This window comes from Diadema setosum, chromosome 9 (genome assembly GCF_964275005.1).
Source record: "Diadema setosum chromosome 9, eeDiaSeto1, whole genome shotgun sequence".
NCBI lineage: Eukaryota > Metazoa > Echinodermata > Echinoidea > Diadematoida > Diadematidae > Diadema > Diadema setosum.
The window spans coordinates 39,127,316-39,253,929 of record NC_092693.1 but is presented as its reverse complement, the minus strand read 5'-3'; the positions used below and the strand labels follow the sequence as shown (position 1 = coordinate 39,253,929).

Sequence of the window (126,614 nt, the reverse complement as noted above, 5' to 3'; positions counted from 1 at the left end):
GACACTAGACAAAGTGGTATATTCATTATTAGCATGACCAGATGGAAATGATCAGTTTGGGTAAATTGTTGAGATTAAAACTATTTCAGTTGGGATTACACCAATTGGGTATAGACGAGTATAGACCAATTGGGAGTAGACCAGTTGGGAGTAGACCAGTTGGGAGTAGACCAATTGGGAGTAGACCAATTGGGAGTAGACGAGTTGGGAGTACACCAGTTGGGAGTAGACCAGTTGGTTGTAGACCAGTTAGGAGTAGACCAATTGGGAGTAGACCAATTGGGAGTAGACCAATTGGGAGTATAGACCAATTGGGAGTAGACGAGGTGGGAGTAGACGAGGTGGGAGTAGACCAGTTGGTAGTAGACCAGTTGGGAGTAGACGAGTTGGGAGTAGACCAGATGGGTATAGACCATATTGGGTATGGACAAACAAAGGTTGGACGATATGATAACTAGACAAAGTGAATGTAGACTGAATGACTTGTAGACGAGGTGGGAGTAGACTAACTAGTAGTAGACAAAATAGATATTAGACGACATGGCAAATAGACATTGTGAGTGTAGACGATTTGGCTATTAGATCAATTGTTTTGTAGACGAAATGCTCCTTAGACGAGTTGGGTATTAGACAATACGGGTAGTGGGCAAAGTGACTATTAGACAATATGGGTACTGGACAAAACGAGTTGTAGACCAAATGGGTATTAGACTAATCGGTAATAGACGATATGCCAGTAGACCAATTGGAAAATAGACATAGTGGCTGTAGACGAGGTTACTATAAACCGTCCGTACGTCCGTCCGTCCCGTTTTGTTTTTGTCGATATCTCAAGAACCGTGTGGTGGTTTTGCAGCAAACTTGGTATAAGGGTATATCCTTGGGGGATGATACTTTGTGTGGATTTTAGGGTCACAGGGTCAAAGGTCAAAGGTCACAGGTTATTTTGTGAAAAAAAATTGAAATTTCATGTTTTTCTCCATATCTCGCAAATGGTTCAAGGTATCTTCATGGAACTTAGTATATATGCTTGTACCGATGGGCAGTGATTATCTAGGGAAGTTGGGGGTCATGGGTCAAAGGTCAGGGGTCAAAGGTCAAGGTCAACTCCTCAAAATATAACTACTTTCCTTATATTTATGCAATGCCTGAAGGATTTTTTTTAAAAACTTGATGTATGCATGTATAACCCAATATATATTCTGTGGGAAGTTTCTTGCCAAAAGGTCAAAGGTCAAAAGGTCAAAGGTCAAGTGAAAGTGCTAAATTGCACTTTTTCCTCCATATCTCAAAAATAACTCAAGGTATTGTCATGAAACTTACATACTTATGCATGTTCTACCTAACAGTGATTCTCTTTGGAACTGTGGGGTCAAAGGTCAAAGGCCAGGTTTCGATAATACTATTTTACCATTTGATACTGAAATTATACTTTTTCTCAATACCTTGAAAATTACTCAATGCATAAACTTGTAAAAGGGTCAAAAGTCAAGTGAAAATCATCAGTTTCCCCAAATACCTGCACTCTTACGTTTTAATCATTCATCCAATTGAACCTAGTTCTAGGAAAGTGAACATTCAGCACATTTGTGGCAAACCTGTCATTTTAATATTTTGCCACTTGTGTGAAACTGTCATCACACATTGTCAAGACATTGTACTATAGACCTATTAGGAGAACCATGTATTATGGCGGAGGCATACACCAGTCGCCGTAGCGACATTTCTAGTTTTTTTTTTTTTTTTATGTCGGCGGAGCATTATGTCGTGTCAAGAGGCAGGGGGCCACAACGTATGTGCCTATTGGCAGCTCGCACTTAGTATTATACTCTAGGATGGGGAGACTAGTTTTCAAAAGACACAATACGGCATACGGCACATGACAATTCTGTTCATAAATCTTTGTATTATTATGATAAACACATCCCTTTTGTTAAAATTGCCAAAGTAGTACCAATTTACCACAAAAAAAAAAAGCAGAAGATGATTAATCAGTTGTGTCTAACTATCGGCCAATATCGGTTTTACCAGCCATATCAAAAATTCTCGAGAAATTAGTGCATTGCCAGGAAGAATGACATCGTGAGAAGATGAAGGAAAAGAAGATGAGTAGATGAAAAGAAAGTTGATTTTTAGTATGGTTATTTATTAAACAAAAAAGATTATTTATGGAAACAAAAGAGATGTGAATAATTGTAATTGTATTTTTTTTTTGTTAATGGTAAAGGTTGATTTTATTGTGCAATAGTTAATATTTTTAATGTATGTTTGTATATTTGAATGTATTCATGATGATCCTTGTAAAATGTCCGCAATTCAGCCTCCTGGCTGCAAGAGATGTTATTTAAAGGGGATGGCTAGTAACTGATCATTGGGAATCAGTGGGAATGCTGGAGGATGATTGTTCCAATCCTTGTGGGATTCATTAAGAGTACATTATATATCTATTGTTGTGTGAAAATTATTGCAGTTTAATGTTTCCAAGTTAGGGTGCCTGGTCAGTGACGGGGCATTAATCTGCACATTACTTGAATATGAGACCGTGCTGAAGCAAATAATTGTCACACAACAGTAGATAATGTACTCTTAAATGAGTCTCACAAGGATTGGAACAATCATCCCTCAGCATTCCCACGGATTCCCACTGATCGGTTACTAGCCATCGATCCCCTTTAATAAATACCTTTCAGTCAGTCAAATCAATCAAATTGGAAGTGGGTGGTGCATGGCTGGCACGGGTAGGAAGGGGATGCCATGATGTTTGAATGGATGAGGCCTGACAGGAGCATTGAAGACTGATGGAGCACTGAGGAGGAGGAAAAGAGGGGCGGGGGAAGCAAAGGGGAAAAGAGGAGGAGGAAATGGAGGAGGAAGCTTGATGGGTAAAAAGGGAGAAAAGAAAAGGGACAGGAAGTCCAAGCAATGCATTGACAAGACAGAATAGATAAGTGGTGACATGAAACAGGACAAACGATTGTCAATGGCACAGACAGAGATTGAGTAGGAGTTCTAAGTCAAGGCTGAGTCTCATCTAAAATGGATGAAGACACAGAAAACTCACAACTGATATCCGAAACACCTTCCTCAGAGTAGAAAAACTTTCATAGACTTCATTTAGAAATTACTTTTGAACGACCACGAAAAAAAAAAAAAACTTTTTTTTTCTTCGAAAGGGAGAGAATTAAAGGAAGCACATCCTCCAATAACAACAAACAAGTTTTTAATGTCAGTGTTGTGAATTCCTCCGTCATAACCATAGTAAACAGGATTAATGTACTTTAGTTGCAGCTGAGAACCACAGAGTCATGAGTTTCACAGAAAGCAAAGGAAATTTGGCTGACATTACAAAATGTGGTACAAACGTATTGTAGTCAATACCCACAGTTCATATAATAATGAAGAAAGAAAAGAAATTATTTCAGTAGAAGAATGCCACTGGGATTTGTGTGGTTCAGTTTGATTATTAGTTTGCATTCAAAGAATGTTATCAGGTTGTGGGCTTACGTGGAACATTGCAGTCTCTCCTATATAATAAGTCCATGTTTCATTGCCTATTCAAACAGCATATGTACCACATACAATAAAGCATAATGACTAGACTCAGAATATCAAAGAATCTTAGTGCACAATGGGCTGACAATGTGTGATAAAAAAAAACACCTGAAGCACTGAAAAATGAACTAGTCCCTACAATTTACTCCCCCACCCCCATTTACAGAAACACACGATTGCTCGAGGCGAAATTACATTTAATTGACAAACAGATATTACATTCCTGACAACAAAACCTATGCTACAGCCTCCCCCTGCTCTCGTCAGTATAGACACTCTATGCAATGGGTCATATTTTTCCCCCTTGCTTTCTCCTCCTTTACAGCATTTGCGCCTGATATCAATATCCCATATTTACTCAGTGTCTAGCCAGTTGGCAAAGGTCTGTCTAATCAGGGAGGTCCATCTCCCTGGTCTAATAAGGGCGCTATTATAGAGTCCTCCAATGAATGGTTCAGACAGATCCTGAGGGTACTCCACTGGCACAGACTCAAGAGATCGGGGTGATCAACAATGATTTGCAGACAGCATGGGTGTCTCCAGTCAACACTGGCCCTCATGGTACGTCTACCATTCCATCAATCATTGTGAGAAAGGGGGAAAAAGAGGAGGGAGTTTCCAGGAGCTGAATTCCCCATCGTACAACTATTACAAGGATGATGGAGTCACTAACCTGATTGTGTGGGTGTTCCATTCAGAGAAGATACTGCATGCTGGGTTGCAGCAGTTTTCATGCTTAATTCATTATTTCCCCATACTATGAAATGACCCAAGTAGTCCTGCATATCTCTAGTGGGAGTCTCATTTTCATACAAAGTGTCTCTCATAATGCTGAGATACTCTACACCTCTACATGTTATATCGACAGGCACGACCTATTCTGTGAGCAAAAATAGCAACAAATTTAATGCAACTTTCATAGTCATAAACAGTTTACCATCTACACACATAACCATGGGAAACACAAATGGTCTGTCTTCATAACCAGTTGTTTGCTTTCCACAGCACAAAATACATACACACATCAAATCAAATAATAGATAAATGAATAAATTATAATGTGGCGGGAGTATGACTGCTGGCAGTAAGTCTGCTGAACATAAACATGTCAAAAAGCAGTCTACTTTAGTAAGTCCTTTTTAGTTTCTATGAACACACCTTCATCTATTGAATGTCACTGTTATGAGAATAGTGTCTGTGAAAAAAAAAAATTACATCAAGAAGACACTGGGACACATTTTTTTTTTTTTTTTTATCTGGACTGAACTACATAACTGAACTACTTTGTACGTATGGTCAGGGCATGTTATGCCAAATTTTGTTTGTGGATTTGAAAGGAGGCACCGGTACAAGTAACATTTAGACAAGTATATTGTACGTGACAATTTCACATTGAAATTTCAGTATCCACCGCATTAACCTTGCCCACCCCCCCCCCAAAAAAAAAATGTAAGTAATAATAAATAAATAAATAAAATAAAAATAAAAAATCCAAATTACCCAGAACTGGTTGGTTGCTGCAAATTGTTTTCATTCTCTTTTGCTTCTAGGAATATCATGGCACTACATAACAGTATCGTAAGTGGCAGGTTTTGGTATATGAACTACTAGAAATTTCTACTTTACTGAATGTTCAGTTGTAAGATATTAATTGTAATTGAAAGAAATTACAAAAACGACAATCTTACAAGGGGCGTACCTCTGAAAGACACCATACAAAAACCGGCAATGCTGATAGCATCACTGAAATACCATCTCTACAATTTCTACATGTCTCCTTTTCATTCCAGCTTCTTTCTGGTTGGAAATGAAATTCACAATGATCTAGGACCCCGTTTACAGTGCGAGGCTCGGCCGCGGCCGAGCCGCGGCCGAGCCCAGCCCCGCTTCAGTGTAAACGCGCAAAAGGCCAAATGCGAGGCCAAAATTGGCCTCGCATTTGGCCTCGCTCTGGAGGTGGTCTCGGCCGCGGCCGAGCCGCGGCCGAGCCCTGCCTCTTCTTGGTGTAAACGCAAACTGGGCCAAATGCGCGGCCAATTGCGCGGCCAATTTTAGTCTGGCTTCCAAACCCTCTGCCTGTATCTTTCGCTATTCAGGATATTAACCCCCTCAACGTCGAAAACTAGTATAGTTCAAGGTGGTTTTGTCCTGCAAAGGATTTTTTCCTTCGGCAAAGGCCTTTGCCCGAACGGCGACTTCGTCGCCACGGAATTCATTTGGCAAAGGGTCTGAAACCAGACAATACCAAATTGCGTTTGCCTTTGCCAAATGAATTCCGTGGCGACGAAGTCGCCGTTCGTGCAAAGGCCTTTGCCGAAGGAAAAAAATCCTTTGCAGGACAAAACCACCTTAAACTATACTAGTTTTCGACGTTGAGGGGGTTAATATCCTGAATAGCGAAAGATACAGGCAGAGGGTTTGGAAGCCAGACTAAAATTGGCCGCGCAATTGGCCGCGCATTTGGCCCAGTTTGCGTTTACACCAAGAAGAGGCAGGGCTCGGCCGCGGCTCGGCCGCGGCCGAGACCACCTCCAGAGCGAGGCCAAATGCGAGGCCAATTTTGGCCTCGCATTTGGCCTTTTGCGCGTTTACACTGAAGCGGGGCTGGACTCGGCCGCGGCCGAGCCGCGGCCGAGCCTCGCACTGTAAACGGGGTCTAAGTGCACCATTACGACGTGCTTCCGCTCTCTCTCCAACATGCACCCCACCCCATTCCATTCAAACATCCTCATGTAGCAGTACTTCTGTGCACATTTGTAATCCAGCTAATGAAATGCATTCCACTGCAGGCAAAGCAGCCGGTCTCGGCAAGGAGGCAACCTGACGGCGAATTTGATGTAAATTGGGAGTTTGCTGTGAATAGGGAGACTCATATTTAATTGGGACAGGCCACGTTTACAAGTTTGAACTTCCCCTAGAGTATAATACTATGAGTCTTAGTATCGTACTCTATAGGGAACCTCCAAAATTCTTATACAAAAAATAGATGGAAACTTAAAGGGGCATTCGAGACGACTTTTATAATTTCACGTCATGTAGTACATAAATCGACAGCTCCATGTATAGATTTGTGCAATTTATTGTGGTTCTTGAGTAGAGAAACAATGCTCTGAAAAACCTTAACCCTAAAGGGGTCGGGCTTTTTTGGCTATGCTCAGACCGGGGGGGGGGGGGGGAATGGATCCCCCCCCCCCCCGAGATCTCGGCCATCGGTGGTGCGATCGCGATGAAATTTTGCACGCGTGACACCCGCGTCATAATCTACAAGATTGTGTCATAAGATTTTTTGAAACAATCAATTTCTAATTTTATGCAAATTAAGCTGAAGATGATATTTTAGCCTAATTAAAAGCACTGAGAGTCTAATTTTTGATCTGTAAATCTGTTTTAGCATATTCAACAATTGTACATCACAAAAACTTCCAAAACTCATTTCAATTCTTATGTATTTTATTGTTTTTCAACTTTTGTTTTTTCTTTGTTTTTTCATTGGAAATTGTCACTGACCACTCTTCTACCATAATTAGCACAAATTAATCAATGAAAGTGATTAATTGTAAAAATAATCAGGTTTTTATGACTTTCATGACAGAGCACTGTTTTCCATAGGAAATGTACACAAAATCACAAAATTGTGCCCGTTTTGGGGCGACATTCCGTTACAAAAATGGGCGTGGCTTCGCAAAAGTATGCGTGGACGTTGCAAATTTGGTCTCAAAAGTTGCGCGAGACTTGAACGAAGAAAGTCACGAAGCCTCGCGACGAGGCCTTCTCGCGTTACAGAATTATAGCGCGAAACGTCGAGGGGGGGGGGCGGATTCCGCCCCCCCCCCCCCCCGGCCCTTTTAGGGTTGAACACTGTTGATGGCATAGGAGCTCGGTATTTCAGAAATGTAGCAGTGTAATTCCATTACAATACCCCTTGCTTAACAAGTTCACCTGTGTAGAATGTATGCATGCCATCTTTTGTTCTGCTTCCTTGAGCCCCAACTCATGCATTCTTATGGTGAGGCTGCCATGTCGTCATCCTTGTTCATTGCAATTTGTTGTAAATTTAGAAGAAATTCTTATTCCTCAACCCAATCACTATGAATTCTGAAACTGTACTCGGTATAACTAATTCATAGTTGTTCAAATGTAAAAGTCTGAAAATCATCCGGAGGTCTTCTTTAAGTCGTGCGATGTTTCGCGCGCCTATTAACGATCAGCTTCTTCCCGCGTCCTTCTAGAGGAATAATACGTCTTTAAAATCATTATGCGTGAAGTCGTGCACGAATGTCACGCACTGATGAGTCTTCGGGGAGTGAAAAACGGCTAGGAATCCCCCCCCCCCTTTCCTTGTGAGGTTAGTATTTCCTCCGTTCCAAAATTGATTCTCTCTGTCAATCGCCTCCGCGTCTTCGAATGATTACTTTGAGGTGTGAGTAAACAGCTGATTCCGGGATACTGTTTATGCTGCTGTAAGTCTTCTGTCTTTGCTCGTACGTGCAATCCAGTTGTTTGATTCATAACCATTTTGGAGGTTAGACTTCAACTGGATGAATAATAATCTGCATCAGTTTATACTCTACGTATAGGGAACATCCCCCATTTTATATCATGTGCTATCGAAGTTCAATTACACTCTCTTTTCGCAGGCACGCTGCGCAGATTCGCCGTCCGTCCATCCGGAACTTCCAATCAAATTCAGTTTACTCAAACAGTCGATCGATACTCAACTATTAAGAATCACATACACACACACACACACTCACACTTACCCCATTTTATATCATGTGCTATCGAAGTTCAAATTACACTCTCTGCGCAGGCACGCTGCGCAGATTCGCCGTCCCTTCATCCGAAACTTCCAATCAAATTCAGTTTTAATACTCAAACAGTCGATCGATACTCAACTATTCACTAAGAATCACATACACACACACACTCGCATGCCCACACACTCACATACCACGCATACGCGCGCACAACATCGACAGCAAAAACAATCGTTATAATACGGGGGGGGGGGGGCATTTCATGAAGCAGTTTGGTCGGATATTTTTCTGACAAACTGTTACGAGCTACACTGAAATCCTCGCATCTGACTGGCTGAGAGCAAATTTGTCCGACAACTTCGTCGGACAAAATGCTTCATGAAATGCCCCCCTGGTGTCATATACGTTGAAACTGCCATGCACGCTGCGCATATTCGATCTTCCAGCATCCGAAAATTTCGATAAATACACCTGACTCAGACGGTCACTCAAGAATAGATGACTGGATTTTCACCAAACTTGCAGGGTTTGTATGATAAGGGGAAAAAGTAAAATTTGAGGGTCATGAGGTCAAAGGTCTATATGGGTCATAGCGGACATAAAATAAGCTAAATGTCCGAATATATATAACTCTAGATTGAATGATCGGATTTTCCCTAAATGTATTGTGTAGATGTGATCCCTATACCTCTATGTTTCTGTTGAAGATAATGCCTACGAAATGGCGATATTTGAATCATGGCGGCTTGGCACAGGTTTGCTCTCTCAGTCCGCTAGTGCTCTTGTTTCCAGTAGAAGATGTCATAGACCATGTACATGACCTGGAAAAGTTTTTAAGTACAAGGTTTTTTTGTTGTTGTTGTTGTTGTTGATTCGTGTTCTGGAAGGGTTTTGGAGTAAATTTAGCTTGGTTGCCACCTGGGCAACCTTGGGCAACTTTTTTTTTTTTTATTAGCCTAGTTAGCCTAATTACGTAATTAGCATATATAAAATATGTAATATATTACTAGTTTTGATACAGGGAACCAGAAAACATGGAAAATAAAACTTTTTAAGGTTTTTTTTTTATATCGAGGAATCCATTCATAACATTAATTTTCAATGTCAAATTATGTAAGTGTCTTAAATACCGTAATTAGCATAATGAGCGCATATGACCTGAAAATGCTATTAAGCCCAGGTTTTGTTGGTGTTGTGGTTGACTCATTCTTAAGATGGGTACTGAAGTTATCTGAGCTTGCTTGGTATCTTGGCAACCTTGAACAATCATTTTTATTATTCTCATTAGCATATTCAGCTAATTAGCGCAATATGTCATATGTTCTTTAATAATTTCACTGCAGAAAGCCCGAAAACACACGTATAATACGATTTTCAAGGGTTTTTTTTTATTAAGACCAGGAATTCATCTGTAACATTGGTTTGTACTTCCAAACTATGTAACTGTCGTAAATGTCATATTTAGCATTTTTTTCAATTCAATAGAACATTTATTTCCAGATCAATTCGTGTAACAGCAGTAACAATTCAGTAATGACAAACTGGAGGTGACAACTCAGTAAGCACAGCTTGAAGTGAGTGCACCTTTAACATTTGAACATGTAGTTGAATCTGATTGAAACATAGCTAAAAAGACATTTTTTTTTTATATATACATATTTACAAGACGAAGTACAGATACACAAGAGACTAAAGCTAGGGATGCAGGAGGGAAAACAGATAGGAAGAAGGAAAAAGAGAAAGAAAAGAAAAGAGAAGAAAGAAAAAAATACATTAAGGAGAGGTAAAGAGAACCTAAAACACACACTTGTAATACTAAAACAAACAAGGCAACATTGTACATACATGTACATGTATTTCATTCTAGTATAATCAAGAGAAATTTAGCAGCCCTCACTATAAACTACCTTATATGGATGAATACAACTTTTTCTTGAGTCTTATCTTAAAACAATTTTGAGATGGTGCATTTCTTATGTCTTTAGATAAATTGTTCCATTTCTTGGGGCCCATAAAACGAATATTATGTTGGTAAGACATAGTTCTGGGTCTGGGCAAATGCATTAATGACGAGGAGCGTGTATTGTAATTATGCACATTGTGATTGATATCAAACAATTGAACAAAATGGCCAGGCATAAGTTTGTTGACACACTGATATACAAAAATACATTGCTGATAGGTGGTGATATTTTTCAAAGTAAGCAATTTTAGTTTTGAGTATAACGGGCCTGCTTTAGATTTCGGGTTCGCTCCATGTATAACTCTTACTATTTTATTTTGCTTTGAAGTCAATTTCTTTAGACTGGACTGAAAAGTACTTCCCCACACCATGTTGCAATAAGACAAATAGGGCAAAACAAGAGTGGAGTATAACATCCGTAATACATCAGTAGGTAACATGTAGCTTAGTCTGGATATAATACCAATGCTCTTTGATATTTTTTCTCTGTCTCTTGTATATGCGGTTTCCATGTTAATTTTGAATCTAAAATAACACCAAGAAATTTAGTTTTCTCTACCCTGGGAATTTGAACATCATTCAATTCCACTCTAACAAATCAGTGTCGTATGATTTGTTACGATTACTAAACACAATAAAGTTACATTTGCGGGGGTTAACAGATAATCGATTTGCCTGAAACCATGCACACAATTTTGAAAGGCTACTATTTACTTGATCTTGCAAAGAAGGAAGATCCTTACCACTGAACAATATATTAGTGTCATCAGCATATAATATGTACGATGAGGTATCGGAATTAGAAACATTTCCAATGTCATTTATGTATAATATAAACAACAGTGGTCCTAATAAAGACCCTTGTGGAACTCCACATAATATTTTCTTTAAGTCTGATATACAACTGTTATATTTTGTACATTGGTATCGATTGGAGAGGTAGCTTTTAAACCAATTGTATGCTACACCTCTAAAACCATAGTGCTTAAGTTTAGCTAACATAATATTATGATTAATTGTGTCAAAGGCCTTTGACAAGTCAACAAAAACACCAATAAGAAAGGAATTTTCCTCAAACGTATCAACAATCTTATTCGCAATGTCAGTTAGGGCCATGGAAGTTGAATAGTTGCTGCGAAAGCCGTACTGACAACTACCCACAATATCATTTTGATCAAGAAACTTAACAGCACGGTTGTAGACAATCCTTTCCAAAATTTTCGAAAAACAAGGAAGCACTGAAATTGGTCTGTAATTTGACAATTCACATTTGTCACCATTTTTAAACACAGGGGTTACACGAGCAATTTTCAATTTATCTGGAAAGACTCCTGATGATAAAGATAAATTGAATACATGACATAACGGTTTACTGATTTCTTTTATTGTATGTTTGATTATACGAGGACTGAAATCATCAATTCCAGAGGCAGTATTATTCCAAAAAGAGTTGACAATGCTACATATTTCTCTTTCAAATGTTGCATGAAAATAAATGGTATTCAAACAAGGGTTCACCAGATAACTCATAAAGTTAGAATCATTTTGTGGTATCAACTTATCAAGATTTGGACCAACCTGAGTAAAATATGAATTAAAAGCATTTGCAATTTTGTGAGAGTCAGTAGTTAATTCACCATTGCATTTCATTTGCATATCAGTAACACATTTACCACCTCTATTCAAAAGTGTATTTATAAGATTCCAAGTTGCTTTAATATTACTTCTATATACAACAAATTTCCTTTCAAAATATTGTTTCTTCACATTTCTTATTATTACATAATTAGCATATATGTACAGTGTACAATAGTCCAGCAAATGGTGTCATATGCCATGTACTGTATATAGCCTGGAAAAGTTGGTATGTATACAAGGTCTTTGTAGATTGGTGTTTTAGATGGGTACTAACAACGCAGTAAACTAATTAAGCTGGTTGCCATCCTCACAGCCTTGGGTAAATATCTTTGATTAACCTAATAAGCATAATAATTTATACCTAATTAGCGGAATATGTATGATGCTAATCTTAATCCAGGACGCCTGGATATTGAACTTTAATACAGGAAGCCTGAAAACACGCATATCATAGCTTGTTACTAGGAATCCATTCATAACACCAGTGCCCAATTTCATATGATCCAAGTACCTTAAATATCATAATTAGCATATCAACCTAATTTTCATGTGTATAAAAGTAAATTAGAAGTAAAGTAGATAAATAAATACACCATATGTAAATGTTATCGAAAAGTTGCTTAGTACAAGGCTTTTTATTGCTTTTTTACAAGTATGGAAGTATAAGCTAAGCTTGACCTTGGCAAGCTAGTGCGATTATTATCTATTAGCCTAATTAGCATATTCAGCAAAATAGTACAATGTTTAATATGTAGTTAAATTCAATGCAGGAAGTCTAAAAGAAAAAAAAAAGTTTTTCAAGGTTTAAAATGAAATGGAATTCATTATAACATCGGTTTTCACATAATGATGTAAGAGTAATGATAACACGCATCCTGGATTGATATATTGCGAAGAATTGGGTACATATACCGGTGAGAATGCAGAAGAGCGGACATAATTATAAAAAGGAGAGAATAGACAGAGTGATATACGGTACATTATACTATCAAATTATAACTTCTATATCTCAGACCAAAACGTTGTACACAGGAATGATATGTATATATATATATATATATATATATATATATATATATATTCTTTATTACTTGTCTCCAAGTCATGTTACTGTTTGTTACAGCAGTACCAGTTTACCTTTGTATTATCTGAATGTTAATGAATAAATACCATTGGAAAAAAAAAAAGTGCGCGTTACCGCCGCCGCTATCACGTGCAACATCCGCCGAAAACAATTGTAGCTTCCGCCTTCCCGTTTTCTGGTAATACGGCTTTGTACATGCATGCAAAGTACTGAATCGACATTCTCCGGTGCCAATCATCACGTTATGTTTCATTCACAGAACTATTTCCTTGTCTCTGTCCCCGTGCCCCGACAGTGAGGAGAGCTTATAACAGCTGGCTTGCATGAGGGCGCAACCATAACGCTTGGAGAGACAAACTACAGAGCACACCCAAGTTGAGGACAGTTCTGGCCAAGTAGGCGGTTATCGGAGTGTTGAATACAGAGAGTGCTCGTGTCAAAGATGGGCATCCGATGGCAACTAGCCTGTTTGCTCCTGGTGGCGGTAGCAGGGGTGGCTTATGCCGCGGGACCTGGTCACAGTGATGGACATGGTGACGGTCATAATGGCCATTGTGACAGGGGGAAAAAAGAAGGAGGAAAGTGGTCGGAGTCTTGTAAGCACCCAAGCCGAAAACCTCGCGACAAACCAAACTTCGTGCTCTTCTTCGCCGACGATATGGGCTACGGGGATCTGGCGTCCTACGGACACCCGACTCAAGAACGTGGGGCTGTCGACGACATCATGGTCAAAGGGGGTATCCAATTCACTCAAGGCTACGTACCTGACTCTCTTTGTACTCCGAGTCGCACAGCTCTGATCACAGGTATGATTAGTATGACACTATAGACTCTTTATCGTCTAAGTAGGCATTTCCACTTTATTTACCATCATGGAAACTATCAGAAAACTGTAGAAAATTATATATTACCTCAGACGGTCTATCCCTCTTCCTACAGCCGCTGAGTTTGAGTCACAAACAGTATTGATGGTGCCCCTTCGCTTTAATATGCGCTTTAATATCCGTGTTGCCTTAGCTTCCGCAATTGCTTATTTACATGCTTTCATTGATTCCTAAGTTGCCATTGTGAAAAAAATGCATTTTAATATACTTTTACATAACGGATTTTTCTTTCGAATAGACACACCGTTCTAATTTGTCTTTTACGATAAGGTTGATTTGCCGATGTACATTAATCATTACAATGTGATACATGGATATGATACTATTTCCGAAGTAAAGAACTTTTCAGTTCACAAACACCTCGTCTTTCACTTTTCTAGCGTCATGAAAGAGCACTTGACTAACCGCTTTTAGAAAACAGGGGAATTATTACTACCTTTAACATTACGGTCAGTATCAAGTTGATGGAATATATTGTAATTTTCATGAAAAATGAATTTTTGTGGAATTCTCTTTATATTTTCTTTATATTGCTGTCCACACATGACATCATGAACTCTAGTAGTCTCCTGATCCAGTGGTTCCTGATTTTCCTCAAACTTTCAGTGATGTGTTCTACTAATGCTGCTGCTTTCACTCAATCCACATTGCTCTTTGTGTTTTGGTTTCCTGTAATGATTTTGTCGTGTAGTTGTATATTAACGAAATCTGTTGAATGAAACTTTCGGAATCCAAATTGATTTGGATTTGATATGTTGTATTGTTTAACAAAATCATAACATACGTAAAGTGTCTTTTCTAAAATTTTTGATAGCAGGCAAAATTGAGATGTGGCGATAATTTGATGCTTACGAAAGGCCATCTTTTTAAAATACTGATATAACTCTGGCAAGTTTTAAAGAATCTGGGCAAACGCCGGACGTGATAGACAAATCAAAAATATATAATAAAGGGTCAATTATTTTGATACATATATTTTTTCCAAAAAATCAATATTTATTCCGTCATATTATCCTGTAGACGTACTTGTTTACGAGCAGCATGCCCTCTCATTTACACCTGCACGGATATGAACTGTTGTCCCAATTTTTTAGTAACTAAGAATCTGAGTCTCCAAGTCAAATCAATGATTTTGTTTTTGTTTTGTTTTTTTCATTGTGAAAGACACTGTATTCCCTCACGCTAATACTTTGAAATTGTTGCTGAGCAGGTGTAGTGTACTGCATGGTTCCCGGCAGTCTTATTATGTTGGTTGCTGTAACATTCTTTTACAATGAATGGGTCAAATGAATTATACTCAGTACATGCCACTTTAGTGGGCCCATAGAACCATAGAACCAAATACTGAGTAGTGCAGTCCACAAGAAAAATCTAGAAGTTTTAACGGAAAAGCAAAATACATACAACTGTTATTTAAGGCCTCAACAAGACATCTATCAAAACACATCTATCGAGTGTTTCCGATAGTTTAAACATTTGAGAATGATTATACAACCCTGCTTTTGGTAAATTTTTTACTGGTTTTGTATTACCAGAGGGCTTTTTTCTTCTTTCTTTCACGCTACACTCAAGCCAATAATCGCTGGTTATCCCAAATTTGACTATCCCTGCAAACGATAGTGATCATTCATGTCACTAAAACGTTCAGTATCGTTTTGTGACCCAATCTATTAATATGATTTTGGTGTGATAAGTATTTGGAGTTGCGTTTCAAGTAGTTTATTGGAACCCCCATCTATGATTCGCTTTGTATAAGGCTCTGTAATTCCATAATAGATTTTGGCGAGCGTCAGTATAATTACCCACAATATTTTATCTTTGCTAATGTAATGCCTGTCCTGCGATATAGTCGTTCATGGGCTGGATAGGTACGTTTTACCTGGGCCTTGCCCGATATGACATCAACTATATGCATGCTGAATTCCGTCTCTCAATCTGAATAATAGTCTGTGTCAAATGCGTCTATAAAAGATTTTGAGGGGTGACTGGCCACAGGTTTGGCATGTTGTTTACGAGCAGCATGCCCTCTCATTTACACCTGCACGGATATGAACTGTTGTCCCAATTTTTTAGTATCTAAGAATCTGAGTCTCTAAGTCAAATCAATGATTTTGTTTTTGTTTTTTTCATTGTGAAAGACATTGTATTCCCTCACGCTGATACTTTGAAATTGTTGCTAGCAGGTGTAGTGTACTGCATGGTTCCCGGCAGTCTTATTATGATGGTTGCTGTAACATTCTTTTACAATGAATGGGTCAAATGAATTATACTCAGTACATGCCACTTTAGTGGGCCCATAGAACCATAGAACCAAATACTGAGTAGTGCAGTCCACAAGAAGAAAAATCTGAATAATAGTCTGTGTCAAATGCGTCTATAAAAGATTTTGAGGGGTGACTGGCCACAGGTTTGGCATGTTGTTTACGAGCAGCATGCCCTCTCATTTGCACCTGCACTGATATGAACAGTTGTTTCAATTTTTTAGTACCTAAGAATCTGAATCTGTAAGTTAAACTGCTGTTTTGTTTTGTGTGTGTGTGTGTGTTTTTTTTTTTTCATTTTTTATTTTGAAAGTCTCTGTATCCCCTCATGCTTATACTTTGAATACTTTACTTAGCAGGTGTGATGTACTGCATGGTTCCCGGCAGTCTGTTAACGCTGGTTGCATACAATGATCTTTGTATTTCAACTGAATTTTAGCTAAAACATAGCACAATGTACTAGTATTCTGTGCACTCGACCCGTTGTGCGCTCTGTACGATAGGTGCACCTCCCTGGTGGGTGCGCTTCCCGCTATGGTGTCGATTTTGTTTTTGTTTTTGTTGCTTGTTTCCCCCCTTCGCGACTTTGGCGAGTGGGACGTCCCAATCCTGCGGACGCTGCTTATGATGATCAATGATTGAGCAAAAAAGTCAATACCATTTTTTGTTTCACTGATCTCATCTCGTTCTCATTCTCTCTGCAAACTTAAATGAATATAAAAAAAATATAAACACTTATGTATATATGGAATAATCTTCTATTACGTTAAGCAGATAATTTGTTTCATTCTCTTCAATTTAATTTTGATTGAGATGTTGTAATGGTAGGGATGGGGTTGAAGAAAGCTTACGATGAGGTGATATCCGGGAAAGCTGATAGTATCAATCAGTTATACGCTTATTGTCTAAACTCTCTTATGAGATGTTCTGTATTTGTTATTTGTTTTTCTTTGTTCTTCTCTGATTTCTTTTCCATTTTCTCCATCATGACATTCCCAGCGAACGAATATTCAGAATTGATTTCTACATCGTAGTTTGTCTATCATGACTTGTGAAGATATGACACTTATTGTTTTATTATGGCCAATAGGCACTCACTGTTAATATCAGAAACTACAGTGTAGGTGTATACAGTAAACATCAAAGTTCTATTCGTGTCTCCCTTCGTCTCTCTCCTTCTCTCCTGATCCCCAAATAACCTATAAAAATTCATATTGATAGTTTGAATTATGCACGTGAATATATCTCGTATGAAAATGATATTTTTTGAATATCAAGGGAGCTCACTCACTCAAATGCAGTCTGTTGTTAAATCCAAGCTGACATTATTGCTTATGCCTCGTTTTGTATTGGCAGAGCAGACACAGGCCACAGACGTGCGTGCCCAATTTGATATCATCGGCTATGTCTTGTCTGCGTCCTTGTTGTTTCTCGTGTCTTGTGTGTGTCTCATGTCTATGCTTCATGTGTGTGTTTCTTGTATGTGTTTCATGTTTGTGTATATGCGTTTCTCTTTCTTTTCTTCCGGGTCTGTACATTCCCACATAACTACAATTTCCAGGTCTAGGTCTAAGTGGAACTTTTGTCGATTCCGGTGTGATTCTCTTTATACCTATGGCTAATCCAACATTTGTTTTCAACTCTGTGAACGATGATGAATTTCATGATACAGTTGGGCGCTCTTTTACGTCCGGGCAGGAAAACAAAACTTCCACCTTATATGAAGCATACATATCGAACAAACTTAATGCTTCAGCACAAGAATTTGAATATAATTTTGATCCTGAAGATCCTGTGCAAAGTTCATCATGTGTTTATCTGACTGTAAATCAGTATAAACAATATGTTATGAATAGTGATGATGACAATTTTTTGTTAGCTCATTTGAATATACGAAGCATAAGTAGAAATTTTGATAAGTTGCGATTATTTTTAGAAAACTCTGGCAATAACTGTTCTGTTATAGGTTTGACCGAAACATGGTTCACTCCCAATATAAGTCATTTATTTTCTATATCCGGCTTTGATTTCGTGTACAGAAATAGAAAAGAAAGAATGGGTGGTGGCGTGGGTTTATACATCCCCAACAAATTTGAATATTCTATCCACGAAGAATTGAATGTCATGACTGATGTAGTTGAATCTCTTTTTGTTGAAATGGTAAACCCGAATGGGAAAAACATACTGATTGGAGTTGTTTACAGACCCCCTGGATCGAATCCGAATGATTTTTTTGTTGTATATACAAAATTTAAATGCAGAACTCTATCTTTACAAATAAACACGTATATTTAATGGGTGATTTCAATATTGATCTTATGAAATGTAACTCCCAACATATTTCGCAAGAATTTGTAGAAACCTTAATGTCTGTTTCTTTATTACCGTTAATTTCTAAGCCGACCCGTGTTACTGACCGATCTGCCACTTTCATTGATAATATTTTTTGTAATATTCTCCCAATTCCCGAGTCTGGTATTGTTTTATCTGACATCTCTGTTCATTATCCAATCTTCACACAAGTGCCAATTAAGTTATCTACTAGGCAAAATAATTATCAGAGACGTCGTAAGATTACGGCCAATAATCTTATTAATTTGCAAAATAGTTTAAAAGATATTGATTGGTTTTATGTATACAACAATACCGATCTTGATTTGTGTTATGATTATTTTATGAAACTATCACTTCTAAAATTGATGAACATATTCCGTTTTGCACAAGGAAAAGTTCTTATAAAAGAACTCCAAGACTCCCGTGGATAACCCAATCACTTTAAAGATCGATTAATAGAAAAAATAATTTGTTTTATAAATACAGGAGTAACCCTACGGATAAAAACAGACAAAAATATGTGACTTATAAAAACACGCTTACTAATTTATTGCGTTTACAAAAGAGAAAATTTTATGTCAACCAGATAATGAAATATAAAAATGATATTAAGAATATTTGGAAAACAATAAAAGAGGTTATGAATACATCTAATGATGTATCTAATATTTCAGAAGTACGATGGGGTAATACCTCAAGCAATGTACCTGCTGGTATGGCCGAAATTTTTAATGATTTTTTTTGCATCGATTGGGAAAAATTTATCACAAAGTATCCCTTCATCTAATAAAGTGTTTTATGATTTTCTAGATATACCTAATCCTAAAACTATATTTTTGGACCCTACGTATAATGAAGAAGTTATTGATATTATTCATAATTTGAAAGAAGGGAAATGCCCAGGTTGTGATGGAATCGATAATTATTTGTTGAAAAATATAATTCTTCAAATAATAGATCCTTTAGTATATATCATTAATTCATCACTTAGTACTGGGCTTGTACCAAGTCAAATGAAGACTGCCAAAGTTATACCTATATATAAGAAAGGGGAGAAAAATGATGTCAATAATTACAGACCAATATCGTTATTAACCTCAATTTCTAAAATTTTGGAAAGAATAGTATATATCCGAACTGTAAAATTTTTCAATATGAGTAATGTATTTACGAATTTTCAATTTGGATTCAGAGAAAATCACAACACCACCCACGCTTTACTTACCTTTGTGGAAAAGATTACACATGCACTTGATACATTTTCGCATACAATAGACATCTTCCTGGACTTTTCAAAGGCTTTTGATACGATTAATCACGGTATACTTCTTTCTAAGTTATCCCATTATGGTATTCGCGGAAAAGCCTTGCAATGGTTTACGAGTTATTTATCTGACAGATTTCAATATGTACATGTCAACAGTTTTGATTCTTCTATGAAGAAAATAGAATGTGGTGTTCCGCAAGGAAGTTTGTTAGGCCCACTGTTATTTATAGTTTACATTAATGATTTTTATAGATCTTCAGATAAACTCTCTTTCATGTTATTCGCGGATGATTCCAATCTTTTTTATTCCCACCCTGACCCTAATACTTTGATTAGTAAGTGAATGATGAATTGAAGAATGTCTCACAATGGATATATGCAAATAAATTGTCACTGAATATTGAGAAGACAAAGTATATGTTTTTCAGTAATTCTTTAGATAGATTACCAGGTAATGTTATATTTGACACTACTCCTGTAGAAGAGGTTTCGTCTATTAAATTCTTAGGTGTTTGTGTTGATAATAAGTTATCATGGAAGTGTCACATAAACAATATTTGTAAAGTAATTGCACGTAACATAGGCATAATGAATAGATTGAAATATTATCTTCCTTCTTCGGCTTTGATTACGCTTTATTCAAGTTTGGTATTGCCGTACTTGAATTACGGAATTCTTGCTTGGGGGAATACATATTCGACATTGTTAGATAAACTATTTCTTCTGCAAAAGATGGCGCTCAGAATCGTTTTTAACCTTCATATCCGAGCACATACTGACAAGCTTTTCCTTGAGCACAAAATTCTGAAAATAAATGAGTTGTATTTGTTACAACTTGGTCAATTTATGTTTAATTACAACTGCAATCATCTACGCAAAATATTTTATTCTTTATTTCACCGTAACAGCCACGTACATAATTATCCCACTAGACAATCTAAAGAATTTCATCTGCCCTTAGTTAGAACTGTACACACTCAAAATACATTTGTTTATACCGGACCCAGATTTTGGAATAGCTTAGATAATGATCTAAAAGAATCTGTGAAGTTAATTACATTTAAGTATAAACTCAAAAAATATTTGTTTTCTAAATATACCACTTAATTCTGTTCAATGAAAAAACCCGTCATGTTTCACTTTTCCTTGAGATTTTGTAGTGTGTCCACAGACCTTTTCCATCCCTCTCCTTTTCTTTCTCTATTCTTCCCTGCTACTTTTTCCTTGTTCTTCGTTGTCCAGTATCTGTCTGAGTGCATTTCCTCAAATTTTGTTATTTCTGTGTATTGTGTTATTGTTGTCGTCGTTATGTTTTTTGTGGCCGATTGCATATCTTTTTCCATTCAATTTTCCTAGCACACCTGGCCCCATAGTGTCTGTGCCACAAATGTGATATGTTATATAGTTTATACGATTGCATCCTAAAATCCTAGTAAGTATTGTTCATAGTATCAACATCATTATATCAATTAGTAAAATGTACAATAGTATGTAGAAGAATTTAAATGAATATGTCTATTTGGTATAACAAATTGGTGCTGTTGTTGTTTTGTTCCAGTGTTCCACGTTTTACAAGCGTGGCTTTTTTAGTGGAACACTGTTTTCCATCATTGTGATTATTTACTATTTTTGTTGCCATGACAAAGTGCATTGTTTCTTTTTACGACATCATTCGTGTATAATATACTTTATATTGTATTGAAAAAATCCTTTATCGGACGAGTGTAAGAGAAATGAAAAAAAAAAATTGTATCACTTTGGATTATGTCAACTTTTTCTTTTCTTTTCTTTGTGATGATGGAAATAAATAAACTATTGAATACTTGGTTTTAATGAATTAACAACATTCAAAATTTCTTGATGATTATAGTCGATCGTAAAAATAATGATTTCTGAAAGGGTTTATCCAGATAATTCTTAAGATCCCCTCGAGGTGCATTATTTTTTTTAATGCTAAATTAGGACCTATATCAACAAAATACTCTCTAAAGAAAATCGAGTGAAAATTTTCACTCTTAAAAGAGTGAATACAAAAAAGAGTGAATTTAGAGTGAAATTGGAGTGAATTTTGAGTGAAAATGTTCATTTTCACTCATTTTGGAGTGACCTCAGGGATCACTCGAAGATTTTGGAGTGATCCCTGAGGTCACTCTAAAACGAGTGAAAATGAACATTTTCACTCAAAATTCACTCCAATTTCACTCTAAATTCACTCTTTTTTGTATTCACTCTTTTAGGAGTGAATTTTTTCACTCGATTTTTTTAGAGAGTAAACATTATTTGAAATTCGTTCATGGTCACTTAAATCCTTGCCTTCATAATGAAATGATGTCGGAGCATTATTAACTTTAGAGCCAATGAGATCTTTCACAATATGCTAGAGAAAATCAGTATTATTCTTTTTCAATTCTATATTTTGAGACTGATACATCGTACTTTGATTTTCTGTCATTGTTTTGTAAGCATCATAGGATTTCATAATTTCGTATTCATTTTTTTCTTATATCATTTTTAAAATATTCGATAGCATTTATTCACACACAGGCCTACCGCCCCAGATGCCTATAGCCCGCCAACACATATTTATTGATGGCTATAACTGGTCCAAGAACTTTATTCCTAATTGAACGTACAAGATTTTTTTTTTTTCTAAAAAGACGAGGACAATGTTAACACACTTGAAATTTAATCTATATCTGTGAATAAATGTCATCTAGGCTAGTTTCTGATAAAAATTGAATACAGCAATAAGGAATTGGATTTAAAGAGGCGCGAAATTGGCCAGGAAAAACTATAAATTGTCGGGAACCTTAATAAGGGCAAAATATGGGGTTATACGTGTTCATGGTTCAAATTTTTCCAAAAGCACCGAATTCGGCCCACAGGTCACTTACATCATACTAAAGTCTTTTTCGATATTTGACGGGCGCCAAGACTGGTGCCTCCTGATGGGGCTGTCACATTGGTGAAATCCAATATGGCCGCCATTCAGATTAAAGCAATTGTAATAACAAAATTGTAAGGGTTTGTATTAGAAATATTTCCACTGAGGAGGGGTTTGTGGTGTTAGAGGGTGTGATCCTGACATCATACAGTACTCCAAGATTTAGATCACCACTCAAAGTCTTTTTCAAGGTCAAGTTTGGGACAAATCAGACAATTAAAGGCATTTTTTTAAAATGACCTCGTTAGGTATCTCACATCCTTCAACTCAAGAAGTAAAACTCCTATCTGCCCTATTTGTCTTCTTTATACTCTATAACTCCATACTCCTTAACAATTGGGCCGGGCCATCCGCACGAGTGGTACCCTCATGCCCCAATATTGCTTGTTTCCTATGGCCGCCATCCGGCTATGGCCGCCATCCGGTTTTGCATCCAAGGTGCTGAATCATGGTACACTGGCAGAGGGTAATATCACGTGCACGATCAGGTTACAACTCTCTGCCAGCAAGCGATGATTCTGTGTAGCCTACTCCTGCTGATATTGGTCTATAAAACCTGCTCTTTCAAAACAGGGCTGCATAGATGTGCATCTTTAGTTAAAGGGAAAGGATAGTATTGTATTGGTTAACGTGAGGATTCAGCTCTAACTTTTTGCGAGACACTTAAAAACCACTGTATTACGAAATCCTTATGTAAAAGAGAATAACTTCTAAGAGGAATTCAAAGTTTATTTAATGAAAATCGGTTTTGAAATGGCTGAAATATTCAAAAACAAAGTAAAACAAAGCGACCTTAATAAAAAATGGGTTCCACCTTTTATTAGAATTGTTTTGTTTGGGATATGTCAGCCATTTCAGAACCAATTTTCATGAAATGAACTTTGAATTCCTCTTAGAACTACCCAGCTAGCAGACTGACGTCAAAAGACGTCTTAATTTGGTGGGAACTGGTCAAACTGCGTATTAATGACGTCAAATTTACGTTGCTTTTAACGTGCTTATCACGTCATAGCGACGTATATCCCTGATGCTACAGACACGTCAGAATGACGTCAATTTCACGTGACCGCTGTCGTCAGATAGACGTCGTAAACCGGCGACAGCTTGTATTTTTGCTCACATGCAAGACGTAAAAACGACTTCATACTTGTAACGTTGCAAAGATGTCATTATATGCCGTCTTTTTGACATAAATAAGCAAAGAAAATAGACGCTGTCAGGAGCCCGCCTTCGAGTTTACGGTAAAAAGAAAAAAAAAAGCTGGAACATTGCTCATGATAGATTCCGTACTTTTGTCCAGGCTTGGTATGAAGCTAGAACACTATATGGCTATAATACCATCATTCAAACGTGCAGTGATATGTCAGTTTCCTATGAATGCATATTATAAAAAACTCGTCAGTAGCGTTTGTGACTCCCATGCGATGCTCCAACTCCAACTCCAAAAAGATCTTAAATTTGGCTGATGTCGGGTAAATTAATTTTCTTTTGGTTATTTACCATAAAAAATGAAATTATCTTGCGCCAAATGACAACACATAATAAAACGATCGTGTCAAGTCGTTTCCACAAATGTGTACTACTTGAAAATCGGAGCTGTGGGTTGCATTTTTTTTTCTCACGGTATAGACATAAATGGTCATGGTTATGGTTATACGAGTGAACTGCTCTCATAGCTCTACTATCTATATTAAATGCTACTCTTTTGTGTGTGTTTGTACGATACTGCACGACTTCGATACAAGAAATCAAGCATGATTTCCTTCCTTGGGTATCAGTCGACAACAAATGGTTTGTATACATTTAAACTCATTAACCTAACTGGAAACCTGATACCAGTTAATGCCAGTAGGAACTTGGCTTCTGTTGGTTTCTATATCGATCACGAGTTTACATAAAAAGGGACGAGTATTATTATGAATGTAAATTTATCGAGTATTTGTAGTGTATATTAACTAGGAATTAGACACGATGATAGTCTCAATATTTATTTCGTACTATATTGTAAGATGTTTGAAATATCACGCAGCTAGCAAACAGCGTCTAGCAAACTAGCGTCTTTTTGACGTCTTCCTTTGAGCAAAAATACGACATTTTGACATCAGTCTAAGACGTGTAAATGACGTCCAGTTTCTTTGTCAATTTACGTCAAAAAGACGGCATATTACGACGCCTTTCTGACGTCTAAATATAATAGGGCCTAAGTACAAGATATCGCACATGATTGCAGTAAAACAGTTTGGGACAGTTTGCATGAGATTGTCTGGAGGAAAATTTATCACTGAACGCAGAGTAAGCCTAACTTTAACACGATGAAAAAAAAAAGAAGAATCCTTGACGATTTAACTTTTTTTTTTGCTTACCTCCCCTTAATTCATCCCTATAATAAGTATATATATATATATATATATATGTATATGTATATATATATATATATATATATATATATATAATACATTGGTATTTACATAGTGAAAGAAATCAAATTTGAGGCGGACGTTGCTCTCTTCATTTTTCCCCTTTTAATTGAGCTTTCGGCCTGTCATGGCCTTCATCAGGGTCTACCAACAGAACACACATTACAATAATTGTCTAGATGGCATACTCTGCCATGATGTTATAAGTGCAATATCATAGCGCAATATCATACGACTATGATAATGATAATAATAACAGTAACACTAATAATAATGATATCAATCTTCTGAAATATTGCCTTTGCACAAATCAATCATCTACTTCAACACAAAAGTACAATCTAATATCATCATCAACAGAGACGTTTTGTGTATCATACAAAATTGAAAAATGGAAACTTAAATGCAATTCCTGTATCGAATTTCCGAAATATCATAATCATACTTTGCCATTATTGTAAACATATACATACATATATTTATAATATACACTCAGCAAAAAAAGAAAAAAAAAGAACACATTTTAAGTTAATATTTCTCATAGAACATCTGGCTCATAGAAAATCAATGTATCATATACCATATTAAAGGTAATTTAATTGGCTATCAACCTAATAGGTCAATGAAAAGGGAAACGTTATGCATGAGTGAACACATTTGTTTTTTCTTCCAAGGCACAAAAGTAAAAATTGCAAAAATAAACAGGTTGTAATATATGCATAAGTGATCTTCCATATCATATAACAATGAAAACAAAAGAGAAATAATTTTATTACAATAAGAAACATGATTTGATTTATGAAAATAAACCTAACCTTTTTATCATGTCTTCATAGCCCAAAGATAAAGAAAGGCTAAAAATAATGCAGGAAAATGAAGAATCTTTTGTCGAATCCAAATTCAAATGACATGAGAGAAGAAGCAATATCAACAATAATGATGAAAATTTTAATTGTTGTTTTTTTATTGACCTACCAGGTTGATAGCAAATCATTTTACCTTAAATAAGGTACATAATGCATAACATTTTTTATCAAAATCTTCTACTGAAGAAGAACTTGAAAAAGTGTTTACTTTCTTTTTTGCTGAGTGTATATACACAGTATCTATATATTAATATATGTCTATATGCATTATGCTATATGCACATACATACACACATACATGTATATATATATATATATATATATATACTACTATTACTACTATTACTATTATTTATAGTGCGCTTTTCCCACAAGGCCCAAAGCGCTTACAATCAATTCAAAGCATGTACGACAGTATGTGTAATTGGATAAATGTTACAGCTACGAACTAGTTGCTACTAAAAAGATGTGTTTTCAAGGCTTTTTTGAAAACACTGACTGATGGAGACTGTCTAACGGTAAGTGGTAAATTGTTCCAGTGCTTTGAAGCAGACACAGTAAATGCCCTATCACCGGCTAAGGTGCGAGTAACAGAGTATGTGAGACGAAGCGGATACTATATATATATATATATATATATATATATATATATATATATATATATATATATAATATAGCGGATATATTATATATATAATCAGTACGATACGCTTTAACATTTTTTTGAGAGAAGAAGCAATATCAACAATAACGATGAACATTTTAATTGTTGTTTTTTTATTGACCTACCAGGTTGATAGCAAATCATTTTACCTTAAATAAGGTACATAATTCATAACATTTTTATCAAAATCTTCTACTGAAAATATGAACTTGAGAAAGTGTTTACTTTCTTTTTTGCTGAGTGTATATACAGTATGTATATATTAATATATGTCTATATGCATTATGCTATATGCACATACACACACATACATGTATGTATATATATATATATATACATAAGTATAATCAGTACGATATGTTTTAAATCAACATATAATATACTAGTATTTAAACATTACCAAAAATAATAACTTAAACAACTTCCAAAATATATTAGCTTTCAAATCAACTTTCAAATCATGCATATATATATATATATATATATATATATATATGTAATAAGTACTGCCTCCAAACCCTCCATTCTCCCCTGCCCCCCCCCCCCCACAAGAAGATAGGAAAAAAAATAAATAACAGTCCGAAGCAAATGAAGGGATGGTTCTATAAAATATCGAACAAAAGTGAATATGGAAAGGGCACAAAAGGGGTTATTTTTGTTTGAATGTTTGAAACGGAACATTAATGGCGATAAGAAGTATTTCTTCCTGAGTATGTCGAGAAGGTGTGTATTCATGAGTGTACGTGCGGGTCAAAGGGGCTCCTGTATAATGTTAATTTTATTGATTTATTCATTTTCTTAGGGAGGGGCCGGTGGATGGCGGGGGATCAAGGGCAGATCTGTGTATAACTATGTGTGTGTACGTGTCAGAGGGAACTCCTGTATCTTTTTAAAGGGCGGGGTGGCTATGGAGGGATCAAGGGCAAAAGTGAAGTGACACCCCCCCCCCCCCCCCCCCCGGTTTGGACGTTAACAATCTGTGGGCAGAAGAACTTTTGGGGAATGTCATATAGTTTTAATCATTGTTTCTCCGATTTTTCCCCTCTTTTTCAGCAAGAAGTGTGTGTGAGTGGGCGGGGGGTGGGGGTGACGGGCAAGAAGACAACCCTCGGATTTGCTATACTTCTCGAAACTCAAGTTCTGTCATAAAAGCAAGCGGCGGGATAAAATTCCAACCATGGACAGGGTCGGCATGCATTACTATTAGATTTCTGTAAGGGGTGGTCATGGGTAATGAAAAAAACATACGTACTTTTACTTACTTATCCCTCGACCTCTGCGATCGTTGGGGAGGCACGAGGAATAGTAAGCGGACCACCCTTTCCACACGGCTCTATCTTGGGCTGCTGTGAGGAGGTCTGACAAGGGTAGAGCTATCCATTCCTTCACATTGTCCGACAAGCTCTTTCCACCTTCTACAGTGCCCTGCATCACAGTCTTTGAGAGGCAGTCATGCCGAGTAACATGACCCAACCAGGTCAGCTTGCGTCTCTTGACCATTATTAAATTTTGTAGGAGAGTCACTTGAGGCACCACAAGGAACATAGCATATAAAAATATCTTGAAAGAAACAAAAATATGAGACCCTCATCAGAGACCTGTGGATTTCCGCAGGTATACAGCTGGTTCTCACAATAATAGCCTTCGTGCTTGCCCGTTGAATTCCCTCTCCATGGGAAACATTCGTGGTGACAATGGGGAGGGAATCAGGATCCAACGAATCACAATGGATGTCTAAGGTGGAGGTGGTTGGGAGGTACAAAGACTCGCGCTCCAAAGGGCAGACGAACACAAATGTTACAATCTCTCATGCCATCGAGATATCTGAAAAGCACTCAAAATCAATTCGTTTTTATTAGTCGACCGTGCATTCGGTACTTGGCAGCCGTGTACCCTACATACTTCGTTCACGCTATACTCGTATGGATATTACATGTAAAGGGGTAAGGAAGTACCACTGGCGTATCCAAGGGGGAGGGGGAGGAAGGGGGCGGTCCCCCCCCCCCCCCTCCCAAGATAATAATTATGAATATTCCGTCAAATATACGTATACGAGATATCTCAATTTCAACTCTAAAAAGGCAAAAACTCCCTCGTATGAGAAGGGTGGGGATAGCCATCTCCCACGCCTTCCCCCTGCTGGCATCCATCACCCCTCTCCATGCATAGACCATGGTTACACTTTGCATAAAGATATGCCACAAAATGTGTGCGCGTCTAACTGCAATCATAAATTACTTGTACAGAATCTCCCTCGTTTAGGAGGGGGAATAGGGCTTGCCTTCTCCCACATCCTCTTGCTTTGTCTCCTTATTCCACAGACTTGCTACACTTCTCTGATTGACAAATTTCCGGATATTCCACCAAAAGTGTTCGCAAGATCGTTGAATTTCAGCTCTCGAGAAAAATGAAAAACCTCCCTCAAGTATAGGAGGGGTATCTTTCCACCCTCCCATTGCTTGGTACAATCTATCATAGACTTAGTACAAAACACCGTCTTTGGGGAATGACAATTTCCGAAATTTCCACAAAAAGTGTGCTTCAGATCGCTTCATTTCAATTCTAAAAATGCAAAAGCTCAGTCGAGAGGAGAGGGTATCCCCCTCCCACACCCCCTACCTCATTAGACCTATAGTACACAGTGATACTAGAATAAGAGCTGAAATTCCGTGATTTAGCTATTAAAGGGGATCCTAATCCCCTTTAACACTGCCCTGAAAAAGCCCTATTTATTTCCCTTACTCTTTTGCTGGAAAAACATTTTAAGTATTTCACCAAAAGTTTACACCAGATCGCTGAATTTCAGGTCTGAAAATTCAAAATCACCTTCGTGTGGGAGAAGAAATACCCCTCTACTACACCCTATGTAGTTTTCATTGTTGTTGTTTGTTTTTTTTCAATTTGATTGCTTAACAGACAGTGTTAATGATAATCATTGTAAGAATTAATACAAGAAGTTTATTTAAATTATATCTTATAGGCAAATTGTTAAATGATAATCTACATCAGAATACTGCTACCTTACTTAAACGTGTGGTACTGTTTCAAGTCGATAAAACACGCGAAAACATGCATCAAATTGTACCATTTATGACATCACAATGCAAAAGTTCTCACTAAGGTAAAATTAATATAATTATATTATATATTATATGCACTGTTCCAAGAAGGAACAGTGAGAGGAATAATGATGTCAAAGCTACGCACCGATTTCTCCTTCCTTTCTCATATCTCACAATATATATATATATATATATATATATATATATATATATATATATATATATATATATATAATTACATTCTTTATGTCTGTACGGTTGATATCTACGCACAATTATTCCAATACTGTACATGCATTAAATACAGCGCAGCAGCAATGATACGATGCGAATAAAAACATTGTGCGCGTATATTCGTACTGTTCAGATATAGCGCTATACTGATCATAAATAGCCTTAGTGCGGTGTGATGGGGGATGCAAGCACAGCCCACCCCAGGCCAGTCTAGAGCTGCTGCAATCTGCTGCGGCCATACTATACGTGCGCTAGCTAGCTTGCTTTTACATTACTTACTTTACTTTACTTCTAAAAAGTCCAATGATGATGTCGGACAATGCCTGTTCATCGATCAAAGCCTCAATCTCAATGCTCTACATTTTCTGGGAACTTGTCAAGTTGAGTGTGTGGGGAAAGGACAAAAGTATCTCACAAAATCACACAGTCTATACTGGTTCATAAACAAGATCTTGTTTACTTGACCAGTATTGTCTAATCTATTTGCAGAGGTTGCTGAGATGACATACAAAATTCAGGGAGACTATTCCAGAAATCGACAACTATATCGCTGAAAAAGTATTTCCTCACGTCAAGTCAAGTACACTGTTTGTCCAGTTTTCTTACTGTGGCCTCTAGACTTCCTGTGAGCTAAATGAAAGAGATAAAATTGAGTATCATACATTCCGGTCAATCATCTTCTCGACTAATTCTGTTACGTTACATGTTATCCTCTCTTTTATTTCTCTTTGTATATTTTGATCGGTTTTCATCCTGTGATATGGACTTTTTTTCGATGTGTCCCCGTGAAGACACCATACAGTTTTTTGTTTTTGTTTTCGTTTTTATTTTTGTTTTGTTTTGTTTTTGTTTTGTTTTGTTTTGTTTTTTGTTTATTGTTGTTGTTGTTGTTTGTTTTGTTTTGTTTTGTTTTGTTTTGTTTTGTTTTGTTGTTTTTTTTTTTGGGGGGGGGGGGGGCTACTAGGCCCTATATTTCGTCCAAGCGAGCAGCGCCGCGCCCGCGACCCGACTGTATAGCAAGCCAGCAAAAAGTGTTCGCAGGAGATCCATCGCGTAAGATATTATTATACTCACGGTGGCACGACATTTCTGCTCCTGCAACAGTTGCTCCAGTCTTATTTTCTCTATGGACTTAAGGTTAGGGCTAGAGTTGTGATAGGGTTGTAGGTTTATAGTTTGTATGAGGATTAGGATTAGGGTCAGAGTTACGTTTGTGGTTTGAATTTATGTTTGGCTTAGTGTGCAACATGGGAGCAATTGTCGCAGGAGCAAATGTCATGGAACTAATACTCACACACTGTATCTTAATTTTCTTTGTGTGTAAGATTCCGCTTGTGTCTACGGGTGACTGTATCTTAAATACTGAGGAGGTAATAAAGAAATCTTACACGCCAGATTTACCTGCACCTCTTTAAATTAACGTTTAGACCTAACATATTGATTTAATAGAGGGGAAAACTTCGTGAAAATAATTATGTCATCTTAACTGAGGCTTAAAAGTAATATACACGTATCATACTTGACTAAGGTTGAGTTGATGACTTGCATGATTTTAAATCGATACTGATACTTAATTAACATTTTTGTTGTTGTTTATCGTATTTAAGTGGCCTCTGTTGCACCTCAAACAAACGACAAGCAAACTTCAGATGTTTAAACGTCAAACGTGAAATCGAGAGCTATAGCGCGATTGCTTGGTGGGGTTCAGAGCAGCTGTAAAGTTGGAAAGATTAGAATGTGTCCTTGAACAATCCTGTCATTGTCAGTGCTATTGTGCCCCACCAAAAAGAAGCTGACACACCTTGTCGGTGGGGGGGGGGGGGGGTGGGGGCACATGCGCGTGATAAGGAAGTCGCAACATGTACCATCACTGACAAAAGACAAAAAAAACAACAACAATCCGATGTATTTCAAAGGGCTCTTAAAGGATATTTTCCGTTCAAACGTGAAGGTCAAAAATAATCCTTCAAATCCCAAGTAAATAGACAGCACCACCCATGGGAACAGAAAGACCTTCACACGGACGAATAATTACAGGTGACCGTCGACTTTCTCCTATATACCGTTCTACATGCACGTCGCACTTTTAGAGATGGCTCTTTTTTTTTTTCCCTCGGGGGGGGGGGGGGGGCAAAAGCACTGCGGACTGCAGCCCAAACGATTGAAATTTCTCAGACTTTGTCGTTTTCATAATCGCCATTCAAGAGTATTACATCTACAATGAGAAGTCAGAGTACCCAGTGGTGGAAAAAAAATAAACAACAACTTCAACAAGTACTTGGGTGTTATCGTAAAAATATATTGGATATAATTTTCCTGAGGTTGTGGATTTGGATTTTGTGAAGAGAAAATGAAGTACGGCTTTATCAGAGTTTAAACCTTAATGACCTCTGCCAACGTCGTACTGAGAAAAGCCCAAATAGCACCTAGGAATGATGTGATATGTATTGATCGTGATGGTGGTCGGGTATTTTCTATCCCTTTGCATGTTATAATATTCATATCGAGAGTCTGTGGTATAGTGACAATGTAGCTTGAACGCGGTACAGGGTACAAGACTGCCAAGTACTGAATGCACGGTCGACTAATAAAAACGGATTAAGTGCTTTTTAGATATCTCGACGGCATAAAGAAGATATTAGAACATTTGTGTTGTCTGCTCCTTGGAGCGGGAGTCTTTGTACCCCCCACCAAGGCATATCCACCTTAGACATCCGGTGCAATACAAAGCGAGATCGATCTTCCCTCCCCATTGTCACCATCAACGTTTCTCATGAAGCGGGAATCATCTTAATTTTTCTTTCTTTTTTTCTTCCCCACTAGACATGAATAAATTCAGCAGCAAAACTGGAAGCATTCGAGCATACTGTTTACACTTCGCGTCACGGTGCTTTAACCTTGGAGATTCTATGTACATCATGAAATGTTTGACTGCGAAGGAATAGCACAACAACATTTTAACAATGCATGTTCAAAAGAAACCATTCTCATGAGGATCTCACTCGGACATATGTCGGAAGAGGGGTTCTACCCCTTCGACGTACTTGAGCAATTTCTGTTAAAATAGAATTATGCTCACAAGGCTAAAATAGTATAAAATGATTTGCCTTTGAAGCAACCAGGCAAATACAGTAGTTGTCCTTTATCCTGAATGAGGGCATGTTAATTCATTTCCGGTCTTAAATGATTATTACAATTAAAATGATAAAAAATGATAATGAATGAATAACTGAATTTATCTAGCAGTCGCATCATATTGATGATCATTACAATGGGACCTTTGACAGCTTGAGCCACTTTACTTCTCAAATTTCACATTTCCCTGCTCTGGGAGGGGGAAGTCCACCCCTCCACCCCATATATAGCCCCACCCACCCCCTTCTTCTTCTTCTTCTTCTTCTTCTTCTTCTTGTATCAGTCCTGCGTCGTTCGGATTTGAAGATTATTACAGGCGCGATTCATGCACTGTGCGTGCTGTGCTTGTGTGAATGTGCAATTGTAACAGTTACACCGAAGGGTGCAAGTAAAAATCCATCCGCAGTCTACACTGCATAGCTTGTCATCAGCTTAAGCCGGAAGGCTTCCACTGATGGGGCTGAGGCATGATGCCAGGGGGCAGTGAGTTCCAAGTCCGCACAGTGCGTGGGATAGAAGGACTGTTTATGATGTTCATTTCTGGAGATTGGCAGATGGTAGCCTTGACCATGAACATGTCTTGTTGCTTTGTGGACTGGTGTGATGTAGGGTGCAGTGCTGAATTCTACTAGGTGCCTTTTGAAGAAGAGGACAAGACGCAGAACTTCTCTCCTTTGCAACTGTAGGGAGTGCCACTGGAGTTCATGAATCATGTCTGTCACAGATGAGGTGTTATGATACTGTTGAGGACAAATCTCGCAGCTCTCCTTTGGATCATCTCGATTTTCCGGATGCTCCTCCCTGTATGTGGGTCCCACAGAATAGCGCCAGATTCCAGGGGTGGTATCACCAGAGATTGATAGGCCATGGTCTTGAGTGGAGTGGAGGAGATCCTCAGGTTTCTGCAAAGGAATGCAAGGGTGGTGTTTGCTTTGTTGCAGATGTTGTCAACATGCCTGTTCCAACGGAGGTCTGAGGCAATTGAGACTCCTAGATATTTCACTGCTGGGAAAGCCTTGAGAGGTCTGGCGTGGAGGGTGTACCAAGGAAGACCTCTGGGTGTCTTTTACGGGTGACCCGAAGGACTTGGCACTTATCAGGATTGAACTCCACCAGCCATTTCTTGCTCCAATCAGCTAGAGCATCAAGGTCAGCCTGGAGTTTTCTGGAATCGGTGACAGTCATGCAGGCCAGGGTGCCATCAGCGAAGAGTCTCACACAGGAATTGAGGGGTTAAGGCACGTCATTGATGAGGAATAGGAAGAGGCAAGGCCCGATCGACTGAATCTTGAGGCACGCCTGATTTCACGGAGCCTGCATATGAGGTTTGGCCTACTAGCACAGCTCGTTGAGGACAGTTATAAGTTTTCAATCCATCTGCCTGTATATCTTTTGATACCATAGAAATGACGCTTCTGGGCAAGTCGTTGGTGGTCAACTTTCAAAGGCATTACTTAAGTCCAGTACGACGACGTCTGTTTGATTACCCTCTTGTGCATGTTGTTCTGAAGATTTCGTAGAAATCCAGCGAGTTGTGTTTCACAAGACATTCTTGTTCTAACATACAGCGTATCTAAAGCCATTAATGTAGCGGGTAGAGGATGTCATTTATTGTAGCATGGTGCATAACGCTGCTGTTAATAATGCGTACATTATCTTGCAGCATACGCAGGTGAGGAAAATCGGTCTGTAGTTTGATGGGTCAGATGCACTGCCCTTCTTATAGACATGGACAATGTTTGCCTGGCGCACATGTCTGGAATGAGCCCAGTCTTGCAGGATTTCTCATAGATGCAGGCCAGTATCGGGGCAATAACTGGAGCCAGCTTTTGAATTATTTTGGGGGTTATCCCTTCTGGTCCTGTGACCTTTTGGGGGTCTTCAGCTTTTCAAGAAGTTTTTGGATGCCTGGTGTAGTGATCACAACAGCTGGCATATCTGGATATGGTGAGACTTTCGAAAGAAGATCATCAGGTGGTGGGGTCTCTTGTGTAAACACAGATTCAAACTGCTGATTCAGGGACTCCTCAATTTCTTTTGGGTCAGTTATAATATCGACATCTTTCTTTAACTGTGTTATGCCAGCATGGTCAGTTCTATTATGCTTAAACTTCCGAAATCTCTTCATATCTCTGTATTCATCATTCTCACCAGGAGTATGTACTCTAGGTATGACCAGTGGACCTAGCTCATCATCTTTCTTTGGATGTTCCGTTTGAGATCCCTTAGTTCTAGCAGCCATTCCTCAGGGACCTGGATGTTGGCCTTTCTCTGGTCACGGCACCTTCTGTTCAGCCGTTTATTGAGGAGTGCTTTGATCTCACGGGTAATTCATGGCAGGTTTTACCGTGGTTTGCTCACCGTGTAGGGTACAAATTTTTGGATGCCATATTCGATGTGCTCAGTGAACAAATTCCTCATATACTATATCATTGGCCGATAGGACGTTACTTTGGGAGGTGATTCGGTCCCCCTTGTCTTGATCTGTACAATGGAGCAATCATGGTCTGAGCTGCCCGATTGTGGGATTGCTGATTACTGCGAGGTCCAAGGTGTTTTCTTGCCGAGTAGGCTCCTCAATGAGTTAGGTAAGGCCTTTATCTTCAAGCATTTCCTCAAAGTGTTGGTGGAGGGCTATGGGTAATTGCACCTTTCGATCGTTTTCTCTCGCCAGTTTCATCCTGGAAAGTTGAAGTCCCCAGCGACGAGAACAGTGTGTTTTACGTTGATGCGAGCAAGGGATTCTTCCAGCTCTGCAAGACTTTCAGCATTATGTTCACGAGGTCCGTAATAAGCTCCTATATCAACATTGTCTTACTAGATGCAAGTTCCATACTGCACCAGAGTATCTCGCATTTAGTCTCTAGGGTATCTTCCCATCTCAGCAAGAGGTCATGTTTAGCTGCGATGAAGACGCCTCCACCATGTCCTCCTCCGGGTCGATCTCTGCGATGTACATTGTAGACGTCAGTTGGGAAGCATTCGTTGTTACTATGTATGCTTGTCTGTGAGCCATGACTCGGTTCCAGTAATGATGTCTGGGTCGTGTTACCCTATCAAACACTGGAATGGTTCTCTCTTAACAGGGCTACGGTCACAACTCAGAGCGGCGACCGACCGATTTGTAGCCTGCTCGGTCGCTGCTGAAATTCTGACACCGCTCAGCAGTTTTTGGAGATGCTGAGCAGGCTGTAAAACCCTAGCGATGGTCGAGCAGTGCCCTGTCGATTTCCCGTCGATCACCGATCGATTTTCAGTAAAGTTTTGTCGAAATATGAGGATCTGCAACGCGCAGAGTGCGAGCAGTCACCGAGCGATGCCCTATCGGCAACTGGACGATCTCCCACCGGCCACCGGGCGATTTTTACGAAATCGATCAGCGACCGACGGGTGATCGATAGGTCATCTACCGGTCACCCGTAGGCGTACCGACGGCCAACTGCGATGTGTTAATTAATTAATTAAGATAAAACTCGAGGCAAAAGATCAAGAGTTAAATTATCAACTAACAAACCTCCGCTATGTGATATCACAGATAACTAGAAATTACGAAATAAACAAAAGGGATAAACACCTAAGATGGAACAAAGATTAGAATAGATTAGATTTTTCCAAATTATCTTGTTTGCTTCTATATTTTACAGTACTTTTCTATTCCTATCAAATCGCATATTTTAATTTTCCCCATTTCTTGTCATTCATTCCTTCTTCAATCAATATGCCTTTAATGAATGATAAGGCAACCAAACCATATTTTACTATACCTCAACATATCAACACTAACTTTTTGCTTTCATCTCTTTTTCCCCAAAGTGGTTGCCTCTGACTTCCATGCCCCTCATGTTGGTTGCCGAGATGTTGAGATGCTGAGATGTTGGTGGGGTTTCCTTGCCTCATATCCCTCCCCCTGCTTCTTCCAAATTACGCTAGATTGTCTTCTCCATCTAGTCCCTGGTTTCCTTCAGTGCTTCTGGCATTCTTATCTTAGCATCTTTAGCCCCTAAATCACTCGACGGCGACCGCTCGATCTATTCTCGTGGTTTTCTTTTGTGCTGTTGTCATTTTTGTCTGTATTATTTGTGTTCCCTAAATCGCTCGGCAGCGACCACTCGATTAGGTCAGTTCCTGGGCGGTTCCCGCTCGGACACCGAGCGTATATTGGGCAGCGAGGGAAAACTGGTTGGACGCCGCTGAAATTTTAACTCCGCGTTAAAATTTCAGCGGCGACCGACCGATGCCCTAAAAATCAGTGGCGCCTGGTCGGTCACTGGTCGGTCACCGGTCGTTGTCCGACCGGTTTTGGCTAAAAACTCGCCGACCGGCAGGCTGATTTTGGGGGTTGTGACCGTAGCCGGAGACAGTGACAATTGACATTCAAGATTTTTTTAGGAGCTCCTCATCGATTTTCGCTTAAACCGTGGCTTTTGTCCGGGATTCTCGTTCTTTTGATAAGATGTAACAGTTGGTTGATTTCCAAGTGGTGTGGGCGAAGAGAAAGTTGCCTCCGGTGGTTGGCTAAGTTCACTGTCATTGCTAATCGACTCAAGTGGGTTAAAATAATTTGTCAACTGAAAATCTTGATGGCAGTGTGCGTGGCAGATAGGGTGTCCACATTGGTTGCAGAGCCAAACTGTAAGAGTTTCCCTACTATTAACATTCTTGAGAATCCCTGCTCTCGGATGGTAGGGTATATGCGTGTTCTGAAATGATAGCTGGAGACTAAAGCCCGCCGCACACTATACACGATCTGAGGTCGTACGACCTTCCGACTGTCGGTTTGACGTCACCAAACACCCAAGTTTCAGGTTGTAGGACGTATGGGTCGTACGACCTGATCGGAAGGTTTTGGCACGATGAATATTTTTCAAGTGCTCATGAGTCCAATGCAATCTCAACTTTCAACCAATCATGATTAAGTATTCCATTGACGCTGATGTGCATTTTGATTAAAACAAAAAACAAAAACACAGAAAGGTCGAGACGTAGTAGTCTCCGACTTACCGCATGCATGCTAGCATTAGCAGAGCGACATCGCGCCGCGCCCGCGACCCGACTGTTTAGCAAAAGCCTCACGGTCTGATATTGTCATATTTTGTCTACGCCATCGACCTTTATTTTGTATTTTCACATCATGTAATCAGCTTTTTTCTCTTTCTCTCTCTCTCTCTCTCTCTCTTCCTCTTCTTTCCTATTTCTTTTCTGCATGACAGCGACTAAGTGTTGGGATTTGTCTGGGTATTGTTCAGGGCTAGTTTCGTGTGTATTCTTAGTTCATGTAATTCGGTTTTGCAGTTTCGCTTTCCACGTATATAAAATATAAATAGCAGGTCATTGTTAATTTGATTTATATGTTTAGTGGAATGCACCCTGCAAGCAATGTTTTTGTTTGTATGTTTGTTTGTTTTTAAAGCATTTCTCCCCATTTCAAGCATTTTCATATTTTAAAAATGTTTTTGTTGTTTTCCTTTTCACCCTCTTTGTTAATGGCATACTCATGATTTTCACTTATCATACGTTGTAATGTCAATATATGCAACTATATCTTCTGCCAAATTTAAAAAAAAAAGTATTTTTTAGATGTATTGTTGGAGATAGGAAATGAGTGAATGGATGCGTGAGTGTCGCATGAGTGTCAATGTATAGTAACTACCGTTGACCTACTCAGTTTTATTCATACTCTATACGGGAGTAAAACCCCGTGTTAGTCAAAAAGTAAAAAACTACGTCCTGGAGCTATCTTTTTCAAATTAGAATAAAAAATGAACCATTGATTTTATCAGGGTGTGGACACATCTTCTGTTACAGGTCGTTATCCCGCGCGGTCCGGAGTCTACAGCGCCCCTGGTGGACCGCGTGTGTTCCTCCCCGAAACTCGATCCGGCCTACCAAGTAGCGAGTTAACGATGGCCGAGGCACTCAAGAAGGCAGGCTATACCACAGGCATGGCTGGCAAGTGGCATCTGGGTGAGAACTGTTATTATTATTATCATCATTGTTATTATTGTTATTATTATTATTATTATCATTGTTATTATTATCATCATGATTTTATTTTAGCACGGAACCTGCTTCAGCCATTGGCTGTTCTTCAGCTGGTCCGTGCCCGATAAAAATCGCATATACATCATCATACATTATACAATAACAAACATATCAAACAAGCAAAAAAAAATACAATGCATTGATTGAAATAATAAAAAATACACAAATACAAGAAAGTACACACACAAAAAAGCCAAACGTTTACCCTCTCCCTTCCCCCCGTCCATTTATAACATAATACTAAATATCGTCATAATATATATCTTTATCCATCAAATATGTTTCATAAATTAACTCCATTTCTGTCTTATACTTTAACACTTGTCTTAAATCCAGCAGATGACTTATTTTTTTTATAAAGGATGTACAGGAAGTTGATTCCATCGTGTGATTTCCCTATTCGATAAACTCCGTTTCTTAAGATTTGTACGTGGTCTTGGTAATTCTAAATTCCTACATGTTTCTCAAATTATGATAAAATTCTTTAAATACAAACTATTTCATAAACTCACCAGGCATCATTTCGTGGACAATCTTATACATAATATACAACACATGTTTATCTCTCCGTACTGAAAGATTATCAATATTCAAACATTCATAATATATATCTCGACTAGAAAATTTTCACTCAACATTGAGAACCACCCGGAGTGCCCTATTTTACATTCGCTGTAAATTTTCCAAGTACCCTTTCCCAGCATTCCCCCATATTATACTACAATAATCAAACTTATTTTGTATTACAGATTTATAAAATGTTAAAGCAGTTTGTTGTGTAACATACGGTCTATCTTTTACTGTATTCTTTCTTAGATAATCAATATGTTTATCCCAATTTAAATGCTCATCAATAATAAATCCGAGATACTTGCAGTGCGTAACGCGTTTGAGAGGAGTATTCTAAATACATACATCTGAAATAACAGTTGACTTAATTCGTTTCTTAGTTCCAATCAAAAGAAATTCACATTTTATTTTTTTTTTTACAAAGCAAGTCTATTCTTTTTCAATCATGAATCAATAAACAATAAGTCTGCATTTAATGAATCTGTCAATGTTTTTCGGATATGCGCTGGCATGATAAACACATGTGTCATCTGCGATGTATTCAAACACAGAGGTAGATCATTTACATATAAGACAAATATCAGTGGACCGAGGTTAGACCCCTGTGGTATTCCGCATTGCATCATCTGCGAGCTGGACTAAATCCAATTTACACAAGTATATTGCATCCTATAATATATAGGTAGCTGCGGAACCATTGTAGGATCGAGCCGTCCTGTCCAGCAAGCCGTTAGCTTATTCAAAAGAATGGAATGATCGACCGTGTCTGTAGGCTTTCTTTAGTCCATTTTATTTACAGGTGTGAGCCCTATAGGGCTCACACCCGTAAATACAATGGAATGTCCCAGACCCCTTCACAAATTCGTACCAAAGATACCAAAATAAATGAAGAAAAAAATTAATTAAAAATCAATGATGTATAGTTTGGCAAAACTGAATAGCTGTAGATATTGAGTATAAATTCCTCTACAAATTGCACTTTGGATGGAAGATGAAAGCTTTTCTGGTGGAATTTGAGGGGACTATATTTCATTGGGTACGTGTACGGAAAATGGGTGATTTTTTGAGTGACAAGAACTCGTAGTCTGGCTTTGCGGACCCCTGGACAGAATTTGGACTGAAGAATCCACCCTGAAAATTTGATGGATGGAAGGGTATATCTCACTTATCCAGGTTAGTGAAGCTGAAACACCTCATTTCTCCCAGCTATTTTACAGAATTTTTTGAAATTATTTAAAAATTTGAAATTTGAAAATTTTTAACACACATCCCTATGGGGAAGAGAATTCATACAGTCAGCAATTTCTTTTTTTATCATAATTTATACATCATCATCACATTCTATTTCAGTTATTTTCATAGAATCATTTTTCTGGCATTAAACTCGTCAGTGATTTCCATATATATTATCACCAGACTGACCTCTACTTTCGTTTATACTTCGAGTAATGTAATTTGTCTTTGCTTGACGAATACATGCAGTAACCTTATTTCTTAATACTCTATAACATCTCCATTCATCAGCGTCACCGTATCGTCATACTTTTTTCTTTTGTTAATTCCTTTGTCTGATCAGTAATAAGATGTCATTGTTAATCCATGGAGATTCTTTTTTCTTGATACGAATTTTCTTTACAGGTGCGTGTCTGTCAAGTACACGTTTCAGTGTATTTTCCAAAAAAAAAAATCATTGGGCATCGTTTACACTGCTCTTGTTGTGTAATTCTGTAATTCTTCCCACGATATAGCAGCAACATCTTCCACAAGTTTCTCAACATTTACTTTCTTCATATTCAATATTATCATTATTGTTATTATTATTATTATTATTATTATTATTATTATTATTACTATTACTATTATTATCATTATTATTATTATCATTATTTATTCAGCATTTCAGATAAGTGTACATGGGTAAACACAAGAAACTTTTGATTCAGCATAACAAAGATAAGATGAATTATAACACATAGACAAAGCACAAATGAGAAGAAAAAACAAACAAACCTAGATTGATGTACTTTTTATCAAACTGCATTTCCTCCCTAACCCCCGCCCTCTATCGCTCCCCCTCTTTCACTGGAGTTCTGTCTCTGTCTCTGTCCTCTTTCCTCTGCATCTTTATATATTCCAGGGTTTTTCTTCCTCTCTCTCTCTCTCTCTCTCTCTCTACTGTATTTAAGAAAGAGTGTAATATGTAGTAATCAAAATATGGAAGTTCTGCGTCGGTGTGTAATAGATAGGTATTAAGAGTAAAAATAGTCATAGAGAAACACCGCAAGAGCCAAAAAATTGGACTGACGTTCCTCTGATAAAGATCTTTGACCGAAACGTCAGTCCATTTTTTTTTTTTTGGCTCCTGCAGTGTCTTTGACTGTCTATGACTGTTCTTACACTTGACATCTATATATGAATAGGTATATAGTTGTATGTATATATATATATATATATATATATATATACTCCTAGATGGGTCATTTGGAAGACATTTCCATTTGTTTTATATGCAAATTTATTATTACATGTTCAATGGCAGTTTACGCGATGGAGACACGAAAATTGTCTCCTTAATGACCAGTTGTCTCCCTAATGAAGACACTTCCCCCCAATATGTCTCCCTAAGGTGCCAACTAGGGATATATATAAATAGGTATATAGTTGTATATATATATATATAAATATATATATATATATATATATATATATATATATATATAGTAATTGTAATGCGCAATACCGTACTTTCGCTTTTTGCCTCTCATTCGAGTATGTCTCTCTTTATTAATAAATGTTTCGAGGTTTCTTTGTTTGTTTGTTTTTTTTTTTCTATTTTACGCTGGCGTTAATGAATGGAGGTGTAATGATTTAACCATCAATCAATCGTTTTACTGGGTGATAGAAAATACAACAGTGAATAATCAGCCAATGAATGAATATCTCACATCTGAACATAATTGGCATCAACCTTTTCGATTAAAACTGACTGGGCTGTGAGTTGTGTAAGGGTGTGTGTGTGTGTGTGTGTGTGTGTGTGTGTGTGTGTTTGTGTTTATATACACTGGTGTGTGCGTAGATTATGCGAATGTGTGAGTGTGTGTTTTGAATTATTTCTTACAGTGCCGGTATATGGGTTAAAGGTGATGTACATGTGTGTGGTGTATGGTGTGTGTGTGTGTGTGTTTGTGCGTGTGCGTGTGTGCGTATGTGTTTGTATTCTGTACGTTGTAAATAAGTTCGATGGAAAGGTGCTCTGGTGTGGGATGTCTGGATTGCAAACAAGATTCGAAGCTGAAGAATGCATTGTTGTATTTTTACTCCCTCTATTTCTTCAGCTTTTTAGTTAACCTTTTTTGTCTTTTTCTAAGAAATATTTTGTGCAATATTTATGTAATTGCGATTTTGTTGCTGTAAAATGCGTTGAATGTCATTGTCTGTATTTTGCATGTCGTTCTGTATACTGAGTGATTACCGTAATGTTTGGGACACTTACTAACTCTGCACAAAATTTAACGTCCGAAAAGGAATTTCATGTATATTTTTACGTGACAATGAAATACTTTGAACTTTGATGCTGGTTCCTCTTTCTGTGCTGCTGATCGTGTGGTTTAAAGGGATCGTACAGCTTTTGGTTGAGACCTAATTTCAGGTTTCTAACATTTTTTGGTGAGATAATGAGAAACCTCATGAAATATGAAAGAGCATGTAATTCTATATGGAATTCAACGTTTATTATTTTGAGGAAAATTGGTTTTGAAATGGCTGAGATATCCAAAAATGAGCGATTCTAATAAAGTGTGGGACCCACACTTTATTGCGATCGCTTTGTTTTACTTTGTTTTTGGATGTTTCAGTCATTCCAAACCCGATTTTCATCAAATACACTTTGAATTCCTCTTAAAATGGTATGCTCTGTACTATATCATAAGTGTTTTCTTGGTATCTCGCAAAACGTTAAAAGCCCAATTCTCATCTCCACCAATACTGTACCATCCCTTTAATACATTATGTTACATCTCTTTACGAAAACTGAGTAGGTCATTTACTGTTTGGGCCATGTCAGACATTTTGATTACAGAGTGTTGGTAGACACTATAATGTATGATGTATGGACATCCCTTTGAGACTCTTTCTTATACGAATATCCCTTAAGAGTAAGGACCACGCATTTCACGTGCCATCTTTCGTATGTCACTTGTGATGCTGAAGCAGGGATTAAGAGAATGGAGTCTTTTGTGCCTCCAGTACCCTGTTATTACCCATCGTTTCCCTCTCCTCTCCCCCTCCCCCACCCCCTTGTCCACCTCGGACTTACTACTTTCCTCACTATCGTTCTATCCTCTCATCAATCTTTCCTTAGAAGAGAGCCGCCTTGTGTTTGTCAATGTGCGTTGGTATGTGTGCATGTATGTGTGTGTACATGTATTGCTCTGTCTGTCTTTTTTTTTTTTACTACCGCTTAGGGAAATTGTTATTGTTGTTGTTGTTTTTGCTACTATATGTTTTTTTTTTTCTGTATGACTGGACTGCATTCTACAAGCTCTGCTTTTTAGCAGTCCCCTCCATTTCCAGCAAATATTGTTTATGCATTTATACCACAGTGACATAGCAGTTACTTTTTGTATCTCTGTTGATAATTTACCTGTATCTTTTTTACAATGTTATTTCTCTTCATCGCATTGTGGTACTGATTTCCTGACATCTGTGTATACGAATGTTTCATTGTACTTCCAATTATTTTGTTTGTTGGAAATGAAATAAATCAACTTGAACTTGAACTTGAACTTGAGTCACAACCGTCTTATTTCCTTCGCTAGATGTACGATGCCGCCAGTCGAAAATATTTGAAGCATATACCAAACTGGATCTGCAGCGCAGATAGGAAGACTCACCAGCCACTTTCCATAAGGAAGATATGTCTTTGTGATCACTCTAAATTCCTTAGATTGAAATAGATTGTAGTCAGGGACCAATCCAAAAGTTGGATTGAAGTTTTCAATCTAATAGAGTTAGAATTCAATCTTATTCGATTGAAACTTTCAATCCAATTTTGGATTGGTCCCTGACTACAATCTATAAGAATGACTTTCAATCTACGGAATTTAGGGAGATATGGTAATTACTTTTCGCCATCCCTACTAATAAAATATAGGTGATCAATGACGATAAAAACACGGGAACGCACGAATAGAAATTTGGGCAAAAAAAAAAATGATGAAATAAAAATGAAATTTACTGGGCATGCCCGGGCATAGATTTGATAATCTATCAATAAAGAATAATACTTGAAGATTATTCCATATCAGTTTTATTTGTGGGAATTAAATAGAAAAGTGATACAACCGGCTTGCCATTATGGTACAGTTTTTCAACACCTTCAAATGATACAACTGTGATTTACACTGCTGCACAAATTTATGGACGGGACTGACTTGGTTTTATATGCTTTATCACAAAGTGAAATTTCATTTCGTTCAATAAATAACACCCAAAATATAGTCAACATTATGTTTACATTCAAAAGGGATCTTCAGCTTGCTCAACAAGACGGCGGCATCGAACATCGATCATCAAAGGCACAAACGCACCTATGGAATTCTGTTGTACATAAACAGAAAACTGGCAACTGTTTGAATAATTATACAGCCAGTTGGAACTCCATCTTAAAACCTCCTTAGTTGAAGTCTCGGCAATCTTGGCATCCATGGAATTTTTTTTTTTTTTTTTTTTTTTTTTTTTAGTGAGAATAAATATCAAGTAAGAGGAAGGAGAAAAAGACAGAAAAGAAAGAGAAGTGGGGAAAGATTAAAAGAAATGTGATAGTTGTAAAAGAAATGCAAAAGGAAATAAGTGCAAATCTCAAGAAAAAATGTCAGAATTAAAGGTCCAGTTTACCTTTGTGAGCAGTGATTTAAAAAATGTTCAAGTTATCTTATTTGATGCATATATTATAGATTTGTTGTATCGCAAAACATCCTTCCATATAAAATCTTCGCAATAAAGCATATAGAATATGAGATATCAGTGTTTTTCTCAATTAATCGTAACTGTAGACGGTTTAGTCTGGAAACATTTTTATCATAACCATTGTTCACATTTGTGTATTTGCCGATTATACGGATTCAACTTTTTACAGTGGTTGTTTCTATCCCTAACTCACATTTTAGAACTATTCTAAAACACTAATGCTGCTTTTGTTTCATCTGCTTGAGGGAGAAATGCAGCTGTTTGGTTGTGATCGATATATATATTATGATATGGTTGGCATGACGAACCTATCTAACATCTCTGGTGAAGATCAGAAGAGCAAAATATGATATTACAAGGACGCGGACTCCAAGGCCAGTGTTCCTTTTGAGCACAGTCTGACATTAACTCCTTCTCGACATAATTTTATTTCAGGCATAAACAGTAAGACCAGAGACGATGGCACCCATCTCCCGATGAACCATGGTTTCGATTTCGTGGGACATTTCCTGCCATTTACCAACAGCTTTGCCTGTGATGATACTGGGGTAAGTTGATTGCAATTCTTTATTTGTACTGCTGACCATAAAGTGGACATATGGGACTACTGCCCCCTGACTATTGCCTTCTGGACGACAGGCATTCGGACAATCATTGCCTTCGGAACCCAGTTTTCTCGTTCATTATCAGATGTTACTCCAAGTGGGAGCAGTCAAGTCTAACCAAGGAGGTACTAGGCCAACTTAGTACCTTCTTGGCTTTATAACCAGTCTGTTATATCCCACGGACTCCGCTAGGAAATGCTGTCCACGAATTGATCAGGAATTAAGTGGCCTATAACCGCAACTCGTAACCAATTCTGTGAAAAAGAGAGCGGGTGGGGGTGGGGGGGGGGGGGGAGGAGCTGGGGAATAGTGCCCATTAAATTGCACAGATATAAATTCTATCACCCTGGCGATAATCCATGCCAAATTTGGTAAAAATCTGACCATACGTTTTCAAGAAGAAAGTGAAAATGTGAAGATTGACCTGATTTTGTCTCTTCCCTCCCCCGATCTGCCACATACTTTAAACTACAGTCACTAATCTAAGTTACACACAGCACTAGCTTAGCTTTCCACTTAGTTTGACAGAAGAAAATTTTATTTTGTACTCAGATTCCTTAATATGGGGGGGGGGGGGGGAGGTTATCGGTCTCCCGCCAAGACGAACTCGAAGCTGCCTTCATCAATATTAACTTAGCTCTATCATTTCTGGTTCTACAGAGAAGAAGATTCTTCTTTTTTTTGTAAAGATTCCTTAATTTTGAGGGGTTTGGACCCCGGGGGGAGGGGGCATGGTGCCTATTTGAATAGACTAAGATCTTATGCCCCTGGGGATGCTACTTTCTAAGTTGGGTGAACATTCGCCATGGGGTTGTCAAGAAGGAGATGAAAATGTAAAAAGTGTAGGCCTACATATGACAGACAACGGACACCGGACGAGTGATCGCAGTCAAGCCTTTGGCTCAGGTGAGCTAAAATACTTAAGAAGCGCGATCCTCGTCTAACAACACGGTGCCCCCTTGCCCCTTGATAATGGTACTTTCATCTGTCGGTCCGTTTTGAATTTCATTGCACAGCGACTTATGGATTTCCCCGATGTCAAGAAATGTTTCCTGTTCAAGAAGGACACCATCGTAGCCCAACCGTTCAATCACACCTACCTCTCCCAGACCTTCGTCAACGACGCACTTTCATTCATCGCTGACAACATCGATAACCCGTTCTTCTTTTATTTCCCGCTCGCCCACCCACACGTGTCGCTGTTCGCATCGCCTCCCTTTGTAGGATCTTCGAAACGAGGTGCGCCATAGTTGATAGGATGAAATATAAATCTTACACAGTGTATATGTTTTATGTGTGTGTATACAAACATAAGATATTATGGAAGGGCTATTGAGATGGTGGAGATAGAAAATATAAAAATGATTGAATTATTACATGATTATTACATCATTTTGACGTTTGTGTTATCCATGTATATTGTTTGAAAATGAAAATAAAACAGGAATGAATGAAAAAAATAATGAAATAATGGAGATTTTAAAAAAAATGGACCATAACTTTACAAAATACTGAAAAAGGGTGCCATGCAATACAATGATTATCATCATAATGACCCTGCATTATGAACCAAAAAACAATTGCCAGACGTGAGTTTAGGCAAATTCTGAAAGAGCAGATTCTAAGCTTTAAAATGATGTTTAAGTCAATTCAAATGGACTTACCTACAACCTATCTAAATATGGGAAAGAAAGCACACACTAAAAAAAGAAAAAAAAAATCAAACTTTCAAAGCATCAGAGCTGAAAGTAACTAGAGTGTAAAGGATTTTTGATAAATGAAAAGAGGCCTTCACACTATTCTACAAAAAGTGTTCCATATCTCATTTTCCTCAAACTTTAGAATAATGTAGAAGATCTGCGATTTGCTCTTTCAGAATAAATGAAAATCCCAAAGTTGACTATGATAGGATGACCTTTTTCACCTATTTTGAGTCCTCCATAAAATTTGGGAGTGCGACTCATTCTTGGTTTTGTGATGCACGGTCACGACATTGTCATCCATGCTTGCAATTCTCGAAGAGAAAGAGTAGCATCCTCCAAGATTATTTCGTCAAATTTCCCAGTTATTGCAAACTTTCTGCATGCCTATTTCAGATACTATGCTTCTGTATACACCCTCCCCCTCTCCCTTTCTCTCTATCGGTAGGAGAATACGGCGACAACATCAACGAAATGAACGACGCCGTTGGGCAGGTGCTGCACGCCCTCGAGGAGCACGGTCTGGCTGAAAACACCCTGACTCTCTTCATCTCCGACCACGGACCACAGCCAGAGTACTGCGCCCATGGCGGGGACGCGGGAATCTTTAAAGGTACGTCTGTATAGGCATCTGCTCACTGCAACAAATTTATCTATTTATTTCTACATTTAAAAAATAATATCATGCATAGGACTGAGTTTGTGACTATGGTAAAGCTTAACTTAAAAAAATCGAAGACTTAAGGTAATCATCTTTCCTGTCCACTTTTAAAGGAGCTCCCCATATATATTCCGTTGATTACGTATCATCACGAGTACAAATTCATCCATAATCAATTAGTGATGGGGTTCACGAAGTTCATCTCGAAAATACCAAAATCATTATGATCAGTCTCCCAGCCCCTCCCCATTCGCTCTGCTACTCTCCTCTTTCTCAATAAGGGTACAAATGCATTGTCTGCCATCATGGTCATTGTCATATCCCATGTGGTATATAATCATGTAAACTGTTACATGTTGTGATAGTGTGCTATTTACAGGTGTGTAGACCTATGCACAGTTGAATACATGTGCTCCGTGTTGCAGGCAAAATACTTTACGGGTAGGGGTAGCTCGAAAAACGGTTCAGTTAACATTATACAGTGAGTAAATGTAATAGTATTTGCATTCGTTGACGTACCAGGGATGCTATGCTTTTTTATTTTACCGACATTCAGGTTACAAGTCCAACACCTGGGAGGGTGGCATTCGGGTTCCTTTCATCGCCTACTGGCCAGGCACAATCACGCCACGAAAGTCGGACACACTGGTCAGTTCACTGGATATCCTGCGCACCTTGGTGGATCTCGGCGGAGGCTCCCTTCCAAGTGACCGCCTGTACGACGGGGAGATCATAACGGACGTCCTCCTCAACGACGCGCCATCGCCGCATGACGCGCTATTCTACTACTGCGAGGACCGGCTAATGGCAGTTCGATCTGGCCCATACAAGGTTCATTATTACACACACCGCGTGCAGACTAAGGCAACATTTGCCACCCAGTGCTCGGCTGACGGACTCCCGTCACGGCATTACACGGACTGCGACCAATGCTACGGCTCCTGCGTGTCTGCCCACAACCCACCCCTTGTCTACAACATTGAGAATGATCCCAAGGAGACCTACGCACTTGATCCCAACTCTGATCTGGTCCAGCAAGTCTTAGCGGACCTCCAGGACACGCTCAAGAACCACCATGCTTCAATGATCCCCGCAGATCCGATTCTTCAGGACCAGGACCCGGACGGAGGCAACATTCCATGTTGCAACCCCGACACTGGGTGCATCTGTAACTACGGACCCGTGGACGGCCCGTACAACTATAGATAGAGAGATGAGGAAGGTGTTCTTACTTTGGCCGCAAAAATATTTGGGGGAGAGTAACCCACCCTTACAAAAAGGAAAGTGTTGTGGTAATACCACATGATCAGTAGGATATCCACAGGATATACCACAGGAATACTCCTGTGATATTTGGGACATTATCACAGGACAGATACCACTGGATAACCACACAATATTACTTCAATAAATACCACAGGAAATACCATACGCTATACCTCTGCACTATCACTTACCATGCACCCAGCATTAAAAAAAAAAATACAAATCAAAATACATGTACTGAAATCAATTGAATTGAACTGCAATCAGCTGCATAGATCGAAAACAAAGTCTGGAAGAACCAATAGCCATATATCCAAGAATTTAAGTGATAGGCGAGTGGTGATTTGAGGGATTGAAACACACTGATTTAAGGTAGTTGGCCCTACTTAATAACCTATATAGTCCAGGGCCCTGTTCTGTCTATGTACTCGTGATATTTTTTTTTTCATAAAAAGTCAATAGACTTCATGAAGTCTCCAATATCCAGAATGGCAGCGTGATCCATGAAAAGGTGTCAAAGTATATAATACGGTAATTAACTTTCCGCTCTCTCCAACAAATTAGCGTTTCATGATGGTGATACCTTTCTACACTGAAACAAAATTACTTTAACTATCAATTTCCAATCTCACTAACTTCTAAATGGCTCCCGATACTTATCTAGTTTCCAACCTCCATTCTTGCCGCCTCAGCCACCTGTTGCTCCAAAAGAGTCGGGTGAGCCTCTCGATCCGACACCTTTTCAACCTGGAGGCGGATTCCCGTCGGGTGCTGTTGGACGAATTGGCCTTGCTTCTCCATAGGCATACACCCGATCAACGAAGAGTTTCCAGGGTTCGCGTCGCGAAAAGTAGGCCAGCTTGCCCGCTGCGCGGGCCGCTCTCATGGCGGGCATCTGCTCCCGTCGAAAGTCCCTCACTCGCTTCGGGAGATCCTTCGTAACAGACATCCTCGTTCCCTTGAGATTTTTTGTGTTCTGCATCACCGTAGTGCGGTCTTTGTACCTCAGGGCAGGAAGCGAGCGATATTATGGGCGCGGTCTCCCTGTTGCATTCAACCGATGTGCCCGCTGAAACTCAATCTCCTCTACTTTCTCGCGTTCCAAGTTCAGGTGTTCCACAAAAAACTGACGGAGCACTTTTTCAGAGCCCTCCCTTTCCTCCTTTTCTGGAAGGCCATGGAATAGCAAATTTTCCCGGCTGATGTATGACTGCATACCATCCAGCTCCTGATTCACCTTTTCTCTTTCTTCCTTCAGTTTACTTTCTAGTTTTGGTATTTGCGTTTTCAGCTCCTGGATGTTTTGGTCGTTGAAGTTGACAGATTTCACGACTTCATCCACTTTCTCTCCGAGCTTCTTGATCTTGGACTCAAATTTCCTTTCCATGCTTTGAATGCTCTCCAAAACCCTGTCTATCTGTGTCTCCATAAGTTTTTTGATAGACGGCAGTAACGTGGGGCTTTCCGGCGTGATGAAAACCGGGCTCGAGGCTGTAACACTCGAAGGAGTCCGTAGCCGTTTCCCGCTATGGGTTCCCCACTGCCCGCTGCTACTTGCCATTTTTGAAAGGTGGACTTGAAATTCCAGAAATACACGCTACGCAATGGGTGGTGGAGGAGAAGGCCGTGACCGCGTGTTCACTCCTTGACGAACATACCGAAATCTATCAAAAGATATAATCGATTTTAAATTTCCTTACCACACAGGCTGCCATAGACTTCTGATAGAAATCAACTTTGTAATCAATTTTAACTCTTCATAAAACAGGGCCCTGATATATAGGTCTTCAACTTCAAACAACAGTCTCATGTCCTATACGTAGGTACCATCCTATTCCTACATACTTCTAAATAGTCATCCTATTTCTAGAGAGTCATTAGGTTTATCAATACATGTTATACATAGGCCATTTAGTTGTAATGCATTAATGCATGGTTACTAACTAGATAACATTATTATTAGAATATCAAACTACCTTTTCATAACAAAATTTATGACATTGGGAATAACATAATAATATTAGAAAATTTCTGATTAAGTACAAAGTAAGTCCCAGCATACATTCTTTGAATTCAAAAGTCTTTTGTATGTATGTTCCAAAATTTAAGATTTCTTTTTATGAATATTCATGAGCTATGTAAAATATGTACCACATTAGGAGTACCACAGGAGTACCACAGAAATACCACAGGAAATGCTGTACATCAGTGCTCCCACTTACCATCCAGCTTCAAATCAGTTATGGTCTTGTTCATCCAACTGGTACTGGCACGACTTAATTCCAGAATGGTCTAGGTAACTGGCATTAAATCTTGTACCATATAAGATATATACATTATCTCACGGATGCCACAGCTGACTAATATTCACATTACCGCATGATCGAGCCTGTGGTACATTAACCATCTAGTACTGAGATATCAGATATTCTCACAGTATTTTGGCAACATCTGGTACCACAGGATAGATTGCCTTACCACATAGCTTGGTAATGCTGTACATGTTAAGTAGGCCTACTACTAAATCGATTGTTATAATTCACAACTCATCTATCAATTAAATTCTGAAATATGATTTTTTTTATTCCAGTTGGTACTGCTTTGTGGTATTGTTCTGTGGTCGTCCTGTGGTATTTTTCTGTGGTACTTTCTACTGTATTTTGTGTGGTTTTGCTGTGTGGTACTGCAGTGTGATATTGTGTGGTTTTGCTGTGTGGTACTCCTGTGTGTTACTGCTGTGTGGTATTGTCCTGTGGTAGTCCTGTGGTATATGTCCCAAAATAATAACAATGATAGCTAGTTTTTATATAGCGCATTTCACACTTGTTAACGTCTTAATGCGCTTTACAGACTAAAACATCACAGGAATATCATAAAAATTATGGTACTTTCTCCTGTGAACTCTACCTGAGCGAGTTCAGGCCAGTTACTGAAGTTCAGCTTCGACGTCTTATCATGCTATCTCCACCGAAATCTTGCAGTCTGGACCCTCTTCCAGCTGCTCAAAGAGTGCCTTGATGAGCTGCTTCCGGTTCTAAAAACATTATTAACACATCGTTGTAATCGGGTATAGTTCCAATACCATTCAAGACATCTCTTGTTTCCCCTCTGTTGAAGAAACCGAATCTAGATCCCGATCGATGTCCTGAGCAATTGCCGATCAATCGCCAATCTGCCATTTGTAAGCAAGCTCCTTGAAAGGAATGTGTCTACACAGCTGATCATCTGCTTCCCGCAAACCAGTCAGCATACCGCAACTTCCACTCCACAGAAAATGTATTGTTAAAAGATTTAGTGGTCAATGATCGCCTTCTTGCTGTTGACAAGGGCAATGGGGCTGCTCTTCTTCTTCTCGACTATTCGGCTGCGTTTGACACGCTCGACCACGCGTTGCTACTACAACGACTTAGTAATGACTATTCCATCACAGTCACTGCCATCCAATGGATCAAGTCATGTCTTTAAGATCGCACACAGAGGCCGGTGATAATCAATGGGACCTCACGTCCTAGTTCTATCAGCTGTGGAGTTCCACAAGGATCCGTTGCCAGCCCCCTTCTTTTTCTCCTCTACAGGTCCGCTCACGAGAATCCTCAGTTGTCATCATGGAGTCAACTACGTTATGTACGCTGACGACACTCGAATTTATATGATAATATTATATCACCTGGCGATAGGATTGCTGTTGTTAACTCACTGAGAGAATGTCTCAATGACATCAAAGCTGGTCCACTGCCAACAGAGACTCCGTCTGAACTAAGACAAGTCTGAACTCATCCATTTCTCGTCACAGTTTAGGAGCACAGATCCTCTATCAGATCTAACTACTCAGGATGGGGTTATAATGGGTTAAGGTCTCTGAATGTGTTAGAGACCTTGGCTTTACTTTGGACACGCACTTGAACACCATATCAAAACATCCTGTAAATCTGCATCTTGGGGTATTTACAAAATAGGGAAGATCAGGCGTCTGCTTGATCAATCATCTACTGATTACTGCAACTCCCTCCTTGCCGGCCTCCCTCTTTATCACATATTCCCTCTCCAACGTATTCAAAATTCAGCCGCTATATTAGTCACTCTTAGTAGGAGACATGACCATCGATATCTCCTCATCTATTTAAAGTCCTCAAAACTCATCTGTTTAATCAGTTGTATTTTTTTTTAGGCGCACACAGTCAGTTATTAACTTTGTATCACTGTATCACATGTATTGTTTTTTTCTGTTATTCTTCTTTTGTGACTGTAAGTTTGGTTTTGCATTGTTCTCTAGTGCTATGTGTTTTCTAGTCTTTTTGTATGAACAGCACCAGTGCGCTTAGAAACACCATTATAAAGCGCCATATAAATGCAATTACTACTACTATTATTGTTTTTTGCTCTGGTTTTGTTTTGTGATACTGTATGGCTTTGCTGTGTGGTATTGCCCTGTGGTAATCCTGTGGTAGGGCCTAGACTGTCCTAAATACCAAAGGAATATCCTGCGGTATTTTCCTGTAGTACTTTATCTCCTGTTACATTTTCTTTGGTTTTGCTGTGTAATACTCCTGTGTGATATTTCTGTGTGGTACTGCTGTGCGGTACTGTATGGTTTTGCTGTGTGGTACTCGTGTGTGGTACTGCTGTGTGGTATTGTCCTGTGGGAGGTAATCCGTGTGGTAATGTATATCATAGGGTATACATTACCACACGGATACCACAGCTGATGGCTTTTGTCATTACGACACGAGTCTGTGGTACAATACCCATGGAGTCATATGGTGTTGAATATGCTCACTGAATTTTGTTAAAATTGTAGTAATAGTTTTAATACATATACAACGTGAGCAAATCTCTGTCATTCAGTATGAGGACATCTCACTAAACTGTATCTTTGATGTTTAATGGTGATAGGTGAAATATTATCTATTATTGTTTCGAAATCTCATTGACACTATATAATATGTGCATCGTGAAAAGGGGTTAGTAAATGTAGTACTTTACCTAAATAATTGGTTTACATATTTATCTCGGTCCTCATGGAATTTCGCCCTTATTTATATTTTTTTAAGTCTCATGAACATAAAGCAGTGGATAGACTGTGTACTCATCTTTCCTAGCAGTGAATTTAGGAATTAAATGGAAACCGAAAATATATAATCTGCACAATGTATATCAACAAGACACACTGGCAATGTACAGAGGATAAAAGCATTTTATTCAAGGACATGTTTACAAGAAAGAAGATGCTTTTAGAGACACTTATTCATCAAAGTCTTCACGGTGATCATATGCAGGAAAGTTTATCAACTTTCTTCTTTGAAAGTCCCATCACAAATTGAGCAAAACAAAAACCAACAAAAAAAAAACCCCAAAATAGAATAAGAATCAAAAAGAAAAAAATAGAAGCAGAAAAAAGAGAGAAATACTTAAGGGTGTTTTATTTTTAATTCTATCTGCAGAAATATGATTTCTATAAGGTTGCAACTATGCGTGCATGCAAGGTATTTTTCGTGACTATTCATGATCAGTTCTTGTAAGTTCTGTTTGGTGTATTCAAAGTTAAGCTCTTGATATCTTTTCCATTTTTCAACCTTCGCCTGTCATTTCATATTCTTTTGAATAAATACCTCATTTGCTTCTGGGATGTTTGTGGCCTCAGATCACTATGTCCAGTGAAATTTTCAATCTACAGGAGAGAGAGAGAGAGGGAGGGGGGGGGGGTGCACGTCACGAGACCGACACCCACGGGTCATACAACCCACGAGTCATACAGCCCACGAGTCATACAGCTCACAAGTCATACAGCTCACTTATAAGTCATACAGCCCATTAGTTCGACACTATAAGCTAACTGGAAGGCCCACGAGACCGACACTATCTGTCGAACTCGTGGGCGGTTTTTACCTATGAATGTCGAACTCATCGGCTTAATTTATTTGCCTAGTGTCGAACTCATGGGCTGTGTGACTCGTGAGCTGTATGACTTATGGACCTGTTTTCAATGTCGAACTCGTGGGCTGTATGACTCGTAGATGTCGGTCTAGTGGGATGACCCCGAGAGAGAGAGAGAGAGAGAGAGAGAGAGAGAGAGAGAGAGAGGTGGGGTGGAGAGAGAGAGGGGTGGGGAAGGAGAGAAATTTGGTGACGAGGTGGCTCAGTCTGGCTTGAAATGGTTCGGATTCGAATCCCCTTGACTCTAACAGAGCAATGTTGTGTGCAGGTTCCATGACATTTGTCTGCACGCTAAGCCAAACATAGATTCTACCCACAAACATAAACTAATCCTATAATCATCACATCACATCACACTAAACCTAAAGCCCTATCACAACCCTAACCCTAAGTCTTGGAAGAAAAGAAGAGTTTGTTCGCAAAAACCGATATGAAGTCCATTTTTGAGGATTTTGAATTACGATCTCTGCCATAAAGTACAAAATAATACCTTTTAAATGATATATTGGTCACTACATATTGTAAAGGTACATTTTTGAAGTTATGGTCAAAAGAAGCAAAAATGTTCTTATTATTCTCTTTATTTTTCTTGACCTTTAATCGAAAATATCTCCATTTGGCAAGTATGGACTTATCGGTTTTTGCGAACAAACTCTTCATTTGTGTAAGACCGTATAGCAATTGTTGCAGGTAAGATCGTGTCACCGTGTAATCATACCATGGAGGTGTTTGTTTCCTGAAGAAGGCAGAGGCCGCTGAAAATTTGGGTCGAATAAACTCATTCTTTATTGGCAAAAAAATGCATTACCAGTTTATTTCATAATTTATATCTATCTATACATCTATATACGGCTACGCACAGGAGATTGAAGAATAAACGGCAGTCAGAGAACATTAAAAAACAGCAGACAATCTTTAATCATGTCGTTACAACATTTTTGACCTTAGCTCTTTTTATGCTATTGCATGAAACAGAATTTATTCAAAATGATTAACGCAAAAAGAAAATGATTTTTCTTTTTCAAAATTTGTTCTTGATACATTAAAATGGGCTTAAACTCTACACACGTACATGAAATTGTCTGTAAATCGTGGTTCACTGTTTTCGTTTGACAGTTATGACTATGTTTGTCTCCGTGTGTTCTGTGAGAAGGGTGTGTTTGTATGTGTGTGTGTGTGTGTGTGTGTGTGCGCGCGCGCGCGTGTGTGCATGTTTATCTGTGTTTATTGTGTGCGGGGGTACGGGACGTGTGTGTATTACTCCTAAATGTGGAAAGAGTGAACAGTTGCAGGAAAAATGAAACAACCACGAAATCACAATAGAAAACATTTGAGACGAATTTGAAGGAAAATTTGACGAACATGATCGCTATTACAAAGGGACGAAATGTGCGCAGCGAGTGTGACGGACGATAATATTGTAAATGACGAAAATGTGTGACAAAATTAATTAATCTATTAAATTGAATGAAAAAAAGGTTGAAAATGAACGGGATAACCTATATCATTTAACATGCATGATTCATACACAGTGCAAAATATACGTCATATACGGTGTACAAAGAATAGAGAATAGAAAATAGAAAACTAAGCGCGACATATTAAAAAGTGCTGGGTCTGGGGAAACACACAGCACACCAACACTTCACACACTTACATGCGCACACACATCTCCCCATCCACACACACGACACGCACGCACTCGTGCACATGCAGCATATTTTACTATAACTTGTGTATGTCTATCAACAAAAGCTAACAACCAATTTACCATTCTTTTTATGGAAAGTGTAAGATTTTATTTACATTTTCAACAACGCATGTGATCATAAATGTACAATAGTAGACATTTTTTATTCCATTGCACAATATGAGTTGATGAATTAGACCTACAACGACAGGCTGCGTTCAGATCATTTTAATTTTATAAACTAATACGGGCTAGCAATCCTGAGGTCTCGGGTTCGAATCCCGAATGGAATCTCATTTTCTTTACTCATTTTTCCACTAAAAATAAATTACATGTACTGTATATTCATTTCTGGTCAGTTTTCTTCTGTTTGCGTTTGGTACATACTCAAAAAGCTGCATCACTTCGGTGATCCTTCGAATTTATTCTCAAGTTGAATTATCCTTTGGGTTAATGCCAGGTTCAAGTGTGTGCGTGTGTGTCACACACAAACACACTGGTAAAGCTTCTGAACATTCCAGCATTGAGAATAAAGGGTTTCTGGAGTGACTGGCACTGAGGCTTTCTACCAATTTACCATCTTTGTGTTTGTGGGCGACGTTTGCGATCTTTCTACATTTTCTAACACTTGCGGGCGCTGTCCAATTTCTACAAAATCGTGCCCCCCCCCCCCCCCCCCCAGCAATAGCATAACTCACTGTCGTCGTGAGACGTAGTATTATGCTTCTCTTGGCATGATCAGAGCTGGGGAACATTATGAACTGCAATCATGGAAGAGGACAATCTAACAAGACAGGTAACAGAATAATGTATGTATTTGTTTGAAAGAGTAGGACTGAATTCTATCGCCACTTAACAGTTCATGCCTGTTATTGCCGGTGGGGATCAGCGGTATCGCGGTAAGGGTCACCGGCTCTTAGCAAGAAGCCTGAGCCGACGGGAACGGGGGAGCTCGTGTGCAGGATACCGTTCGTTCTGTCGTGCCTATTGTAGTTTAGTATGTGCATAGGCTAGATCGTTTAAATCTCTAGAAAAGCCGATCCCACGCTCCTAGAGCGTTGGTGATGATAACCATTGTCATGCCATACTGCCATATTCTCGGCGTGCTCTGTATGCTGGACGAGCATTGCCCATTGGAAGAGTTGTGATCCTTGGACTCTGGAGATTGGTCTCAACTCAAGGATATTGGAACTAGAATTCTACTTCTAGTAGAACCCTCTAAACAAGTAAGGGAAGAATCAAGAGCAGCTGAAGATATATACGATCCTGATCGATGAACAGGCTCTAACGTACATCATCGTTCCGGAAAAGTAGAGGGCATCTAAAAGGTGTAGCATGCATCATTACTCTTCTCTGTCATCTAGATTTAGTCAAAGGCACAAATTCAGAGTTACAGTTATTTGCAGTAGGCATTTCTAAAATTGCTAAAGAGTTATCAAATCCTAGTTCTAGGTAGTTATAAACCATTCAGTGCCATTTTGAAGAAAGCTGAGCTTCATAATAAAGATGTGTTTTTTTCCCTTTATGATTGATCTTTCAGGTTGATGAAATAGAGGCAATGTCGGCCATCTATGGTGATGACTGGTGTGTTGTGGATGAAGTTAGCCGTATCTACTGCATCGCTGTCTCGGACGAGGCTAGAGCACACAAAATATGTCTGCAGGTCAGTGAAAAGACTATTGTATTTACTAGTATTGAGTAGCTCCCAGTGTGGCTTATTTGAAGCAGTGGCAAGGAAAAAGAAATGTATGTAATTCCCCACCTACTTCCCGTCGTGATGAAATGACACCTTTGAATTAGTAAGTGTTTGAAGGTGACAAGCAGATCTACCATTTAAAAGATAACATTAGGCCTAATATTTTCCGCAAAAAAAAAAATTTCAGGAAAAGCTTTCAAAATTATCTTATGAAAGACAACCTAATTAGACCCTATACAAAAATCAAATGAGATATCTGAACAAATGGAGATCAGGCTTTGAAATTCATAACATGGCCCAAAAATGTGTTAGATCCCACAAAGAATCTTGTGAAAACATGACATAACATTTTAGACTCTCTTTTGGGATTTAGCTTTTGCTATTGAAAAAAAAAAAGTATTAAAGTTCAATAATACTTCAATTCACACAGAGTATTTTCGTCTGTGATAATCCTTTGCAAGAGTCTCCAGTAGACAGCTGAAAATAAAGCATTAGAAAATCATATCTATTCTATTGGTGAGTATATGAGTCTTACAGATGGTGTATAAAGTTCTAGTACAACAAAACTTTTACATCTAGTGTTATATAGTACACCTGGATCAGATGGTGGTAGCATTTTTAAGATAGTTGTCAAAATATTGTTAATCTGACCATTTGTTGCAGGTTATCCTTCCTGATGACTACCCCAGCACTGAATCTCCAATTTATCAACTAAAGTAAGTTTACCTCTCTTGGATCAAATGATCAAGTAAGCTGCATAAATCTTCCCATTCAGGGTGTCAAGTATTTGTTGTGAATATAAGACATCACTTTCATTGTATTTCCAAGCCTATTCTATATAGTTATTATAATAGAGGTGTTCAATTACAAAGGAAACATTGTGAAGATGTGTGTGTGTGTGTGTGTGTGTGTGTGTGTGTGTGTGTGTTGTTGGCAGACTTGTGGGGTGATAGCATCATTACCCTCATCTAATTTACATGTTTATGTTACTGTAGTACTGTTCTGTACAAACTACATACAGTACAACTATCAAGTTTCATGGATTTCTCATGTGAGGTAAACTCCTGTTGAAACCTTTAACATTCTTTTTGTTTCATTTTATTATGTTTATTGAAGCCAACTTGAACTTGGTGTTGAAATGTATTTTACTAGTAAATCTTTCCTTAGTTTGCTCAACATAGAACCTATGATAGCTATTTATCTGTAGGTCTAAGTGTTGAGCCAGTACTGCTAGAGATTTGCATTTCATTGACAATGTAAACATAATACAATGTACAAAATAGATTACTCATGCCAAGGATCATCACAACAAGATACCACACAAGAATGGAAGGGTATATGTCCATGATTAAATGTGTACATTGATCTGCTTCATGACAGTATGTGAATCTAGGAATCTTTCTTCCCACTTGATGTGTTGTAAAATCCTTCATCTCTCCTATTACAGTGCACCTTGGCTAAAGAATGATAACAGAGTACTCCTGGAGACAAGCCTAGCAGATGTCTGCAAGTAAAAATAAACTCTTTCTGATCATTTACAGCACTTATTTATGCTCTATATGACTAAACCAAGAATTTAAGTGTTTAAAGTTTCCCAATGGAAAGAAAAAAAGGAAGAAAGAGAGAAAGAATGGATGAAAGATCATCAGAAATGACAGTAGTAAAAGTGAATATGTGTTGATCTTTTGACTGTTGTCGTCTTTAGGAAAACACATGTAGAGATCTATGCATTGCGTGCACAAAGTAAGTTGTCATTCTTGGCGACCATTAACCAGGTGATTGAAACATGGTCTATTGACTAACCAGAACCATCCATTTCATATCCTGATTTTTTTTTCCTGTGATGTGATGTCCATCATGGAATGGAAGACTAGCTGAAAAGCTTACTTTTGTGTTGTTATACAAACATTTCAGTTTTGAATATGAACCGTAGACATCAATGATAGGAAGAAATGGGTGTAGGTTTTGTTGCTGCCATTCTTTCATGTGAGACCGTTGTTGCTGTGCAGAATTAAAATACTATGTATACTGTATTATAGATTCTAAACGTATTATATTTGTCATTTTGTATCAGAGAAAATCTAGGTGAGAGTGCACTCTATTTGCTGGTTGAGAGAATTCGGGAATTTCTCACAGAAACAGTGCCCCCTGCAGAGATTAGAAGTGGTAAGACATCTCATGATAAAACTGGTAATACTGAGGACAACATTTTTAGCACTTACCAGCAAAACAAAACTTTCTGCTGGAAGAACAAAAGTTGAAATGAAACAAACAAAATAAGGTCTTTGTTTTCAGTCCCAGATTTCTAAAATTAAAAATTTATTCACCACAGTCAGTGATTGTGCAAGAAATAATTGAAGAGGGTATACAATATGCATCTGTGATATTGATGTTAAAGGGTGTGTACAGTTCTGGTTGAGGTGAGGATTTAGCTGTTAACATTTTGCGAGATATTCAGAAACCACTCCATGAGATGTCAAAGAGCATGCAATTCTAAAGGGTATCAAAAGTTTATTTGATGAAAATTGGTTTTGAAATGGCTGAGATATCCAAAAACAAGGTGTAACAAAGAAATCCGAATAAAAGGCGTGGCCTGTTGCCTTTTATTATTATTATCATTTTTTTTGGATATCTCAGCCATTTGAAAACCAATTCCATCAAATAAATGTTAAATCCTTCTTAAAATTACATGCTCTTTCATATTTCATAAGAAGTTTCTCATTATCTCACTTAACAGTGTTCAAAACATGAATCCCCACCTCAACCAGTACTGTACAGTCCCTTTGATATGCCACAAAGCATGGGTAATCTTTTTATTACAGCTCTGTATAGTTCCTATGCAACTTTAAACATGGGTTGCTATATTTCATTCACTGTAGTTTTCTGTGCATCATACAGAAGAGTATAGAAGCAAACACACGTGCACGTTCATTACACTGTATCATGATTAGCTGAAAGCCCACGACTGGTCGTGGAAATTCAACATGTCTTATCTCTATGACTGGCACTAAGACCCAGTCACACGACTGGAAACTGGCAGGGCTGGTGATGTCACACTTGCAGTCCTAAGGTCGTACGATTGGTCTGATCAATCGTGTGGTGTGCGACAGGCTTTTATACATGTGCTGATCTCATTTAAAAATGGACATCCAATCTAATTTACATCTAAGAAGGTGAAACAGTAAAGAAAGATGAGTTTGAAGAAGTAATCCAATGATTGGTAGCCAGGAACAAAGAATAAATACATATTGATTCTGTTATATTTCAGAAGCCCCAGAGAAGGAACCAATGCCAGTGGAGTCTTTTTCTCCTTCCGTTTCTCATCTAGTAAGAGAGGAAGAGGATGTGTCTCCAAGTCAAGTCTGTCACATAGGTAAGTTTCTTTGACACTGATACAGTTTGATATATCTTTTTCACAGGAACTCTGCAAAGAGTTCAGGTAACAGAATGGTTCACAAAATTAGTTGTTTTCATGAATGCTCTTCAGTGTAAAGTTTGAAACTTGATCATTGTCTCCTTCTCAGGGAACCTCTTGCTCTGCTTTCAAACAGACCACGTAAATGGGTACACATCTTTATTTCCTAGGCACAACTGAAGGTTTGGCAAGCTGCAGGGGTCTATGTCATAGATTGAACACAGTGTATTGTTTTCAGATGAGATACTAGTAGTGTCAACTTACAGTTGCTGAGTGACTATGTAAAAATGTATGTAAATCAACTTGATAAGGAAGAATATAATTTGTTTCCTGCCTTGTATTTTCATTTCAGTTCATTATATTTCCACAACTTGAGTATTAAAAAAGAGTAAACAAAACAGGGTGAAAAGCATACAGTACACAAGACAGTATCATGATACATAGAGTTACTTCAGCATAGCTCTTGCTTAAACTGACCTTTTAATTTTATAATTTATTGTCACATGATCAGAACTTCCTCCCATCATGCACGGTGAGCCAATTACAGACAAGAGGAGTACTTTTCAGGCTCACCTTGCCTTCCCTGTGGTGGAGGTGAAACAGGTGAGGTAGAACTGTTCCTTTTCTTCTTTTGATTCTTGAGACTATCTTCATCATCACTGTAATGATGATTTGTAGTTACTAGTAGTAGTAGTAATGATGATAATGATAATAATATTTGTAATAGTAATAGCAATTATCATAATCACTATAATCAGTGTTATGACTATCATTATTACAATTATTTTTATTAGTAGTTAGTAGTAGTACAGTGGACTCCCATTATAATAAAGTCCTTGGGACCGGCAAGTTTCTTTCATTATATCAAAATGTTGTTTGTTGTTTTGAACAAATAAACAATGAAAATACATAGAGTGGATAATGCTGCAGCCTGAATTTTTACTTCAGTAGGCGTTTTCACATTAGCCCGATGTTTCGAAATAGCGCGCTATTTTCTGACTTGGGAAATTTTCCCGATAGCGAAATAGCGCGCTATTTGATAATGTGAACACAAATTAGCACGCTAATTGTATCGCTCTGATCGAGAAAACTTCTCGACTCCAACTCAGGAAATTTCTGAAATAACGGGATAGTAGCGCGCTATTTGATAATGTGAAAACGACTCGAGAAATTAGCGCGATGAATCCCATCATGCCTAGCGTGTGTGACCCGATCGATCGAGGCAAACTGCACACAGATCATGAGGAATGTTTGAGAGGGCACACATTACTGATGCTGTTTGCGCATACTCAGCTGTCGAATTAGCTATTTTAAAATTTTTAACTATTTGGGCTACCCCCTCTTCGGGCTGATGTGAATAAGAAATGAAATAGCACTCTAATTCGCAATCGCGGAAAATATTTCGAGCTTGGATTTTTATCGGGCTGATGTGAAAACGCCTATTGTAGCCGGAATTTCATTGTAACCGTGTTCGTTATAATGGGAATACACTGTAGCAGCTGTAGTAACAGTACATGTAGTAGTATCATCATCATCATCATCAGTAATAGTCATGTAATGTTGTTTAACCAACTCTTTGAAAGTGGTCTTACTTTGTTTTTGTTTTGGCTCAAGGATAAAAAAAAAAACATGTTCATTTTCCACTTGAAAAAAGAAAGAGAAAAAAAAATTTAATTAGAAACTTTGCACACTTGACTTTTTTTTTTGTGGATTATTGGCTTAATTTAGTGATAATTTTTCAAGATGAGAGTATTTCTGTGTTGCATATAAATTTAGAAATATCCCAAAATACCTCCCTTATTCATTAAAATGCAAAATTCACATATGGTAATTCACATTTTGATGATAATATCGTAGGGCATAACGTCATGGAAGAAGATTTTTCTCACAGTGAAATATTTCCCGTTTATTGAGTGTAGGCATACACTGATTATGAGAGTTTTCTTGTGCACTTTTTTTCCCCAGGTCAAATATCTGCTGCAGAAGCTGTGTGAGAATAAGAAGATTGCCAATGCAACACACAATATCATGGCATACAGGTGGGTGTCTTCTACCTATTATGTGTGTTAAAAGGCATAATTTACCATTTCCAGATGAAACAAAAACCCAGCATTAGTGCATTAAAATAGTTCTGAAATGTGAGTTAGGGATAAAAACAACCACTGTAAAAATGTTAGTCAGTAAAATTGATGTTAAGTTTTGTTAAATATACAAAATGTGAACAATATTTATAGTAAAATTGTTTCCAGACTAAACCATCTATGGTTACGGTTTATTGAGAAAAATACTGATATCTCTTTATATTTTAAGCTTCATGGTGAAAATTTTATTTGGTAGGATGTTTCTTTGGTACAACAGATTTACATTTGCATCAAATGTGATATCTTGAAGATTTTGTAAATCAGTGCTCCCAAAGGTAAACAGGACCTTTAACCCGTTTAGGATGAGTTCCGAGTATACTCTGCAAGTGTCTATGGGAAATGCGTATTGTGGCAAAATCAGTCTGTCCTCAGTGGGTTAATAGAGCTAACACAACATCACACTGCAAGTACCCTCCCAGAGGGATAGAATGGTATATATTGTTATCTCTTATGATGCTATGAGCAGTCATGAAGTGATGTATCAAAGGTAATGACCAAAAGCTGCAAACCACTAGGCCCGAATTCACGAAGGTGGTACAATTGAAACCGTGGTTTAAACCATGGACAATTTGTGTGGAGCACCAAGTGTCGCAAGGCCTATTTCGTTACGAAATCAGTCATTTCGTCAACGACATGTTGTCATTTTTCGTAACGAAATAGGCCATGCGACACATTTGTTGCTCCATACAAATTGTCCATGGTTTAAACTATAGTTTCAATTGTACCAACTTCGTGAATTCGGGCCATACTGTTGTGTGGTTTTCCACTTCTTAAAAAAAAGAAGAAAATAATGTTTTTAATGTGCAAATATTTTTTCTGATACTTGATTTGCCATACTCGGTTAGTGCAATATTTCCCATGTTTTATCCAAAAATATGATTTTTGCCTCTTATTTATGTTTTGTACTGTGCAATAGTATTTTGTTTGTTTGTTTGTTTGTTTGTCTGTTTTTCGATCTGTAAAGACTGGCAGCCCTGTAGAATGATGAATGCTATATTCAAAACCATGTTTTTTATGTTTGTGTGAGTCTGTATGTGCACATTTGATCAACAGTCTCCTCGTCTCTGGAGATGTATGTCTGTCTGTCTGTTCATGTCAAATCCTAACAATGTCAAATGTAAAGATAGTGTGTGATACTGGGCTGAAAAGAGGCATATTTTGGTTTGCATACCTGACATAGTTACCTGATGACAACTATCTTTAGCTTTTCAGTGCCATTTATTCTACCTTTCTTTTCAGAATTTACAAGGAAGATCGAGACTCCTTCATCCAGGATTGTGATGATGACGGTGAAACAGCCGCTGGAGGCAGATTGATGCATCTCTTACAGGTCAGATAGTTTTCATCCTGTACATCTTACTTTGTCCTCGTCTTTGTGTGTTCCACGATCATTGACTGAAAAAAAAAAAAAAAATCCCTTTTTGCCTGATCTGGCAGAATTGTATTTACAATATATGCAGAAATGCACATTTTTAGGTTAAAGCCTGAATTCAGGCCATGGTAGTACCAAAGTTCAGGCCTTTTGTGTACAAAGCAGCTTCATGTAGATATATTTCAGGCTCTCTCTTTCATTCTAACTGGTATCCCTGTATACAAATAGTAGGGTAAAACTGCTGTTTAGGGAGCGTGAAGATCAGAATATCCAAGTCAAACTGTGCCTAACCATGCAACTTTACCTACATGTACCTTTGCTACATAAACTGTCAATGTGCAGTCACTGTTTTGTAATGAGTGTTTTGAGCTCCATAGTTTTGCAAGCCTATATGATATTTTTTATCAAACAGAGTTTGAAACTATGGTCGGTTTTTATCCCTAGTCAACAGAAAATGTGCAATCTGACAAGTAGATAAAGATGAATTAAAAAAAAAAAAGATGAATAGCCATATAAACTTGAAATATATAGTTGTGCCAGATCTCAGCTGTTGGACAGAGTAGAGGCTGAAGAATTTGAAAGTATGAACTATATCATAATTGACATGGCCTAGTCTCTTTTGTTTCTATGCAGACCCTTTAATATAGCTCTCAGTGACTTTGCTGATTTTCAACAGCAATTAAGTAGGTTGCAGTGTGTCTGTATGAAGAAAACTTGGTATCCACTCTGATTATATATATCACATTTTGAGAATCTTCTAATTGGTCGACAATGGTGTTGTCAACAAACAATAGATGCGCAATAGGTGATCTGTTTATGATTACTTTTTTTTTTTTTTTTTTTGGTCAGGACCTGCACCACTAACAAGAAAGGGAGGCAAATATCAATGAAATAGTCATGTCAGACAGTGACCTTGAACCTTGAAAGGATAATCCCTGCAGCAGCTCGTAGAAAGCTAAACTGGGATGAACTGTGCCATGACGACATTGGCCGACGGTGCTTGAAAGTGCTATAACTATTGATGATAAAATGGCATGTGTGTGCAGATAAAAATCAGACTGTCAGGCTTACAGCATTTTGGACCCTACAGGAGGCTGCAACCTTCTGATGATTGGTAGGGCAGCCTTCTGGAAGGTGTCAACAGTAGGTGCAGTGACAGCGTTGCTTGGTAGGTGGTTCCAGATCCATACAGTACGTGGATAGAAGGAATATTTGTATGGGTCAACTGAAGCTTCTGGTATCATGTATTTGAGTTTGAGGTCATGTCTGCCTATATAATGGGCTGAAGAGAGATGTTGACAAGGTTATAGTGGACTTTGTAGAACATGGTGCATTGTGCAACGACGCGTTGTGTGTGCAGTGTGTCCCATCCCAGTTTGGATACAAGGGCTGTAAAGGAAGTACACCATCTGTAATCATGGTGAACGAAGCGAGCAGCTGCTTTTTGGACTCCTTCAAGGCCTTGTACTGTGTTGGTATAGTATGGATTCCATGCCTCTGTACCATACTCTAGCTGTGGGCGAACAAGCATTTGATATGCCCTGTTTTTGATAACTTTGGAGCATGGGGATAATGTTCGTCGAAGGAGACCGAGAGTTCTGTTTTTCTGCTTTTTGACAAATGGCCTGGCAGTGTGTAGTCCGGCAAAGATCTTTTGAGACAGTGACCCCCAAGTACTTGTATTCTTGGACTCTGGGTAGGATCTTCTTCAGGAGCTTGTATACACAGACCATCCTTTCTTATCAACTGCGAAAATCCTGTTTGCAGAATTGATAGCACCCTGGACGTAATGTCTGCTGTGATAACCTCAAGTCCATTATGTAAATTTTTCCTACACAGATGCAGATTCCGTACAGTCTTATATTCAAGTCACAGCTTCTTTATAAGGCATTGAAAGGATCTTAAAACCATGCTCTGGTTCTTTGGGTTTAAATCAGAGTTTTTAGATCCCTTTGAGCCTAGAATTGGTCATGACCTCCCAAGACAGTATATCTTTACTGTTCTCTTCCCCTTGGCTTGTGAATGTATATCATAGTCTGAGCTTTGTGTTCTCTTGACTTCCAGATAGTGGATGCAAGGAATGTGATGGTGGTAGTGTCTCGATGGTACGGAGGTATCCTCCTTGGACCGGACCGCTTCAAACACATCAACAATGCCGCAAGGAACATCCTAGATAGCTCTGGATTCATTCAGGCAAAGGTAAAGTGTGAATATGTGGAGATACAAAGTAGCTCTTAATAAGTCAAGTTGAACTCTCCAAAATTTCACTTTTCATCAAAAGTCAGAACAGTCTGATGGATTCCAAAAGAGAAAAAGAGATGTAGTGGCATTTCATTCAGAAATTTAAGTTAGGAAGGACTAGAAGTCCATCGCCACCCATTAAAAACCACCTTCTTTTTTTTTTTTTTTTTTTTTTTTTTTTACCAGTCGTCAGTATGATGTTTTTTCTTACTCATGATTGAGAGCTAGAAGGTCAATAAATTGGGCAACACTGAGGAGGTAATCTACGATTTAGTGTTGTTGTTGTTGTTGTGAACAGATAGTCTTGGTAAATAGACATCAGAGGAGTTTGGGCCATACTCTGTGCAATCAGTGTCACCTGAATATTTATGTTCCATTATTACAACTGTTGCAAAGACTAGCTAGCCAAACACTTTGAAATTTAATGAAACGAAGATGACAAGATATTTCTATGGATGAACGCTAAAGTGTACTTGTGTGATCGTAAATGTTCCCACTTAGAACATGATATTGCTCTGAATTGAAGTGAGATAGTGGAGATGATAGGTCAAACAGTAAGATTTAACTTTCTTCTGCAACTCACATTCACCATCAGAATGATAAAATATTTCACATGCTGTTGGACTCTTATGTATGAGATTTGTTTGAATCAACCTCAACTGCTTATTCTAACATCACCTTCAATTCATTGAATATCCTCATTTTAAATCTTATTCATTGGAAGTCCGAAGTTCTGGAAATGCCTAGTTTATTTGTAATGCCAGCAAGCCTTTGTTACAGTTCTAATATTTTTTTTTCTTTTTGGTAGTTTGGTAATTTTCTGTGTGAATTGACCAGGCAATATAGCACATCCATGAGAGATATTTTTTTTTTCTTGAATGTGCTCTTGATTCACCATTTGCAGGAATCCAACCAGAAGGCCAAAAAGACAAAACAGAAGCATAGATGACGGCCGCACAGCATTCAGCTTAAAGTTTGGCCTTGCAACAAGTGTTCCATTATTTGTGCTCAGCTCAGGTACAAGTGTAGATAATTATGACATAAAAAGCTGCAATGAATCAACTCCGCTTATGTCGACGGTGCATATGCTGAATAATATTAAAGAGATGGTATAGTATTGGTGGAGACGAGGATTGGACTTTTAAATTTTTGTTAGATACCAAGAGACCACTTATGAAATAGTACAGAGCATTCCATTCTAAGAGGAAATCAAAGTTTGTTTGATGAAAATCGGTTTTGGAATGCCTGAGACATCCAAAAACAAAGTAAAACAAAACGAGGTGGGTCCCACCTTTTATTAGGATTGCTCTGTTTTGGATATCTCAGCCATTTCAAAACCAATTTTCATCAAATAAACGTTGGGTTCTTCTTGGAATTATATGCTCTTTCATATTTCATAAGAGGTTTTTCATCATCTCACCAAAAAATGTTAGAAACCTGAAGATTGGTTGCAACCGAAACTACACAATCTTTTTCAAGCTAAGTCAATGAAAATAAAAATTCCCAATTCACATTTCATAGCCTTATGTGTGTTATTCCTCTACACACTTACAAGTCAAACATCACCCAAGTTAATATATTTTCCTCAGTCCTGTTAAGATTGACTTCCGTGGAGTTTACTGCTGCTATAGCTGAAGTGACGGAAGCCTTCATTCAGATAAAATTCATCACATATGATAAAAGATGAGAAATTGATTCTGTCTTATCATTCTGAAATACATGTAGTAGCCATTTATCTCTGAGCATCTTGTAGTGTCTGAACCAAACAAGGCTCTGTGTGGAGTTTACACCTTATCCTGAAAACTGATGAAGTAGTGATTCATTTTACAGGAGGATATTTTTTCACACTTGTAACTACATATCCATAGCCTAACTTAACCAGAAGATGCCATAAGTGCCCACAGCCAGAAAGTGTTATCAGGTTCTCAATGACACTTTCAAACAAACACTCATGGTGCTTTGATCTAAATCTCGACTATCCTTTTTGAGATGCCAGACTGTCTTTGCACAGATGCAATTTAAGGGGAAATCCAGTCAAAAAATGAGTTACCGGGTAGTCTGATAAAAAAAAGAGTAAAATCGTACAAATTCAATGGTAAAAATTTGACTGAAATCGGATGGAAAATCATAAATATTTGGACTGAATATCCCTTTTAAAAGAGATTCATTGTCCCTGGGATAACAAGACCTCATATCTCAAGAGTACTGTAAAACGAGGAATGTTCGCGTGCATTTTACTTTCGTGAATTTCATGCGAGCCAAGATTCACGAAATTAAAATGCACACGAAAGTTTTTGTCTACACTATATGCGTTGAATGTTATAGGTAACTTATGAAAATGTCATGCTGTGGAAAAGGCCGTTCGGCTCCAATTCAAGAAAATTTCATGCCGTGAATATATCTTGTTTTACAGTAATGAATTTCCTCAAAAAAACTGAAAAAAAAAATTTAAATTTTTGCCATTCATTTAAAAAGCAAAAGAATGTCAATAATGGTGAAGCCTAATAATGTAGAAACACTGTCTTGGCTTATATCGACAACTGCAGTGTTTTAAAACTCAAATCAGTATTTTTGATACTGTATACGCCAAATATTTTGCGAGGTTTTTATTTTCGCGAATGTCGCGAGTCAGGTGCTATTCCCGAAATTAAAGATGTGCCAAAATAATGACTGATCCCAATATGAATGTGACGCACATGTATACATTTCTCTGTTCAGTACAGTACTCCATGATCACGAGTTTAACCACTCGCGAAATCGTTGGGAATGCCCTATTCACAAAAATTTAGTCTCGCTAAGTATATGGTGTATACAGTATGAACAATTGGAGGTTTCTTGAGGTCTCTTCTCCATATGGACTTTATACTTAAATACATAATCTTATTATCTGCTTTATGCCAACCTGTTTATGTGACCTTGATTAGACCAAGATTAACTGCACATTGTACTACTTATTGTCATGGAAATTTTCACTCTGCAGGGTATTTCATGTTGGATTCATGTTGGTTTGCAGCGTATAAACAGGTGATTTGATTTTTGATTGTTCAGTGCAGTTTATGAGCTGCATATCTGTGTAACAGGTGAAGTAAAAGTCAGAGTGCTGACAGCTTACAAATGTCCGGGACTGTGGATTAAACATACATCAATATACATCGTAAGAGTATTTGCTCTGTTATGAAGCCCGAGTAGAGAAGTACTATAATTTGAATGCTGAAAGCATGTTTGCTTGTTTGGGTTATTTTTTTCACAGTGAATTTATGAAAACAGTTTACTCTTCACTGCTTTGTTCATCTCTGAAGGGTATCAGAAGTCATATTTGAAAGTAGATCATGTAGTGTATGACGAGTTATTGAGGGTTAAAATTTTATCAATGCATGTACAAGAAGAATTAGTGAATATATCGGGAATATAAATATGCACAGGGAGAAAATTTCAGTGTTCATGGATTCCAGCTCAAGGATTCAAGTTGGATTCAAGTTCAAGTTCATATTGATGGATTCCAGCTCAACATTGCCAAGCCCTTCATGAAAGCCACAGTGAATGCTTTGCTAGTTTTAGTGATTTTCAAGCTTATCTAACTATTAACCCGATGAGGACGGGTTGATTTTGTTACAACACGCATTTCCCATAGACACCTGCCCAAGTATACTCGGGACTCGTCTTCAACAGGTTAATTTCTATGATCTTCCACTTCACAATTTCAAAGATTCTTGAATACCGGTATGTCAAGGTTCTGAATGCTTATTCAAAGATGTGAAAGATACTAAAAGTGACAGTCTTTTTCTGAACATCAGGGTCAGGTTACATCATGTGTATATGACAAGACAATATTGGTGAAGCTGACTTTATGTGCAATAACTGTAACAATTTATGCCAATGAAGTTATCTGCTTACTGGCAACAAGTTTCCTAGTCAATGGAAGTAGCTAGGGATTACTTTTGGTACACTTGGGACAGACAGCTTGGCAGTTATGTGAAACAGAATGATACTGTCTTGCAGAGACCCTTGAGGCACTATGTCCTATCTGAGGAACAGAAGATCCTTAAAGGTACTATTGTGACAGTGAAACTAAAAGTGTTTGTGTGCATTTAAATTTCATGTATTTCGCGAGAGCCAATATTCGCCAAAGTAAAATGCATGCGAAAGTTCTTGTCTACTCTATGCATTGAATGCCAGTGGGAATTCGGGAAAATTGTGTATAAGATGAAATTTATGCTGAACAAAGTCTTCCAGTTTTTTTAATCAGAAATTTGATATGAAGATAGCAGTGACACCATCGTGTCATAAGTACTGTCATTGCTAGCTAGCTTGCTGGTGGAGCAGCAAGAGAATTGTAGAAAGAAAAGATTTTGAATGGGAGTGACTATGCTTTAAAAGTTGCCAAAAGGTCATCCACATGCTTTCCATCCCTTTAAACTTCTGATTTTTAAGACGATTTTATCGTGTTCATTTCATGAAATGAGAATATATATGAAATAATAACTTCAATTTGAATGAAAATGAGTTGTCTGGTCATAGTGTGTATGCTTTCTGTCATGTGGAGAATGAGTCTTAATGTCAAAAGTCACTGCAAAAAAAAAAAAAAAAAAAAGAAAAGAAAAGAATATTGTTAATTTAGGCCCACTAATTTCACAAGACCTAAAAGGTTTGTGCATGAATATTTGCTCTGAGTGATTCCTCCTCACAAATAAAGATGCTATTCACACTTGGCTATTTCATAATTTTTTCTAATGTGTGTTGGCTAAAAACAGCCCAAGAACCATGATCATACAATTTTGTATCTCAGTGAAAAGATTACAGAGAAAAGCCATTGAGCTACTGAAGGATGCCCAATGATAGTAGACTGAGAGAAATGAGGAGCTTCCATCACTAAGCAGACTCCTCATTTAGATGTTAACCTGTTGAGGTGGGCTGCATTTGCTACAACATGCATTTCCTATAGACACCTGCCGGAGTATACTTGAGACTCGTCTTCAACGGGATAAGATCTACATGTTTCTATGGAATGTCATAGCTGTGGATAATACAGTGTGTAGTCATGTTTATGAGTGAATATATGACATATGGGACTATGGCACTGAGAGAGATGAAAAATCCCCCTTCAAACACACGCATGCACACACACACACACACATATATGATAATACATGTATATTTATATAGTCGACCTCGCACAAGTCAACATTCATTTCTCTGGTCCCTTTGGATTCATCTTGTGAGGGGTTTATAAATGTGTTTGTGTGTGTGTGTGTTTGTATTTTACATATATGTATGTAAATATATGCATATATATATATATATATATATATATATAGAAATATTGAAACAAGTTCACTCGGTTGACAGCAGGTTCATCCGAGTAAACTTGTTCCAATACTTCTGTCTAAAGCTCTTCCTTTGAGGATATCGAGCCTTCTTCATAGGATAGAATCACCAAGTGTATATATATATATATATATATATGGGCCATGACGCGAGAAAAGGGCCCTTAGCGCTGCTGCGCGCGAACGCCAGAAAACGGCGCGGAAGTTTAACAAAGCAATACGCGCAAAAAAGATCAACTAGCTAACTACGCGCACTTGCATAGATGCAGCAAAAAGTGACAGGATTTGGACAAAACATGCTGTTTTGAATGTCGTAATTGGGGCATTTAGGAGTGGAATTTCAGAAAAAGGTTTTCATATCCAAATATGTCAGAGTTTCTTCTACAATATGGAGGTGAAAACTCATTTTCGGTATTTAATGCCCTAAGGGCCCTTTTCTCGTGTCACGGCCCATATATATGTATATATATATATATATATATATATATATATATACATACACATATCCCAATATATGATTGAGAAGGGAAGCAAATGCCAATTCTGAATGGAGTTGATGGCCTTATTTTTTAGGGATACATGTACAAAAGTATTTGAAGAGTTTGTTCGCAAAAACCGATAAGTCCATTTTTGAAGATTTTGAAGTACGGTCTCTGTCATAAAGTACAAATTAATACCTTTTAAATGATATATCGGTCACTACATATAAAGGTACATTTTTAAAGTTATGGTCAAAAGAAGCAAAATTTTTCTTATTATTCTCTTTATTTTTCTTGACTATTAATCGCAAATATCTCCATTTGGCAAATATGGACTTATCGGTTTTTGCAAACAACCTCTTCATTTAAAAACATATTTCGATATGAGATTTAAAAAAAATGCACAACACATGCTATGTATGTGTACCGAAAACATGTAGTTTATTATAAAAGGCTGGTAATGACATACGCACAAAGATTTTTTTTTTTTTTTCAAGTACAACAATATCACATCTTTTCAAAATCCTATCACATTGACTGCACATAAAATGCCCTTTTTGTATTGTAACAAAATTGTTACTATTTTGTGGAACACTTTTACAAAGCATGTTTACTTCTAAGAAAATTCAACTTCACGCAAAGTCTGTTGATGCGGAAACAGTCACATAGATGTTGGATTTTTTTATATTTGTCAGTCAAACCCGACTATTTACGCCCTTCTATATTGTTTGTACTGGTTGACTGGCTGGCTTTTTTTCTTTTCTTTTCTTCGGGTTTTTGCACACTGGGCTTGTGGCGGGTTGGCTTGTTGAGTCGGGTTCACGTCTGTGGTCATGGTACTGCGATGGAGTACAGTCACTGTGCGTGCTGTTGTCGTTTGATGGCGCTCTCTCAGTTTCCTCGTGCCATGTGGCAGTCTCGGTGGTCCGTCCCCGGCTGATATTTTCCTGGCCCCAAAATTATGATTTCACTGTCAGGCCTATGAGGCTTACAATTCCTTGTAATTGGTGGTTGGTGAGCATGCACTATCACAGTTTATGGCTTGGAAGCATATACACCAGGCATATCAATTTGTCCAGTTGTTGGCATCACTGATGCTTCAGAGATGGAGTATAACAAGCAGTGCACATACTCATCTCAGTCTACCACTCAGGGAAATCAACATGCCAGCAACCAACAGCAACGAGTGCAGCCGGCGAACAACCAAGTTGCCTATTTAACATAATGGATAAACAGACCAGCCATCGTTTTCTGGTAGACACTGGCGCCCAGGTAAGCAGCATACCTCCTACTGCAACAGATAAACGTCGAGGTCCCAACTCTAATGTGATGCCACAGGCAGTTAACTACTTGTCCATCGACACATTCAGAGAACATTCCGTTACATTAGACTGGTCTTCCCCATACTTTCAGATGGATTTTTGTTGTAGCAATGTCGGCACCCATCATCGGTGCAGGTTTTCTTTGGCATTTCAACTTGCTAGTGGATATCAAGATCCACAGGCTGCATGATATCACTACAAGTTTAACTATCAACATTGTATATACTACAAACTCTTATCTTATACAGCATAGTGACATCCAAAAATGTACCCTGTGGAATGATGTCTTGGTGCAGACTAAAACACAGTGAACAGATTTGCCTCGGCTTCACATCCCATCAAGCATAAAGTCAACCTTGGCTAAGTAAAATCTATCTGGACTGAAGAAATAGCTTTGACTTGAAGAAAATCTGACTTACAAGGGATTAAAATCAAGAGAACATAAAGAGAAGAGGACTTGAAAAGACCTTCGACTTAGGCCATCATTTGACTTATGGGAGGTTGACTGAAGCAAGCTTTACTGTATATCTATTATGTCGATCATAAGCTGGATAGCGTCTTATTCCAACAGGAATATCTGGTATCACAACTGTACTATAGACATGATTATTAATTTTACCTATTCTTTATCTATTTTTGCAAAGGATTAAGTCATCCTTTTAAACTCTTTAGGGTATAATTTATATCATTCATGTCATGTGTCAACATTTTCAGCCCCAAAACTGATCATATTTACTAATTAATTAAAGACAATCGTTTAGAATATGTCATATGTACCACCTGTATACACACAACATTGTATACATGACGGTGGCAAACTTCTGTTACACAACTTATCACCAACTCTAGAAATTGTCATTACCCTCATCATCAACATTTCTTATGATTCTTCATTTCTTGACAAGAGTCAGTAATTAAACCATGGACACGATTAAAACACGGACGTGATTAAAACAGGGACATGATTGACAGGACAAGGGTAGGGACGCCCAGGGACGTCTGGCTCCATATTCACTTTGTTCCTTTTGCACAAAAATTCTCTTTCTACCACAATTAATTAACTTCTGGATTATATCACTGGAAGCAAACTGCAATTCCTTCACAGATTTCAGAAACAGGTAAGCCACAGCAGTCAGCTCTGTGGCTGAAAGCTTTCAGGAAATATGGAAGGGAACGCAAACAAAACCAACCTACGGACTTCACCGCTGTCACTAGTCACGCAGCGAAAAGAAAGAAGCAAAGTTCAAATAGCACGGTAGAGCAGATAGATCAAGCAAACACGAGCAATGGCTCTTCTCACAACCCACTTATTGTAAGAATAAAAGAAGTTGGTTTCAACTTGACCAAACTACGCCTGCTACAAATAGCTCAAGAAATTGGGAAAATGACTGATGCCTCTACCATAAGATCCCTAGGGCGAGAAGGCACAGAACTGATTGTAAACTGTTACACCTACAGGCATTCCTTAGCTTCACAGAGTTCTGTAAGAAAACAGTGACAGTCAAAAAAATGCCAGTCCCGGAACACAAAGGGGTTATAAGTGGCATACCAGCAGATTAAGACAATGATGAGAAGATGCTGGAAGAAATACAAGAGAGCACGAGAATGCAAGGAGTAACTTTCTGCAAGAGATTGAAGAGAAGAGATGAAGAAGGAAAATTAGTACTAACAAGAGCAATATTGCTCATCTTCCTCTGACCAATGCACCTGCCACTTTTGAAAGATTGATAGACAGACTGGTTGCAGAATTGAAGTGGGAAGTGTTGTTGATTTACCCAAACAACATCATAGTGTATGGAAGGACCATGGAGGAAAAATTGGAGACACTTTGGATGGTGTTTCAGTGACTGAGAGAAGCCAGCCTCAAGCTAAAACCAGCAATGTGTCACTTGTTCAAGACCAGCATTCACTTCTTGGGCCACATCGTGTCAGATGAAGGCACGAGCATGGGGCCAGAGAAAGTTGATGCATGAGAAGTTGGCCAACATCAAGCAACGTGTTCAAAGTGCGGAGCTTCCTGGGCTTGGCATTCAACCACAAGTGCTTTGGAAAGGTAATTGCAGATATACCGGTAGTGAGACCGCTACATTGGCTCATGGAGAAGAACCGACCATTAGTCTGGACAGGTGAATGCGAAATCCCACTCAAGGAACTGAAAGATCACCTCACAAGTCCATCGATCCTCGCTTATCCACAACTAGAAGGGGACTTCATACTGGACACAGATGCCAGTAACAAAGTGATAGGAGCAGTGCCTTCACATTTAATACAAGATGGGCATGAGACAGTTGTTGCACATGCCAGCAAGAGTTTGGGAAAGGCCGAGAAGAAATATTGTGTCACAAGAAAAAAGCTTCTTGTAATATAGTGGCGTACCTCCAGCCCTATCCCGCAGAACAAATGAGGCCACCTCAGGAGGCATCTCCAGTGATGTCTCCAGTGACAGCATCCTCGGGAGGGAGAACTCTATCTTGTGCGGCTTTTCCAGCAAAAACTGTGTCCTCTGCTGGGAGAACTCTGTCTTGCAAGGCTTCCCAAAGTCTACATCTTCAGGAAGGAGGAGCCCCTCACCTGAGTTCCATGAGACAGGAACTCAGACTATCCTGGACAGCTGACAGTGAGTGAGTGAGATGGTCAGCCAAGTAAGGGAAATGTCATCCTCTGCATCAGTGGTGTTAGAAGACAGTGTAAAGGAAGTTCACATTCCAAACAAACTTGTTGTCTGTCGTACCGAACGGCACATCAGCAACAATGGAGAATACATCGAGATGATGACAAAAGGATGACCATGGAGTAAGATAGATTCAACAAACTGTCAGAGCTCCCAATGTGGATGTAACATACTAGATAGGTAAGAGAGGATGAGTGTTGCATGCTGATGAAGAAAGATTGACAACCATCAATTCTGTAAAGTGGTCCAGTGGTGGACTCATCCAGCAGCCTTTAAGCATTCTCCAGTGGACTTGCTGCAAGTATGGACTTGAAGCTAGAAACAATCAGTGGTTATTGCAACAGATTCTGTGGGCAGACATCCGACATAGTTCAAGGACGGACTTCGGAGAATAACATATTTTTGGGGCAGACGTCCAGGGGTGACGTACTTCGTGAAATACATTTCAGAACAACAAAGTTATAGGACGGATGTCAGAGAACGACATACTTCTGAATGACATCGGAGAACAATGTACTCTAGTAACAGTGTCGAGAGTGACGATAAGATTTCAATAATTCATGTGTTGCAGAGTTACGTGGCGAATGTGAGAATAAGAGTGTACATTTGAGTCGAATGCTGTGAAGGGCATGGTGTGAATTGGTGACGTAAGGAAAGGTGAAAGAGTCTGGAGTTTTATCTGCTTCAGAGTGGTCGTATATTTCGACCAAACAGATGGTTGGCTCGCTCGGTGTAATCATCAAGGCCCTGTTTGCTGCAATATATGTTGGATTATGAGGATGCTGCCAGGAATTTGAAATGGAGATGGGGTTATCAGAGTAGCTTTTTAATTCAACTGTCTTGCATGGAAGAATTAATCCATAAGAGGTGTTTAGAGAACCAACCTAAGAAATTGAAATGGAGTCTGGGATATCAATCTGGTTGTAGAGTTAATATTCTTTTCTACGGAAGAATTCACCATAGAGAAGTGTAAGAAGAAATAACATGCTGACTTCAAATCGGTGATATTTTGTATGAAGTCAGAAAATTGCAGTCATGGTTTAAATGTCAGTACAAAAATGCTACATGGTGAAGCATGGCCAACTAAAAGACAAGACTACACTGTTCTGTAATATCCCTTGTTTACTCACAACGAAAATGATAAACACACTTTCTCCTCAAATTGCATGGAGAAATCTTTCTTTTTATGGTATATTTTTCTTTTATCTTTTTTTCCTGACATAACTTAAACAGAATAATGGATAATATTTGGGAAAATGTGATGTTTGTGACATTTCATATACTTTGAGGGACACACCATAAGTAGTACCTGACAGTGACAATTCGCAAAAATGTTACGCTGTGAAATAGGCCGCCAGCTCCAAATCGCAAAAATCATGCTGCAAATATGTATCTTGCTTTACAATACTTTTCTTCCATAACTGGCTTTGAATATGGTATGGAATATGATATGGTCCATCTTCACATTTCTGATAGTCACAAGGAATGTTATTGATAAATTATGTCGAAGAATGGCAGAGTGAGGATTCTGAATGCTGATGCAGTGTCCTCTGTATCACCAAGTAGATTCGTGCATGCTTGCAATGTTTGTGTGCAGCAGGCTTTCACACCTTTTCATACTCCAGTTCCACATATGTCCTGTACAGGTGAGCTACTGTACGAGCTAAAATTTTCGCGTACAGATATTTTCGCGAATTGGTACTTCGAGGACATTTTCGCGTGTTGTTAATTTCGCGGTTGCGAGGGTCTAACTGATCTTACTTACTTGTGCGTTGTTATTTTCGCGATTCAAAGGCGATTCGTGAAATTCGTGAAAAAAAAGACCACTGCAAAAATTTCAGCTCATACAGTATTCGTTTTCACTCCAGCTATACAAGGGCCCCATTTCATAAAATATGTTAGGATGGCAACTCTTGCTAGAATGGCACTTTCCAATGGCAACAGCCAATCAGGAAGCTGGATTGCCATTTCAGCATGAGTTGTTATCATATCAACTTTTTATGAAATGGGTTCCAGAAGTGAGGTATACCCAACCATGAGAGTATGTAACCATCTTGTCACATCATTGCTCGCTGTTGACCCCACACATCGCATTCTATGTTCACCATTGTGATGTGCAGGAGATGATTCCTCTGGGGGGCATTTCAAGAAGCATTTTGTCCGACAAAGTTGTCAGACAAATTTGCTCTCAGCCAATCAGATGCAAGGATTTCAGTAGCTCTTACCAGTTTGTCAGATTTAATATCTGACAAAACGCTTCATGAAATGCCCCCCTACAGATGCAAGAACTTCAGTAGCTTGTAACAGTTTGTCAGAAAAATATCTGACCAAAACATATAACTGAACTCACCATGAAACGTTAACAACACACATCATTTGCTTCTGGGACATTCTTCAGTTACAATGTTCTCAGTTCACTTTCACTCTGATGACATAGAGTTTCTTGCTGGTGAGTATAAACAGTCTCTCATCTGTGGCCTGCATACCAAGAATGTCATCACTTGAATCCAAACTGACCACCTGTTGCTTGGCAACCTGACCAATCACCCGCCCACTCTTGCGATTTCGTAGGGGACTAGGAATGTCCGACGGCTGCCGATAGACGTAGGCGTGCTTTGAGCAGTCACAGAGGACACAGTAGGAGGTGTCTGGGGCGCAGCTGGCAAATTTACAGTTTCTCTTGGAAGCCTGCACGTAACCGAGTGCATTGAAAGTAGCTTCGTGTTGCCATGGTGATGTGGTCTCCGGGGTCGTGGCCCTTGGCTGCCATATGATTCCGTCCACGTCGTGTCGCAGGCAAATGGCAGGTGCTGTGTTGGGTTGGAGGGATGCTTTGAAAAGCCTCTGGTGACTGGCTAAACTTGCCTACGGAAGACAGAGGGAAGCAAAAAATTACACCAGGTAAATAAATGCATTTTTCATGTTGGCAGACTATAGCATGTAGGTGCTAACGTTAGCTGACAAGCTGTATTCCATGAAAAAACCAGAACAGGCCTTAAATACCATTTTCTTTTCACCCCACAAACTCTTAATTTCCTTTGCAATTTTGTAACATGACATTCCATACAAAAGGCGAGTAAAATTCTTTGTCTAATACTGGGTGACAAACTGCTGAATCTCATTTAGACTTTAAACTGTGAATTGCTCACCAATTGGCTCTATCCACTAGTCTTCTTTCCATGCTCACTGGCAAAGAAATCCTGAAACTTTTTGTCACTGGTTGGGAGTTAGTTAGTCATCCTAACTCCTCCTGTGTTACAGTGGTCTTCATGTGAGACTAAGCATTGTTATCCTCTAATAAGTCATTCTAACTTGAATCACATCAAGTTTTAAGGGTGACCACTGGCTGATGTACAACCCAGCGGGGTATAAGCGAGTCTATGAACACATCAAGGGCCAATCAACAGAGACTGCAAATTAGGAGAAGAGAGATATAGGAAAGGGAGAAGGAAGAAGGAAGAAAAGAAGGAGCCAGAGAAGGAGACTGGCCGACAAGATTTCTTTCATCCCACTGACCTTGTGGCTGATGGTGTGTAGCTTTCCATCGATGCGGTAGATGCATACAGTGTTTTCTAGATTCATGTCACACTCTTCCAAGTCCTGGGGACTTATCCCTGGCCGGCCACCGATGTCTCCACTGGGATCAGCTCCCTGCAATCAGAGTTTACAACAGATTAACAAATATCCACACATAATGTATACTGGGAACATTTTCACATAGGGCCATCATCTGTCAAGCAAGAAGAACTCCACGAAGTTATGTGGATTATGTCATAAATACAGCGAGCTTACACTAACACAAGACATTACAGGTGCAGTGGTCAGCAAGGTATCATTTGAAAAAATTTGTATCAGGGATGTAAGAAAGATAAGAATGCAAATCCTCCCCTCACCCCTCTCCCATCACCATTCCCCTCTTCTTCCTCTTCATCTCCTCTCTCCCTCCTCTATCCCATTCTCTCATCCCCTTACCCCTTCCTCTCCCCTTCCCCCTTATCTCTCCCCCTCCCCCTCTCATCTCTCCTTACCCCCACCCTACCCTCAACCATCCATCTCCTCTCCTCCTCCCCTCTTCCCTCTCCCTTCCTTCTCCCCTAAACCTTCCCTCGCTTTACGCCCTACTCCCCTCTCCTTACCCCTTCCACTCTCCCCTTAACCATCCATCTCCTCTCCTCCTCCTCTCTCCCTTCCTTCTCCCCCAAACCTTCCCTCCCTTTACACCCTACTCCCCTCTCCTTACCCCCTCCACTCTCCCCTTAACCATTCATCTCCTCTTCCTCCTCCCCTCCTCCCCGAAATCGTCCCTCCCCTAGCACCCTCCCCTCCCCTCCCCTAGCCCCCTCCTCTCCTCACCCTCTCCACTCTCCTCTAAACTTTCTATCTCCTCCTCCACCTCCCCTCTTTCATTCCCCTTCCCACCACCATAGCATACAGCTCCCACTCCTCACCAGGGCATCTGAAGTCAGGTGTGCCAGCCTCTCATGTATCTCCCCTAAACTGACCCTTCTCCAACAGCCTCCACTCCCCTCCTCTAACTCCGTCCTCTCCTCACCCCCTCCACTCTCCCCTACACCTTCCATCTTCTCCTCTCTCTCCCCCAACCCCCCCCCCTTCCAGTCACCATGGTTACCATGGCATACCATCCCCACTTCTCACCAGGGCATCTGAAGTCAGGTGTGCCAGCCTCTCATGTATCTCCCCTAAACTGACCCTTCTCCAACAGCCTCCACTCCCCTCCTCTAACTCTGTCCTCTCCTCATCCCTCCACTCTCCCCTACACCTTCCATCTTCTCCTCCCTCTCCCCCAACCACCCCCCCCCCCCCTTCCAGTCACCATGGTTACCATGGCATACCATCCCCACTCCTCACCAGGGCATCTGAAGTCAGGTGTGCCAGCCTCTCGTGTATTATCCTGGCCTGGTCTGGGTCAGCCACATACTCCCCTCTGGTGTTCCCTACCACCACTTCGGTCCACATGAAGCCTTCGTCCTGCTTGGCAAGTGTCACCTCCAGCCTGAGAGATGATGGAAAACCAAGAGGGAAATGATGCTACATACTGCTTCTCATGCGTTCCATACACACTCATGGAAAAAATTAAATAAGCTGAAGCACAAACATCATTAAACAGCCTACATTGACATGGATGTTTATTTTTTTTTTGTTCTTCTAATCTTATGGACTACAGTGGTTTCCCATTATAACAAAGTCCTTGGGACCAGCAGTTTTCTTTCATTATATCGAAATTTCATTATAACCGAACAAATACTGCGTAAAAAATAAAAATACATAGAGTAGATAATATTGCGGCGTAAATTTTTACTTCATTGTAACCGGAATTTCTTTATATCTGTGTTTGTTATAAAGGGAGTGAACTGTAGTACTGTGCACATAAAGAAAAGGGTTTGAGTTAACAATAAATGTACATGTAAGTGTTCCTTACAGAATGTGATATATCTACTAGATTCGTCATTATACGACGTTAACTGCAAAATTAGGATTTGTAGGTGGCAACACCCCCAAAAATTGATTGTATGATAAAATTAATTGATTATTTTTATATGACAGCCTCAGTTTTTTTGTGCTTCTAAAAGCAATTAGAGAAGCACAGAAGAAAGCATACATGTGATGGTTAGACAGTGTTTTAAAGGTACAGCATGAAAGTTTGCAATAGGTCTCCGTATCAGTGAACTGGTCACTCTCAAACTTGAGCTGAAGACATGCAACTATCCTGCTGGTTATCTATGCGTACTTTACAGAAAACAACATACATATGCTCTATGGACCCAATGTGATACTGGAGAGATGATAGACTGATAAAACAAATAACCACACATCATAATTACTTGCGCTTGTCTAGCGTCCATGTACAGCAGGTGATGTCAATTAGCCTATAGAGGGCGCCAGACAGGAGCTCTGGTCCATTCTTGATCCCGACATCCAGCCTGTCTGCCTCCATCACTACATGGATGTCTGGTTTGGAGACGGTTGCCGGGACGATGAAGGTGAGGCTGACATCCTCTCCAGTTTGAGTCCATGTGAAGAGTGGGAGTGCAGGCTCTGATGGATGAATAGCAGTATGCTCAACTATGCAAGTTTTACATCCTCAATATGTGGAAGTTCTCATACTGTAACTAAGTAATTTTGATGATGTAAAGTCTGTAACATCTACAATGAAGACATTTACTCTGGAACCATGTTTAGAACAGAAAACTACATTCGGTATTGCTCTAGTCAATAAAATAGATGTCATAGATGTAGAGTTCCTCATATCAATATTATGAAAATAGAATTTATTTGTTAGGTGTTACAAGTCTTCCATCTATTTAGGCATTTCTATTACTTTTGTTTTGAAGATAATTATCTGAAAGCAAATGCCATTTCTAAGCAAAGTAAAAAGGAATTATAAGCTATACATGATTCACTTTCACTTCTTGGGTTTGATAAGCACATCTGGCAGAACTGTGTTGTGGTTTTTTTTTTTTTTCTCTCTTTGGTAACTTGTTTTTATGTGTGTGTGTTTTGTTTGTTTGTTTGTTTGGTGCATAGTTGCAAGAAATAATGCACACACACACACACACACACAAAAATACACACTAGAAACTAGAACCACACAAGATATATGAGTGAGCCCCTACCTTCCTCTTTCGCCTCCTCCTTTTTCTCATCCACCTCATCCTCCTTGATCTGATTGACAGCATCTGAGATGACCTCAAAGTCAGCCTCACTGGCCACATAGAGCCCCAGACCTCCCTCCTCCAGCCCAACGTAGACAGGAGCGGTGGGGCCTTGTAGCTGCCTGGTGTTCTCAACCTCAAAGTCCGCTAAATCTGGCACCACACAGAAACGACACAAAACCGCAAATCAAACTAGAATATTTTACACACATTGCAGTGTATCTTATTACTAAACACATCTTATCCGATGTCTGTAAACTTATCTTTGTGAATTCAATAACATAAACAACAGGTGGGGGGATCACAAAGACTTTGAAGTTAACCTTAATAGCTAAGATCAATTATATTACGCCACCTTTTTTTCGTGCTCAGTTTTATTCAATGTTTTTAGAATCCACTTCAAATTGTTATCAAAATTTGCCGACAAATTCCTTTGTCACTTATTTTATTTTGTGTGTTTATGGCTGCATGATAGTCTCCAAAATTTGTATTTTCATTGGGAAGTCAGAATACCATATAAGACACACACGGCATACCATAATTTTAAGTTGATCTTACCTTTTACGACTGACTTAAATTCTTTGTGAAGCACACCAAGATTGCCAAAAAACAAAAATTAGACTCGCTGATCACCATTTAAAAGAAAATGCTACAGACAGCACAAAAATGCTTTCCAAAATGTAGATGTGCACACTCAACAGAAACTGGCACTATCACACAAGTTTGCATATAACTCATATATTCCAAGTGAGAATTTGACACACCACTTCGTAAAAACATTCTGAAATTTGTTACATACTCAAATCTCATGCAGTTGCATATTGTATGCACATGACTACAATAATTATGTGATGCCGTAAAAGCAAAAATATAATCTCGCAAACCCCATGGGACTAACCTGTAATACAGGATTAATTTCTGACCAAGAAATCAAAATACTGACCACTCCCTGCACTCAGAGTAATCCATTCCAAGAAGGTGGCATGGTCACTCTTGTTGTCCGAGCTCTGGTCATCTCCCCGGCTTCCCTCGCCCTCATGATCCCTCTTCTCAATGTGGAGCAGGATGCAGTCAACCTTGACCCTTGACCCTTCTTCTGTCACCGTTGAATGCTGGAGGATGGCTGGGGCACCATTGCATACTTCCTTCTTAAAGACAATCTGCAGGTAACACACACACAAAAACAATGTCTCCATTGTGTAATACTGGTTCTTCTTTCCCCTGTGCTAATCAATATAACACACATAAGATTTCCTGCATGGGGGATGCCCTCTCTTTGGCAAGCTATCTCATGTTCCAGTCAGGGTCTAACTATGGCATATTAGCATCTACAAATGTACCACTTTACAATTTTAGCGGCACAATTAGCAGCACGGAACACAAGTATGCCTTTAAGTTGCTGTAATTTTCATTGGTTGCTTGAGGTAGTTTTGGTACCCTTATGGTGGAAGAATATGATTCATGAGGTACGTAATAAAGTCAAATGTAAGCCAGTTGTTGCGCTCCATGATTTTATACTTTTTCTAAATTACTTTTAAACCTCATTTAAAGACAGTTATAGAAGCTAGCTAATCAAGACTTAAGCTGGTAAACATCACTCTTTGCATAAGTAGTATTCAAGAAGTACATCTTCCAATTTCTTTTACTTTCTAAGAGAGTAGATGTAAGATTTAAAACCATTGTTACCTACAGGGCCATGGGAGATTGCTTTGGTGATGACATGGCATAAAGTAGGAGGTACTCTGGTATTTGCAAGCACCTAACTTATAGGAGCTTGGTCATGACCCACAAGAAATTAGATGTTTTATTTGTGTGTTTCATTCCGTGCACAAACTTGGATATACTTCATAAACAGCAGATCCAAACTCTACGTCAGATATACCTTCCATTCTGAGATTTCTGCACTGTCTCTGTTGCCAGTATCTAGGACATACAGGAATCCTGCTCCATCTGAGAGTACACAGAGCTGGCGTGAGGTGAAGTGGGCCGAGACATTATGCCTTGACCCTGTCCTCTTGGAGTGAGCTCCAGGGATGGTGAAAACTACCCTGGACTCATTCAACTGGGAATCCTATACAAAAGAATGATACGAAGAAATCTCCAGGGATGGTGAAAACTACCCTGGACTCATTCAACTGGGAATCCTATACAAAAGAATGATATGAAGAAATCTCCAGGGATGGTGAAAATTACCCTGGACTCATTCAACTGGGAATCCTATACAAAAGAATGATATGAAGAAATCTCCAGGGATGGCGAAAACTACCCTGGACTCATTCAACTGGGAATCCTATACAAAAGAATGATATGAAGAAATCTCCAGGGATGGTGAAAACTACCCTGGACTCATTCAACTGGGAATCCTATACAAAAGAATGATACGAAGAAATCTCCAGGGATGGTGAAAACTACCCCAGGACTCATTCAGTTAGGAATCCTATACAAAAGAATGATATGAATAAATGACGTGCTTTAATCATTGCTCTATCTACGAATCCATAAATCAGATTTTGATTTTTTTTTTTCCAAAGCGCACTCCAGTTCTGTATCATACCAGAAGAGATACAACTAAATAATGATCACTATATTTTTTGCCCATCTTTCAATCATTGAACCCTACATTGTAGGATGGTACAACCTTCAAATTTGTTTGTTTGTTTGTTTGTTTCTACAGGGCAGCCTTTTCAACATCCTGTAAGCAACTTGAAATTCATCTAGGTCAATGCTTCCTAGGATTTTATAAGTTTGTATAAAACTGACAAGACTTTGTGACAAGATACCACACACAACTTCCTTGCTTGTGTTTCAAAAGGCAAGTACTTTACGCACAGATTGCCTTGGATAAAACATGTATATGTGGTATAGGGCTATGAGTGGAATAAAGAAAGTATATGTAGGTGACCTTGGGAAGAAACTGGATGACTGCATGGCAGTGTTTGTATCACACAAGGTAATGAGGTACAATGATGTCTGGAGAAAGAAGTGTAGGAATGACCAAGGAAGTGGTATGATAGAGAGGTGACAGTGATGGATGTAAGGTGTGGAGTGGAGTCATGGGCCAGTCATGGCAAGCACAATTCTACACATGATTGGAATGCATGTAATACATTTGTACAGAAAGTACAACCACAATAATTGTCAATGTGGATCATGAAAAATACTGGCAATGTGTTTCTATGCATGTAAGTGACAGGTTTGTTATCAAAACTTGCCTACTACTAGAATCCCTCTATAAAAGAACTAGAGCACACAGAAAATAAATGTAAAAAAAAGGATATTATTTAAGGTTTGATTTCTGGAGACTAAACTGCCATTTGCTCAAAGACAAAGTTTATCTACTGACTTCCAGCAGATAATTTGCATAAACCACATCAAGTTTTGACCACTTGTCACATACATGTACTTCTACAACACAAGACTTTACACATACATAGACCTGCAAAGGTGTCACTTTTCTCCTGCATTAGCCTACTATAAAAATCTTGATCTGCCAAGTCAGAATATTTTGAACACTATTTTGACAATCTGCACACATAATTATCCATTCACCAGTTTTCAAACTTAAATTAATACAAATTTCCTATACAAGGATTATTTCAACTCACCAGAACAACCCTCTGTTGCAATAGTTTCCACTCTGTGGTGACATAGTAGACACAATTTGGATTCCACAAGTCCCCTATCAGGTGATTGGTTAACCCAAATAACTGCATGTGTTGGAAAGTGTACTCATCTTCTCGCAGCTTCACCTCATCGATAGCTAGAGACAATTTGAAAAGCAAAGAGCAATGCTTTACATCTCTACATCCAAGTAAACTCCAAGTAAGTATCTAACTAGGGCAACAGGACTCGAAATACCCATCAGCCATTGACAGTTTGCGGCTATGCCCTTTCAAAATCAAAAGATTCATGGCCACAATATCTTTTTAGTCACTTGCACCCCTTTGAGTAGCTTTGTGCCCTCTCAAGAAAGTGGCCTTGACCCAAATTTGATGAAATTTGAGGCCTGGGGCAATCATATCCAGGGGTTTAGGTTAAAATCTCCTCACGTGCATGCTCAAACTCACTCTGAAAATCCCACAGCTTGCGTGGCTTGCACACTGTCTGCACTGGATGCAGCAGAGGGATGCTTGCACAAAAGGCGCCCAAAGGCTGCTGGACGGCAGAATTCAGGAAGAAAATGAACCTGTAATACCTACAAAGTGATTAGTTTGCTGACAAATTTGAGTACCCATCTACAGTTGTACTCTATAAGTGTGGAATAGTAATTTGGAATATACAATGTATGCACAAGATCAGGTTAGTTCTGATTTTATTTTTCTCTTTATGAATACTTGTAACATGATCTGAGACTTCACTTTCATGGAGGAGCTGAATCGTGCGTGGAGAGGCGAGACTACAGCCTCAGAAAAAAGCACCAAAAATTTTGAGTCAGTTCAGGCCTATAGAAGCAGCGACCCTGCATTGAGTAAACCCACTGGCACTCATGGTTGATTGAAACTTGATTGTTTGATATCTAAAAGAGCACACATATTTTTTTCCTTCTTTTCATCTTACAGAGTGGATATTGTTGTGTGTGTGTGTGTGTGTGTGTGTGTGTAACAAAAAAAAATCACCATGCAAACTTGCAACAATTTATGTGTCAGATGTGAGATGGATGCGGATGATAAGTCAACAGGAGATTATGAACACCTCGCCCAGAGGGCAAGGCCTTTATGAGAACCCTGGCCATGCTCATGAAGAGGAGGGATCCTTCGAGTGCTGAGCCAGAGCCCCCCTCATGAGAGGGTTTCCTGGACTGATCTAGCCAAGCTAAGGAGGTACACTCCTTGATGATCTAGCTAGTATAAAATAGCACACACTGACATGCACGTGCACACGCCATACAGTCATGTGTCGGATCAGATAGAAAAATCTGTCTGTCCAGCTGTCTGGAGGAGGTTTTTTTTTTAATCATTTTTTCTACGCCTTTTTTTTAACGGCTCTCCTCCAAGGGGATTCCATGAAGCCAGAAGTAGTCTCCACGGAACATATCCCCGGCTAGCCCGATCAGACACACAGCGTCTCTGTGTTGCGACACTTGTGTACAACAACAGTGCTGTGTATTAAATCAGCGGCAAGAAACAGACTGATTTTTCGGTCAAGCGTCAGATTTGACAGAAAAGATCGGTTTGTAACAGAATCTCCTCCTTCCATAATCAAAATTGCAAAAGTCAAATTAAATGAGAAAAGACTCCTCCGTAGCCGGTAGCTCCGAAGAACAGACAGATTTTTTCTGTCTAGAGTCGTCAGATCAGCTTTATATAGAGTTTGTTGCGGTATACAAGTATGAGAAAACCGGTAGAGTAAAAGAGCATCAGCATTCTGTGCCGCACCGACAGCAACTAGACCTTACTTTGACCGTGCCCGCCCGCGTGTGGCCCGGCCGCGTTTTTTTTTAAGACGGCACAGATTGGGGTATGACGCGTGTTAAACCTATGCTATGGGAAAAACGTTGGGTTAGGCATGTTTTTGGTTAGGGTTTAAGTTAAGGGTTAGGTTAACCGTTAGGGTTAGGGTTGGGGTTAGGGTTAGGGTTTGATGGTTAGGGTTAGGTTTAGGGATAGGGTCCCCAATAGATTTTTAGGGTCCCCAATCTGCGCCGTCTAAAAAAAACACGCGGCCCGGCCCGGTGGCCGTGGCGTGGCAATGGCGCGATGGCGTGCATGCGCGTGTGGGTCGCACTTTTGTTTTGTACTAACACAGAATTGAACACTTCGGACTAGGAGTACGACCTACAACGTGTAGAAAACAATATGAATAACGTGGGCTTTATTTTCTGTCACTTTTGACTGAAATTCTTACCCAAGTTGAGCGGTAGCTGGTAGGTTGGAAGCGTGTCTAGTGACAACTTGTATCCATCAAACTGGCTATCAACTAAGTCTCTGTTGACTCTCAAAACCTCTGTGCACGACGCCATTATTAACCCTTCTTTGGCCCGAGCTAGCTACATCGCCATATGCATGCCGTAGTAACGTCTATATCTACAACGTACCGCTGACAGAACTCTACACTCGAAGGCACGCTTGCATTTCTGGTGCGCTATTGATCTTTATTAAAACGTACTACGATCCTAGCTCCGTAAAAGTCCGTTCGCAGCCCGATATCGTTAGACTTGACAGAATTGCGGCGCGCACGCACTGCAGTAAACACGTTCAGTAGGCCGTGACGTAGTCTGCTTTGTCATCGTCCAATCAGGATGCGAGCAGTCAGGCTTCAAATTTAAAAGGGCACTTTAGTGCATGTGTTATTGACGCGAGTGCAACAGTGAGTTTCAGTGATCATCGGCGGAGTGAAGTGCGATAGAATTCGTCTTTTAGCCGTGCTGATCTTGATTGAGAGAAACTTCCTTGTTTCGGCATTCAACACACACTTGTACAAAGGTGAATATTACGTCTAAATTTGACAATCGTTTTATCAGTAGATTTAACTGTGTCATTCTTTGCAACAACCAGCTCACTATGTGCGCACTACATTTCCATTGCTGAATCATCAGTGATCATTGCTGTTTAGTGTTACAGTGTTACAAGTGGTGATACACTACGTAGAGCGTGCATGTAATGCAATCACTGTGCTGTGTGTACTGTAGGCGAGCTATGTGGCCTATGGATAATGAGAAATAGACCAGTGATGATTATCAAAAGATTATGTATGATATGTGATTAGAGTTAGACTGATTGCAAGTGAAGATTATCATGATTCAAATAGTTGCAGGCCATACTGATCTGATTTGTTCATTTGAAAAATACTTTTACATGAGTCGAACAAATGTGCTGTGAACATAGAAATTTGACACTAAACGACAACGTCACCTTCATCACAAATTAAAGTTTTTGGCGCATAGAACGCTTACTGCTTAGTACATATTGCACTGCGCGCAGAGCACGTAAAAATGTATTGGCTTTGACCGTTAATGAGGATATGTGGGAAAACACTAACGTTAGCTGTTCATTGATTTGGTTTTAATTAAGGACAAAATTTCGAATGAATATTTTAACCGAATCATGTAATTTCAATGCATTTTCTAAAAGGCAAGCTTCGTACAACACTATGTTCAATACAACTCGGTTTGTGTGCATTGTCAATGCAAAAACAGTGGTCGATCTAAAAAAGGAGCGGCACCGCGGGGAGCTGAAAAGACTAAGAGGCCACGCAAGTTCGACGGCGATATTTTTGCACTGAAACTTAGAATTGAAAAGGGAACAACAGCATTTGATAGTGCTGGATTTTCTCACTCACGTAGGTTAAGTTTTTACAAGAATTTCAGTGTTAAATATTCTCATCAAGCAAATAAAAATTAGCCGATCAATGAGTAGTAGGTCCAACCATACATAGTGTGTGTGTGTTTGTGATCACCAATGATATAAAATATGATTAAAGGGTGTGTACAGTTCTGGTCGAGGTGAGGATTTAGCTTTTAACGTTTTGCGAGATATTCAGAAACCACTCTATCATGAGATGTCAAAGAGCATGCAGTTCTAAGGGGTATCAAAAGTTTATTCGATGAAAATCGGTTTTGAAATGGCTGAGATATCCAAAAACAAGGTGAAACAAAGAGATCCTAATTAAAGTTGTGGCATGTCGCTTTTTATTATTAGCACTTTTTTTTGATATCTCTGCCATTTGAAAACCAATTGTGAATCCTTAAAATTACTTGCTCTTTCATATTTCATAAGAGGCTTTTCATTATCTCACTTAGGAATGTTCAAAACATGAATCCCCACCTCAACCAGTACTGTACAGTCCCTTTAAGAACATGTGATTCTTAGAGGAATTCATGGTTTTTTGATGAAAATTGATCTTGAAATGGCTGAGATAATCCAAAAAGTGATCCTTGTACAGGGACGGATCCACTGTAGGTAAAGGGGGGAGGGCACCTTTGCGATCCGCCACTCGTACTTTTATTGATATGCACTAGGCCACAACCTCTCGATCCTCTTTGTTTCACCTCGGTTTTGCATGTCACTCAAAACCGATTTTCCCCTAGAATTGAATGCTCTTAAAACATTTCATAGAATGGTTTCTAAATAGGGCCTATCCTGCAAAATGTTTAATTAAGCTGAATCCTCGCCTCAACCAGTACTGTGGCTTCTACTGTATACCATCCCTGTCATGAAAATGTAGTCAAGACTATTAAAGCTGAGCCTTGAGAAAAGAGACTCAGACAATCTACGCACGCAAACATGCAGTTAAAATTTACTTTTTCTTAGATGTTATTCTTGTCACAATTACAGTCAAAGAAAATTGTTTAAATTGGTATCTAGCTACCAAATTATTGGAGAAAAGAACTTGATTATGACTCCTGTGGCTATATGAGATGGATCCTTGTAGAGTCTACATCTCACATATTTTATTAATTGAATATTTATGAAGCTTTATACTCAGATATTCATTCCTTATTTTCTTATCTTTTTATTTTCCTTTACAAAGATGACGGATATAGGCAAAGAGAATGCTGCATACACTCACATGCCATCCAAGGTTTGTATTGTGAACAGATCTTCATTACTGTAGTGTATATGAAATATCAATGATATCACTGATATTTCACAAATATCAGCCAACCAAAATGGACCTTAACTTCTACATAATACTTTTGACAAACTGTGAGACAGCAGTGCTCATAATCCAGTATGGATGTGCAGCCAGGATTTTTAGTCACTGTCATAATCACATTCAACAACTCAACAAGAGAAGAGCACAGGATGCCTTATGTTTCAAACGATAGTATAGTAGTTGTACTGACTCCCCCCCCCCCCCCCCCTAATTTATTTGTTTTTCTTTCTTTAGGATGAGCTGTCACAGCTCAGGAGTACAGAAGCATCACATGTACATGCCATGGACCTCAAAATAACTTTATAGTTTTCCCTTGTCCAGAGTTAACACTATTATTGCCACTGACAAGGAGGCCCTGTAACGGTCTTAACACAGTTCAAAGTTCATTTATGCTGTAAACAGTGACAGCTACACTGACAATTATACATGTAGCTCTGTGTCATTCAATCAAGTCAGGATCATTACTGTAGTACTGGTAGTTACACTTGCCTTGTTATCTGCATTCTGCATATATCATACTGAATGTGCATGGTTTTGTTTTTTTTTTCTCCAGCACTTAAAAAAACTAATTAAAAGATTAGCAATCTATAGATTTGCTTCTGTATTCCCCCTTATTCTAGAGGCAAGTAAGATAAAGACTTACCATTTTGATATGTCAAATTAAACCTTGTCAGACAATTTTACCATCAAAATATTGAAAGCCTGTGAAGATGACTGCTTATTGTACATAACTTTTTAGATTGTACTGTGTACTTCCAAGTTAGCTCACATGTGTTGTCAGTGCACAGACTAATCTCCCTAGTGTCACACAACATCACACTTTTGGTATTGCAGGAATTGAAGACAGATTTAGGAGTTGCTTTATTAGAACTCAAAGCTCCTTAATTTCTACTTCTCTATGATTTCATGCTACCCCGCTGGTAAGTTACATGCAATGTAGAACTGATTTGGGACTTCCATGCCTTGGGTCAATTAGGAGTCTTTCAGTCATTTTTCAGTCCCAACCATTCCTTTGACATTTGAATTGATATGTACTTTATTTGACTCATTGCAATGATATTTACTTGACTAGAAAAGGAATGATTCAGCACATAGTTAAGAGCATTTGTAATAATTCAATGTGGTTTATTGTGCAAATATAAAATAATAATCCAGCAACTCGAAGGCTGATACGGTTGCTTTACATCAGACTCATAAAAATGAAATTGATATAACACTGATAATATAAGCATACGTGAAAAAAAAGGATAATATACACATCAGATGTGAGAATCAGAAATGGGATAGATAAGAGTATTGCGCAACAGGAAAGGAGATTTGTACGTGTATATAAGAACAAATATGGCAAGATGGAGAAGAGCGGGCAAGGAAGTAAAAATGTAGAAGTGGGGAAATAATTTCAATGCCCAAAAGCATGAAAACTAAAAGTACTGGTAAAGAATATGATATTGACACAACATCAGGCGGAAATACAAGTTATCATACCAAGTTAGTAAATCATTTTTAAAAAGGGCTAATTTTGAGTCTGTTTCCTCGCCACTCAGTTCCAGACCCCAGTCAGTGCCTCCAGGGCGGATGCTGGCCCCAAGCGGATACTGAAGCCCTCCTCAGCCAGCACAAACGTAAGCACAACTCCAACAAAGGCCACTAGGTCAAAGGTCGGGCAGCCACCCGTGTACCATGCCCGGTCAGAGGTCGTGAATGAGGTCGCAGGGTCGAGAGGACCAGTGAGTCTCAAAGGGCAAGATCAAAGCCCGCGGGGTGAAAATAACCCCAAGTTTTCCTGCCATCCCAACTGACCTGCTGGCTGTGAACTAACATGCTTCTTCAGGGTGGTCCCTCGGAAACCCAAATCCTGTAGCGATAATGTCACAGTCTTTTGTTATAACCTGGATTGGAGCCAGGTGTGAACATGGTTGGCATCCAGTCAGGTGCTGTTGTTTAGAACCAGTTTCCATGGCAATGAATGGCTCTATGACATCACACTGTGGTATTCTCTATGGTGTTGACAAGGATCAGATGTGTGGCATGTTGGTCACACATGGTATCCTTTCCCTCCACCTCCTTTCTTTTTCATAACATCTGTACAAACTGACTAATTCCAGATTCCATGATGTCATACATTGTTAGACTTTTGCTGGCAATTCCAAAAGTTACTGAAATTTGGTGACGGGTACAAATTTAAGTTGCACTTTTTTGGTGGGAAAATGATGATTTAATACTATAATGTGCACATCACAATGACAGTTGTTTGTAGATCTGCAATATGCTTTGTCTCACTGGATCATGTGCAATGCTTTTAATGAAGTTAGGTTACAGACATTTTTATTAAATCCAGAAAGTATTAAATAAATTGTTATATGTGGACCACCCTCATCTCCCTCTTTCACATTCCTGCCCTAGAGTTAACAACATAGTCAAATTATGGTACTTTGAGAAACATCGGTTTCTGTGATTTCCATTTCCTTCTCATGGATTAAACAAATGCTCAGAACAGAATTGCTCTGAAACCCATGGTCTATTTTTTCAGGTTTTACCTGAAACACTATCTGCAAAGTTCATATATTGCGCAGTAACAATCTATATCTATTCTCTTCAATTGTAACACATCTAGAACTGGTGGCGATCTTTCCTTTCTTTTTTTTTTCTTTTTTTTTTAAATGGGAAAAGTGCTTTGGTAATTCTGAATTCTGTTGTGCTACTATGTTGCCTATGTATATATCATCTTATTTATTGTAGTTGCTGAGATTAATGGGGCTGTTTTTATATTCTTTTTGTGTGTAGCAAGATCTTAGGTTGGAATTCATTATGGCTAAAACAGGTATCTTTACACTCAAAGTGTTTTATACCTTTATTCTCTAAATAGGCTCTGTATCATACCCCTGCTTACTACCAATACCGTTCATAGAGCCATCTTCATCCATTTTGTACAAGGTACCATACATATCAGTCCAAATGTGGGAGTGTGTATGTGATAACAGCATCCTAGCAACATCTGGATTCGAGAAAGAATAATAGTATGGCTTAGCTGCAATAAGTTATGATGGTTCAATGTATATGATTAAACCATTTAAGTTTGATGTTGTCCATTCTATGCAAATCACCACAGAAATAAAAAACATGCCGTGTGAGCCAGCAGGAACCAATAGCAGATCTAGTGTACATTAGTGACCAACATAAAAGAGCCAACTGGCAAATAATATGAAAAGTTACAGATGAAAATCCAAGTAATTAGTTCAAAGGGCTTACAACATCTCAACAGGCACTTGTATGTTTCATCTTGTATTCTCTAGCTGTTATGTAAAGGGCTCGAAGATACAGTATGTAAATTTCAATTTTCTTTTATGCTTGTTCTATTAGAATTCATGTTAAACGGAATTGTACGTTCTAAAATAGAAAAAGGACAAAATAAGTCACTAGAATTCACAGAAGAAACCCCAAATGAAGAAAAACATCCCAAAAGTGATTAGCACCATAAAAGAAGCCAATGCTTTTGGTAGAGGTAAAGACACTTGATGAGACAAGTACAATGTAACTCTCCTTTCCAGAAACTGTCAAAGATTAAATCTCGTTCCATCCAGGCATCCTCATCAGCCAGACCCACCCATGCCAGGACGCACCCAGTCAAGCAGTCAGAGAACAAACAGGAGAATGCAGGGAAACAGGCTGCCAACCAGCCAGCACCCAAGTAAGCCATGTTGCCAATATTGTAGGGAACAATCAGTGATTACTGGGACTTCTCCAGTACAACAGCATTCTGCATGTAATTTAAAGGGAAGGCAAACCCAAAGAGCAATGTGGATTGAGTGAAAGCAGCAAAATTAGTAGAACACATCAGTGAAAGTTTGAGGAAAATCGGACAATCGATGCAAAAGTTATGAATTTTTAAAGTTTTGGTGTTGGAACGGCTGGATGAGGAGACTACTAGAGGATATGACGTATGAGTGGCCAACAATACAAAGAAAATATAAAGTAAATTCAACAAAAATTCACTTTTCTAGAATTATGAAAGAGCAATGGACAAACCGCTTTCAGAAAGCAGGGGGAACAATTGCTACCCTTGACATATGTCAATATCAAGTTGATGGAATTTGTAATTTTCATGAAAAATTGATTTTTGTAGTATTTTCTTTATATTTTCTTGGTATTGTTGTCCACTCATACGTCATAACCTCTAGTAGTCTCCTCATCCAGCGGTTCCAACACCAAAACTTTAAAAATTCATAACTTTTGCATCGATTGTCCGATTTCCCTCAAACTTTCACTGATGTGTTCTACTACTGCTGCTGCTTTCACTCAATCCACATTGCTGTTGGGGTTTATCTTCCCTTTAATTGAAGATATCCTGTAATTTATGTCTGTTCATATACATCCTCTGTAGTATGTGACTTATGTCTATAGAAACAAACTGGTATTTTGTAATAAATGGGAAGAAAATTAGTATTTAATTGTATCATCACTTCACTCAAACATGGAATCTAGATATCAGTGCAAGATATGATACTACTTAATCATCAAGTCATTCAGCACTGCTACCCAACTTGACCATGATGTTGAAAAGGCCATTGTCATTACCATGCTTTCTATGATATAAACATCATTCAATTGTTGTTATATTCCAAAATACGTACACGTATTACTATATTTGAACTCTTGAAATGATAAAGTAGAATGATCCTGTGAATATACCCAAGCTTTTTGCTGTCAATATGAACTTTTTCTCTTTTTTTTTTTCATTTCATACAGAAAAACATGGACCCTGAAGGACTTTGACATTGGGCGGCCGCTGGGCAAAGGCAAGTTTGGCAATGTGTACCTGGCCCGTGAGAAGCAGACCAAATACATTGTGGCCCTCAAGGTTCTCTTCAAGTCTCAACTCCAGAAGTCTCAAGTTGAACATCAGCTGAGGCGAGAGATTGAGATCCAGGCCCATCTAAGGTCAGTGGTTGACCCTTCTCTGGGATGTCCAAGGGGGTTAGTCCAGTGGTTGGGGGTCGTCTTCACATGTTTTTATTTACTGACTCTGTTTTCTGTTTTTCTGTTAACAATAGTATGATATTGCTTATCCTGTCCTGTGTACAGAATGCAAAATAAAGTCTTTTTTTTCTAAAACAATAAATTGCAACTTCAGTGTAACCTTCAAAAATCTTGAGTAATGAATTGCTACTCAAGGGGAATATAGAAAATGTAAGTATAGTATAACTTGGAACAAGTCGGAGTGAATCCCAACTGCAAGGAACTGCAAAATTGCCTGCAGAGATACTAAGAGTTGACATTATTATAAGATGCATAGGAGCAGACAATTTTATAATTTTTCTCATACTCCCATCAAATATTTAGCAAGGGTGATTTCTTTTTTTATGTTATCATATTTCATCTCAATTGATGTAAATTCTCCCATATTCTTTCCAGACATCCCAATATTCTGAGGCTGTTTGGATATTTCTATGACGAGACCCGTGTATACCTTATCCTTGAGTTTGCCCCGAGGGGAGAGCTGTACAAGGAACTACAGAGGGCCGGCCGATTCAATGAACAGAGGACAGCCACTGTGAGTACCTGTACAGTGAAGGAATTTTGTGAAAGATGTTATAACAAGCATTAGCTGCTTTTACAGTTGATAAGATTGTTACAAACTTTCTTTGAAGCATGATAAGTGAACAGTTGAAGCAAAACTTCTTATCTTGAGGTGTAACATTACTGCAATCATACCACTGTCTTTGTTTTCCTTCTGAATAAAAACTTTGACCTCTTTCTCTGTTCCCTTCACCCCACAGTACATCAGGCAGCTTGCTGATGCCCTGAAATACTGCCACTCCAAGAAAGTCATTCACCGCGACATCAAGCCTGAGAACCTTCTTCTGGGTCTGCTTGGGGATCTCAAAATTGCTGACTTTGGCTGGTCGGTTCATGCACCTTCATCAAGGTATAAAGACTTTAAAAAATTGTTACCTCTTGTTCTTTGAAGAAGTTTCAGACCTCTTACAATTAAAATGCTTCATCACAGATATTAGGGAGCTTTAGATTTGTGAAGCGGACATTTAGACAACGATTGCATTGGCTGCTCTCCTCTCTCTCTCTCTTCATCGTGATGCAAAGTAGCTTTAGAATACATGCGGATGCAGCCTATTTGATCATTGCATCAAGTAGCTTTTAGTGTCATGAATTTGAGCGGACGTGAAAATGGCCCAGAACTGACCTTGAAACTCAGACGCTAGATCGATTTAATTTTGATAAGCAATTATTTTGCGCATGCACAGAACAGGTTTTTTTCGCCCTGAATGTCCGAGTCCCAAAAATCTAAAGCTCCCTAATATCTCCATCATAACAAGGTCGCAAGGACTACCACTTTTACCTGGTTGTTAATGCACCAAAAAAGAGACCAATTAAATACAGTAATAGAAAATCAGTACTGCCAAATTCACTTCCTTAAAAAGCAGTACAATCATTTAAGCGAACTCGTAGTGGGATTTGCCTGTACTATCACCACATAACCAACACATACCAATGATTCTCGTTCCTCCAGGAGAACCACCCTTTGTGGCACCATGGACTACCTGCCACCGGAGATGATCGAGGGGCGCATGCACGATGAGAAGGTGGACCTGTGGAGTCTTGGGGTGCTCTGCTACGAGTTCCTGGTCGGCAAGCCACCCTTTGAGGCTGAAGGCAGCAGTGAGACCTACCGTAGGATTACCAAGGTGAGAGAATACCCCAACCCTGTCCTTATCCTAGAACAAGCTTTCACACATCCTCTCCCTTGCTTGTTATAGCTATGTGTTTTATAGCAATTGTGATTGCAATTGATAATTTGTTGTAGATGATGCCCAGAAGCATCAGCATTGTCTGATGTGCGTGAAATATTGAAGATCTGAATGCCTTGCTCATTGCAGTGGAAACATACCATAAACATTCTCTATGCTTTGAGTGATTGAGGTGTCTGTCATGAAACTGTATTTCTCCTGGTGTAAATATACTACCTGTATATGGCCATACTTTGAATGGTCGTTGCATGAGCTTTCCAAAGATTTCAGATATTTCCTGGATGGCGAGTCAAAATTTGTTTTCATAGCCTATCAGATTCCTGGTAAATAAAACGTGAAGCAAAAAGACAGTGTACCATCACTGATCAGGATCATACACCCGGGGGGTGTTTCATCAATGCTTGTCAGCGCCGACAACTGTCGGCGCTGACCAATTTCAGCAAAATCCTTGGTTTTGATTGGCTGAGATGCTCTGGTCACTGACTGTTACTATGGTGATTCAAGTTGTCAGCGCCGACAAACGTTGATGAAACACCCCCCTGAACTCTGCTTGCAGATCGAGGAAGCACTGTCGTGAATTCAACAGTAATTGTATTTACATGGTGTTTCATGAGCCATTTCCTTTCTCATACATAAATGACAATTTGTTATAAACTATGAGCATCATTTGTGAAAGGAATTTTGACTTGCTCAAGTCTTGATTCTGAGTAGGTTTGGAGTGCTTCTGACATTGAACATGAATATTTTTGACTTGGATGTATTGCAATAGGACCTTCAGTAGGACAGTTGATTGGCACAGAAATGCATGATAGTATGTTGTTGTATATCCCTAAACTTATATGCAGCATGTTAACACTCACTGGCCAATCCTATGATATTCAGCAGATAATACAGCACCTTTCAAAAGATTATACCATTCAAAAGAGTAACTTGGTGGATAATATGGCTCTCTCCTGGTGTTTTTGCTGCCTTGCAGGTGGACTATAGATTTCCCAACTATGTAACAGCAGGTGCCAGGGATTTGATAAAGAGGGTAAGTCTGTGTTTTCTATGTCATCACATATGGTCACTATTGGACTGTATGACTGATTTATTTTCTGACAGTAACATGGTACAGAGGGACCATGTTTTAGCAGGGTCAGATATACAGTCAAACCTCGCTTAGAGGACAAGTTCACCTTCATAGACATGTGGGTTTTGTGAATGCAGCAACATTGATAGAACACATCAGTGAAAGTTTGGGGAAAATTGGATAATCTGTTCAAAAGTTACATGTATGAATTTTTGAAGTTTCTGCTCAGTCACGTCTGGATGAGAAGACTACTATAGCTTGTGATGTCACATGTGTACAAGGATATAAAGAAAGAATAAAGAAAATTCAACATATTTTCACTTTTCTTGCATAAGAAAAGAACACTTGACTTCTCTCTTTCAGAAAGCAGGGGGAATAATATTACCCTCAGCATACGTCAGTAACAAGTCGAAGAAATGTGCACTTTACTAAAAAAAGTAAAGTTTTGTTGAATTATCTTTTTATTTTCATTATATTGTTGTACGTATGTGACATCATACACTGTGGTAGTCTTCTCATCCAGCAGTGACTGCGCAGATACTTAAAAAATTCATAACTTTTGAACGGATTGTCCGATTTCCCCTAAACTTACATTGATGTGTTCTACTAATATTGCTGCATTACCTCAATCCACATGTGTATGAAGGTGGACTTTAAGTTGAATCTATTTTCACCGATAAAAAAAAATTGCCTTATAATGGTAATATTAGAGATTAAAATCAATAGAATATAAAGACAAGAGGACTTAAAAGCTAGAACCTTCAACATAGATGATTATTCGACTTGTGCGAGGTAGAGCAAGGTTGACTGTACACTAAAAACAAAATTGGCTCTAATCCTACAAAATACTTTGCATGGTCCAATGCAATTCATTTTGATTGGACATATTTCCCAGATTACAAGATATTTCTGTACATATTTTGGCTTGACTGAAAGTGTACATTTGGCTTCATTTAAAGAATTGTATTGCACCTCTGTTATGTAGCCCTCACTAGCTGTACAATGCATTTTTGATATGCTTGTACCAAATGTATCGTGCTAGATGAGACACTTTTATTGTTTCCTTATTCATAGTCAGTATGTCACTAGAGTGGCTCTATTATCATTATTATTATTGTACACTTAGTTCCATCACCTTGCTTCCATTCCGACAGCTCCTTCAGCACAATCCATCCCACAGACTACCACTAGAGCAGGTCCTAGTCCATCCCTGGATAGTGGAGCACAGTACCAAACCCACCCAGTCCTCATCCTCGTCATCATCCAACTCGCAATCATGATCAGGATATCATCTTGCTATTGGCAACCCCAAGATAGCGCAGTCCGAGTGTGCGAGACCTGTGAGAACCACGAACAACAAGCATGTGGCTCTGTCATAAATTCTACTTGTTATTGTCATTCCGTGGCTTGAATCAAGCGATGTCACATATTATGCACATTCATATCTATGGTTCAATTAATTATTGTGCCTTATTATGACTAATGTACAAAGTGTACCAGAACAAACTCTTTATGCAATCAGACACTGAACTCTTTGTGCTGCGCTGTTTCATCAACTGTAAGCAAACAGGGAAACTTTATGACCAGCCTTAGCTTGTATTGCTTGCATCATCTTGGGATCACTGGAGCACAGTACAGTAACTTTGGGTTGTTGAGCCATCTTGGGTTTGCTTGTAGCTATATCTATTTAATATTTGATGTTACATTCTGCATTTTGTATCACAGAGTTATTGAATCGGGCTTTACTATTGTAAACCATGATTTAACAAAAAAAAAGAAGAAGGTATGAGTACATAAATGAGAAGTTGTAATTTCCCAGCAAGGGACAAAGTTGTGATTTCCTAGCAAAGAGCAAGATAGTTACACTTAATCAGTTAGCAACAAAAAACAAACAAAAAGTACACTGCACTTTTCCCCCATTTTTTTTTCCATTAGAAATAAAAATGAAGTGTTCTTTATTAGCAATTTTTTTTTCTTCAAGATTTTACGTCCATATGACTTTTCTGCTACAAGTTTGGCAGTTTATTTCGATTGTTTAGTACTCTTACGTGTCAGGATTGTTCAACAAAATGTCTTGCATACTTTTTATTTGATGTCTGTTTGTTGGTAATCGGCGAAAGAGCCCACAAATAGCAAAGCATGACAAAAAGATAGATTTTGTATTCTTTATTCCACACTTTCATTTGATATTGTGATTAAGTTCAATGAACAAATGCTATGGTGCCATAAGAGATAGCTGATCAAAAATATTGAAAATAATGTATCAAAAATTGCAAAGGCAAACATTTATACATTATGCTTTTTGTTTCATTTAAGTGTTGTTGATTTTGATGTCTATGTAAAAATATATCATGTCTTCACACAGATGATACAATGCTTTATATACAAGTATATTTTTCCTTTGTTTTGTTGTAGATGTACTTACCTAAAGTAATATAAAAAAAACCTCTTAGGCATGATTTTTGTTGCCTGTTTCCTTGATTGAGTTCTATATTATCTTTCCTTTTGTATCACAATTTGATATGATATATACATGTGGGACAGGCATCTACTTAGTTCTACTTTGATCTGGGATGTACACTGTGCGTGTATGATGAAATCACCTTTCAAGAGTTAACCAAAGCTTGCTAATTAGGGACATGAGCATGTATCATTGCAGAGGTAGTCTACAAATGTGTGGTAGCATTAGATGGGAAAGTATACATTTAACCACAAGTTTCAGCGTACTATTCAGTATCAAATGTAAGCACAAATTGTAAGGGAATTTATGCACTTTGATCTCAAGTAAACTGCAATATATAATTTCATCCCAATTTACCAGGCGAGACCAGCTATTTCAGGGTTGTGTGGGTGACCTAAAATGGCTGCTGGGTTACAGAAATGCGATGTAACCTAGAGAGCAATTCTCTTTATGAGTGTCTAATTTGACGCATTTTCATTGACCTCTCTCGTTTTCTCTCACTGGTTTCATTAAAAGTAATACAGGGAAATCCCATTACAGTGAGTATAACAAGCTCACTTACAATGAGGTACTGTTTAATTAGATGAATTCAGCAGTCCTGATTTCCATTACTGTTTCAATCTGGTCCCTTTTTCAGTATGTTTACAAGGAGGTACCATTTATATAAAATTGGCAGTCCCGACGACCTCGCTGTAATTGTGTTTCCCTGTATTCTCTTTGATATAAGTTGAGGTGTTTATGTATTTTGAAACATTCCACTAGATGTGTTTTGTATCAGGTATGAAAGGCGGGATAAAGAAAGGATTTTTAGGATAGCCTTAGCACTGCAGTGAAACTTCTATCATGAATGGTGGTAAAATTTCTTTGTGACCCATACAATAGAGGGAGCCAGAGGCAGTATCTGCTTTCTTTACCGTTCTTACTAAGAACTGCAAACATACTGTAGCAGAGTTATATGAAAGGGTACATGTATTTACATGACTGTAATGCAGAAACTTGTGACCAACATGTTGTGTTTTTCAAACTGTGTTAACTTCAACTGAAGTGAACTGTAATGTGCTCAGTTGACTAATGTAGTGTGTGAATAAGAACTGCAGATAGATAACATGGGTTAATTGCATGGGATTGTTACAAAGCTCATTATTCACTATGATATATGTAGGCCTATGTACACCTGAAATGACCACTGTGATGTGCCGATATGTGAAGTGCCTGTTCCATTGACTTCATTTTGCAAACCTGTACTCGATTTTTTATTGTCAGTGGTGGTGATATGAGTGTAAATAAAGAAAGTGTACATTATGTACATACGTTTGTACAATTATTTTTTGCTTTCCTATTCCTAATCTTGAATTAATTCCTAAGAATACATGTACAACCCCTTTTCCAAAAACATGAATTAGAGTTACATGTACTGTATTTTCATATTATATGTATCATCACTCAAAGCTAGCACTGAAACAGCTTTCAGCATATCATATGAAAAAGCACCACCTATTGGCAAGCCTTGCAAGGAAATGTCAAGCTACTCAATATGAATCACATCATGGACACAGAATAAAAACTTGGCAAATTTGACCATTTGACCATTTGAACATAAGAATACATGCTTACATAAATACATATATAATTCCATAGAAATCTGATACAGTGGACTCCCATTATAACAAAGTTCCTGGGACTGGCAGCTTTCTTTTGTTAAATCAAAATTTTGTCATAACCGAACAAAAACAATAAAAAACATAGAACGGATAATGTTGCAGCCTGAATTTTCATTTCTTTGTAAACAGAATTTCGTTTTAACCATGTTCGGTCTTAGGGGAGTGCACTGTATCCACTTCAGAAAATGGAACATCTTGAATCTTGAAACAGGAAGGATACTGCAAAGAAAAGTTAAACAACCAACTTTCTTCTGACCCCCAGTTTTAAATCAAATTAAAGTTGTTTTTTAAATAGCACACCTGTATTTGCCTTTAAAGGGATGGTACAGTATTGGTGGAGATGAGAATTGGGCTTTTAACCTTTTGCGAGATACCAAGAAAACACTTATTGAATAGTACAGAGCATATCATTTTAAGAGGAATTCAAAGTTTATTTGATGAAAATCGAGTTTGGAATGACTGAAACATCCAAACACAAAGTAAAACAAAGCAATCATAATAAAGTGTGGGTCCCACACTTGTATTCCTCATGGAATTACAAGCTCTTTCATATTTCATAGGAGGTTTCTCATTATCTCATCAAAAAATGTTAGATCTCAACCAAAGCTATACGATCCCTTTGATATAAAAAGTACACTTTATTGGTCGGTTCAAAAGGTGGTGAAAGAGTACTGTAAAGAGTTGACAAGGACCCGGATTAGTTGGGGAAACAATTAAACAAGAATGGTATAGTTTTGGTTGAGATGGGACTCGTTTCCAACATTTTTGTGAGATAATGAGAAACCTCTTATGACATATGAAAGAGCATGCAATTCTAAGAGGAATTCAAAGTTTATTTGATGAAAATTGGTTTTGAACTGGCTGAGATATCCAAAAACATGGAGGTCCTAAATTATTAGGACATCATTGTTGTTTGTTTGTTAATATTCTCAGTCATTTTGAACCCAACTTTCATTGAACTTCTGAATTTCTCTTATTTTATGCTCTTTAAAGGACAAGTTCACCTTCATTAACATAAGGATTGAGAGAATGTAGCAATATTAGAACTCATCATTGAAAGTTTGAGGAAAATCTGACAATCCATTCAAAAGTTATGAATTTTTGAAGTTTTTGTGCAGTCATCGCTGGATGAGAAGACTACTGGAGTGTATGATGTCACATGCATACAACAATATAAGGAAAATACAAAGAGGATTTCACAAAATTTCATCTTTTGAAAAAAGTACACATTCCCTTGACTCGTTACTGACATATGATATGGGTAATATTATTCCCATTGTCTCTAGAAAGAGGCAAGTCAAGTGCTCTTTTATTATTCGAAAAAAGTGAAAATATGTTGAATTTTCTTTACATTTTCTTTACACTGTTGTACTCATATGACATCACGAGCCTCAGTAGTCTCCTCATCCAGCGGTTCCAACACAAAAATTTTTTAAATTCATAACTTTTGCATCAATTGTCCAATTTTCCTCAAACTTTCACTGATGTGTTCTACTAATATTGCTGCATTCTTTCAATCCTTATGTTTATGAAGGTGAACTTGTCCTTTAATATTTCATAAGGGGTTTCTAATTGTATGTGACAAAGAAAATTCAAAAGAAAAAAAATCTCACAATTCCCCCGTCTCAACCAAAAGTAAACAACCCCTTTAAACCGTAATAATCGTTGACCTCTCCGATGACCATCAACACAAAACTTTGTTATCTCTTGCCCCACATCTAATCAATGAGCTGGCTCATCATGACACAGCAATATAGAGTTGCCCCGAGGTTGATGAAATCACATGACGTAGGCCTGCTTTTGGGGTTTGTCTCAAATCGGTAAAATGTGCAATTTGCCTGCCTGGGATTCTACACCCCTCCCACCTATTATCTTCTTCTTTTTTTCTCCTTTTTATTTGTAATCATCTTTGGTTTGTTCATTTAATGTACTAGTATTTGTTAACCCATTGAGGATGGGCTGACTTTGCTACAACATGCATTCCCATAGACACTTGCCCCAGTATACTCGAGACTCGTCCTCAATGGGTGACCTTCACCTTGACCTTTGATTTCTGTCCTTCATCACATTTGCATCAAAGTTTTATAAGAAATCTGTCCCATCACAGGTCACCACTAATGCAATGCAACTTTGATGACCAACTTGATTTTTCACTTGTGCATCTGTAGGCCTACCCATAATGGCAGATGTAAAAATATGGAAAGATCAGAGGCAAGCCAGAAATGTAATGCCCCTTTAACGCTAGACTGACACAGTGTGTAATGAAAAATTATGCAGCTGAAGGGTTAATTCATGTGGTAAACAAAGTTGCCCTCTACTTCAAGATGTTGTCTAATATTTATATGGTACAGTCAACCTTGGTTAAGTAGACCTCACATAAAGCAAAGGTAAGTCCTTTCAAGTCCTCTTCTCTTTATATTCTACTGATTTTAATTCCTAACACATCAAATTTTCTCTAAGTCAAAGCCATTTCTTCAGTCCAAATAGATTTGACTTGGGCATGGTTGACTACATATATGCAGCTACTCACCCCTGATTGGTAAATTTGAAAAAGGAATGAGTCTATTTTCAATCAGCTCTAAAACTTTATTGTCACGGGGTGTGCTGTATACTTTGGAACATGTGCAATGCATCTGAGAGGTGGTTAAACCAATGAAGAAGGGGGTGGGGCAGTACGATGCAGTTACTGTTATATTGACACAGTGTAGCCGTCGTAAAAAACAACACACAAAAAAAATTCATGACATGGACATTTTGCGATGATTATGATTTTTTCAGATATTATACTGTCATCTATATTCCTTGAAGGATAATTTTTACTGTACCACTCCTGCCCCCACAGATTTTATTTTTCCCTCAATCATTCTCCCTCTGGACCTGCTTTCTATTAATCCATCTTGCGGTACAGCCCTCTGTACACCTTGATCACTCACATAGGCATTTTGACTTCTTGAGTTAAGGACCCCTTGGGTAGACAGGATTGCACTTTTGATCTGGATGTTAGCTTTGACCCTTACAAGGTAAAATGAACATTCATGTTTTCGTGGGACAGATGAATTACATGTCCAGCTTTCACAAACAACTAACCTTGAAAATGTGAAATTTTCCTTTCCTTACCCAGATATGTTTTTGGGTTTTTTTTTTTCTTCTTCTTCTTTTAAAATACAGTGTACAAATAAGTGGGAAAATACATGTGCATAGTACAGTCAACCTTGCTTAAGTCGACCTCGCATAAGTCGAATAATTGCCAAAGTCAAATGTCTTTTCAAGTTCTCTTTATTTTCTTTTGATTTTAATCCCTCATAAGTTGAATCTTCTCAAAGTCGAAGCTATTTCTTCAGTTCAAGTACAAGTAGATTCAACTATAGGCAATGTTGATTGTAGTTCAATAATTGCTTGAATTGTACACGCACAACTTAAAATCATTAAAAAACAAAGCATTCACCTGAAGCACTCAATGTAAACCTTCTCTATGTATAAAAAAGTTTTCCTTTAAGGTTGATTTACTGGTTGATAAATAACCTTCAGGGAAACTAAGAAATATACAAATACCATACAGATAAGTCCATAAATAAAAGCTAACATCAAACCCTGCATAACTTGTTTAACAGGGTTACTCTGGATTTGAGGAGAGGCTGCTTGCATAATATGTGCTACCTCATTGATCGAAAGCAAACAAAAATATGAGCCAAGAACAGGAATAATTTTGTCATTCAATACAAGCAAGAGACTTCACATTTATGCAAAAATTGACACTTGTTGCATATTTCAGTTTCTGTGAATGAAGTTTATTGATTTAGCACTACAATGTACGAAATTGAGAAGTCGCTTAGCAACACGCAGACATATTTTCTTTACCAGGTACGACAATTACATTGTACACTGAGACAGACATAAAAATATTGTTCTTTTGTCAAGTTTTTTTTTTTAAACATCAGAAAGACATCACATATTAAAGACAATAAAGATCATACAATGCAAAATGATTTCAGCTTTACTAGACATTGAGAAAAAAAAACCAAGTCATTGTGACAATAAACAGACTTATCAATCATTAGTTTATATAGGTGACAATACTGCAAGTCATTGAGTTCTTATTTTCTCACAGTGTGGCATTGTATCCCTGCCAGACACACATGAATTTTATCATAAAATCTGATGTCCTTGTCTGAAGTCCACACAATGCATGATGACATCCTCTTTTTATTAACGTGTAGTAAATCAAAATGTCATCATCCTGGAGATGCATGAGTATATCATCTTAAAATCAATTTTACTAAATATAAACACACACATTGAAAAAAAAAAAATTGCTAAACCTGGCTATTATTATTTTGAAGTTTGACACTTTCAATGTCTTAAAAATAAAAAAATGCTTGCTGTGCACTGTTGCTCTATATTTGATTAAAAAATAAAACAAAACAAAACAAAAATAGCTGTTACCAGCAAGCAGTTTATTCAATGAGCCTGCTACTTTCATCTTCACCATCTCATGCATGGGAGGTCCTACTGGTACAAACACTACAAAACTGTAGATGTTGTCTTGGCAACTAGGAATGCTGACACAGGATAGTTCTTCAGGGAAACCACATTACATGTATGAACAAGTTCCCTTATGAGGTACCGCTTCTCTGCGGCCCTGATTTTCCACTATAATAATGATATTATGATAATAATGTCTCATTAATCCAGGGAAGCATCTTCAGTGTTGCCACTGCTCTATGGAAGGGCCCTGCAATTACTGTTACCCACGCTTTGTAGGTACTCATCTATACACCTGTTTACAGGACAGGTGGTGGGTAAAAACATCTTGTCCACGGACAAAAAGCACTTGGTGGGATTCAAACTCAGGTTCTCCCACTGGGAGTCAGGAGTCTTATCCACTATTAAAGCCAAAGCGCCCCCACTTCTGTTATTTAGCTGGTCTCATTCTCAGCACATTTTACAGGGTACCAGTTAAAACCAGGTAAACTTGGCAGTCTCAGCATCACTGTTACAACAAACTTTCCTTGCACAAAGATATAAGCCACTACACACAAGAGTCGCCATCTCTTTGATTTCAGTTAAATAACATCATACAGCACAGATGAGATTTACTTCATTTATCATCAACAGCGGAGTCAGTACTGTTGCTCCTTCCAGGTGTCAAGCTCACTAGACCTCCTATCTTACAACTTTTCACCCGTTGCTACAAAGATGTACACTGTAGTACATTCCCATGTACGTACAATCATGCATTTGATGCATGTTCTGATATGCAATGGGTGAAATGGTACTTTTTTTTTCATTAAGTACATTAAAGACATACAATGGTTTTGTTTCATGAAAACTTGCAATTATCGGAGGATAAGATAAATACTACACCGCTTATTATTACACCGACTCTCTGCTCCTTGGTTGTTTTGATGGTAACTGTAATTAGTAGAAATTGATTTGCATTTATTTGACTGTTGTAGTAATGCTTCTGCATAAGCCACATAAAGAGAAAATAGTATTATATCAGTCATCTATGAACTCTGCTTTCATCAAGGTTAATAGTCTAACTGAAGGGTGTTATCAATACATTATGTAAGTAAAATATTGTCCACATCGAAGCCCATTTTTCTACTGCTTTTTTCTGTGTACATATTAAAGAAAAACTGAGCTGACATTATATGAAGCAAATGCATAAATACAGCATCTTTGATGAATCCATGTTTTGACATAGAAGCATTCCAAAATACTACCACCACCCACGCAATGATGATATCAAACAAGACAACTACTGGTAAGTTTTTATCACACAGGTGTACATTGTCTCATCGATGTATGCACAGATGTCACTGCCTAAAACAAACAAATGACATTTTGCCAGGCACTTGATATACTCATATGCAAACACATGCTGGCTGCAATACATGAAGTTAAGGAGTATACCAACATTGATGATTTCAGGCACAGTTCAATGGAAAACAAACAACAATGACACACAATGTACTGTATATGCCACATGCTTCCAAAACATAACATTTACATGAGTGGAAAACAGTAAGAAAACTTCAGGGGTGGTTAAATTCACAACAGAAATAGTTTTCCCTTTTCAGGAAGAAAAGTTTTCACCATATAGAGATGGTATAGTAGTACATGGAATTTGTGTTATTTGAGGCAATATTTTGGTGTGTTGTTTGTTCACTGTCCACTTGCCAAATACACAAAAATAAAACCACAGTGAAATGTACATGGCACATACACACTATTCAATGTGGCTGACTTTGACACGCGACTTTGATCACTACACAAGATATGGCAGTAATGACTTTGAGTTACTGCAGACTTTGAGCAAAGTCTCTCTGTTGGCATGATTCTGCAAAAAGATGTCACGTGGAAGATAAAGATTGTTATCAATGAACTACATGTACTTGATTAACCCCAAGATAAAGAGTACTTCTATAGATAGATAGCTAGAAACACAATAATATTCCACAACTAATCAAAGAGCCATGTTGGCTTTCTTTTGGACATGAAACATATGTCCATAAAACAGAATTTGATCTCCGAGAAGAAACTGAACATGTCCTGTCTATCTTTGTTATTTACATGTAAGAGACTCAGTTATCATGTTTTATAGGGATGAAGAAGTACATGTATTTTGCTTTGTGGTAAAGAGGCATAAACCTTTGCAAACATTGATAAGTACTATTTCAGTGGGTTCAATGACTTAGCTGTTATGGATGAAGAGCTGGTAGATGATTGTGTACTCCATTAACAAACAAAATAAGCTTGTGGTGTCTGTTACACAAATGAAGCTGCATTTATGGCAGCATCTATAATTTCTTCTTAAAGAGGGATTCCAGTCCAGTTATAATTTAGTCTGATTGGAAAAAGTAAAATCCTACAATATGTGTACAAAAGTAAAAATTTGATTGAAATTGGATTAAAATTAGAGGAGTTTATGGGAAATTGTGAAGTTTTGCTAATTTCTGCGGAACAGTTCTAGCACAGCTGATTTATGAATATGCAATGATTGAGCTGATGATGTTATCAGCTCACAATTTTCCACTGACAGTGTACCCCCCCCCCCCCAAATAAAAAAAAAGACAAAAATTCAGTGTTTCTGTTATTAAAAAGTAAGACATGCTATTCCTGGTTGAATAACTTCAAAATAATGATCAGTTAGATATACCAGGATCTGAGATTGGGATTTAAATGCCTTTGAAAAACTGGAAATTCCAGAATGCTATGTACAAACTACATGGCAAGTTGTGAGGGGATGATATAATCACTTCACTATTTGCATATTCATTTTGGCTGTTCAAAAATATTTTCCTAAAAAATCAGCACAACTCTAAAATGTCATTCTTCCTTATTTTGCATCTGATCTTGATCAAAATTTCATTGCTGTGCTAAAAAATTGACTCATTCTTTTCAGACTAAATTTCAACTACACTGGAATTCCCCTTTAATGGAGTTGTAATGAAGTTCCATAATAGTAATAATACGTAAATCTCACTGTACTTACTCGCATTGCTAAATGGTAAGGATATTTTATGCAGAAGTGTGTATATGATGCAACCAATACAGGAAAAGTCACAGTACAGGAAGAAATGATACTTCTCAATGCTGGATTATACACATAAATCACCAAAACATCTTCACAGCTTAAACATCTTTTTAAATACATTATTGTGTATTACAGCTTCATTTGCAACAATGAGTATGAATTTTGCAACACAAAAGGATACGTTGCCATGTTGCCCAGCAACCCTCTGGCAGCACATGTAGTTATCCTCTGAAACACAAAAGTTACATTGACACAACACAAAGCAACTCTCCGCTAACACACTACTAATGTGTTGTCATACTGCCAAGCTATTACAGTTAAGACAAGATAGATGGTAACAGTTGTGCATGATCTGGTTCCAGAAATCCCATGGCTCTGTCTTTCAATGATGATCATTGTCCTGTGAGTCGCACAAAGATTAGGAAGAATTCAAACACTCTTATAAAAGATAGATTTTTCTATAAAATTATTCCTAGACTTGGAAGTCAATTAAATTGTCTTTTATCACTGTATCTTCACTTCGATGGAATTGGCCGCTTTAGAAGGCCCACACCGCGTAGATACCGTACAATGAAAGGCGTGCAGGTTAATGTGATGCCGATGCGTACAGGAGCAAACACTTTGTGGACGGCATACGCCATGACGAAGGTGCTGGTTCCCGTGGCGATCTTTGATTCTATGACTTCCCTGCTGAAGCCCAGAGCTGACAAGAGTGACTGGACATCAATACCACTAGAGAGAGAAAGAGAGAGAGAGAGATACACAAAAAAAAGACATAAAATATAAGTACATTTGTTGGTGACCCAGTAACTACAAAATTTAAGGAAAGGGTATAATACCCAAAGACAATATCATTTGTATATCTATTCTAAGGGAAGATACTCAACCTAAACATTTCAAACTGGCAAATATTACCAAAAGAAGTACCTGGTACAGCTCATCACCAATCCAACACACACATCTGCTACAATTGGGATGTTACAATTTTGATTTTTTTTTTTTTTTTTTTTTTTTTTAAATACAAAACATTCTAATGACTCTTCCCCCTTTCTTTCTCTCTTATCATCTCCTCTGGTGTGTTTAGAGCAGTTGATAAGGATGTACTGTATTGAAGGAACTTTGCCTAGAATTCAGGTCCCAAACTGGTGGACCTCACCATACTATATCTATCTTCCAAATATATCTAAAAAATCATACAAGAAAAACATAATTTTAGTGTTAACAGCTTCAGCCAAGATAATCTTTCTTTTGTACAGTTGCTACAAACTGTCTATGGTACATGTATACATGTACATCTAAAACCTTTTGTTAGCTGTACTTGGCAACTTGAAAGGCAAACCTTCTCTAAGACGCACCCTAAACAATCATGGACCTTATTTCATTTGACCTACAATGCACGCTCACCTACACTGTACCGACTGTGTGGACAAAAGAACAAGATATTAGCCTGACTGCTCTACACACATGACACAGAGTCAACAAACAAAGCCACAATATGAGCTGTGATGAATCTTCATGCACAAGCACACACAATTTTGAATGTGCACACTGGAATAATTAGGAAAGTCACAAGGCAGATGCCACAGTGTGCAGAGACTTCTCTTGGCCAAAAAGCAGGCATTTTGGTCAAATTGATGTGTATCAATGACTTAGATGTTTTACATCTTTTCGATCTTTAAAAGCACTGAAAAATGATAGCAGAACACAAAAGACACAGTCAGTTGTAAATCCTGCATGTTTCAGAAGCTATGACTTGTTTCAGTTTGTGTCGTGCTTCGAAATAATTACAAAATATATACATGGGAGGTCATGTGGCCTTTGCAAATAAATACCCCTTGTTTACATGACAGGGGTAGTACTCACTGGCATATAGAATGTAAAGACATAATACAAACTTTCTCTCACAAGAGCATGCTATTCTTGCAGCATTTTACCATTTTTGAGAAAAGGCTTTGTCTTTTTTTGTCTTTCTTTTTTTTTTTTTGAAAATGCAGAATGCATGAATCTTTCTGATGAACGCTTCCACATGCAAGAATAATATAATCTCTTTTCTTTTTCCTTTTTTCCCCAGCTGTACGGAATTTAAGTATTGAATTGAGAGTTGCAGGAAAAATGAACATTATTAGTGTACTGCTCTATAAACCAAGAAAATGAACTGTAGCAATAGTTTTGTTGCATGGAACAATATGAAACAGGTTAGTGATGCACATGAGAAGGATAATGATTTGCACAAAAAAAAAGAAGAAAAAATGTTTTTGTCATGCAGAGAGAATTCTACTAGTTGTTATGAAGAAAGATTCTCTTAAATGGTCACAGACTAGACTTCCCTCAAGAGTTTTAATCTCTAGACTACTTTCTACAATTCCTCAATATGATATCAAAATAATCATTTTAAATATAGAAGAAGCCCAAGTTCATGATAGTAGAATTAAGTTCTAAAAGGGAATATTCATCATTATCTACAGTCGATATCTCTATAAAAAAAAATGAAAAAAGATAATCATGTGATTGGTGTTAAAAACATACTTCATGTAGTCAATACTATTTGTCACTTTGTTCCTTTGTATCGATTGTTTCATGCCAATTTTTTTCTTAATCTACCAATCTCTTATGATCATTCTCACAGTTCTATCCTAATTTTGGACTTTGTAGGTACATTGTATAATATACGGTTAGCATTATGATAATTGGTAAACAATGATTTGTGTTAAACATATGAACATTTTGACAGATAATCTTTATCCCACAGTGCACCATAGCCATTTAAAATATTGCAAAACCTATCATGATGTAATAGCTGTTTAAAATCACTATCATTTGTTACAGCAATGTTTCATAGAGCATTAAGCTTTACATGATAGTCAAGCTGTATATGTCTCATTTACCATGCCTGAAGGCAACCTTGAGGAATAGGCGAATCAACTTAAGGACAATGGTATTATTGGTAAAGGATTATATCAACATTCCCCAACATTAAATACCACTGACCAACTAATGACAGGAGAAAAAAAAATGAATGATTCATCATAGCATCTAGGAAAATTAAAATGTACCTAATCCACAGGGCAAATGGATAAATGTAAATCTCCTTGTTCGTTTTGCTGGCTATGAAGAAAGGGTACTCTACACACTCATCCCCTGATGTAAGACCCACAGTGTAATTGTGGATGATATTATATTCTGACCTCTGTAAGAGTTAAAGGTAGATCACTGTAGAAACATTTTAAAGTTTAAAGAAAGAAAAAAAAATCCTCCTAGATTGGTATTAATCATTCATTGGGGTTTACATGTATGTTTACTAAAACTAAATAAAAGTGGGTGCAAATCTGAACTCATAAACACCATTATTTAGTAAAGACTTTAGTTATACCGGGTGGAGAGATAGAGAGAGAGAGAGAGGGAGGAAGGGGGGGGGGGGGGAAGAGAAATGTTTTCTTTGTTGAAAGCATGATGAGCATTTTATTCACCTGGAGACAGCTAGATAAAAGCCTCCAAGCGACATGAGCGATATGCAGACATGGAACACCACCACAGTTGAGCCATAGTCACGCACAGCTGTCTTCAGCTTAGCCCTCTGACTAACCTGGCCCTCCGCCGCTCTACCCTCCTCCTTGCCCTCGGAAGTGTCCGTGGCATAGTGGTTCACGCCAACCAGTCCAGCAAGAGGGGCAGGACTCGCTAATATCGAGTTCCTTAGCGACCAGATGGGCAGGGTTCGGGTTGCGGTGTGGTAGTAGCGCTTTCCATTGAACAGGCCGTTCCTTCCCGTGGACTGCATGATGTCTTGTAGCTCCATCTTGCTAAACATGGAGGCGGTGCGGCAATAGCGGGTACTCCCCGGCATGCAGCTGCCTTGCAGAATACAGGCCATGTCATCAGACCACGGCTCGTAGGCCTCGCCGAATCCGGAGTTCCCACATGACTCCTGATGCTGTCCAGTGTGTATCTGGCGCTGCACCCCCTGGACCACATCACCATGTCTGTCCTGGATGCCAGAGGCTTGCGTCGCTGTGGAGGCAGCCGCTGCAGAATTTTTCTTGAGCTGCATATCCTTGATGGCTTTAACCAGAGCCTTCTGGAGGTCTGCTTGTTTCAGCTCCAGTCCGACCCTCTGATAGCCCTGCACATAGCTTGTCAGTCGCTGCATTGTGCTTCACTAAGCTCAATCACTCTATTCAATCAAAAACACAGGAAAATAGAATGTGACAATTGGTGACATCAGTATTCTGAGATGCCTATGGCAGATTTATATTTCTTATTCAAGAAATTTCTTATCAAAGAAACCATGACAATGACTCCGATCATATGCAAAACAAGCACTATGTTTGTTAACTTAGCAGAGTTTATGACCAGTGCGGTTCTAGAGCTTCTAGACTAACTAGTACCTATTTCGATATGTACATGTACCTATGTATTAACAGAGAAAACTACCAGTATATATGTATACATATCTAACAATACCTCTTAACTTGTTGACAAACTTTCAAAATGGCAGTATCAGGAGTAGATATCTTATACATAAGTCATCAATGCATTAGTTTAGAGTAATAACATATTCATTTAGACTCTGGTGTCTATATGATATCTTCTCGCTCTCTAACACCGGGAAGGGTTCAAAGCTGTTCTTAAAGTTAAGAATGACTTCAGAATGACTGGAACACGTTCTGATGTGCTATATTTATCATTTCAATAATTCAGCACAAGAACTGATCGCCAGTCTTGAGTAAGTTGAGTATTCAAACTTAAATAAAGGGACTGTACAGTTCTGATTGAGGTGAGGATTTAGCTTTTAACATTTTGCGAGATACAGAAACCACTCTATGAGATGTCAAAGAGCATGCAATTCTAAGGGGAATCAAAAGTTCATTTGATGAAAATTGGTTTTGAAATGGCTGATGGGCAATTCCATGAGAAATGTTCACTTTAGTGAAAAAATGAAGTTTTGAGTTTCACTTCAGTTCTCAAATATTCTAAAAAAGTAACATGTATATTTTCATTTTCCACTAGTCGCATATTTGTCATGACAAAATTTGGTATTTTTTTCAGTCAATGAAAATAATGTGTAATGTGTTGCATTGGCACAAAAATTTGGCTATTTTTTAAGAGTTTAGTGTTTCTGTCTCTAAAGCAGGCCAGATATGCCCTAGAGGCCTTGTTCAGCTTTTAGATTGTAGTCAAGTGTATATATCAATGGAAAATCACAACCAACTTCCTTATCATTCATCAGTTTTTGACCCATTGATCCTCAAAGTTGTGTGATTTCTATAACATTAGAAGTGTCATGTCCGTTACGTTTTTTACTATAAGTTTTCATAGCCAAGAGGAAATTAGTGTAAAGTTGCTGCAAATTCATTTTCTATGTTAGAATTGAATCCCCTTGCATGTGTGGAAACCATTTTTCTATACCACTTCTAGTTTTCCTGTAAATGGCGTAACGGACATGACACTTTGCGTAACGGACATGACACCTCATATCAGACAAGTGGCAGAAATAACACTGTGGCCCAGTGAAACAGGGTGGTGATTAGTTTCAATTGCTTGAGGATAGTATAGGACATTTCTATACTTGAGTAAATAAATAAGTCTGCACATTACTCAATAAAACACAAACAAGCAGACTTTGCTTTCTGCTACTGGAAGATTGTTGATTTTAGATGATTTTGCTACCCTGTTACACCAATTTGATCCATCCCCACCTCTTGTAATCCTGACTGATAAACAGCCGCTGTCATTCCAAGGAGTATTTAGACAATGGACTCCTAGAGGCAAGACAATGGAGTTTTCACTGTTGGCCTGGCCTTCCCTTTAATACGTAAAATTAGCACTTTCTATGATTATAAGTACATCATAGACCACTAACATGTATCCACCATGGAGTCAACACAACAGCCAGGAACTCCTGCATGAATGGATCCTTGTGCATCCAGTGAGCATGATCACTGCTGATACAGCAACAAAGTATCCAAATGTCACCAGCATCCATGTCTTCAATGATGGTGTTGCCTCACAAAAAAAAAAAAAAAAAAAAAAGTTTCTACTGTATCGATACATGTACCTCTCTTATTCTCTATGACTCTATAAATCCACACCTTAGGTGGCATAGTAATGAGACATCACATGCCAAGAGCGCGGAGGATGGAATTGTTGGCGATATTAAGCATGTTAAAAGTACATGTAGCTCTATGGTCAGGGAAAGTCGGTCTGAATGCTGCCTATCCATTTCATCAATACAACTAAACTAGATGTACCTGTACACCAAAGGATATATGGGTATACATGTATATGACAGCACACAGCATCGTACAAAAGCACAATTTGAGATGCTACGTATGAGAAGATGTTTATCCACTGAAAGGTACATTGTACACTGTATAATCAGTTGCAACCAGTTAGTAGGGAGAGCATCCAGTATTTTAAAAAGTTAAAAAGGTTAGAATAGGTAACCAGTACACCACTCTGACAAGCCCCAAGAAGTGTCTAAGCAAGCAATAAGTTGATTATACAGTTTGTACAAGTTGAATTTGCCATGAAGAAAACATGAAATACTTTGTTGCCCAGGTGACCACTCTACATGAAAATGGTATTTTGTGAAAATTCTCAGAAAACAAGGGGCTTGATCATTCATTTCTAGCCAAGAAAAGAAAGCATTTGTTGAAAATGATAAAGTACCAGTACTAGTAGTGGAAGTTTTTACAATAGTCTATCCAAGATTGGATCACAGAGGATGATTCTACTTCAAGGATGACATTAATGCTAAATGAAAAAACTTTGCAGAAATGAAATAAACGTACCATATTTTTTTCGGATGATTACACCAATTTGAAAATGGTACCAGACAGTTTTGTGGTCCTGTTTCATTGCGTAACAGTTGATGCCATCATGAGTGCATTTTAATGATATTGCATTCAAACTGTTTATTTCATACAGATTTGGTTCGTTCAGTTTTCTTTGCCTATCCGCAGAGATGAAGACATGTTCTATGTAATGCCATTGTGGTACTCTGGGCCTTGTATTCCATGTGCTTTAGAGTAGCTGTTAGATCACTGAAACCTGCAAAAGGACTTTTTGATGTTTTGTTCATGAACATATAATGTAGTAGCAGTGTGCAGTTATTTTAATCTTTTTATTTTAAAACAACGAAGTGAAAATATGGTTCTTTTTACAAGGGTGTCATGTCCGTTACGCTAGTGTATAATACTACAGTATCAAATATTAGGCCATAAAGAAAAAAATCACCATAGTATAAGATAGTTATTTGTCCTGTTTTGCTATGGTGGGTGGTAGTAACTGGAAATTTCTCACTAACTGTAGCTAGCTGGTGCAGCGGCGGATTTCTTTTATATTTGTTTGTTTTGTAAATATATAAAAAGACCAACCCCCCTAAAATGATGAAAATATAAGAAATATTACATGATTGCAGTTATGATGTCTGTCCCTATATGCTAACCTCACTTTGTCAACAATTAAATGTCTGCTATTCCTTGTAATAAAAAAATTCTGTTAGCTTAAAGAAAGTGGACAAAACTGTCATGTCCGTTACACTCAAAGTGTCATGTCCGTTACGCAATATTTTAAACTATTAAAAAAGAATGAACAGTAAAACTACTATAAAATAGGACTTTATGAGTAAAGCGTGACCTAAAGGTTTAATCAAGACCAAAACCAGCTGCTTCTTATCCAAAAATTCACAGGAATTTTCATAATGGTAAGTAGATCAAAATGCCTTGTCCATTTTGTGTCATGTCCGTTATGCTCGCAAAAAATGCAATTTCTCGAAAACCTTTTGATAAATTTCCATGAAATTTTCTGTGTGTGTTACATATACTTAAATGTGTCTGATAAACTCAATTAGAATCTTTTGGAGACTGCCAATTTTACTGTGTGATGGTTTGAATTCCAAAAAAGTTGTCTGAATGTCATGTCCGTTACGCTGGAATTGACCTGATATCCAAAAACAATATGAAACAAAGAGATCCTAATAAAAGGCGTGGCCTGTCACCTTTTATTATTTCAATAGAGTAGCGGACCCAGTTTGCAGTAGGTTAAGGCCTTTTCAAGGGTATTTAGTAGTATTCTGGTAAAACGGGCAACAGAAATTAAATAATTTTCTTTAATTTTTTTATTGGAAGAAGGCCTCTTCACACTGCATCACAATTTTGTATGGTGGACAATTACCCTAGTCATAATAATCAATTTTATGCAGAAAATTTGCAACCACCAAGAGGACCCGGTTTGCGACAGGGGGGGTTCAGTTTGCAGCACCCCACACAAAAATGTCCCCTGATTTCTTCAAACATTAAAATTTTGCAAAAACCAAATATTTTTTGATGGTCCAACTAGTTTTCAGCTTGTTAGAACACTTTATTTGGATTCATCATCTCGATCCTTCACGATTTCATAGTTTTTCGAGATCGCATGTATTTCATCAATTTCCACCCATTTTGACATGTAAAATAGTGCTATGTGTGTAAATCCCATAGGGGTGCCGCAAACCGGACCCATCCCCGACATTTTGGTCACTGTTGCAATCCTCAAAACTGACAAAGGAAATGAATTTTAGAATATTTAACACAGTTACAGTACACGAGGAATCCTTATCATGCCAGGCCTCTTTTCGTAGTAAGATTTTGTATAAAGATACAAACAAGGGATGATGGTTGTTGCCTAGCAACAGAACAAAATCTTAACATTTTGTTAAGAAAGTCATACTTTTTTAAAATAAAAGGCAGTGGATACAACCACACGCGTGTGTCTTTACCATCCAGCCACACGAGTGTGGTTGTAGCCATGGCCCTAGACGCTGGATACAGCCACACTCGTGTGTAATGTATTTTTGTACATAGGATACACACACGGTACGGAGAAGATGATCGCCGTGCGTGCGTGCCTGTCAAACATATATAAACGCCACACAATCAGCTTGCTCACAAAGTGATGAAAGTAACCTCATTTTCATACCTTTTAATATTGTTTTCTTACAAATATATTTTTTCGCTCCATTCTCATGGTGTTTGCTTGATATGATGGGTTTAGAATTAATAGCAAAGTTACAACTGCCGCTAAATTGGGGGACTTTGGATTGACATTGCTAGACTGCTGGTGGTGTGCTAGCGATCGCTCAGCGCAACGGCAGCCTAGCCAGAGCAGTTGTGCCGCCCACCCCAGCAGGGACCCGGACCGGCACGCCGGCTGGCTGCCTGAGCTGTGTAGGCCTACGCTAGATGCACGATTTGCGAGTACCATGGTACCCGAACGAACGAAGGCGAAGTCTCTCAATAACGACAAGATGTATGATCAATCTTTACAATTAAAAGTCCAAAATCAATTGTACTCCTGAAATAAAGAAAATGAGAATAAAGTTTAAAATGAAAGAAAGTAAATTTGTCTAGATGGTGTGATAATATTAAATGGGATTAATCTAGGAGGCAGGTTCATGGCTTCGCGGTGGTGCATAATCCCGTGTTGATGTGGCCGGCCACACACACATTGCCGCGTGTTAACCATGTTCCCTGCTACGCAATATAAAGCTTCTTTGTGTGTGTGAATATGTGCATTACACACGAGTGTGGCTGTATCAAGCAACCAGGGCAATGGCTACAACCACACTCGTGTGGCTGGATGGTAAAGACACACGCGTGTGTTTGTTGTATACACTGCCTTTTTAAAAACAGCGTGACACAGACGGTTTAAATTAGAATTATGAAGACCATCATCCGAGTTGTTCCATGATTCTGGTATCAAAAGAAAGCTCTTCAGTTGCTCTTCAAATAAAACAATTTAGGAAAAAAAAAAAAACCTTCTAAGTTCTACTTTTGAAGATATGGTTAGATATTCCTAGTGTAGTGACCTCGCTTGCACTTTTGTATAGTTATTACGTCATGGATCACTACTGGGTCACTGACCGCAGGTTATTGAACCAGGAGCTGACCTACTTGCTTTGTTTACATTGCTGGTGTTACGCGCGTGGTAGACTCGCGCGGTGATATCTTAATTTAGCATTTTTCGCTTGCCATTCGCGAGTATCAACATTCATCGCTTTATATGTGAGTGTCAACATTCATCGTTTTATGTGTTCGCCACACCTTCATTAAGACTGTGGACCAATCAGTTTTCAGCATATTTTTACGTTAACCAATTAACGTTGTTTTTCCTGCCGTGGTCACCGATTGTCGAGGTCGCGATCGCGTTGTCATTTTTGGATATCCATCACTCTACTCTTAGTGCTCAGTCTCGTACCACATATGTCTGAAGTCGCGATATAGGAGTTTAGTCATTGTATCTATATTTCCGGGAACCTGTTTACTTTCCTCTTTCGTGGATGTCTAATTGGATGTCTTAAAAGTTGTTCTAGTGTTTCAGAATATTCATTGGATTACCTTCATTTCTTCTACGCAAAAGGAAACGCGTTATTCTTCTTTGTTTATACCGGGAGTGTGCAATAACTCTGGACATAACCATCGCGGTTATATTCGGCTAACGCGTGTTGACACTGTAGCATCACGACGCTCGCTAATCCAGCAGTGACGCCTTTCGCCCGGGATCTTCGGTAGCCGTCCTCCGATCCTTCGTCCGTATCGTCACAGCAGTCCTGCCTACTCACAGTCGTCTAGAACCACCACAGTGAGTAGAGTAACTCTAGACACTAACTCAATATCAACCGTTACTCTACACTAGGTTAGGGGTGCCGCAAGACCCCTGCAGCAAACTGGTGCCCTGACTCTATATTACTGTACGAGCTGAAATTTTCGCATACAGATATTTTCGCGAATTGGTCCTTCGAGGACATTTTCGCGTGTTGTTAATTTCGCGGTTGGGAGGGTCTAACTGAACTTACTTATTTGCGCGTTATTTTTGCGTGTTATTTTCGCGATTCAAAGGCGATTCGCGAAATTCGCGAAAATAAAACCACCGCAAAAAATTTCAGCTCGTACAGTATCTCATTTTTGAATATCTCATCTCAGCTCAGCCATTTGAAAACCAATTTTCATCTTATTTTTTTTTTAAACATTGAATCCTTCATTAAATTACATGCTCTTTATTTCATAAGAGGTTTCTCGATCATTATCTCACTTTAATAGCCTTAACATTAGGAATGTTATAATGAAACCTGAATCCTCATCTCTTCTTCTTCTTCTTCTGATTAAGTCTGCCTCCTTCAATAGACTGAAGATTCTTGCAGACTGGTGCTATTTACATTATAATACAATTTATTTACAGATATTTACAAGCACATAGATCTAGAAAATTTGACGAAAAAAAAACTAGCCACTGCACTGTGATCAACCGTTAGACGGTTTCGAAATGATCCCACAGATGGCGCTGAAACAATTTCTGACGACAGGGAATTCCATTGCTCAACCAGTGGTGTAGCTACAGTCCCTTTATGAACAACTTTATGAACCACCCCTAAAATAGACTCTAACAATCAGTTAATAGCCCGACCAGACGCTGTTAATACGCTACGCGAATACACTACGTATGTACAGCGGCGACTGGGCTGTGTATAGTTAATAGTCAGTTAATTGAGTTACAAGTCAAACTGTCATTAACACTGGATTCACCACTCAACACACTTCTTTGACAAATTGATGTCATGACCGTTCCACGGTACACTGCCGACAGTACAATGACAGTAGGCCCCCTAGGCCTATCTCAAGTTGCATAACCATGATAAATCTTACACCACACTAACTAGCACTCTCCTAAATCCTAGCCGGTGCCTATCATACGTCGCATATCATGCGTGATTCATGGGAATTTACACTCACATCACGGCCAGCTCTGTTATCACAACGAATCAGATCTGTGTCCAAATCACAGGTCACAGCTCTTGATGCTGTGTATCGAAAGAGACGAAAACATGCAGGATCAATCTAACGTTGTTATAGGCAGTATTTCGTGTGTAGGATCTAGGAGAGGACCGGCAGAGAAACTAGCAGCTAGCTGCAACTCTTGTCAGACAGAAAGTCTGCCCGTGAGCCACGTAGTACAGTACAGACGGTACAGACTCGACGACGTTCAGCCGATGAAATGAATGCATGCAGGTGGGGAGGGAATGCACGCACTCGAATTCCTCACCTGCGGTACAGTCTGGTCATGCGTTCAACGCATGTACCGTACCGTTCCGCCGCCGAGCAGCCAATGTTGTGCAAACAGTGTTCGTGTGGACAGGTGCGCGGACGGGACCACACTCCCAAAATCTCGAAATAGTTTGCCTCTGAAATGATCATTCATGTTGCTGAATCATTCCGAGCACATTACCCAGTTTCAAAATGCAAATGTACCAAATTGATTTATTACCAAATTTAAGTTCAAGTTTACAATCACAGATAATTTATACAATCATTGAGAATACAATAGTAATAACAGGAATACAAGACATGAAAGTATAGAATGAAACTTATCAACAATATCAATATGAAAGTACAAACGTTTTGGTAAAAGGGTCCAACAAATAGCAACGCTAGTGGACGTTGGCCCTTGAATACAAAAGAAGAATATATAAATTCAACAAGAAAATTATTTACATTATAAACAAGTGTATTTACACTATGTACAAGATTAACATTTTGAAATTGATAAGTGTACTTACATTACTTATATTACTAGAATTGAAGTTTTTGCTTTGTGGATTACAAAATAAACAAGTTTATTCCAATTATGTGTATTCTTCCAATAAATTCTTCTTGAAGACTTTACAAATTTTTTTACGAGAGGATGTATAACGTAAACCAGTTGAAAGATTGTTCCATATTTTAACACCTGATTATGCTATTGATCGCTTCCCTAATTCTGTTCTGACAGTTTTTAGTTTAGAATTGCACATTTCTTTGTTTCTTGTTTCGTATGTATGGTCAATATGAGAAAAATAATACATTCTCGACATTCTCTTTTGTAGAATTAGAATATAGGATTTAAGAAAGTTTTGTTTGTTCCGCCCCAGACCTCCAATCCGTAGGTTATGTGAGGTAGAATAAAAGCATTGTATAATTAACAGTAGCAGTATTTGTTTAGAGACGAAGTGTATTCTGTACAAAAGCCTTTTTTTTTTTTGCTTAAAACAGTGCATACATTATTGATGTGTTTCTTCCAATTTAAGTTTTCATCAATACAGATTCCAAGAAAAGATATTGAATCACCTGACTCTAAAACGGATTCGTTAATTGACAATTGACCAAATATTTCAATTTTTCTACGCCTGCTTTTAAAGATCATATACTTAGATCTAATTATTAATATTAACTGTTAGCTTGTTTGAATGACACCATGAAATCAGATCTTATATTCTTACTAACATCTGCTTAGTTTATATTATGCTCATTTGTATTGAAAGTATGAAAAAGATTAGAATCATCGGCAAATAATCTAAAATTAAAATATGAAGTTAAATTGGGCAAAATTAGATGAGAAAAAGTGTTGTACTCAAAACAGATCCTTGAGGAACACCACACGAGATCAATTTATTTGAAGATTATGCAGTCATTATAACATACAAATTGTTGCCTGTCTTTTAAATAATTCCTAAACCATTGTAAAGCTAAACCTCGGATTCCGTAATGTTCAAGCTTTTTAAGAAGAATTGTATGATCTATCGTATATCAAAAGCTTTTGCAAAATCAATGAAAACTCCGATCGTTGACCGCCCTTCATCAGTACTATTTGTAATTTGATTAATTTTATAAGTGAAAG

At 38.4% G+C, this 126,614-nt stretch overlaps 5 protein-coding genes across 5 annotated transcripts; 3 read left to right on the top strand and 2 right to left on the bottom strand.

Moving 5' to 3' along the window:
- The first annotated feature begins 13,306 nt into the window (after positions 1 to 13,306).
- LOC140233102 (arylsulfatase-like) lies at positions 13,307 to 50,032 on the top strand. Its single transcript, XM_072313217.1, has 6 exons — positions 13,307 to 13,800; positions 38,868 to 39,026; positions 46,077 to 46,189; positions 47,263 to 47,485; positions 48,395 to 48,559; positions 49,164 to 50,032. Exons 1-6 carry the CDS (start codon positions 13,437 to 13,439, stop codon positions 49,814 to 49,816), a joined length of 1,677 nt encoding a protein of 558 aa, XP_072169318.1. The 5' UTR covers positions 13,307 to 13,436; the 3' UTR covers positions 49,817 to 50,032.
- An 8,200-nt stretch (positions 50,033 to 58,232) lies between these two features.
- On the top strand, positions 58,233 to 69,359 carry LOC140233546 (protein IMPACT-A-like). The gene is made up of 11 exons (XM_072313669.1): positions 58,233 to 58,293; positions 59,038 to 59,160; positions 59,857 to 59,909; positions 60,641 to 60,703; positions 61,268 to 61,359; positions 62,462 to 62,566; positions 63,120 to 63,211; positions 64,574 to 64,647; positions 65,989 to 66,079; positions 68,186 to 68,320; positions 69,267 to 69,359. The coding sequence occupies exons 1-11, from the start codon at positions 58,267 to 58,269 to the stop codon at positions 69,309 to 69,311; spliced, it is 900 nt and encodes a 299-aa protein (XP_072169770.1). The 5' UTR covers positions 58,233 to 58,266; the 3' UTR covers positions 69,312 to 69,359.
- Positions 69,360 to 80,567: 11,208 nt separating this feature from the next.
- On the bottom strand, positions 80,568 to 91,689 carry LOC140233389 (nudC domain-containing protein 1-like). Its single transcript, XM_072313495.1, has 10 exons — positions 91,684 to 91,689; positions 90,677 to 90,818; positions 88,438 to 88,592; positions 86,715 to 86,903; positions 85,776 to 85,992; positions 84,794 to 84,985; positions 84,002 to 84,215; positions 83,028 to 83,172; positions 81,675 to 81,809; positions 80,568 to 81,023 (listed from the first exon to the last, which is right to left on the bottom strand). Exons 1-10 carry the CDS (start codon positions 91,687 to 91,689, stop codon positions 80,568 to 80,570), a joined length of 1,851 nt encoding a protein of 616 aa, XP_072169596.1.
- Positions 91,097 to 105,048, top strand: LOC140233545 (aurora kinase C-like). The gene is made up of 10 exons (XM_072313667.1): positions 91,097 to 91,254; positions 93,302 to 93,352; positions 94,972 to 95,049; positions 97,009 to 97,115; positions 98,174 to 98,365; positions 98,840 to 98,978; positions 99,205 to 99,353; positions 99,954 to 100,128; positions 101,168 to 101,224; positions 102,418 to 105,048. The coding sequence occupies exons 2-10, from the start codon at positions 93,302 to 93,304 to the stop codon at positions 102,541 to 102,543; spliced, it is 1,074 nt and encodes a 357-aa protein (XP_072169768.1). The 5' UTR covers positions 91,097 to 91,254; the 3' UTR covers positions 102,544 to 105,048.
- Positions 105,049 to 112,872: 7,824 nt separating this feature from the next.
- On the bottom strand, positions 112,873 to 124,894 carry LOC140232611 (protein FAM210A-like). The gene is made up of 3 exons (XM_072312709.1): positions 124,694 to 124,894; positions 116,393 to 117,096; positions 112,873 to 113,657 (listed from the first exon to the last, which is right to left on the bottom strand). Exons 2-3 carry the CDS (start codon positions 117,070 to 117,072, stop codon positions 113,441 to 113,443), a joined length of 897 nt encoding a protein of 298 aa, XP_072168810.1. The 5' UTR covers positions 117,073 to 117,096; positions 124,694 to 124,894; the 3' UTR covers positions 112,873 to 113,440.
- Between the last annotated feature and the right edge of the window lie 1,720 nt (positions 124,895 to 126,614).

Bases quoted from the DNA above. Each gene is read 5' to 3' on its own strand.
- LOC140232611 (XM_072312709.1), bottom strand. From the start codon at position 117,072: ATGCAGCGACTGACAAGCTATGTGCAGGGCTATCAGAGGGTCGGACTG. The intron at 113,658-116,392 runs GTGAATAAAATG...TTCTCTCTCTAG, and splicing joins TTTTATCTAGCTGTCTCCAG to TGGTATTGATGTCCAGTCAC.
- LOC140233545 (XM_072313667.1), top strand. From the start codon at position 93,302: ATGACGGATATAGGCAAAGAGAATGCTGCATACACTCACATGCCATCC. The intron at 98,366-98,839 runs GTCAGTGGTTGA...TATTCTTTCCAG, and splicing joins GAGATCCAGGCCCATCTAAG to ACATCCCAATATTCTGAGGC. The intron at 100,129-101,167 runs GTGAGAGAATAC...GCTGCCTTGCAG, and splicing joins CCTACCGTAGGATTACCAAG to GTGGACTATAGATTTCCCAA.
- LOC140233546 (XM_072313669.1), top strand. From the start codon at position 58,267: ATGGAAGAGGACAATCTAACAAGACAG. The intron at 63,212-64,573 runs GTGAGGTAGAAC...TTTTTTCCCCAG, and splicing joins CTGTGGTGGAGGTGAAACAG to GTCAAATATCTGCTGCAGAA. The intron at 68,321-69,266 runs GTAAAGTGTGAA...CACCATTTGCAG, and splicing joins CTGGATTCATTCAGGCAAAG to GAATCCAACCAGAAGGCCAA.
- LOC140233102 (XM_072313217.1), top strand. From the start codon at position 13,437: ATGGGCATCCGATGGCAACTAGCCTGTTTGCTCCTGGTGGCGGTAGCA. The intron at 39,027-46,076 runs GTGAGAACTGTT...ATTTTATTTCAG, and splicing joins GGCTGGCAAGTGGCATCTGG to GCATAAACAGTAAGACCAGA. The intron at 47,486-48,394 runs GTGCGCCATAGT...CTCTATCGGTAG, and splicing joins TGTAGGATCTTCGAAACGAG to GAGAATACGGCGACAACATC.
- LOC140233389 (XM_072313495.1), bottom strand. The intron at 85,993-86,714 runs GTATATCTGACG...TGTTACCTGCAG, and splicing joins CAGAAATCTCAGAATGGAAG to ATTGTCTTTAAGAAGGAAGT. The intron at 81,810-83,027 runs GTGAGGAGTGGG...CTCTGATTGCAG, and splicing joins ACCTGACTTCAGATGCCCTG to GGAGCTGATCCCAGTGGAGA.